A 144179-nucleotide genomic window follows, 5' to 3' on the forward strand; every position below is an offset into this window, starting at 1 on the left:
TGTTGGTATTTTCACCACCAATGCTGGCAAAAATACCATCAAATTCTGGCCCGTGGAGGAAGGGCATATGAAAGGTGGCTACACTGAGCCAGAGATTGCGCCAAAGAGTTTTATTCCGCCGCCTCCACTGGCAGTGCTTGTCGAGATGTGGCAGTAGTGAGTGCTTGTGCAGATCTTGCTGAGAGGATATTGATAGCTGTGCTATTTGTGGCCATGTTGTATGCAATTGTTTGTGTTTGATGGGCTAGATAACAGATGTTGTTCGAATGGAGATATTGTAATGATTAGAGTGCTTTTCGTCAACATATATGAAGGTAAAAAAATTCCCTTTTTTTTATTATTTCAGTGTCTTAAATAATGCGTCATTACAGGTTAAGTCAACAAAGCATCTGGCTCGTGTTCTTGTATTAGAGTGTAATTCTGGTTTTCTTGCGCAATTATAGTATTTCTATTTTTTTTAATTACTTCAGTATAAATGGTATTTAAAATTTCTTGTCTTATTGAAGAAGAACCATGCTAGATGTGTACATTGAATCACACTTCCACACACAGAACAGTTACACTTGTGCTTTGGTTTCGTACGTTTTATAGTTGCTGGGGACTTAATTAATTAATTGTGTTAACGGAAATTTTCTTTCATTCTTTATTGTGTTCTATGCAGTCAGATTGCGTACTAAAACTAGTCAGGGCCAACCGTTTACGACACTTCGTAGCCGGACAGTCAGCTACTAAAAAATTAAAAACTATTTAACTAAGCCCCCATGCATCTCCAAAACTTCCATGATACGCGAGCGTGAAACGGTTCCAAAATTCTACAACAGATTAATGTCAGAAATATAGGCCTATACTTCAGTGTGTTTGTTTGACGACCCATCTTCAAAATAGGGATGACGCGCTTTTTTTCAAATCACTAGCAGCACTTCGATCCTTCAGCGACCTAGTGTACAATGCGGATCAAAGAAGAGCAAGTTCTTTGGCGTACTTTCTGAAGAACTGTACTGGTACCACATTAGGTACAGTCATGCTTTCTCTGTTGAGCGATTTTAGTTGAATTTCTTTCCCATAGTCACTTATTACGATGTATGTCGTTTTGTCATTTTCGACGAATTAAAGCAGGAGCCGAAATACGAACTTCCTCAGTGAAACAGTTTTGGAAAAAAAAGTTTAGTATTTCGGTCTTCTCTTGTCATTCTCTGTTTCGATTCCATTATGGCCACATAGTGTCTGGACAAATGACTTCCAGCCGTTTACTGATTTAACGTAACACCAGAAAGTCTTACACTTTCCTGTCAGATCGGTAGAAGAGTTATATTTTTGAATTCGTTGCATGCGTCACGCATACCTCTACTTACCCTAATTTTGGCTTCGGCCACTTTCTGTCTGTATGTAAGGCTTTGGCTACGCTTAAATTTGCTGTGGAGGTCTCTCTGGCTTCAGAACAGCTTTCTAAGACGGCTGTTGAACCTTGGTGAGTCTTTCTCATCCAACTTTGCTCGGCGTATACCTGTCTAAGGCATGTTGTAAAATACTCTTGAAACGTTGCTCATTTAAGCTCATTTTCTGGATTTTTCATGTAGACCGCTCAAGTAACCTGAAATACGTTTTTTGTCTTCCAGTCTTGCGTTTACGCGTCCTTACTGCTCACTAACCACGTATTGCGTAGTAGTCATTTCTACGGATTCCTTTCCTCAGCTTTGCTCTGTATGAGCTCCGTGTGACGTGTTGTATCCTGGTATGTAAAGGAAGCAATTCCGCTGCATGTCAACAGACTGCACTGGTCATTATTTGTTTTATTAAAGTCTGTATTCGCGATATGTCGGAAAATACAGATTTTCAGAAGTATCGACGATATTTTTAATGTGTGGCTATGAACTTGCACAAAAACACTGAACAGTTCGAAAGTGTAGGTGTACACTTGTATCATAGCCTGTGGAGTGGGCCACCATTTTCGTTCTTTATAATTAAACACGTAAATGGCATATGTTTTGCTTTTAGTCCCTTTGGAGCTCCTTCCCGAGATTTATGTTCCACTTACTGGGATTCTTTCCACTTCCGAGTGCTTTAATGAGTACGAAAAAAAGGTATGAACGAATTTCGTATCTTTCATCATAAAAGCAAAAATAAGGACTAATGAGTAAAAGCAGCTGCCCCACGGCTTTCGTAAGCCGCCCAACGGTATTCTGGAATGAGATCTCGGCTGGACCCCGTTCCGCTGGCTCTGCTTTACCGGAGAAGTAGGGTGAGCACAAGCTTTATCGAAACCATAAATAGGACAAGGTCGCCCCATTCCTGACTGCTTGATGAAATCTGCGAAGGAAACTGACCGAGCTTCCTTGGAACAAGTTTTCTTTGAGTGTCACAGCTATGTTTTCAGAAGAAATCACACAGTCAGTAATAGGAATAAGCCTGAAACTTTTTCCTCTGGCCCTGTGGTAATCTGTCAAGCATTGACAGCAGCGTTCGAGTCTGCGCTAGGCACATTCATTTGTTGCAGCACCAACGTTCATATGCATGGGACAGCAACATCCCACCATCAGCGTGCATATGGCGTAGACCAAACTGAAGTGACAAAGAGGAGAGTGGGAGACGAGTTGTATGAAACTACAGTATGGGGTATGTTCAGGTAATTCGTCACTGTAGGCAATTTTGCAGTATTTTGCTATAAACATGTTGCGATGAATCCCTGCAATTCAGAGTTTCATATTTCTGACCACAGCTAACCTAAATAGTCTCTCTATTCTCGAGTTACGCTACATCTATACTCACCCACATTCAGTGAAACGCAATGACAAACCAAGTTACTGTTGTTGACATATCTCATTGACACAAGGGCTCAGACTACACCCTGAGCAGTCAGCAGTCCACACTCAGCAATCAAACGTTTGTTAAGAACGGTGGGGAATTTATGTTGGTTCTTTCTATTCGCTTTGCGAAGGTGGAGTCGGCAATGACAGCATGTGTCCTGGTTATACCTCGCTGTCAGCTCTTCTAGTGATGTCACACTCTTGCAACTTTACTTTTCAGAACCTCTTTTGTGCTGGTTCAGTACCTGAATATTTACTCTTGCATTGTATCTAGGCCTCTTCATGACACTCTGCTCTGTTACAAGTACGACGGTATATCTCAGCTTCCATGATATCATGATGCCTCGCTTGCAGAGCTAGGCACTCGGTCGCTCCTCCATGCTGCAATAGTTTCCGTGTCTGCCGCATCTCGCCCAGCATTTCTCCCTAGCTGGCAATCTACTAGTTATTGTCACAGGCGGTTCCGCTTCTGGGAGCTGCCAAGGTAGAACATGGACGAATTTTTACTGTCCCTCAGGGATACTATCCTAGGGTGTAACAGTACGTGCTATTCTGATCCACACGTCGCCACACTGCAGCTACCAGCCTCCAGCTGTTATTGCAATACTTCACTGTGGCTATCTTACCGCTTCTTATTACTGTCACTAAAACCGGGTAGTGGCACTACATTGCCCTTCTCCACGGAGAAGACCCAATTCATTGGGTGTTGATAAGACCTAGTTCTGCAATAAAACTAGTTCTACTCTTAATCTGTAGGTTAAGTAAAAGCAACTCGACTAGCTACTCCTGAAGCTATGTAGTTACTACATTAATCTTTAAAAACTTCTTAAACTATTTCTCGTCTCTTGCTCGGAATGCTCTTTGAATGTCTCATCATCTCAGATATATAAAAGCTGTACAGAGCAAAACCATGGCGCTGGGAATTGTGACACTAAATGTCATGGTTACCCAATTCCTACCATGCCAGTGCTGTTCCACGTGCTGCATTATCTGTTCTGTAATGATCTGGCTTAGTGAATGGACTAAGCTTGGTTCCGAGGTATTGTTCAGGGAAACAAGGTTTCGTTTAGGCAGTGTCTCTAAGGGCTCGTCTGGCCAATATAGCTGCGCCTATATTACATTTAACAGTGTTACTCCTGTCATGGTAGTTGATAAATGGAGCTTTGGTCCAAAAACGTCACACATATTCCTGTTGATCAATAAAGCACTGCCTCTTAAGTCCAAGTGGCTCGCTCCCATGAGTTTTCACAGCAACTAGCAACACTACCATGTAATCGTCTAATGAGTACACTTAACGCAGATTCGCTTTCTGGAAATGCAACTTCCGTTTGATAACCTTTTTGTGGCATGGACAACCCCCTGACCTGCCCCTGAACAACTGCGTGATCATGTCCTTCCACTGGTCTGAATCTCACAAATAGGACATACAATGACCACGTCGCTCTGACACTGCTGTACCTCACCCTCAGTCATTACCATTTGCGATCTCCATCTTCCGCCATTAGTAACATCCCATATTCTCTCACTTCGTGACATACTGATCGACATCATTTTTCCACCTCCTCCATCAGAACCACTGGGAAATGGCCTCTTCTTGCGACTCAGTTCGGCGCGTGCTCACCGTGGTGATATGTGGTGACTGCCATGTTCAGGATGCAACCTACTGCTCTCTGGAAGGAGTTCGACGGCGGCTGGCGCTGAAGCACCAAGTTCTGCAAGGAGCTCGTGCAGGTGTAATTCTTCCAACTCAGACTTGAACTCATGGCTGCTACCGACGATGTCTAGTCGCCTCATCGTCAGGCGTGACGCTGGCATCGTAGTAGTGCTGCTAGACTCCAAAGAAGTAACTCTGACTATAATTTCGGACCTATTTATACAGCTCTGGCACGTATTTGTTACAACAAAACTTAGCACCTGGTATTGTAGCCAATAACAAGAGCCTTGTCCTGATGTGGTGACATCAAACCATCCACTAAGGCCGTTTCTACAGTGCAGCGCAGTTTTCTGCTCAGGGTGGCTATCTTGTCTCACGATCCTTCCTTATTCTGACCAACATGTCGTCACGTTGCAGTAACTGTTATTGCAATCGTCCATGGCGGTTTTCTTATAACTTCTTATTAATTTCACTAAATCTGGGTAGCGGCAGTATGCTTCTAAAGCTGCCCAAGTCGACTGTTGGTGATATTATTGTAAAGTGGGAAGAATCATGGTTAAATCAAGACCACACAGTCCTCACGGAATGCCAGACAGGGGCCATCGAATATTACGGACAGCGGCTGTAAAAACTTGCTGTAAATCAGCGGAAGGAATCACTAAAGAGTTTCAAAGTGCTACCAGTAGGCACTATCACAGCACAGACCTACAGTGATGTTTAAGCACCTTCTTGCTTCCCACTGATGAAGAGCAATTCGGGGATGGCGATAGCATCTTTCAACATGATCGAGCACCTGTTCATAATGTACGGCCTGTGACGGAATGGTTACACGACAATAACATCCCCGTAATGGATGGCCAGCACAGAGTCCTGACCTGAGTCCTATAGAAAACCTTTGGGATGTTTTGGAACGCCGACTTCGTGCCAGGCCTAACCGACCGACATCGATTTCTCAGTGCAGCGCTCCGTGAGGAATGGGCTGCCATTCCCCAAGAAACCTTCCAGCACTTGATTGAACGCATGCCTGCGAGAGTGGAAGCTGTCGTCAAGGCTAAGGGCGGGCCAACACCATATTGAATTCCAGCATTACCGACGGATGGCGCCACGAACTTGCAAGTCATTTTCAGCCAAGTGTCCGGGTACTTTTGATCACATAGTGTACATCTAGATACGACTCCTGCACGTGACACTTACATAAGCATCCTGTCTGACCACTATCATCCATTCATGTCCAATTCCAGGAGGACAATGCGACAACTCACACATCCAGAATTGCTACAGTGTGGTTCCAGGAACACTCTTCTGGGTTAAAACCCTTCCGCTGGCCATCAAACTTCCCAGACGTCAACATTATTGAGCATACCTGGGATGCCTTGCAACGTGCTGTTCAGAAGAGATCTCTGCCCCCTCGTACTCTTGCTGAACAATAAGAGGTGCAAGCCCCCTCGATGAAAAACACGACCACACCATAACAGCACCGCCTCCGAATTTTTCTGTTGGCACTACACCCGCTGGCAGAAGACGTTCACCGGACATTCGCCATACCCACAGCCTGCCATCGGATCACCACATTGTTTACCGTGATTTGTCACTCCACACAACGTTCTTCCACTGTTCAATCGTCCAATGTTTACGCTCTTACACCAAGCGAGGCGTCGTTGGGCATTGACCGGCGTGATGTGTGGCTTTATGTGCAGCAGCTCAACCATGAAATCCAACTTTTCTCACGTCCCGCGTAACTGTCATAGTACTTGCAGTGGATCGTGATGTAGTTTGGGATTCCTGTATGATGGTCTCGATAGATTGCCTATTACACATTACAACCCTCTTCAACTATCGGCGGCCTCTGTCAGTCAACAGACGGCCTGTGCGATTTTGTGCTGTACGTGTACCCTTCACGTTTCCACTTCACTACCACATCGGGAAGAGTAGACCTAGGGATGTTTAGAAGTGTGGAAATCTCGCTTACAGACGTATGACACAAGTGACACCCAATCACCTGACCACGTTCGAAGTCCGTGAGTTCCGCGGAGCACCCCATTCTGCTCTCTCATGATGTCTAATGACTACTGAGGTCGCTGATATGGAGTACCTGGCAGTAAGTGGCAGCACAATGCACCTACTATGAAAAACATATGTTTCTGGGGGCGTCCAAATACCTTTGAGCACAAAGTGTATCAGGGATCCCATATCACTCGAACTGCAAACACCTCACACCATTACCGAGCCCCCGCCAGCTTGAACAGTCCCCTGCTGACATGCAGTGTCCATGGATACATGAGGTTGTCTCCATACTCGTACGCTTCCATCCGCTCGATACAATATGAAACGAGACTCATCCGACCAGGCAACATGTTTCCAGTCATCAAAAGTCCAATGTCCCAGGCGAGGCGTAAAGCTTTGTGTCATGCAGTCATCAAAGGTAAACGAGTGATCCTTCGACCCCGAAAGCCCATATTGAAGATGTTTCGTTGAACAGTTCGCACGCTGACACTTATTGACGGCTCAGCACTGAAATCTGCAGCAATTTGCGGAATAGTTGCACTTCTGTCACGTTGAACGATTCTCTTCAGTCGTCGTTGGTCCCAGGGTCTTTTGCCGGCCGCAGCGGTGTTGGAGATTTGATGTTTTACCGGATTCCTGAAATGCACGGTACACTCGTGAAATGGTAGTAAGATAAAACCCCACTTCATCGTACCTCAGAGATACTGTGTCCCATCGCTTGTGCGCCGACTATAGCACCACGTTCAAATGCACTTAAATCTTGATAACCTGCCATTGTAATAGCAGTAACCGAGCCAACAACTGCGCCCGACACTTGTGATCTTATATTGGCATTACCGACCGCAGCGGCGTGTTCTGCCTGTTTACATATCTCTGTATTTGAATACGAATGCGTATACCAATGTAGAAACCCAGGCTGAGGTCGTCTGGATAGAACCGGACATGGTCCCAGTTCCGGTAAAAATACTGATGCACAGTCATATGCTGTAAACAAGTGCCTTTATTTTTTTTTTACAAAATGTCACATACACTACTTTTGTACACATAAATGATAGGTACTTAACTTCACTTGATTTTTTGAATCTTTCTTAGGCCCTAGACCTGGTACAAAAGAATACCTACGTAAAACTGGTTTGCACCTTCATATAATTTATTTTCGGCTTCACACTGGCTCTCCAACGTTGACAACTCTTTAGCTTTACTTAGTTAAGTGGATTGCTGTGATTTACTAAATTTAACTTGAATCTTATCCTCGAATACAAAATTGCCCCAAATTATTACTACAAACATACGAACTTTCTCAAGAGCGCCTTGCTCTTCAAAGTATCTTTCAGTTGCCGAACCATCTTCAGTAATGCGTTCTATTCTAAAATAAACTCTATGCACACGTTACAACTTTATTAATTATTACATTCTCATACTTCTTTTAAAAAATTTTACTTCTTAATAACAGAATGGGACAAATGATGAAAATTCTTAGCATATGGATCGAAAGCATTATGTTACCTTTCTTAGCCATAAGCAAATTACATATTAAAGTCTTAACAAATTCTGTCCACACATTCTCCCAAATACAGGAAATGTAAGTTTGACATTCCTGCGTCTCCATGTTCTCCGTCTGCGACGCATTGGTCTCATCCTCCTCCTCCGACGATAAATCATTCGTCTCCGGTGTATCAATGGACTCACAGATACAAAGAGTCCGCATTAGTATGTTTGATGATTAATACACACAGTTTTTCGATGGTTTTGTGTTTCATTTTATGAGAAACTAAGGATGCATCCAAGTCTCGGTAGCAAATTGTGTGTGACTCTGTGCCCCAAGGGAAGGAGTATTTTCATTGACGCCCTTTATGCCAGCCCCTGAGACCCCTTCGAGTCGATACTGAGTAGCGGTGTGTTTGAACAATTTCCCTCCGTCACCCATGAGAAAATCGCGTAATTTCAACATAGGACGCACTGTGTTAATAAAAATTGCTAGTCCATTTGCATCACGGCGCTTCTGTTCTTAGTCAACTGATGAGTCCTCAAAATTCAAGTGAAAGATACTACAAATCCTCTTGCTGTAACACCTTCTGAACGTGGTCTACGTGTTTGGAAGGAGAAACGTATGTTACATGTTGAACGGAATTTGCAGAGAAGTAACTTTTATGTTCGCATCTTGACCTTTTAGAGGCGTTTATTGAAAATTTATCACTATCCTTTGTAATAGGCTCATATTATTAAAGATAATGGCCCAAATCCCTGTCTCACCATTCTAATTTAGATTCCGTGCTTTCAATGAATCGCTTAAGGGGGGACGTATACGAAAAACGCACACTATTTAAAGGCAGCACCAAATCCACAATTTTGAAGACACAGGAATGAAATTTTGTACCTTGCTTTTCATGAAATTGACACATTTGCTTTTAAATTTCTTGAATTATACGCATATTTAACTTTTTTATAGAATTTAAAACTTTTGTTTTAAAAAATAATATGTGTACCTTTTTCTCAGAAACTATTCAAGAGATCTCTAAAAAAAATTTCTCTGTTCAGTCTCTTTGCATATAATAAGCTGCATTCATGAATAGTTTTTTAACATGTTGAATAGAACAATTTTAATAATTTTTTAATTCTGTAAGTGTAATATAAAATTCATGCAAAATTCCAAGCACTTTGACCTGTATCTCAGCTTACAATCAGAATTTCAAAATTTACTATTGAGACAACATGTACTGCGTTTATAGAAACAAGTGTACTTTATTTCGCAATTCTATCTTTCATACATCATGAGAAAATGGTACATAAACTTAAAAAAACATTATTTTCAGGAAATTCAATTTGAAGTTCAAACTAACGTTTTTTATAATGTCACCTCTATAGAAGGCGCCAGATTTGTACTCAGGGTCCTCTTTCCCTTCCAGGCTTCTCTTTTTGTTCCTTGATTTCTGCCTTCTTTTCTGTACTAGGTCTTCAACTGACTTTTCAGCTGCAGAGAGGCGCTGTAAATCTATTTTTGTCAAGATGTCTTGATGAAATTTCGTGTCTTAAAGCCCTTTCTTCTCTAATGCCTTCATTCTCCCTACGTTCCAGTCATTAAATACAAGAACTGCGCCGTAAGTTACAATTCTGACAACTGTAATACATGAAAACGTGGTTTTAGGGAATCCTTTTCGTATGAATAAATTTAGATACTCAGTTTGAGCCTGGGTTTCTCTATGGACCCACTTTTTTTAGAAGTTATGATCGGCCAGAAACCTGTAAGTGAACTTGACAGCATGCAGGACACAATTTAGAAGCCTCTGTTTGTGAATGCAGGGGTTGTTATCCGTCTCAACATGTAGATATTTACACAAGCTAACGTGGCACAGATGATGACTAGAATGTTCTCACGTCTTGTGTTCACTAAGTTCTGCAAACGCAGTTTATTCAGTTTTCTATACAATGTTTGTGACCGCGGTATTATTGAATGATGAAAGAGTCGAACACTTGACTAAATCTGCGTCAGTAGCACAACGCAAAGCAAGAATTGCTCCTTCATAAGCGAAACAGCTAGTTTGATAATGTTTCAAAGGTACGGACTAGAGCTCCAGATGATCAAAAAGTGGGCGTGGCAGTAGTTCGTGTCACACATTTAATTATTTTTGAGGTACTTCTGGTGCGATTTCACCTGTGAAACTTTGGTAACTTATTGTCCATGAGTTCTATTAATAGCTAAAAAGTAAACTGAAAACTGACATTTTCAATCAGTTTCATGATCGCCCCCCACCCCAACCACCGAAGGAGATTGAGACAGCCAATTTTCGTTCCCCATTTCTTTCCCAAACATGTGCTCCAGTGCCATCAAACTCTCTTCTTTGCAATTTTCCTTTCTCTGCCTGATTACCAAACAAATTAGTCTCTAATGATCACGACGTCAACGAGATGTCACTTGTACATGTTTTTTCTTGCTGGCCTCGATAAAAGCTATATAGGGGAGAGAGGTGCCCCAGAGAGTGGGGACACGGCCACTGGGGGAGAGCATCCGTGGCTACGTCTGGGGGCAGGCAGCCGGCGGCCAGGTGCTAAGTGTGCCGCGACGTTTGCAGACAGGCGAGGGGCGGGGACGGCCGCCATTGGCCGACTGCCGGCCGAGCCTCTGTTATAAGCCGCCGTGCGCTCGGACCGCGCTTTCGCACCACGCCGCCGTCGCCATGGCACAGCGTCACGCCAGACAGCCTCCGGTGGCAGCGCTCGTGGCGGCCGCCGCTTTCCTGTCGGCGGCTTGCGCCCTCTCGGTGGCGGGCGACTCCCGGCCCGAGCCGGCGCTCGGAGGCGAGCCGGAGGCGGAGCTGGCGTCGCCGGGGGCGGACGCCGGGGGCGACGCGTACCTTGCCGAGGTGCAGGCGGACTGCGCCACGACGGGCGCCTCGTGGCCCTGCGCCAAGGCCAAGCTGCTGCGCTTCGCCGTCAGGGTCGCCGCCTCGCCACGGCAGGTAGGTGTCGCTGCACGCCGCTCCGCGTCATCCATGGGCGCGGCCGTCAGGGGTCGGTGGGATACCGACGCACCATTCCGCCACCCATCTGTCTACAGCAGTGTTTACGATTACATGTAAATTGAAGGTGGAGAGGGGAAGAAAGGAAAGGGAGCGGATCACTGCTGTCAGCTGCGTCGGGACATTAAGCGGAATCGAGTGAAAATGTGTACCGGACCGGGATTCGAGCCCTGGATCTCCTAGGTTTTTGGACAACATGGTTGTGGAGAGAAGCAGCGATTAGTATGATTAATCAATAATTCAAAAACAGTCTTAATCGCATTTATTATTATTATTATTATTATTATTATTATACCGCCAACCGGTATCAACCCGACGTAGGGGTCATCTTCTGGGCTTTTACACTATTGGTAGAATGGCAGGAAACTATGTTAGTTTATAAAGACATCATTTCTTGCAATCAGTAACGATATAGGATAGGCATGGTTACTGGTGTTCACCAGCCAATTAATGATGAGCAAGCAGAGTTGCACATACGGCCACCCACTGATTTGTGTGATTTTGGCTTATAGCATGCGGTACACGTACACCCGATTTTTGAACCTTCCCCATGACATCCAAATATCACACGATGGTGGAATGATCATAGTTTATCACATTTCCCTGTTCTTGAGTACACTCATGTGGATCATTATGGATTAATGCGTTTAAACGATCTTCATCAAACACCGACGGTTTTCCTGAATGTCAATACGATCCTCCTTAAAACGAGAAAATCATTTTCTTGCCGTGCTCTGTCCAACGGCATTATCCTCATACGGCGCGAATGTTTCTGGCTGCCTCTGCTGATGTCACCCCTCTATTGAACTCAAACGGAAGAATATGTCGGCAGTGTTCCGATTTCTCCACTGGGCACTCAATTTTCTAGCGTCCGCGGTTCCACTCACTTCTCCGAATGACAAAATGGCTATATGTGAACTCAGATAGCGACAGTGTATTACGAGTACAAGATGACAGATGAATAAACCCATAGCAACCAGAACACTATCATGCGAAAGAAAAATGCTACGAACTTATACACAAACCTAGTATTACGTCCTGTCATCCTGTCCTTCCATCTTGTCAGTGTTTTCCACATATTCCTTTCCTCGACAATTCTGCGGCGAACCTCCTCATCTCTTGTCTTTTCAATCCACCAAATTTTCAACATATTAACCGTATCGAATCTTTTTTGACGCTTTCTCTCAGTCCATGATCAAGTTGCATACTATGCTGTGCTCCAGACCTACATTGTCAGAAATTTCTTCCCCAAATTAAGGCCGATGATTGATTGTAGCCCGCATCTCGTGGTCGTGCGGTAGCGTTCTCGCTTCCCACGCCCGGGTTCCCGGGTTCGATTCCCGGCGGGGTCAGGGATTTTCTCTGCCTCGTGATGGCTGGGTGTTGTGTGATGTCCTTAGGTTAGTTAGGTTTAAGTAGTTCTAAGTTCTAGGGGACTGATGACCATAGATGTTAAGTCCCATAGTGCTCAGAGCCATTTGAACCATTTGATTGATTGTAATCAGTCTGGAGCCGCGCGACCGCTACGGTCGCAGGTTCGAATCCTGCCTCGGGCATGGATATATGTGATGCCCTTAGGTTAGGTTTAAGTAGTTCTAAGTTCTAGGGGACTGTTGACCTCAGACGTTACGTCCCATAGTGCTCAGAGCCATTGATTGTAAATGACCTTCATTTGGATTCTTTTAATACACTTCTTTTACCCAGCCTGCTTCGACCATCATTCGTAATTTTTCTTTCTAACTAGCACAAGTCTGTCACTTAATCTACTTCGTGTACCCCAATTCTGATGGTAAGATTATCACTAATCTAATTTCTGATAGTCCTTATAACTATCTTTCGTTTACTTTCAGTACTAATTAGACACTGCAGCCAACAGTTTCTCTAATTCTTCTTCAGTTTCATAGAGAATAGCAAAGGCATCAGCGAATCTTATCAGTGATATCCTTTCAAAATATGGTTCAAATGGCTCTGAGGACTATGCGACTTAACTTCTAAAGTCATCGGTCCCCTAGAACTTAGAACTACTTAAACCTAACTAACCTAAGGACATCACACACATCCATGCCCGAGGCAGGATTCGAACCTGCGACCGCAGCGGATATCCTTTCAACCTGAATGTTAATCCCACTCCTGAACCTTTCCTATTTTTCCGTTAATGATTTTCCGATGTACAGATTGCACAGCAGAGGATAAACACTTCATTTTTGTCTTACATTCTTTTTTATTGGAGCACTTTGTCCTTTGTCTTCCATTCTTATTGTTCCGTCATGGGTCTTGTACATACTGTATATTTCCGTCTTTCCCTGCGGCTTGCACCTATTTTTCTGAGAATTTGAAACACTTTGTCATCATAGGATACGTTATGGTATATCTGCAACGACCTAGTAAACCTGGCACTTAGAGCAGGAGTATAGTGGAAAAAATGGCACCAAGGCTAGAAGCCGGCCGGAGTGCCCCGCGGTTCTAGGCGCTTCAGTCTGGAACCGCACGACCGCTACGGTTGCAGGTTCGAATCCTGCCTCGGGCGTGGATGTGTGTGCTGTCCTTAGGTTAGTTAGGTTTAAGTAGTTCTGAGTTCTAGGGGACTGAAGACCTCAGATGTTAAGTCCCATAGTGCTCAGGGCCATTTGAACCATTTGAACCAAGGCTAGGACATGCAAACCTGACAATAGGCAATGTTGCTTCTAATACACTGTTGGCTATTAAAACTGCGATACTAGAGGGAACAGCAAATAACGATATTTTACTTATCCTGCGTTTACAGTATAGTGTCAATAACACGTTATTACCTTTGTGGGTCATGCATGGGTAAACAAGGCCCGACGTTTACATATAGCAGCAACAACAGCTCTAACCCTTTGGGCGTTGAGTCGAACTGACAAGAGTACCACATGGCAATCGAATTTTTGTATTTTTTTAAATATAATTTGTGGTACGTGAACTTCAGAACTAAAACATCTGTCAGAAAAGCGCTTCGATGCAATTCTCAAAGATTCTCGAGGAAACCGACTTTGAATTTTTCCGACCATCTTTAATATGCTAAAGCAAGATCAGTTTTTGTCGACATGAGGTGTGGCTGTATTGTAGAATGCTCGTCTACCACGTATGTCGCACGGGTTCGATTCTCAGCCATGCCAAAATTTCAAACGAATGTACATGTTCCTTGAACATTTCCATGGTACATAAAATACAACGGCTATTTGGGAAGCAATGTCCGGGGGTGCGAAATGGAAACCACTGTGAAAATCCTATGAAGCTTTTCACAGATGTGTTGGGCAGTGTCCCTATTACGCCCGTCGATCGCGTCACGTCGCTCTTTTCAGCTCTAAGCGGAGAGTGAGCACGTAAAGATGCATGCCAAGTATGAGGACCTGGTGAGAGATTTCGCCTGGTGTCATGCAGCCCACATAACATAACTGTCATGCGTTTCCTTCTTCATGACAGTTCTCGGCCACACTATGCAGGCGTATTGAAGACGCTCCTGAAGCGTTTTCAATGGGAAGTGTCTGATCACCCACAATACAGCCCGGATTTGGTTCCCCTCGAGTTTCATCTCCGCTCTCTTAAACCGCTGGCTATGAAGACAAAATTTTGGTACAGACAATGAACTGCAGGCCAGCATAGAGAATTGGTGGAAAGCACAGGCGGCTGCCTTCTATGACGAGGGTATTGGAAAGACAAATGTCTCAAAATGGCTCTGAGCACTATGGGACTTAACATCGATGGTCATCAGTCCCCTAGAACTTAGAACTACTTAAACCTAACTAACCTAAGGACAGCACACAACACCCAGTTATCACGAGGCAGAGAAAATCCCTGACCCCGCCGGGAATCGAACCCGGGAGACAAATGTCTAAGTCGGATCGGCGGCCATGTAGAGAAGCAGCTGGAATGTGTAGCTAACTGTTGCAAATAAAACATTTTTTATTTTCACAATGGTTTCCATTTCGCTTTACTTTCCGAGTAACCCTCGAACATAAGGATGAAAAACCGTTTAATTTATAATGTCTTTTTCAGTTGAAGCAGGCTTTTATAAAAGCTCTGTAATTAAGAATGTATATTTCCAATGAAAACAGGATTTGCGTGTGTGATATGCAATTAAAAATGAGATGAACACTTTTCATTAAAATAGCAATTACACACCTGTTATTTATTATATATTTCATGAATCTCATATTTAAATGGCGTAGGTATTCGCAGCTAACGGAATAAAGAAAGAAAAAGCAATGACCCAGACGAGACTCGAACTGGCTATTACCGGTACTGATTTTTAGGGTTGCGAGCCTCAACCTGTAACAACGGAATCCTTAAAGGATCCCTTTGTTGTCCGTCTATTTGTCTGCCTGTCTGCCTGTCCGACTGTTAAGAACCAGTTTTCTCAGGAACGGTAGATGTATCAAAGTCAAATTTATGTCATGTATTCAGGTCTATGGGTCCATGGAGGTGAAAAAATTTTAAGCTTCTAAGTCACTTCACTAAAAGGTACGGTCATTTATGTCACATATTTTGATACTCAAAAACTCATTCATCAAAACCTATACGGTACTTCCCGTTCACCTAGAATCATGAAATTCGGCAAGAAGCAGAACTACACATTACATGTAATGTAAAAAATCTGAAACTTGTTAAAGTGTAATTATATCACATAAAAATATCTTCTGCCATTTTGCATTGATCATCCGTGAAAAGCATGATAGGCGAACATTACTGCATGCAAACATAAAATGTAAGTAGTAGTTATCTTTTACTGAGTATATAAAAATGTTTTATTAAATCTTCTCTGTACAGTACATGTAAACTGAAGTCCCCTGCTCGCTTCGTTTTGTACGTCTGGACTAGTTTGACGAACTACGGTAGACATTTTGATACAGTCTTGTAATTCCGGGGACCAATACTTGCCAGTATCGATATCGATAATGGGCAAAAATCGCGAGATCTCGATTCCCAGGATGGATGAACTCTGTGTATATATACATAACTAAGTTCGTAGTGAGTCCCTAGTGCGTGAGTCCTGCTCGCACTTGACCTCTTTCTTTTCATTTTTCTATGTTTTATATTTCACGGAATTGTTAGTAGGACGGGCACCTCTATCTAAAGATTTGTATTATCAGCGAACTGCACCTAAAGCTCCCACGGGACTGACGAGCATTTACCATACAGCCACACGGCCTGTCGAGGAAAATCGACCTTGCTTTAACATATTACGGACGGTCGGAAAATTTCAAATTCAATTTTCTCGAAAACTTTTGATAGTAGCATCGAATAATTTTGGGGGGATTAATATTTGAGTTCTGAACTTCACTAGCATTAATATAAAAATTGCCGCTTTCGTCATTTTATTTTTCGTGATAAGCCTCTTCAATGACCGTCTGTCACGATCACTCAGTACACACGCTTTCGTCCGTGTTGTAGCTTAGCGGATGTTGTTTTTTCGCATGACATATACTGGCACGTCTTTCGCTCTGCGCCTTTCATCGTACGTCCAAATGCGACTTTGGAACGAGAAACCCGCTGCATAGTTCTCCTTTTGTAGAGTATGTACACAGCTCTAGTCGCGCCCACCTTGTACACTTGCGCTGAAATGCTAAACACTTCCGTATCCAAACATATAATGTACTTCATGTCTATTTGATATTTCTTCCGTCATGGCTTCATGGTGACGCATTTTTAAGGACGTGTGTAGTTACGTAGAGAAAATGTTAGCACAAAATAGGAAAAGATGGAGGGCAGAATGAAACCAGTCGAAATTTACAAAATGAAGAGCTATAAGGTCGACTCTGCATTCTCGACCATTAATCTTGGCGATTCAGTGCCACTGCATTCTCAATCTCTCGTATTAAAGTCTATGTTGGAACTGAAGACGACAGAAAGAAAGCATCCACATTAAATTTCGAATTTAACAGTGAGTTCGTCCATGAGGATACATCCATACCAGTGTACTCTTATAATGTTCGTACAGACTCACAAATGATACTCACACAAGCACCCTCGGTTACGACTACTCAAAGCAAACAGTGTATCAGGCCCTCACAGAATTCCAGTTTGATTTTACGCTGAATACGCTGTTAAAATGCTCCTTTCTTAGCTCTTTTTCATGGAGAATCTCATTCCCGGCAAAGTGACTGAAAAAGAGCAGACAACTCCTGTATAAACCAAAACGTGTAAAAGAACGGATGTACAGAATTGTAGACGGATATGGCTGACGTTTGACGGAGAATCCTAGTGCATATTCTAAAAAGAAGTATCTCTCAGGGAATCAATACGATTCAGGCAAAGTACTTGTGTTAAAAAGTGCTTGATTTATCCACACACGCTATCTTGCAAACAGTAGATACAGAATTCATCTTCTCAGACTTTTGAAAGGCTTTAACCACAATACCACATCGTCGACTAGTAGCCACATACACTCATCTTTACATAAATAACGGCTGGACGGGAATATGGAAACACTAAATGCACAAAACATTAGTAAGCTTAATACGGTGTAGGAAAAACTGTAGCATTCCAAACAGTTTTCAGCCGTATTGAAATGGAAAACTATAGATCCCTTGTTGTTGTGGTTGTTGTTGTTGTGATCTTCAGTCCTGAGACTGGTTTGATGCAGCTCTCCGTGCTACTCTATCCTGTGCAAGCTTCTTCATCTCCCAGTACCTACTGCAACCTACATCCTTCTGAATCTGCTTAATGTATTCATCTCTTGGTCTCCACGATTTTTACCCTCCACGCTGCCCTCCAATACTAAATTGGTGATCCCTTGATGCCTCAACACATGTCCTACCAACCGATCCCTTCTTCTAGTCAAGTTGTGCCACAAACTTCTCTTCTCCCCAAGCCTATTCAATACTTCCTCATTAGTAATGTGATCTACCCATCGAATCTTCAGCATTCTTCTGTAGCACCACATTTCAAAAGCTTCTATTCTCTTCTTGTCCAAACTATTTATCGTCCATGTTTCACTTCCATACATGGTTACACTCCATACAAATACTTTCAGAAATGATTTCCTGACACTTAAATCTATACTCGATGTTAACAAATTTCTCTTCTTCAGAAACGCTTTCCTTGCCATTTCCAGTCTGCATTTTATATCCTCTCTACTTCGACCATCATTTATTTTGCTCCCCAAATAGCAAAATTCCTTTACTACCTTAAGTGTCTCATTTCCTAATCTAATTCCCTCAGCATCACCCGACTTAATTCGACTACATTCCATTATCCTCGTTTTGCTTTTGTTGATGTTCATCTTATACCCTCCTTTCAAGACACTATCCATTCCATTCAACTGCTCTTCCAAGTCCTTTGCTGTCTCTGACAGAATTACGATGTCATCGGCGAACCTCAAAGTTTTTATTTCTTCTCCAGGTCCCTTATGGTTTTCAAAGGTGTCTTATACCCTTCTCCCTAGAAAATAGAGGCAAGTCCAGGTAACGGTGATGGAGGTAGATATCGATCACACACCCTTCTCTCCAAAGTAGAACACAAAGGTTGAATAACATTGAGATCTGGTGACTGCGATGGCCAGAAGAGATGTGATAATTCATCCTCGTGCTCACAAAACCAGTCCTGGACCATGCGAGTTGTGTGAACTGCGCTCTCACATCTTGGAACACAGCATTACCATTGGGGAACAAACATCGCATCATGGGATGGACCCGAGCAGCCAAAATTGTCACATAATTCTTGGCAGTAATGCGACCTTGCACAGCAACCATGAAGCCCATGGAACACCACGATATGGCTGACCAAATCGTCACCGAAACCCCGCCATGTTTCATTCTTGGAACGTGGAAAGTAAACTCAGTCAGAAGTTGGAAACAGTGTACAACAAGACTCACCGGACCAGATGACATTCTTCCATTGGTCCGTAGTGCGGGTGCTGTGGCTTCGGCAGGATATTTTCATGTTATGGGCATTTGTATCACTGATGAGTCGTTTCCCAATTCCAGCTCAACATACATTTCCGTGCTTATGAAGCTGCTTTCGCACTGCTTCATGCTGACAGGCTACGCGAATACGACATTCAGTTCTGCTGTGATTTTTGCTGCTTCCGTCATTTTATTTTTCGTCACTATCCTCTTCAATGAATATCTACCACGATCATTCAACAAACACTTTCGTCCTCTTTGTGACTTAATGGATGATGTTTTCCCGAGTTTCCTGTATGTACGAGGGGCGTTTGAGAAGTCCGTGCAAAAATAAAAACTACTTACGTGTTTGGGGTAAACCTTTTTATTTTTCAACATAGTCTCCTTTTAGACTTATACACTTCGTCCAACGCTGTTCTAACCTGTTGATCCCTTCCGAATAATAGGAATTGCCCAAGTCTGCAAAATAGCTGTCAGTTGCTGCAATCACCTCCTCGTCTGAATAAAATCTTTGTCCCGCCAGCCATATCTTCAAATTGGGGAACAAATAGTAGTCCGAGGGAGCCAAGTGTGGAGAACAGGGGGGATGTGAAACTAGCTGGAATCCTATTTCCATTAATTCTGCGACCACAACTGCTGAGGTGTGTGCTGGTGCATTGTCGTGATGGAAAAGGACATTTTTGCGGTCCAATCACCGGCGTTTTTCTTGCCGCTCGGTTTTCAGACAGTCCAGTAACGATGACTAATATGCACCTGTAGTAGTTTTACCCTTTTCCAGATAGTCGATGAGGATTATCCCTTGCGAATCCCAAAAGACAGTCTCCGTCACCTTTCCCGCCGAAGAAATGGTCTTCGCCTTTTTTGGTGCAGATTCTCCCTTGGTAACCCATTGCTTAGATTGTTGTTTGGTCTCAGGAGTATAGTAATGTATCCATGTTTCATCCACAGTGACGAAACGACGCTTAAAGTCCAGCGGATTCTTCCTGAACAGCTGTAAACCATCCTTGCAACACTTCACACGATTCCGTTTCTGGCCAAGCGTGAGCAATCGCGGAACCTATCTTGCGGATAGCTTTCTCATGTCCAAATATTTATGCAAAATATTATATATTCGTTCATTCGAGATGCTCACAGCACTAGCAATATAACGCACCTTAACTCTTCTGTCATTCATCACTATATCATGGATTTGATCAGTGATTTATTCAGTCGTAACCTCCACAGGGCGTCCAGTATGTTCAGCATCACTTGTGCCATATGGCCACTCCGAAAATTTTGAAACATTGATAAACTGTTCTAATCGAAGGTGCAGAGTCACCGTAATGTTTATTAAGCTTCTCTTTAGTCTCTGAGGCGTTTTGCCTTTCATAAAGTAATGTTTAATCACCACACGAGAGTCTTTTTCGTCCATTTTTTTGAGAATCACTCGACTTCTTTGATTCACACGAATGTCAAACACAAACAAATAGACCAATATTTCTGAAACTTGGCGTGCATTCTTTCCAAAGATGCTACTAACTAAAAATGACTTCGATACGCGGCGATGGTTCCATCTCTCGGACTTTGCACGGACTTTTCAAACGCCCCTCGTATATGGGGTCTCTTGGAACACCAAACACATCGGCTACCTTGACAATGGAAGCACCCACCATATGAGCACTAACAATATTCTGACGTTCGAATTCACTTAGCGCCGACCTAATGCACTCACAACTACACAGAAAACTGTTCTGGCCACGACTGACACTTCCGACGTATTGAAAACATTGTCCAGAAGCCGTTTGTGGTCAAATACAACAGCGGAATCTGCAAGCGTAGCTGGCATCTGCATTTATTTTCAAGCATGTGTCTCTCTCAGTGTTCCCATATTTTTGCCCAACCCCTCTGTGCGAATGCCACGATGAGTATATGACTGATAGAAACCCGTACGTTATAGTGTTCGGTGACCCTTCATCATAAGTGAAAGTAACATGGAACGGGCCTCAAGGGAGCGATACTGTCAGCAGCATAATTAAAGTGTTCCTTCATCCACAGTAAATTATCGTCTTTAAAAGATCGTAATGAAACGCGGAAATATTTGTACAAAATTTCCACTTGTTCTAGTAAACGGCAGCTATCAGATAAAATACAGGATAAAGCCCGTAACAAAGGGAAAGAGATCGATAGTTCACGATTACGAAATTAGTGCTATACTTCTTGAGACCGTCGGATCGTTAAAATAATATTGAAGGTGAGAACGAAGTTTTTCTCTACGACACTGAGGTTAAAACATTCTTGGGCTTCTTGCCTCATCAGTAAAACTTAGAGCAATTCGTCAGGAGAAACTGACCGGCTAAGATGATTGAGATGATAATCGAAACTTCGAGGGTTGCCCTAAACTGACGCGGCAAGAAGTTCGAGAACGTTTTATACAATACTAAAGGTGAAAATTATGCAAAATATGTATTAGGGAAGATGAATGGAAGACAAAGACTTGTTGATAGGGATATGGTAAAGGCCATTGCGTTGTTAAGGCAATGGTAAACAAAACGCTAATGAGACCAGTTCTAAAGCATTGCTCCAGCGTTTGCAGTCCTTATCATGTAGGCATGAGAGCAGATATCGAACTAATTTAAAGATGCGTTGATAGTATCGTAAAATGTCCTTTTAATCCACATGAAACGTCCTCTTGGAAAAGTTATAAATTACTGTGCTGGTAAACTTCTACGTTATTTGATACAGAGACAGCTGAGTATAACTGAACGTACTCAGACATTTCTCTGTTTACTTATTCTGATCATCAATAAACTGACACACAATATTTTTAGCGCAACGCAATCTGACTTTCAATAATGCCTACAGAAGAATGGCCCTGACTAACAATAATCTATACCTTCCATGAATCACTCACCTTACAAAAATCTTCGTTACTCGAACTACTGCAATACAGCGAGCGCCAATACTGCCAGCTAAATAAAAGATTCTGACTATGGAAGGCACTAACTACTGATAGGCATAGTTATCAAATGAAAGATTTGGATAGATTATAAACAATGTATTTACCTTAATAATGTTCAAAAGTCATCATATGGTCCATTGATCGTGACCGGTCCAAATATCTTACGAAATAAGCGTCAAACGAAAAAACTACAAAGAACGAAACTTGTCTAGCTTGAAGGGGGGGACCGCAGCTCGTGGTCGTGCGGTAGCGTTCTCGCTTCCCAAGCCCGGGTTTCCGGGTTCGATTCCCGGCGGGGTCAGGGATTTTCTCTGCCTCGTGATGACTGGGTGTTGTGTGATGTCCTTAGGTTAGTTGGGTTTAAATAGTTCTAAGTTCTAGGGAACTGATGACCATAGATGTTAAGTCCCATAGTGCTCAGAGCCATTTGAAACATTTGACGGGGGAAACGAGATAGCGCTATAGATGGCCCTGCCTTAGGTCAAACGGATATCAACTGCGATTCTTTTTAAATAGGAACCCCATTTTTTATTACATATTCGTGTAGTACGTAAAGAAGTATGAATGTTTTGGTTGGACCACTTTTTTCGCTTTGTGATAGATGGCGCTGTAATAGTCACAAAGATATGGCTCACAATTTTAGACGAACAGTTGGTAACAGGTAGGTTTTTTAAATTAAAATACAGGACGTAGGTACATTTGAACATTTTATTTCGGTTGTTCCAATGTGATACATGTACCTTTGTGAACTTATCATTTCTGAGAACGCATGCTGTTACAGCGTGATTACCTGTAAATACCACATTAATGCATTAAAGCCTCAAAATGATGTCCGTCAACCTCAATGCATTTGGCAATACGTGTAACGACATTCCTCTCAACAGCGAATGGTTCGCCTTCCGTAATGTTCGCACATGCATTGACAATACGCTGACGCATGTAGTCAGACGTTGTCGGTGGATCACGACAACACATATCCTTCAACTTTCCCCACAGAAAGAAATCCGGGAACGTCATATCCGGTGAACGTGCGGGCCATGGTATGGCGCTTCGACGACCAATCCACCTGTCATGAAATATGCTATTCAATACCGCTTCAACCGCACGCGAGCTATGTGCCGGACATCCATCATGTTGGAAGAACATCGCCATTCTGTCATGCAGTGAAACATCTTGTAGCAACATCGGTAGAACATTACGTAGGAAATCAGCATGTATTGCAACATTTAGATTGCCATCGATAATATGGGGGCCAATTATCGTTCCTCCCATAATGCCGCACCATACATTAACCAGGCAAGGTCGCTGATGTTCCATTTGTCGCAGCCATCGTGGATTTTCCGTCGCCCAATTGAGCGTATTATACCGGTTTACTTTACCGCTGTTGGCGAATGACGCTTCGTCGCTAAATAGAACACGTGCAAAAAATCTGTCATCGTCCCGTAATTTCTCTTGTGCCCAGTGGCAGAACTGTACACGACGTTCAAAGTCGTCGCCATGCAATTCCTGGTACATAGAAATATGGTACGGGTGCAATCGATGTTGATGTAGCATTCTCAACAGCGACGTTTTTGAGACTCCCGATTCTCGCGCAATTTGTCTGCTACTGATGTGCGGATTAGCAGCGACAGCAGCCCACTTGGGCATCATAATTTGTTGCAGGTCATGGTTGACGTTTCACATGTGACTGAGCACTTCCTGTTTCAATAAATAACGTAACAATCCGGGGGACGGTCCGGGCACATGGATGATGTCCAGGATACCGAGCAGCATACACAGCACACGCCCGATGGGCACAATAGCCATACATCAACACGATATCGACCTTTTCCGCAATTGGTAAACGGTCCATTTTAACACGGGTAATGTATCAGGAAGCAAATACCGTCCGCACTGGCGAAATATTACGTGGTACCACGTACTTATACGTTTGTGACTACTACAGTGCCATCTATCACAAAGCGAAAAAAAGTGGTCCAAGTAAAACTTTCGTATTTCTTTACGTACTGCACGAATATGTAATAAAAATCGGGGTTCCTATTTTAAAAAAACGCAGTTGATATCCGTTTGACCTATGGCAGCGCCATCTCGCGGGCCAACCATGGCGCCATCTGGTTTCCCCCTTCAAGCTAGACGAGTTTCGTTCTTTGTAGTTTTTTCGTTTGATGCTTATTTCGTGAGATACTTGGCCCGTTCATTATCAGTGGACCACCCTGTATATATATCAGTTGATGATATGCAGTCTTACAAATATCCTCTTTCTGACTGACACACGTCCATATCGTCCGCTCTCAAAACTGTGGCATCTCTGTCCCCACATCCAACACTGCTGGCGGCTCACCTCCAACTGCGCAACGCTACGTGCTGTTTACATCCAACTGCCCAACACTGCACTTGCGAATATTCCAACAATGAGTCCAACCAGCCATAGACTCAGTGTTGCCAATTTAGCGACTTTGTCGCTAGAAATGGCGACTTTTGCCTTCGTCTTAGCGACAAAAAAAACTTTTTAGCGACAAAAATTATTTAGCGACTTATCTGGCGACTTTTGGAGTACTGACGACTTTTGAAGTACAAATCAAAACTATTTTGGGCCAGTATTTTCATTAACAAAACTAAGATTTTAACTATAGAATGGGTACTACACTGACTTTGTTTTAGATTTACTAAGTTAAATTAAGTTTTTAGCAGATCATGTAGCATTGTTCAGCATTTAGTAAATCTGAATGTGGGAATTGCCTACAGAGTAAGAAAACCTTGACTATATAACAATTCATTATTCATTACTCACTAGCCTGTTATCGTCGATAGCGTATTGATCTATAATTCTTCAACTATTGAACTCCTTTTATTTTTCGAATTGACAAAAAACTTACGTAAAAATATAATAAAATACATTTCTCTCCAGCAACCTCTAATTTTTCGAAATGTTAACTCGCAGTCAAATTATTAACACACGCACAGTGGTAACGCAAGAACAATTCGGTGGGGGTACCTCAGACATTATTACGTTTTAAACAATGAACAATAGGACTGATATCGAGTTACCGAGTGAGTAGATTGTTTCATGACCTCTAGTTCGCCTGAGTTTTAATGTATTTTCAGTGATTATAAATTGGTGAAACTTATGTTGTGGTGGCTTACATAATGGATTTACCGCAGAAGAAGAAGCAGTGCGCTAAAAAATATCGGGATGCGTGGGAAGCAGAACCTGAATTCAATGGGTGGTTGAAACCAGTCGTTGGAGACTTATCCAAGGCAAGATGTCAAGTATGTGCAACAGAGTTTTATGCTAAATTGTGTGATATTAGAAAGCATTCGAAAACTATTAAGCATAAACAAAAAATTGATTAAAAAACACAAACCACCTTACATGTGAAAATTGTTCAGAAAACTACAGTTAGAATAGCAAGCAGAGAGGAAGGCGCCCTTTCTTTATTTTCCGGTGATGAGGGCGCTAAGAACATGCAGTTACATCGTACAAAAAGCACTAACATTATAACTGAAGTTTTGGCTCAATATTTTACACAATAATTGGTTGAAGATATAGGTAACCAAAAATACAGTGTACTAATAGATGAATCCACAGATGTATCAATATCTAAAATGCTAGGTATCGTTATACGGTACTATGGTGTAAACAACCAACCCATTAGATCAGCATTTGGCAAACTCGCTGTAGTAGAAACTGCAGATGCAAGAAATCTGGCTGCTGTTCTTGTGAATTCTTTGAAAGATCTCAAACTTCCAGTCGCTAATATGGTAGGAATTGGCACAGATAATGCTTCTGCAATAGTTGGAATAAACAATGGGCTTTTCGAACAACTCAAGAGAGAATATGGTTTGAAGCATTTGGTAGCGATCCGTTGCATTTGTCACTCTCATCGGCTTGCAGTTTCGCACGCCTCAGTGAATACCAACTACAGTTCTGTCAAAGCATGAAACAGAAGAGTTATTCGATCTTCTGAGTGACTACGATGAATAGCTCACATTCCGGTATGTATATATTTTATAACCTAATTTGAGTTCTTGCTTTCTTTTGTTACAAATATAGTTGTATATTTTTAGTATATTTGACTACTGTGATTGAAACAACAATCTACGTGTTGCGTCAATTATGATAACATGTTTAATTATACGTTAGCGTATTTTATATGTATGTTGTTGCAAGCGATGCGTCATTTAATTAAGACAATATAGTAATTAGGTATGAGACAATTATTATTAATATTTTATTACCCCCCCCCCACACACACACACACACTGGCTTATTGCACCATTCACAGCACAAAATTTTCAGTACACCCCTAGTAAAATCAGTTTTAGCGACTTTCTAGCGACTTTTGATATTGAATCTAGCGACTTGGGTTTTTTAGAGTTGGCAACACTGCATAGACTGCACACAGCACAGTCAGTGATTTTCATACAGAGCGCTATGTAGCGTTACAAACATAAAAACCTAAACAGCCTACTTACACACAGAAAGTTTAACAGAGATGCTCGGAGAACTTAAGTGCGAATATCTCGAAGAACGTTGGGATCGTCCTCACAAATCTCTGTTGGGTAGATATGGTGAACCGATATCCGAGGAAAATTATGCGACCATTATACTAATACCATGGTATATCTCGCAAAGGGATTATGACAGTACGAAAACAGACGTTAAGATGCGTATAGACACATACTGAGATTCTTTTTAGCCTCGTTCAATACACGGATGGAACAGGACAGAAATCGCTGCTTCTATACGAAGCACTTTCCGACACGCACTGTACAGTGGATTACAAAGTACGGGGTGTTCGTATGGACTTTCCTTGGTTACAAATATTTATTTCTAAGAAAGTAAGCGCGATACAGCTGTGCCGTTTGTTAAAAATAGTACCTCAACTCGTAACGTGTTTTATGGATAGCTATGCGGTTTTTTTGCAGATGGCTACACTTCCACAGATGCTCTGTTTGTTTCACGTCAAACATCTAGGCGACACTCAGTTTCTCGGCATGTATTTGTCAACATATCTTCCGTCACAGCCTCTACAGCATCTCGTATTCGTGACCTATGAGTTTCCATATTAGGAATTCGTGAACTGAACACTTTATCCTTAACGTAACCCTAGAAAAAGGGTCAGGAGGCACTATGTCTGGAGAACGTGGTGACCTTGATGTTGCACCTTCTCTACAGATCCACTTGTCCCGAAAAGTTTCTTCTAAGAAGTGGCGAACGTATGACCTCCAGTGCGGCGGTGCACCATTCTGTTGAAATACTTCCCACAGCTGAAGGTTTGTAACGGAGGTGCAACCTAAAGTTCCAACATGTCCACATAAATCGTTCACGTAGTGGTATGCTCAGTGAAAAGAAAAACGGTCCAATAAGTGCGTTCTGCATTAGGCCACACCAAAAATTCCCTTTCGGGCTTTCCCTTGTCTGCTGTAGCACACGAGGGTTCTCCGACCCCCAGATCGGGACATTATGCTTGTTGACTTTCCCGGAGACGTGAAAAGCCGGTTATTCGGAAAACAAACTTATTAAGGAAGTCATCGTCTACATCGATTCGCTCCAGCATATTCCTTGTCTGAGGCTATATGCACCGTATCAACAGTGTCGTCACTCACTGCATGTCTACTCTATAAATAGTTTAAACTATTTATACCGTCCTTTGATGGTCTTCACGTCTGGCGAATCTCGACCATAGGAACTTCAGAACTGTTGCTGAACTCAAAATGGTTCAAATGGCTCTGAGCACTATGGGACTTAACTTCTGAGGTCATCAGTCCCCTAGAACTTAGAACTACTTAAACCTAACTAACCGAAGGACATCACACACATCCATGCCCGAAGCAGGATTCAAACCTGCGACCGTAGTGGTGGCGCGGTTCCAGATTGAAGCGCTTAGAACCGCTCGGCCACACCGGCCGGCTGTTGCTGAACTGTTGTAAGTGACAGTGTTCCGTGAAATCACAAAAAATCTCACCCTCATCTGTATAGATGACATTGGGACAGCAGCGCTCCTAAATTACGCTACGTGCAACAAGAGAGAGATGAAAGAACTCAGATAAGTGTATCAATAACAAACATTATGAGTTAAACTACCGTTTGCTACAAACCACGTAGCGGTATCTATCATAATTCAATAGAAATAACTTCACGTAATCAGGGAAAGACTTTATACTCACCTTGTGTACACGTAAGTATAGATCGTCGGTTGTCCACACGACGCCAGGCGCACCTAACTCCTGTCCAGCAATTCTTGACTGCATCTTGAATCGGACCTAGTTTCCATTCCTAGCAGTCAGACGCGCAACCGCGCAGTTATGGAGCGGACCTGCTCCAGCTCTCTCGTAATAGACGACGAGGTAATGATGGAATGTTGCTGTAGCCCTCAACTGGCTGCTATGCCGGAGGTGAAACAGGACCGGAACTTTACCTTTAATGACATAAATGGTTGGAGTATCGTCGTAAGCTGCGTTTGGAAGACTCCTTTATTCATTGATGATGACTAGCTTCGGAATTGTGTCATTTCTCAAACCATCCTATGGAAACATAGTGCATGATATAACAGTAATACCAGTACAGCAGTGGTGTAATAATAGTTCATGTTGCAGCATGATGCAAACAAGTTTACATATCATCATCGTCAGTGACTGAATACAGTTAAATGCATGCGCGGGAGAACCACAGCAAATAATACCAGTGCTAATGCAAATACTTGGACATACAGCAGACAAGTTACAATAAACAGTGCTACTTGGAGACCGTTTGCACCCATTCATGGATGTCCTGTTACCAAACAACGGTGGAATTTTTATGGAGGACAATGCACCATGTCACCAGGTCACAACTGTTCGCGATTGGTTTGAAAAACATTCTGAACAGTTGGAGTGAATGACATGAATTCTATTGAACATACGGGACACAAGCAAGAGGTCAGTTCGTGCACACAATCCTTCACCGGCAACACCTTCGCAATCAAGAGGCAGCATGATTCAATATTTCTGCAGGGTACTTGTTGAGTCCATGACATGTAAACTTCCTGCACTACGGTGGGTATATTAGGAGGTATCTCATGACATCTGTCAGCTCAGTGTATATGCATAAAATTTATTTACACGAATTGCCGGGCAGGCGTGACAGCAGCCTGCTTTGTAAATCTGTTTATTGGGTTGCCTACCTACATCCTCTACCTAATTCGAAGCGATAGTATGGAGCGGAGCGTATCAGAGGGTTAACAATCTAATCTGAAAACGACACAACCTACAGTTGCAGCCAGTAATTATAAGAATTCTGCAAATCATTAACAGGCTTCCCCTTATCAGCGGGAAACTGATACAAAGCAATAACATGCAGCAAATTCCCACGGTTTCTCTGATGACCTATCGTGGGACACGCACATTCCAATGGTGGTGAAATGGTTGAGTCTTAAAACTAACAGCAAGGATGCGTCTTCCATTTCACGGTACACATTCCAACAGTCTCTTGTTGAATCTTTGGAACACTCTATAACTCGTGTCTCAAAGTATGGTAATGAATATTTCTTCAGTGCCCTATTGTATTCCGTCTGCGTCGTTAGCTCAGTGCTTAGCGTGTCTGGTTGTTGTGCGGTGGATCCACATTCGACTACCGGTATTGTCAGATATCGTGGTGCATTCACCCTCGTGGTGCAGTTGAGGTGTTACGTGAGTGAGGCGTAGGTGCTCCAAGGTCCCGAAAGCCGACAATGGTCAGGCGAGCAGTGTGCTGACCCCATACCCTTCCATACCGCTTCCAAATGGACACCGCTGTCAAAGGATGACAAGGCGGTCGGTCGGACGCGATTGGGCACATCTGGGTCAGAATGCGGAGTTTGCATTTGCTTTTTGCCCCTAGTTTTTTTCGGTTACGATTGTAAGTCATTTGTGGTACACTTTGCTTTTAAGATCCTTACAGAGATAACGTCTGTTTTTTATCTTAGATATTACTTCGTTTGACATACTGGCATCGCTAAAGAAGTCGATTAACATCAACCAACACCCAGTCAAAAAATTTATTACGCAGCATAGCGAGTCAAGGATTTAATTTCTGCACTAGCTGCAGTTCGTAGGAACGGATCCGTAATTCAAACTTTACGTGATAGTGAATAAGATCGTACAGCATTTTTTGGAACTTCTTTGATCCATCTGGAAACTCGACAGATATTGATGAATGGCGCAATGGCAAGTCAAAAAACACCAGCTTTCTCCAGAGCAAGCGTACCACGAATGCTAGCCTTGGAAATTCTTCACTATGAAACTTCCTGGCAGATTAAAACTGTGTGCCCGACCGAGACTCGAACTCGGGACCTTTGCCTTTCGCGGGCAAGTGCTCTACCATCTGAGCTACCGAAGCACGACTCACGCCCGGTACTCACAGCTTTACTTCTGCCAGTACCTCGTCTCCTACCTTCCAAACTTTACAGAAGCTCTCCTGCGAAACTTGCAGAACTAGCACTCCTGAAAGAAAGGATATTGCGGAGACATGGCTTAGCCACAGCCTGGGGGATGTTTCCAGAATGAGATTTTCACTCTGCAGCGGAGTGTGCGCTGATATGAAACTTCCTGGCAGATTAAAACTGTGTGCCCGACCGAGACTCGAACTCGGGACCTTTGCCTTTCGCGGGCAAGTGCTCTACCATCTGAGCTACCGAAGCACGACTCACGCCCGGTACTCACAGCTTTACTTCTGCCAGTACCTCGTCTCCTACCTTCCAAACTTTACAGAAGCTCTCCTGCGAAACTTGCAGAACTAGCACTCCTGAAAGAAAGGATATTGCGGAGACATGGCTTAGCCACAGCCTGGGGGATGTTTCCAGAATGAGATTTTCACTCTGCAGCGGAGTGTGCGCTGATATGAAACTTCCTGGCAGATTAAAACTGTGTGCCCGACCGAGACTCGAACTCGGGACCTTTGCCCTTCGCGGGCAAGTGCTCTACCATCTGAGCTACCGAAGCACGACTCACGCCCGGTACTCACAGCTTTACTTCTGCCAGTACCTCGTCTCCTACCTTCCAAACTTTACAGAAGCTCTCCTGCGAAACTTGCAGAACTAGCACTCCTGAAAGAAAGGATATTGCGGAGACATGGCTTAGCCACAGCCTGGGGGATGTTTCCAGAATGAGATTTTCACTCTGCAGCGGAGTGTGCGCTGATATGAAACTTCCTGGCAGATTAAAACTGTGTGCCCGACCGAGACTCGAACTCGGGACCTTTGCCTTTCGCGGGCAAGTGCTCTACCATCTGAGCTACCGAAGCAAGTTTGGAAGGTAGGAGACGAGGTACTGGCAGAAGTAAAGCTGTGAGTACCGGGCGTGAGTCGTGCTTCGGTAGCTCAGATGGTAGAGCACTTGCCCGCGAAAGGCAAAGGTCCCGAGTTCGAGTCTCGGTCGGGCACACAGTTTTAATCTGCCAGGAAGTTTCATATCAGCGCACACTCCGCTGCAGAGTGAAAATCTCATTCTGGAAACATCCCCCAGGCTGTGGCTAAGCCATGTCTCCGCAATATCCTTTCTTTCAGGAGTGCTAGTTCTGCAAGTTTCGCAGGAGAGCTTCTGTAAAGTTTGGAAGGTAGGAGACGAGGTACTGGCAGAAGTAAAGCTGTGAGTACCGGGCGTGAGTCGTGCTTCGGTAGCTCAGATGGTAGAGCACTTGCCCGCGAAAGGCAAAGGTCCCGAGTTCGAGTCTCGGTCGGGCACACAGTTTTAATCTGCCAGGAAGTTTCATATCAGCGCACACTCCGCTGCAGAGTGAAAATCTCATTCTGGAAACATCCCCCAGGCTGTGGCTAAGCCATGTCTCCGCAATATCCTTTCTTTCAGGAGTGCTAGTTCTGCAAGTTTCGCAGGAGAGCTTCTGTAAAGTTTGGAAGGTAGGAGACGAGGTACTGGCAGAAGTAAAGCTGTGAGTACCGGGCGTGAGTCGTGCTTCGGTAGCTCAGATGGTAGAGCACTTGCCCGCGAAAGGCAAAGGTCCCGAGTTCGAGTCTCGGTCGGGCACACAGTTTTAATCTGCCAGGAAGTTTCATATCAGCGCACACTCCGCTGCAGAGTGAAAATCTCATTCTGGAATTCTTCACTAGTCTGATTTTTTCGCATATGACAAGTTCTAATCAAGTAGGACGATGGACCACTATCATAATAATCATTTACAGGAGGCTCACTATCTTAATCGTATTTAAAGGTTACACAGACAGTATACGTCCTCATCAATGAGTTGCTTAGTTATTGCCAAATAGGAAAGCCTCATGGGTCTTTTTGGAGGTTTGGCGTCCAGTCAAGTTGTAAGTCAGCTGTTCTATACTTTTATTAGTTCATTGACATCTGACGGCAGATTCCCTTAACATCACACCGCAGATTATGTAATAATCGCTGAGTCCAACAATTTCTCGATAAATAGCAGCCTGAATCGTAGATGATGGTACACAAGAATTTGAATAATAAATGTCGTGGGAAGGGCAGATGATTTGCTTCGCCGTACTTAACGATGAGAGATCGATAGTCTCGTTTTAGTTTAACGGTGTCGCTTATCTTTCAACAGATAAATACCGACAATTTTTTTCACCGCGGGTTTGGAGTGAAATTTTGATAGCTCTCCTGATTCATTTTCATCGTTTGCGTTTTTGGAGCTATGGTGATCATTCTGGCTCTTTTGATCAAATAACATTCATTAATGCTGCTCGCGTTGGTCGAGATCCAAATACTGTTGGCAGGATATGGAATCGATGGGTTCAGGAGGGTAATACGGAACGCCGTGCTGGATCCCAACGGCCTCGTATCACTAGCAGTCGAGATGACAGGCATCTTATCCGCATGGCTGTAACGGATCCTACAGCCACGCCTCGACCCCTGAGTCAACAGATGGGGACGTTTGTAAGACAGCAAATATCTGCACGAACAGTTCGACGACGTTTGCAGCAGCATAGACCATCAGCTCGGAGACCATGGCTGCGCTTACCCTTGACGCTGCATCACAGACAGGAGCGCCTGCGGTGGTGTACTCAACGACGAACCTGGGTGCACGAACGGCAAAACGTCATTTTTTCGGATGAATCCAGGTTCTGTTTACAGCGTCATGATGGTCGCATCCGTGTTTGGCGACATCGCGGTGAACGCACATTGGAAGCATGTATTCGTCATCGCCATGCTGCCGTATCACCCGGCGTGATGGTATGGGGTGCCATTGGTTACACGTCTCGGTCACCTCTTGTTCGCATTGACGGCACTTTCAACAGTGAACGTTACATTTCAGATGTGTTACGATCCGTGGCTCTACCCTTCATTCGATCCCTGCGAAACCGTACATTTCAGCACGATAATGCACGACCGCATGTTGCAGGTCCTGTACGGGCCTTTCTGGATACAGCAGATGTTCGACTGCTGCCCTAGGCAGCACATTCTCCAAATCTCTCACCAATTGAAAATGTCTGGTCAATGGTGGCCGAGCAACTGGCTCTTTACAATACGCCATTCAGTATTCTTGATGAACTGTGGTATCGTACTGAAGCTGCATGGGCAGCTGTGCCTGTACACGTCATCCAAGCTCTGTTTGACTCAATGCCCAGGCATATCAAGGCCGTTATTGCGGCCAGAGGTGGTTGTTCTGGGTACTGATTTGTCAGGATCAATGCACCAGAATTGCGTGAAAATGTAATCACATGTCAGTTCTAGTATAATATGTTTGTCCAATGAATACCGTTTATCATCTGCATTTCTTCTTGGTGTAGCAATTTTAATGTTCAGTAGCGTAGTAACTCTGCATTGACCAGTACCTACCTCCTGTAGGAGTATGCGACACTTTTTTTTAAGCTCCCTGTACACAGCTGTGCGCCATGCTGTAGCGGCCGGTGTGGTGTTGGCAGGTGTTCCTGTGGGGCCCGCTGTCGCTGTCGCCGCTGGGCTCTGCTGGCTCTCCCGTCCTCTCCGGCCAGGCGCCGCTGTTCCCCGGGTCTGCGCCGCGCGCCGGTGACTCCGAGGCGGACAAAGCCAGCAAGTTCGCTCTGCGCATGCTCGAGCGGTACGCGCGCTCTCACGCGCTGCGCCTCGACCTGGCCCCGCGGGATGACACCGACCGTGAGTGTACATACTGTGTGTGCGCCTGTCTGCATACGCACCGCTGCGCGCACGTGTGCGGCGGCGTGGCCTCGCATCCTCATCAGCCTCGCCCATTCTCTCCACTCGCTGGCCTACGAACAAAACTCCGTCACCGACCCAGCTTTCGCGATACCGTCAACCGCCCACCATTAAACTATCTTCGAAATTCATGAAACCGTGGGCCACAGACATGCAATCCATCTCTGATAGGGAAGGGCGGACACGATTTATTTCCCCCGCCCGAACCTCCCGCCTCCACTGCAGATACCACTTACGCTCATCCCACTTTTAACATGCCGTAGATGCCTAGAATTGTAAGAATAACAATAAAATTATCGTTCGAATAACTTACGGGTTGAAACTTCCTGGCAGATTAAAACTGTGTGCCGGACCGAGACTCGAACTCGGGACCTTTGCCTTTCGCGGGCAAGTGCTCTACTGGCAGAAGTAAAGCTGTGAGGACGGGGCGTGAGTCGTGCTTGGGTAGCTCAGTTGGTAGAGCACTTGCCCGCGATAGGCAAAGGTCCCGAGTTCGAGTCTCGGTCCGGCACACAGTTTTAATCTGCCAGGAAGTTTCATATCAGCGCACACTCCGCTGCACAGTGAAAATCTCATTCTGGGAACTTACGGGTTTGCTGCCGGTTGACGTCGTCGACCACCGCCGATATTTCGACAGGAGCACACCCTGCCATTCTCAAGGCACAACTGCAAGGAGGAATCAATGTGCAAGGGAATTTAATGATTCAAATGGCTCTGAACACTATGGGACTTAACATCTGAGGTCATCAGTCCCCTAGAACTTAGAACTACGTAAACCTAATTAACCTAAGGACATCACACACTTCCATGCACGAGGCATGATTCGAACCTGCGACCGTAGCGGTCGCGCGGTTCCGGTCTGAAGCGCCTAGAACCGCATGGCCACACCGGCCGGCAGGGAATTTAATACCTCGGTTCACAGAGGACAAACAAGGAAGATACCACACACAAAACAAGTAACCGCAGAGTCAACACACAACCAAAGACAACCAACATCAGAAATATCGATAGTGACTATTAATCAACATGTGAGGTAGCACTAATTCTGTCCCTCTGTTTTTGATGAGAGACAGAGCCGGATTCCAAGCAGCATTTAAACAAAATCCACCATCTCTGTTTATAAGGTTGCTTCATAGTTTGATTTCAACAGCTTCCTTAATAACACTATGCCAATAGCTGGACGTGCAAGCCAGAATCTCCGTGTTGTTGTATTCCATAAGATGACCGGTGTCAAGGCAATATTCTGCAATTTGCTCGGCTGTTGTAAGCGTGTGTGACGCTTATGTTCAATACAACGGTCTTCCACAGTCCTGATTGGCTGACCAATATATGACATGGCACAACTGCAAGGAATACGATAGACACTAGCCTTACGTAAACCAAGACAATCTTTTACGGACGCCAACAGGGCCTTAATCTTAAAAGGTGGTCGAAAAGCACATTTCGCATCATATTTCCGCAAAATACGTCCAATCCTGTTGGAAATGCTTCCTGTATAAGGCAAGAAGGCCGTACACTTAGGTGCCACTTCGTTGCTATCGTCACTCAACCGTTGCACAGAAGGCTGATAGCGCAACGCACGTTTGATCTGCCTCTCACTATAACCATTCTGACGAAAGGTGACTTCGAGATGTGATAGCTCAGCTGCCAAACTTTCAGGGTCTGAGACAACGTGGGCCCTGTGAACCAAGTCAGTGTGAGTAGGCTTCCTATAAATAGAATGTCCCAACGTACCATCAGTCTTCCTTCTCACCAACACATCAAGGAAAGGAAGGCATCCATTCCTTTCCACCTCCATAGTGAACTGAATATTCGAGTGGATTGAATTCAGGTGTTCCAAAAACCGATTTAAATTCTCACTACCATGAGGCCCTTGCACATTGTTTCCTCCTTGCAGTTGTGCCTTGAGAATGGCAGGGTGTGCTCTTGTCAAAATATCGGCGGTGGTCGACGACGTCACACGGCAGCAAACCCGTAAGTTATTTGAACATTCAATACGCCGGGAAAAGTTAAGGTCTCATAATAAAATTATCATTTGGTCAGTTTGGACCTTCAGGATCACAGGTGACATGTTCAGTACGTCTTCTTTCTTCCTAATACCCCCATCATTCTCTAGTCCCTCCTGCTTCTCTCTGTTTATTACGTGATATTAATTTTGATCATAGTATCAGCTTACCTATGACTATCCATAGATGTGGCTGTGCTGCACTGCTGCGTATGGATTTTTTCGCTTCTTCCAATTGTTTTCCAATCCCCCCCTGACTTCTCTTATCCAGTTGTTCCTTGTTAAACATGTTGCTTTCCGTATCTTCTTGGTCAACGTGTTGACCTCCATCTGCATGATGTGCCTCGTAAATCTCAGGCTTCTCTTCCGTATCAAGCACGAGGTTTATGCAGCACTCTCACACAGCTCCACGTCCTGCCTTGACCTACGTATCCAGAATTCACCTTGTTTTTCCGTGCCCTATATGTCCCTCAAGAAATTTCTCGCCTCTTTCTCCAGCCAGATGCAGGTTCTCTTGCCCGAGGTGATTGACTCCATTGCATACAATGATTGTTGACATATAGTGACTGTCTGGCGTTCTTGTAAGATTTTTTCTTCCTGTAGATTGTATTTTCCACATATCCTAATTTCTTCAGCGTTTGGACCCATCTTTTCTCCTGTTGTTGGACTGTAACTTGCTTCTTACGTTTTCCTCCACGTAACGACAGCTGTTCACGTCCTCCAAAACTTGATCTTCAGCCTTCCGTTTGGTCTCTGAATCAACGGGCCTTGGTCTGTTGTACGCTATCTTGAGATTGGCTTTTGCTTCAACTACAGCAAGATTTTCCAGTGACATTTTCGCATCTTCTTCTTTCACACTTTTAATAATAAAATACATAATAAAAATTGGCAAATCATTTGTATACATCACTGCTTCGTACATTGCTTCACCATAACTTCCAAGAAATTGCAAACTCAGAGAAACATATCATTCAACAAGTATTTTTCCGAAAACTTGAGATGTACGTGTTTCATCTGGTTGATTTATGAACTGTAATAGCAACAAATTCTCACATCTTGGACATCATCATAATATACCTAGCATGAAGTCGAAGCGTGCTCTGGAAAATGTAGATTTTTCACTTAGCACAACAATTGTGAACACAGGACTGCACACTGTGGTTATGTGAGTGTGCAAACGAAGGGAACGCTGTTTCTGTCAGTCCTTTCCACCTTTATTCGGAAGTCAGTCCGTTATCTTTTTTCTTGGTAGAGGGTCTTTCCCTTTCTATGATGCCTTACCAAATTTCTTGCGGTTGTCTGGTTCTACCTGTACACTCACGAACTGTGTTGGATTTCTTGGTCCCAGCAGGCACGGCCATCCTGCGATTGTGGGCCTATATATGTTTTCTGCAGACGATGACGCCGCAAAGCGTTCCTCATAGGTAGACCATCACTCAAGCTACTGAGAAATGTCCTGTGTTAAATGCAGTTTGTAATTTCCAGAATTCCTATTTGACGTAACTATATTTATCGTAAGTTAACTGAGAGATTTTGAAATTCATATGTCTCATTTCTTTCTTTCTGGCTGGAGGGTGTGAAGTCCTGACACCCTTCCCCTTTGGATCTACGTAGTACCTAACACAGTGTTACAAGATATACCGAGTAACTGACCATGACACTGGAATGGTGTGCCTCCGCAAGTAGGCTGTATTACGTAATTACTAGCTGTGACGCAGGCAGTACAGGATGTGTAGCGCGAAGATCAGTAAGATTGAACAGTTAAAGTTACCTGTTATTTCAGCTGATCTTATAGAGCACTGACATTTTATTTTGCTGACTGTAGGCGTAGTAACCTACAATGAGCCAGAGACATACACAAAGATTTCGACTCTAAAATCAGTCCAGTACTGAACCCGATATGCAGTAGCAACACCCATTATCCACTTACATGTCTCCTGATAGAAATTACAAACTTCGTTAATTGCTGGATCAGGATTTGGTTATGGTTCGTGGCGGGAATGCCTCGCCATCTGCCTCCAGGAAATTTATCTTCAAGTTTTCAGCGGGAAAACTTCTGATGAGGGCCCGGTTTATCACAAACGTCTTCTTCATAAAACCAGAAGGTACCGCCTGGTCATCTTCGTATTCAGATGTCAGGAAATGATAGCGCAAGAATAAATACTACCCGTAGCTGCAGCACGAAGAGACTATGGTCTATGGAAGCGTCTTTGATTAAGAATCAAAACGCGCTGACTCCTGGGTTCGACCCTCGCCACTGCTTTGATTTTGAATAAAAATCGCCAGCAATGGTGGCCGAAGACTTCCGTCCACCGGCGTTGTCAAGGAGGGCGGAGCAGCGGATAGAGGTCCAGTGCTCTCTTTTGCCCTTAAAAGACGGAAGAGTCAGCAATGATCAACGGTTTGAGGATGCAGAAGGCAATGGAAATAACAGCTTCAATGGCATGCAACATATATCCACAGGACATGTGGCCTGTAACTGGAAAAGTGTCATGAAGATCTCTCCATTGGAAAAAGATTCCACACTAGTCCCCCATTCGGATCTCTGGGATGGGATTACGAAGGGGAGGTGACCATAAAAGAAGGATGGAATAATTAAAGAAGGGTTAACGTTCGGCCGGCCGTAGTGGCCGAGCGGTTCTAGGCGCTACAGTCTGGAACCGCGCGACCGCTACGGTCGCAGGTTCGAATCCTGCCTCGGGCATGGATGTGTGTGAAGTCCTTAGGTTAGTTAGGTTTAAGTAGTTCTAAGTTTTAGGGGACTGATGACCTTAGAAGTTAAGTTCCATAGTGCTCAGAGCCATTTGAACCATTTGGTTAACGTTCTATGAGTCGGGGCGTGGAATGTCAGAAGCTTGAAGTGGTAGGGGAGCTAGAAAATCTGAAAAGGGAGTTGCTAAGGTTCAATATAGATGTAATGAGGATCAGCAAAGTGAAATGGAAAAAGACAAGGATTTTCGGTGGGATGAGTATGAATATGAAATACGAGAGAGGGTGAATTACTGTGAACAGTTCAGTAATAGGATTGTTTTCATCAAAACTGACAGCAAACTAACACCGACAACAAAAGTTCAGGTGTATATGCCGACATCATAGGCGTAAGATGAAGTGCTAGAGAAAGTGTACGAGGATATTGAATGGGTAATTTAGTATGTAAAGGGAGATAAAAACTTATAGTCATGGGGGATTGTAATTCTGTTGTAGTGAAAGGAGTGGAGTAAAGGATTACGGGAGATTATGTGCTTGGTAGTAGGAATGAGAAAGGAGCAAGACTGAGTTCTGCAATAGATATCAGCTAGTAATAGCACAGGCATTGATAGTTCATATTTTTTGCCAGTATCAGGCCATCGACTCTCAATAAAATGTTCTTCCTGGGCGGAAATATACGTAACTTACGAGTCCAAGTTGTGACACATGGGCGACGACATATGGAAGTTTAGATCTGGCCGTGATTCGTACTCCGATGGTCGAAGCTGTTAAGGCGAATGCTCAAAAAACTGGAAGCCCTGGTTCGAGTACCGGTTCCGTCTCAAATTTTCACTGTCATTCCAATATAAAGCCGACGGTGGTTCATATTTGCAGCTGCAAATGCAAATTCTGTATTTCTTGACGGTTGTAGTCGCTGCAGAGTCTGAACCTTCGGACTTGCATGTATCGTCCTTCTGAATAACAAAGGCACTGCTATTTAGTATTCGAAAAAGAAATGAGTGCCGGAAGGACTGACTCAGCATATACGAAAGTCAAAACAACAATCAAATGCAAGGGCGGTAACATTAAGAGAGCAATGGGAACTCCACTGTTAAATGCTGAGGAGAGAGCGGATAGGTGGAAAGAGTACATTGAAGGCCTCTATGCGGGGAAAGATCTGTCTGATGTGATAGAATAAAAAACAGGAGTCGATATGGAAGAGATAGGGCATCCAGCATTAGAATCATAATTTAAAAGAGCTTTGGAAGGCTTAAGATCAAATAAGGGACAAGACTTAGATAACATTCCATTAGAATTTCTAAAATCATTTGTGGAAGTGGCATCATAACGACTATTCACTTTTGTGTGTAGAATGTATGAGTCGGGCGATATACCATCTGACTTTTGGAAAAACACTATCCACAAAATTCCAAAGACAGCAAGAGCCGACAAGTTCCACAATTATCGTACGATTAGCTCAGCACTTCATGAGTCCAAGTTGCTGACAAGAAAAAAAAAAAAAAAAAAAATGGAAAAGCCGGCCAAAGTGGCCGTGCGGTTAAAGGCGCTGCAGTCTGGAACCGCAAGACCGCTACGGTCGCAGGTTCGAATCCTGCCTCGGGCATGGATGTTTGTGATGTCCTTAGGTTAGTTAGGTTTAACTAGTTCTAAGTTCTAGGGGACTAATGACCTCAGCAGTTGAGTCCCATAGTGCTCAGAGCCATTTGAACCAAAAATGGAAAACAAGATTGAGGATCTGTTAGATGACTATCAGTTTGGCTTTGGGAATGTTAAAAGCACCAGAGAGGCACTTCTGATGTTTCGGTTGGTAATGGAAGCAAGGCTGAAGAAAAATCAAAACTGTTCATAGAATTTGTCGATCTGAAAAAAGAGTGCGACAATGTCAAATGGTGCTAGATGCTCGAAATTCTGAGAAAAATTGTGGTAATTGGGGTAATATACTGTGCAATATGCACAAGAACCAGGAGAGAACGATAAGACTGGAAGACCAAGAGCGAAGTGCTCGAACTGAAAAGGGTGTAAGATAGGAATGTAGCTTTTCGCTGCTACTGTTCAGCCTATACATCGAAGAAGCAAGCCTATACATTGAAGAAGCAATGACGGAAATTAGAGGTTCAAGAGCTGTGTTGAAATTCAAGGTGAAAGGATATCGATATAAGATTGCTAACATCAGTGAAACTGAAGAAGTATTACAAAATCTGTTGACTGGAATGAGCAGTCTAACTAGTACAGAATATAGACTGAGGGTAAATCGAAGAAAGAAGAAAGTAATAAGAAGCAGCAGAAATGAGAACGGCGAGAAATTTAACGTCAGAATTGGATATCACGAAGTAGGCGAAGTTAAGAAATTCTACTACCTACGCAGCAAAATAATCCACGACGCACGGAGCGCGGTGGACATAAAAAGCAGACTAGCACTGGCAAAAAGGGAATTCCTGACCAAGAGAAGTCAACTAGCAGCACACATAGGACTGAATCTGAGAAAGATATTTCTAACAATTTGCGTTTGGAGTACGGCATTGTATGATAGTGAGACATGGACTGTAAGAAAACCTGAACAGAAGAGATGTAGTGCTACAGAAGAAAGTTGAAATTTATATTCTTCGCAGAATCAACAATGAAAGGAATATGTGGAAAACGCTGACAAGAAGAAGCGACAGGACGATAAGAAATCTGTTAAGACATCAGGGAATAACTCTCACGGTACTAGAGGAAGGTGTAGAGAGTAAAACTATACAGGAAGTTAGAGATTGGATATATCTAGCAAATAACTGAAGACTCAGGTTCCAAGTGCTAATCCGACACGAAAAGGTTGGCACTGGAGAGTCATTCGTGGTGGGCCGCATCAAACCACTCAGACGACTAATGACTCAAAATAAACAAGTAAAACTGTAGAACATTCCTCGTCTACTGCTGTTTTCAGTCCATAATTAGTAAATACGATCGCGTATCTGTCCCAGTCGCATCCGAAACGAGGACACTTGTCTGGTATGCAACGGCAGCTGCACGTCGCCGGGCACTGATCCAAGCAGAATCGTCGTCGGACATGTGTGCTACTCTCGCCATTCTGCAATTCAAGGACGTTCTCATTCGACATGTCGACCTGGCACCCATCTGTGAGCTAGTGATGAGAATTTTAGCATCAGTTTGACGAGTTTCTGTTGCAGCGCCAGAAAGCTATCTTTTCTTTTTATCATCATATCGACCGACTAGGGTCACGTAACAACTTCAGTTCCTTATCTTTATTTTTTGTTTACTACTTTTCCAGTACTCCATCTTGTCCTCGTCTTTTCCTTTCTTCTGTTCACCCTGTTCTTGATTTCTTCTGTTTCTGCTTCGAAAACTCAAATTTGGTATTTTATTCTTGAGACGATTTCTTCTGTTATTTTCGATCTCATTTTTGGCATCTGGATGATACTGCTGACTCCTTTTTCCAGAAATACAATAATGTTTATTTCGTTAGCTAGTCGTCGTTCATTCGTTAGAGCTGATCAAAGAGAATTAACTTCCGCTATTCATTACTTGTGATATTTTTTTGCAGTTTGCTACATTCATGACTTATTATTTTCTAACCCATCTGTAGTTTATACCTCACCCATTATTTGTCTCATAATATATCTTTCATGTATCTCTTCTCTATCCAGCTTATAGTTCGTTCTAAAACATTCACTTATGCATAAACGTTCTGGTCTTACCACTGTAGTGTAATGTTTTAGTTCTGTATTTCTAGAGGTCAATTCTTCTCCTAGATATTTTAGTTAAATCATACTCTTTTTCCATTTTATTAATTCTTACATCAAATTTTTATACATTTTGGACAGGGCTATAAAAGTAAGTTACAAATTATTATGGCAGTCCAAGTAACTTTTATTCAATTTTGCACTACACTTCAAAGTGATTCAGATGCATGACAATAACTTTCAGCATAGCCACTGACTCTCTCTAGACAACGGTTGAAGCTTTCTACCACTCATTCACTTCTTCAACAATAGAAACAGAGTGCCCTAGGTTCCTGCAGATACTCGACACTGCAGCTCTTCTGCCTGCTAGTAGGATGCAGGATCGGAAGTGTGTCAAGGGTTTGCCTGCCTGCAGGCGCCTAGGACTTTTGTCACAATTTATGTCTGTACAGGTACATCTTTAATGTGCTCATGAAAGATGTGCAGGTGGCAGTGAGGATGTTTCCAAATTGGATGGTCTTTGAGGGACCCATTGCCGTTTTATTCCAGCATTTGTCAACGTTGCAACGTTGCACCCCTCTGAGATCACACTAAAGAGGGCTCAAAAACCATAAAACCCTTTGCCACTTCATATCGTGTTTAAATTTCATTGAATTGTTTTGAATGGTCCCAGTAGTTCCACACTGTACACTGTAGCAAAAACTGCAGTCGTACTGCACTCCAAAGGGTGTGATCATGGGTGTATACAATATGTGCAAGAAGTAAGAGGCAACAAAACAAATGGAAGGTAAAGAACAAAGTGCTCAGTTGGAACGTGGTACCCTACCATTCACTATGTACATCAAAGAAGTAGTGATGGAAATAAAAGAGAGATTTATGAGTGGAATTAAAATTCATTATGAAAGGATATCACTATTTAACCTTGTCCTCAATGAAAAAAATAATTACAAAAATGGTTCAAATGGCTCTGAGTGCTATGGGACTTAACATCTGAGGTCACCAGTCCACTAGAACTTAGAACTACTTAAACCTAACTAACCTAAGGACATCACACACATCCATGCCAGAGGCAGGATTCGAACCTGCGACCGTAGCGGTCGCGCGGTTCCAGACTGAAGCGCCTAGAACCGCTCGGCCACACCGGCCGGCAAAATAATTACAGGACCCCTTAAATGAAATGTCTAATGGGCAACGAATGTGGACTGAGAGTAAACAAACGAAAATATGAAAGTAATGAAGAGTATCAAAAATAAGATTAGCGATAGAATTAACACAAAATTGGAGACCACACACTTGACGAAGTGAAGGAATTATGCCACCTTCGAAGGCAAAAAGCAAATGATAGACGAAGCAAGACATACGAGTATAAGGCATATAAGAAGCAAACTAGTACAGACAAGGAGGTCATTTATCGCTAAGTCTACCAGCACCAAACACTGTCCTTCATTTGATGAAGGAATTTCTAGGAAAGTACGTCTGGTGCACACAATTGTATGGAAGGGAATCACGAATTGTGGGTAAACCGGAAAAGAAGAGAATAGAGGTGGTGTTACAGAATGATGCTTGAAATTAAGTGGTTGAATAAGAAGGGACAGGACGGTAGGAATGGTGTTAAGAAATCAGGGAATAATTTCCATGGTACAATAGAAAACCGAAGAGGGCAAAACCTATAAGGAAAGAAATCGCTGCGTATCCAACAAATAATCGAGTCCTTGGCGTATCCTAAGATGAAAAGGTTGGTGCAGAAAGGGAGGAAGAAACCTCAGTTGTAAGGAGCGAGACTCAGAGCTTCCACGTCCAGTCGCAACAACAGCAAAGCTGCCAGCTACCTTGATACGACAACTACAGCATACGATAGCCATGTTCGTCACCTCCCTCACATGCGCCCTCGCCTTCCGCACTATACGGGCTGCCATCTGCTGCAGGTGAGGGAAATTTTCTTTGTGGGTAATTCTCGTACTCTGATTGTACCAAGATAATTTGTAGAGGATTCTGAAAGCGACAGTATTCGCCACTTGAGTGCAGTAAGTAATTCTCTCGAGAGTGCCGTAAGTTTGTCGTCAGCAGCATATTCGGTACTTCTAACTAGTCAGCTTGTGATGTGCTACAGTTCGGACTATTACGGAATAATAACTCACTGGAGAAAAAATGTCCCTGCGACAGAACTTCCGTAAGATGTAAACCGAATCTGGGAAATCTTTTTCGCTGACCAGTTTACATGTTAATACCATATGATTTTACGGTGCAGGTATCCACGGCTTAGTTGATACATGTTAAAAAAACGTTGTTAAAGTCTTCTAAAAAACTTCTGGAATCCGTATTAGTTGTTGATAATCCTTTATGCAAAGATTACACAAGATCGGTTTCGCGATATTGTAATCTCATCTTTAAACGAAAAAAATCTACAAAAACATGCAATGTGGATTAGCAGCAAATTAATAGTGCGAAAAATGTGAGGCACCATCTCCAGAAAAAAAGGAAGTGAAATATTCACACAGGTAATTTAACAGCAGACCGTTGAAAGAGTACGATCTCCCAACGTTCGGATGGAACTTGTCATTAGTATTGCCAGTTAAAATGGATGGTGAGTAATCCAGAAAAGAAATTAAGAATTATTATTGGTTACAGGCCATGTAACACAAAACTGAAAGCCTCGTTTTTAGACTTAAAAAAAGGGATAAGAGCAAGAAACCCGAAAAATTATGGAGAAACTAACTTACACGAAAGTACAGGAATGACTGCTCATCAGCGCTGGAAAAGCGATGAAAACAGCAAAAAGCCACATGTAACCGCGACTATGGCTGCAGCAGGAAAGTCATACCACCGCATGAAGTTTTGGACACAGCCGAGTGTTGGGGAAAACTGATACTGGGCAATGCGCTGCGAGAGGGTAAGTGAAAAATCATGGTACTTGAAACTTCCTGGCAGATTAAAACTGTGTGCCCGACCGAGAGTCGAACTTGGGACCTTTGCCTTTCGCGGGCAAGGGGTCTATCATCTGAGCTACCGAAGCACGACTCACGCCCGGTCCTCACAGCTTTACCTCTGCCAGTATCTCGTCTCCTACCTTCCAAACTTTACAGAAGCTCTCCTGCGAACCTTGGTAGAGTACTTGCCCGCGAAAGGCAAAGGTCCCGAGTTCGAGTCTCGGTCGGGCACACAGGTTTAATCTGCCAAGAAGTTTCATATCAGCGCACACTCCGCTGCAGAGTGAAAATCTCATTCTGGAATCGTGGTACTTGTCGATAGAGGGCGCGAAAGTGGCGAGGAAGTAACATTGGTCCATTTTCAAACCGAAGATTGGGAGCCATTACATAAGCAGGAATGCTTACATAGAAGAACTAAAGCATGTGTAATATAGCAACAAAACCGTTGTATGTAAAATGGTGAAATTACAGAAGTACAGTGGGAATTGCTAAGAAAAAATTATCTTAAAAATTATTTTGATGAAACACCAATAATATTAAAATTTCAGAATGACATTAAAAATGAGGTTGGTTAAAATTATTAAGACATTATTAAGAGACCCAGTTGTGATTATAAGCAAAATATATAAATATTTCACTCTCTCTGTTTTGGTTAGGTACCTCGAATTCTTAGTATTATTAATTTGTTCCTAATCCACATTGTATGTTTTTGAAGATTTTTTTCACCTGAAGATAAGATTACAATACCTGAAATCGGTGGTGTATCCTGGAATACAGGGTAATCAACGGCTAATGCGATTTCCAGAAGTCGTTTTTGAATATTTTTACATATTAATTCTAATCAGAATCGACAGCAGACCAACACCGACAACGATAGTTCAGGTATACATGCCGACGTCGCAAGCTGAAGATGAACAGATAGAGAAAGTGTATGAGGATATTGAAAGGGTAATGCAGTATGTAAAGGGGGACGAAAATCTAATAGTCATGGGAGACTGGAATGCAGTTGTAGGGGAAGGAGTAGAAGAAAAGGTTACAGGAGAATATGGGCTTGGGACAAGGAATGAAAGAGGAGAAAGACTAACTGAGTTCTGTAACAAGTTTCAGCTAGTAATAGCGAATACCCTGTTCAAGAATCACAAGAGGAGGAGGTATACTTGGAAAAGGCCGGGAGATACGAGAAGATTTCAATTAGATTACATCATGGTCAGACAGAGATTCCGAAATCAGATACTGGATTGTAAGGCGTACCCAGGAGCAGATATAGACTCAGATCACAATATAGTAGTGATGAAGAGTAGGCAGAAGTTCAAGACATTAGTCAGGAAGAATCAATACGCAAAGAAGTGGGATACGGAAGTACTAAGGAATGACGAGATACGTCTGAAGTTCTCTAACGCTATAGATACAGCAATAAGGAATAGCGCAGTAGGCAGTACAGTTGAAGAGGAATGGACATCTCTAAAAAGGGCCATCACAGAAGTTGGGAAGGAAAACATAGGTACAAAGAAGGTAGCTGCGAAGAAACCATGGTTAACAGAAGAAATACTTCAGTTGATTGATGAAAGGAGGAAGTACAAACATGTTCCGGGAAAATCAGGAATACAGAAATACAAATCGCTGAGGAATGAAATAAATAGGAAGTGCAGGGAAGCTAAGAAGAAATGGCTGCAGGAAAAATGTGAAGACATCGAAAAAGATATGATTGTCGGAAGGACAGACTCAGCATACAGGAAAGTCAAAACAACCTTTGGTGACATTAAAAGCAACGGTGGTAACATTAAGAGTGCAACGGGAATTCCACTGTTAAATGCAGAGGAGAGAGCAGATAGGTGGAAAGAATACACTGAAAGCCTCTATGAGGGCGAAGATTTGTCTGATGTGATAGAAGAAGAAACGGGAATCGATTTAGAAGAGATAGGGGATCCAGTATTAGAATCTGAATTTAAAAGAGCTTTGGTGGACTTACGGTCAAATAAGACAGAAGGGATTGATAACATTCCATCAGATTTTCTAAAATCATTGGGGGAAGTGGCAAAAAAACGACTATTCACGTTGGATTGTAGAATATATGAGTCTGGCGACATACCATCTGACTTTCGGAAAAGCATCATCCACACAATTCCGAAGACGGCAAGAGCTGACAAGTGCGAGAATTATCGCACAATCAGCTTAACAGCTCATGCATCGAAGCTGCTTACAAGAATAATATACAGAAGAATGGAAAAGAAAATTGAGAATGCGCTAGGTGACGATCAGTTTGGCTTTAGGAAAAGTAAAGGGACGAGAGAGGCAATTCTGACGTTACGGCTAATAACGGAAGCAAGGCTAAAGAAAAATCAAGACACTTTCATAGGATTTGTCGACCTGGAAAAAGCGTTCGACAATATAAAATGGTGCAAGCTGTTCGAGATTCTGAAAAAAGTAGGGGTAAGCTATAGGGAGAGACGGGTCATTTACAATATGTACAACAACCAAGAGGGAATAATAAGAGTGGACGATCAGGAACGAAGTGCTCGTATTAAGAAGGGTGTAAGACAAGGCTGTAGCCATTCGCCCCTACTCTTCAATCTGTACATCGAGGAAGCAATGATGGAAATAAAAGAAACGTTCAGGAGTGGAATTAAAATACAAGGTGAAAGGATATCAATGATACGATTCGCTGATGACATTGCTATCCTGAGTGAAAGTGAAGAAGAATTAAATGATCTGCTGAACGGAATGAACAGTCTAATGAGTACACAGTATGGTTTGAGAGTAAATCGGAGAAAGACGAAGGTAATGAGAAGGAGTAGAAATGAGAACAGCGAGAAACTTAACATCATGATTGATGGTCACGAAGTCAATGAAGTTAAGGAATTCTGCTACCTAGGCAGTAAAATAACCAATGACGGACGGAGCAAGGAGGACATCAAAAGCAGACTCGTTATGGCAAAAAAGGCATTTCTGGCCAAAAGAAGTCTACTAATATCAAATACCGACCTTAATTTGAGAAAGAAATTTCTGAGGATGTACGTCTGGAGTACAGCAGTGTATGGTAGTGAAACATGGACTGTGGGAAAACCGGAACAGAAGAGAATCGAAGCATTTGAGATGTGGTGCTATAGACGAATGTTGAAAATTAGGTGGCCTGATAAGGTAAGGAATGAGGAGGTTCTACGCAGAATCGGAGAGGAAAGGAATATGTGGAAAACACTGATAAGGAGAAGGGACAGGATGATAGGACATCTGCTAAGGCATGAAGGAATGACTTCCATGGTACTAGAGGGAGCTGTAGAGGGCAAAAACTGAAGAGGAAGACAGAGATTGGAATACATCAAGCAAATGATTGAGGACGTAGGTTGCAAGTGCTACTCTGAGATGAAGAGGTTAGCACAGGATAGCACAGGAAAGGAATTCGTGGCGGGCCGCATCAAACCAGTCAGTAGACTGATGACAAAAGCCTGAATAGATTTAGCCAGTCCGGTATAACATCGGTTGTCTCATCGTTAGTTGTTTTACACGAACGACTCTGAAAAATCAGCTATACGGTTTCCGATTAGTCATCACGACGGCCGTTTCTTTGCAAAAAGAAGCAGGTAACTTCTTGCTTAGTCTAACTTTTCTTCTTCTGCTTCGCTGAACAAAAAATCATTCCTAGCAGATTAGCCAACATTTTCAAAAGCAAGTGGGAACCTAACAACCCAAGCACGTTTCAAAACCTTTGATCATTTAAATGCGATCGAATATCGATTGTGGAAGAGGAAATCAGGCAACTAGAACAGTATTTTCAAAATCGATTTAGGAATGTTTACATGACAAACCAGAAGCGGTAGTGGCAAATCGGTGTGCATAAACCGAATTTGGGCTCCACGTTAACGTAGTGATGCTGGAAACGACAAAACGTCGTCCGATAGTCGTCGATAAATGTTTGCGCCTTGTTCTGCCGTTGTCGAGAATGGAATAAAAAAAGAAAGATGATATTCCGCTTGGGGAGCCATCAGTGCCAGGATAGTTGTGGTGCTTGTCAAGGTGTTAGGAGTAGTTCTTGTGCTGCTCCTAAATATCGCACAGAGTCGTTATCATGCTTTTTATTTATTTTTTCCCAGAGGTCTGCGACAAGCAGTTGCTGCACCCTCAAAGCGTAAAAGTCGACGCTCTGGTTGTCTTGCTTCTGCTCTCTCTTCTCACTGCTCGCTTCTAGAGCTACTTTCATTACGAGACGGTTTTCCACTTACTGAGAAAACAATGGTTTGCTGTGCCGTTGTGCTGTATCCATTATTTTTTGCGTCCATACATAATTTTACGTTCATTTCTTTAGATCTATCCTTGTTGTTTGGTTCACTGCCGACGAAAATTTGCAATGGCTCCCCATGTGCACCCTCTTTACTGGAGGTGGTTGCCGAGAAAAATTATTTCCAACGTCGAGAAAAACGTCATCACAGGATTAAACCACTGTTTTCGTTGCACTTCATTTTCACACTTCAACCTGTTCAAGCTATCTGCACAATTACAGAAATTACCCCAGTTGTGACGTCTTAACCATGTGGTTCGTAGATACACAATTTTTACATCCAGCAAAGTGAATGTGGCCGCTGTTAACTAAAATCGTTCAAAAAACCAGCAGCAGACGGGGTTCACCTCGTGAACATTGGTGCTAAACAACACTAACAAGACCGTCCCTGCTTTCTCCCTCGCTCACGCCCGTCAACGAGGTTTAACAACTTCTCTCCCGGAGTTTTCACTGTATTTAGCGTGTCATGTGAGTGAAGCAAAAGAGTCTGATTTCTCAGAGGTCGTTGAAGAAGTATACGAAACAAAACCAATATAGTGAGGGGCAGAACGTTTCTTTGAAAAAATAATATCTCACATACCAATAACACTCTTTTATCTGACGTTGAGAAGTTTATTTTTGGGATTCGCGATATTCCGAGAGAAATTTCTATTTCTAAAGTAGCACATTTTTTATAATGTTATTTGTGCTGCTCTCCCTTACGTACAATGTACACTACCACAGTATCTGGAAGGTCAAGCATACGAAAATTATAGCTAGAGAACCCATGGAGAATCATTACTGTCAGGCGAAAGTTAGAATCCTCAAGGCTGCTGTTTCAACCGCAGCACTATTGTACTCGGTAGATTTTCTGCAGCTTTAGGGAATATGTGGTGAAGAATACGATATAATAACTTGATGGTCCAATCTTCAATAGGGTGCCCTATTCCAGTGGCAAGTCGGGGGCATCATCTTAGTGTAGATGAGATGAGGAAGGAGAAGACAGAGGAGTAAGATAGTAAGGGCCCCTGCCTAGGGTTACAGGTGAAAACTAGTCAACGCTCTCGAAGGTGGAGGAGGTCTTCCACAACAGCGGAGAGACCACGAAAGCCAAGGAGAGTAAACCCCAGGTGAAAATAGTGCAAGCTCTGAGGCAGGAAGGAGGCAGCCCCTCCACTGAGCTGTCCCTGCTAGGCGCTTGTGACATGGCCAGGGAAGAAACATGACCGGCAGAAGCCAGAATAGCCTCGAATCTAGGAGTGGAGTAAATGTTGAGTGAATGGGAAAGACGAAGAAATAAGAGTAGATTGCCGAAAAATTAGTTTTCGAGTCTTGGAATGTAAAATCAAAATGAATTAGTAAGACTGTTGAATACTGTTTTGATGGATGTAGCCTTCATCACTGAAACAATAATGAAGCTTAATTGAAGCTTAATGATAACAGATATATGGAGGATTATATATTGTTTTTCATTGGGGTGGCCGAGTAGCAGAGAGCAAGCGAAGGTGTTGCAATTATGATGAAAAGAACTCTAGAAGAAAGAGTTAAGAGCTACAAATGTATCTCAAAGATGGTTCAAATGGCTCTGAGCACTATGTGACTTAACTTCTGAGGTCATCAGTCCCCTAGAACTTAGAACTACTTAAACCTAACTAACCTAAGGACATCACACACATCCATGCCCGAGGCAGTATTCGAATCTGCGACCGTAGCGGTCGCGCGGTTCCAGACTGTAGCGCCTAGAACCGCTCGTATCTCAAAGAAAAAAATGGTTCAAATGGCTCTGAGCACTATGGGACTTAACTACTGAGGTCATCAGTCCCCTAGAACTTAGAACTACTTAAACCTAACTAACCTAAGGACATCACACACATCCATGCCCGAGGCAGAATTCGAACCTGCGACCGTAGCGGTCACGTGGTTCCAAACTGACGCGCTTAGAACCGCACGGCCACACCGGCCAGCTATCTCAAAGAACGTCGTTAATATTTACGAACCTTCAAATCGTTTTTTTTACTAAAAAAGATCTTATGAATTGTTGTGATTCACTGTGAATGAGGACTCTCCAAGCCACTTTAGCTGTTTTGTAGTCCTTTATGGAGAACCGGACCGGTTTCACACCGTTTTAGATGCATCCTCAGGTAATGCACTGTTAATTAAAATGCAATTTTTTAGAATATAATTTTCATTCAGTGTGAATCCTATCAATTCAAAAGACCATTTTTATAGTAAAAAATGGTTGATGTTTCTTAAATATTAACAATGTTTTTTTTTGGCTATGTACAAAATAGTATGTATCTCGAACAGAAATATGCTTGTACGTCCGAAGCATCTCCGAGGAATTCTTACGCTATACCCCAAAGGAGGAAAAGAAGAAGAATCGAAACAATTTTGTAATATGTTACAAAAACTGGTTAGCAAATTTGCAAATATTAATCGAAGTACCATGCGTGAATAGGCAGCAGATACATCCCTCAATTGTATAGGTTCTTTTGGAGAAAGTGTAAGACCAAGAGGATTTGTAAGTTTTAACGAACTGAAGGCACAGAATATGTTTTCTTAGTAAATAGATCTACACAAATAGAGAAAAATATATACACAAAACAGATGGTTAGTAACTGATTACATCGTCACAAATAACAAAACAGCCGTACAGGCTACAGATGTTAGAGTATATAGAGGTTACGATATAAGCTCAGACCACTGTCTTCTACTTCGTAGCATTGATTGTATGCTAGATAGAAGATACAGAGAAGAAACAGATATCCACAAGAAGAAACTTATGAAATAAATCTGCTACAATGCAAGAGTATTAATCTACTTTCTCAACAACGACTAAATCAGGAATTCCAGCAATGACAAACAAAAAATAAGATAGAGGAGGAATGGAAGGATATTGAAAATGCCGTATGTAAAGTAGCCACAGAATGTTTAGGGGAAAAAGTAAATATTGGAGAAAAAAATTTGTGAAGATCTGGACTGAATAAATTCAAGACGCTGTTTAGGATAAGTACACAGCTTTTAGAGAATTTTTGAGCAAGAATCTGAAGTTTATAGCATAGAGAGAAATGTAGCAAAGAACCTAGTAAACAAGAGTCATTACGATTCATGGAATAGATTGATTTCAAACATTCAAAACAATGTACATTGTCGACGGTCTTTCTGTTACAAGGCATTGAAATTATTGCATAAGGAATAGAAAGATTCTTGTGGGTGAGATACCATCTCTCTTGAGGAGGTTATCGACGCAGTCAAAGCCTTGAAAAACAGAAAAGCAGCAGGAATGGACGGGATTAATACTGAATACTGGAAATAAGATGGCACAATGTTGTACTCATGCATCTGCTGAATATGTGTGTGAGAAAAGAAAGAACACCGGAAAATTTGCCAAAAGTGAAGATCTTTTTATTTACTGGAAAAGTGACAGGTGTGAATGTGAAAATTATAGGGACGTCAGTTTTCTGGAAAGAACCTGTAAAGTATACTCAAGAATAATCGGCAGTAGATAGCAGAGGCTATCATCGTCTAATACAATGTAGCACAACTTGCAATACTACGATTTTCAGTTTTTCGCACATTACCTAGTGGATATAGGCAACAGTAGTAACAGCAGGCAAAAGCTATGTGCAGCTCGTTTATAATATTCCAAGAAGACTGACCAATATTCTTTTGCTATGTTACAATTCCTTCAGTGTTGGTGGCTTCCGAAATTCGTGAATTAATGTAATGAGTGTCATAATCTGTGGACACAACTGTTATTCACAATTGTGCTTCTTTTAGAAACCACCTGAAATCTTCTGACATATAAGGGGCAGTCGAATAAAAAGAGACAGATGGAAAAAAAATTAAACAAGTGTATTATTTCAAAAGCAATCGTTGTAGCTGAAACTTCCTGGCAGATTAAAACTGTGTGCCCGACCGAGACTCCCGAGTTCGTCTCGGTCGGGCACACAGTTTTAATCTGCCAGGAAGTTTCATATCAGCGCACACTCCGCTGCAGAGTGAAAATCTCATTCTGGAATCGTTGTAGCTGTTAATACATTTGTCCCAGTTTGAGACAAGACGGTCAGTGCCTTCAAGTAAAAGTGTTTACGGCTGGCTACCGAACCATGATTGTACCTAGGCGTGCACATCTTCGTCCGAAGCAAATAGACGGCCAGGGGAGGGCTCCAAAAACATGGAAGTCGGATGGCGAGAGATCATGATTGTATGGAGGATGTGTAATAGCTTCCCAGCGAAACTGCTGCAGCGTGGCCGAATCAACATTGTCAACATTCTGTTGCAGACAATGCCCATCCACATAGTGCCAAGGTTGTTTCGAGTACGCTGCAGAAGTTTAGCTAGGAATCCCTTACTCATTCTCCACACAGTCGAAGTCTCTCTCCTAGCGATTTCCACACTTTTGGAGGCCCGAGGAAAAACATCCGTGGCCGTCGATTTGCTTCGGACGAAAGGTGCATGCCTGGGTACAACAGTGGTTTCTAAGCAACCGCAACATTTTCCCATGAAGGCACTGACCGCCTTGCCCTACAGCGAGATAAATGCATTAATAGCTATGGCGGTTGCTTTTTAAATAAAAAACAGTCTACCTACTAATATCCATCTGTCTCGCTTTCATTTGACTGCCCCTTCTATGAAAGAGTAAATCAAAAATCTGCATTGCTTCATTCCATTTTCCCGTTTAACCAACGTGTTTTTACACGAACAGCTTTGAAGAGATGGAGGTAGGAAAACATTACTTTGTCAAGCAGTTTCATCTTTTACGAAGAGAAAAGGCTTGCTGGTACCCGTGATTTGTAGCTGACATACACTCCTGGAAATTGAAATAAGAACACCGTGAATTCATTGTCCCAGGAAGGGGAAACTTTATTGACACATTGCTGGGGTCAGATACATCACATGATCACACTGACAGAACCACAGGCACATAGACACAGGCAACAGAGCATGCACAATGTCGGCACTAGTACAGTGTATATCCACCTTTCGCAGCAATGCAGGCTGCTATTCTCCCATGGAGACGATCGTAGAGATGCTGGATGTAGTCCTGTGGAACGGCTTGCCATGCCATTTCCACCTGGCGCCTCAGTTGGACCAGCATTCGTGCTGGATGTGCAGACCGCGTGAGACGACGCTTCATCCAGTCCCAAACATGCTCAATGGGGGATAGATCAGGAGATCTTGCTGGCCAGGATAGTTGACTTACACCTTCTAGAGCACGTTGGGTGGCACGGGATACATGCGGACGTGCATTGTCCTGTTGAAACAGCAAGTTCCCTTGCCGGTCTAGGAATGGTAGAACGATGGGTTCGATGACGGTTTGGATGTACCGTGCACTATTCAGTGTCCCCTCGACGATCACCAGTGGTGTACGGCCAGTGTAGGAGATCGCTCCCCACACCATGATGCCGGGTGTTGGCCCTGTGTGCCTCGGTCGTATGCAGTCCTGATTGTGGCGCTCACCTGCACGGCGCCAAACACGCATACGACCATCATTGGCACCAAGGCAGAAGCGACTCTCATCGCTGAAGACGACACGTCTCCATTCGTCCCTCCATTCACGCCTGTCGCGACACCACTGGAGGCGGGCTGCACGATGTTGGGGCGTGAGCGGAAGACGGCCTAACGGTGTGCGGGACCGTAGCCCAGCTTCATGGAGACGGTTGCGAATGGTCCTCGCCGATACCCCAGGAGCAACAGTGTCCCTAATTTGCTGGGAAGTGGCGGTGCGGTCCCCTACGGCACTGCGTAGGATCCTACGGTCTTGGCGTGCATCCGTGCGTCGCTGCGGTCCGGTCCCAGGTCGACGGGCACGTGCACCTTCCGCCGACCACTGGCGACAACATCGATGTACTGTGGAGACCTCACGCGCCACGTGTTGAGCAATTCGGCGGTACGTCCACCCGGCCTCCCGCATGCCCACTATACGCCCTCGCTCAAAGTCCGTCAACTGCACATACGGTTCACGTCCACGCTGTCGCGGCATGCTACCAGTGTTAAAGACTGCGATGGAGCTCCGTATGCCACGGCAAACTGGCTGACACTGACGGCGGCGGTGCACAAATGCTGCGCAGCTAGCGCCATTCGACGGCCAACACCGCGGTTCCTGGTGTGTCCGCTGTGCCGTGCGTGTGATCATTGCTTGTACAGCCCTCTCGCAGTGTCCGGAGCAAGTATGGTGGGTCTGACACACCGGTGTCAATGTGTTCTTTTTTCCATTTCCAGGAGTGTATAACTACTTCTCTACAGCGATCCTGATAAAGCGTGAATTTTTCAAGATATACTTTGCGCCATCCTAATGACTTGCATTGGTTGAAGTCCGTTTCCCGGCATTTTTTTGACCAAAGCAAATCACTGCCTACAGGTTCGCCTGTGACAAAAAATGAACGGGCATTCTCAGTGCAGTTTAGCGAAGGCGCTATTCTCCAATGCTAAGCGTTACAATGCGCCTTGTGTACAATTTTCAGTCTGCTAAGGTACCCAGAGGGGTGATTTCAAGCTTATATAGCGTGCGCATTGTCACTTTAGTAGAAGGACCGTCAGCACTCGAAGTTTCACACCAAACAGGAGCAGACATACACCGCAGCGACGTCATATCACTATTCGGCAGCAATAGTGAGACACTTAACATTGGAGATCTACCCTCAGTAGTAGTGGTCACCAGCGATAGACAATCTGAGCTGATGATTACGGCTGGTAGGTACCTACAGAGTGTGCTACAAAATTGTACACTGGATTTTTGAAGGCAATTGGCAGAGCTGTGTCGACAAGACGCAGTTCCCCACTTCCTCTTCTTGGACTTTATGTGTCCATTGCAAACAGCAGTACAAACATCCCAGCACCGTGATGGCAATGGAATCTATGGAACGGTACCTGGTATATGAAATGGACATCTCTTAGCCCACCTTTGTCTGACGCCTAATGATCTTTGTAGAAGAGTGTGCATCTGGTCAGGTACAAATGCACGTCCGTCGTAAAGTCCGACAGGTTTAGCAGGAGGGGAGAGGGGGGTGGGCTGCCATGTTTTAGACACCTCTCATCGCCAGTCGGGTAATATGAGGACTGTACCGGGACGGTATCCTCCAACTTACACTTCACCCATCTTTCAAGACGATAATACACGAACAGAACTTGCGCACTTCGATACCTTCATCCTGGAGGACGGAATTAATGAAATGGCCTGCGACTGACCTGCTACCTTGAATCCAACTGACCGTGCTGGAGAGCTTTTGAAACTAGCACTTCATCATGACAGGAACGATCCTACGCATAGAATAATGGCACCAGAAGAGTCGCCGTCGATCAGTAGGGCCGACTTGAGCAGTAAGGGCCATAGTGTGTCACCATGCACAGAGCGGAGCTAGACGACATGGAATGTTATCCAGCAGCAGATTTTGAATTCAGAGGTGCGCACTTTCCCATACAATACCTTTATTTTGTTTATTGTTCTATTTTCATTTCACAGAAAAAAATGGTTGAAATGGCTCTAAGCACTATGGGACTTAACTGCTGTGGTCATCAGTCCCCTAGAATTTAGAACTACTTAAACCTAACTAACCTAAGGACATCACACACATCCATGCCCGAGGCAGGATTCGAACCTGCGACCGTAGCGGTCACGCGGTTCCAGACTGAAGCGCCTTTAACCGCACGGCCACACCGGCCGACATTTCACAGAAAATCAGGGTTTAGTTTCATATGACGCTGTCCTTTCATTCCCTGTTCACTTTGAGTCCAATGCTACACGCGTTCCTAGATACGCAGGCGGTGGAAAACTTCTTCGATCATTTTATGTTACGTTCAACCTACATGCTGCACACCATGTACCACGAAAGTCGGAACCTGGAGTTTTATCCATGACCATGGTTAATAATAATAAAAAATTGTGTAATTTGTCTTCGACACTGTACTGAGATCTACATCTACATCTACATCCATACTCCGCAAGCCACCCGACGGTGTGTGGCGGAGGGTACCTTGAGTACCTCTACCGGTTCTCCCTTCTATTCCAGTCTCGTATTGTTCGTGGAAAGAAGGATTGTCGGTATGCCCACATAGATTAGGCCACCAATATAATTGTTTAATACAAGGTGAACTTTTACGGTTGCAAAAAGTCGTTCTCACCATAGATGCTCAATAAAAAAACAAAAACTATCATTGTGTGTAGCCTGTGAGTGCTTCGAACTACTTTATGAGAAATTCGTCGACATTGCTCTTATCGCAGGCGACAAGATTATGCTAAATATTGCAATAAAACGATCATTTGTACTTCCGGTGAAGTTGCGGTAAGAAAAGAATCTCTTATCTGCGGTGACTAGCTTCGGACATGACGTCCATTATCGAACCACGTTGATAATGGACGTCATGTTCGAAACTAGTCACCGCAAATAAAATACTTTTTGTTAACGGCAATTTCGACACTATTGCAAATAATTCTTTAAATAAAAGAAAGTTGCTCACCCATTTTCCCTGCATCATGCTGGAGATTCGTGAAACACCTTTTGTGCTAATTATGAGGCTAAAATTGATAGGAAGAATATGAAAAATTATAGATTGTAAAATACTTGCTTGTTACATAGCATATTATAAAGGTTGGAATATTATCAGTTGTTTATGGACATTTACAGATTTCTTGAAATCGAGGAGCTCTCCAAAATTAAAATTGTGTTTTTCCGTTTAAATATAATCTATTATTTTCCGCCTCACATAGGGTAATTTCGTTTACTCACATAAAGTAACACAGCCACTCCCTTCGGTACATAATACAGAATATTTTGTCCGGAATCCATCCGTGATCCACAGAAATTTCTAAACTTGTTTTAACCAGAAATTAAATAGATCTAATATGGATTTGAACAAAAATGAGACTGCCACAGTGGACTGCAGCTATCTCTCATGCTAATGTCTGGAAGGAATCATTATTAGTGTCGATATCGATTGAACGGAAAAAGGAGGTAACGAGGTCGATCAATAAGGAAACTGCCGAAAATGAAGCCAGTAATGGCCGAGGGACCGTGAGAGGGTCCTCTGCGTCCTTTTTTTATTTTTTGTCTGTAGGATGTAACGGCAGCCGTATTATGAAAACGCGGTCACCCCGAAGCGGGCAGTGCTTCTGGACCGCCACGTGTCTCGTTAGCAGTCGGGGAGTCCCCGGGCGCTCGGCACGTTATAGCAACTTGGCGGGAACCCGTCCAGACTCGCTCCAGATAATAGCTCCAGCAGCAGGCGGCGCGTGACCACCACGAGTCGATTTCCATCGCGAGAACTTTACTTATTGGAGCGGCTGGATGGCTGCAATAACTGCACGCCCGAACCGGATTACAGCGATGAAGACGAGATTACTATAGTGAGGGAAGTCTTTAGTGATGTTGGCTCTGTCACAGCAATCAAGGCTTGATGTGGTTGTCAACGGAATCAGACGTTGGTCAAAGGAATCAGGTTGTGGTTTTGGGCTGAATTGAATCACGCTGCGAGTATGGAAGGGTGCACCACAGGTCTCACTTTAAAATTTTTCTTTTTGTTTGGCCTTTGGACATTATCCATTTAACTGGAATTTAAGTGTAACGTACACTTTGTTGTATTTATAGGACGCACCACATAAAGTTCATATCCAACGTTGAATTTTCAAGTATTATGATCAACTAAACGGCTCTTTTGAACAAATTTAGCACTAGTTTCTTCTTTTATCACTGTATCCCCTCCTTGGTTCACATTTCTCTCTGTATTCTTAATTTTGTCGGGTAGGCTTCTCAGCAGGTTTACGTTTGTATATTAGGATTCTAAATTTCGTTCCTTTTTAAATGATATCTTTATGAATACAGCTTCATTTAGGCCTTCATTAACTACTGTTAGCTAGTTGTTGTGGTTTTTCTTCTTTAAGGCTAAATTTAGATTAATTAAAACTTGTTTTTAGTTGTGCATTCTACTGGCTTAAGTCGCATCTTCAGATGCAACCTACATATTTAAAAACTGAAATACAATTATAAGCTGCTTTGGAAATTATTATTAAATTAGTTGTTATATAAAGATTAATTGAAGACTTGCACGGTAAAAAAAACTTTTTCATTAATCCGCCATAGGTATTGCCATTCGTGGAATACTGCCATTATTAAAAAAAATTAGATGAACTAAGGCTACTTGGAAAAGTGGTCCCTGAATACGTTCTACTAATGTTTCCGGGTAGATTGTACCGTTATACAATGGCCATTCATTGCATGTCTAAATATCTAATAAAAAAAAAAGAGAACAGTACTGAAGGCTAAAACCGATTTCGAAAATATAGCTCAAAAGTAATTAACGGTGAAATTAGTGTCAGACCGCAGGTACAAAGTGGAATAAACTAGACACACCGTTTTCTTACCCTCTCAAACCAAATCAGTTGCAGCTGAAGATGCGACTGTAGTGTAGTCAGCTATAAACACGTTTTAACAGCTGTCAGCGGCGATTTCGTTCATGATGACTTTCAGCAGCTGCGGATGCGCTGCATATAAAACGTTTACTAAGTTTGGAATTGTCTTATTTAGAATGTTTCTGTTTATTCTATATAGATTGTAACGATTACTTTCTGTTTCCTTGCAGCTTCGTAGATCTCCTGTGACTTCTTTTGTATCCGTATACTAGTTTCACATTTTAGTCCTAGTACTTTCCTGAGAATTTTTCTGGTTTTTAAGTCTTTTCATTTCGGATCTGCCACAAATTATCGTGCTTTCAGATGGTTAAAAAGCTTCTTTTTTAACAATCGCGTTATAATGCTGCAGTTTTTCCTAGTGAGATACGCATTTTTTGTCGTTTCTGTTCCAGGTGGATTCGTGTAATCTTTGTAGTTTCGCAACCAACGTCGATTATTACTTTCTACTGTAATCACACAATGCACGCATAGTCGGGCCAATCTCGGGCTCGAACCATCCAGCTGTGTTTTGTGAGGTAGTGAATCTGAAAGTACGTGGGTCGGCACGCTGTAAATGCTCTGGACGTACGTTCAACGATACGATCGCGTACTCAGTCCTTTAGTTGCATATTTTGGTCCTTTATAAATTGCTTGGTGTGCGATTTCAGCTTATCATCCACTATGATCCTTTATTTCTAGGTTTCTGTACCTCTATCGGAATAAAACGGAGCCCCTATAAGATGACTTTGTTGTCCGCCTGTTAAAGGCACCTTTTGCTCAGGAACTGGCGGATGTAGCGACTTGAAATTTATGACAAATACTAAGATGTACAGTGCCTTGGCAATATAAAATCAATAGTTACAAGATACGGTCTTTTATGTCACATATTTTGATACTCGTTAACTCACTCATCAAAGGCTATAGATGAACTATCTGTATACATAATTAAGTTTCTGCGGAACCCTCAAAACCACACAGGCGCTGTACCTGGTACAAATCCCTAATGCCTTCATACGATGTCCAGCAGTAAGCTATTAGTAGATCTTTCCTACAGAAAGAAATCTGCTGAGATACATTATTCAGAAATTTTTCTTCTCTTTGAAGAAATGTAATTTTCTTATTTCTTTCACTAATTTCCTGTATTCCGTTGATGCATTTGTTCGTATAGGTAAACTATTTCCGTTGTTTTGTTAGTTTTTTCCGTATATACTTGTTCCAATTTTTCTATATTTTAAGTTGTTAATTGACAGCCAGAAGTTTTTGCTCCTATCTGACTATGTTGTTTCTTGCACAAGTAGTGACATAGAACGTAAAAGTTGTTGAAATCTGAATGGAAGTAAGTGACGGAAAATCATCGAATAAAACAGAAGTAATTCCTGGCGTTCCGCAAGGTACTGTTATAGGCCGTTTGCTGTTTCAAATCTTTGTAAACGATTTGGGAGACAATCTGAGCTGCCGTCTTAGGACGTATGCAGATGACGCTGTCGTTTATGGACTAGTAAAGTCATCAGAAGATCAAAATAAATTTCCAAACGATTTAGAAAAGATACCTGTATGGTGCGAAAATTGGCAATTGGTCCTAAGTAACGAAAAGTGTGAGGTCATCCACATGAGTGCTAAAAGGAATCAGTTAAACTTCGGTTACACGATAATTCAGTCAAATCTAAAGGCTGTAAATTCAACTAAATATCTAGAAATTACAGTTACGAACAACTTAAATTGAGAAGCACACATAGAAAATGTGGGGAAGGCTAACTAAAGACAGCGTTTTATTCGCAGGACACTTCGAAAATGTATCAGATCTACTGAAGAAACTGCCTACACTATGGTTGTCCGTCCTCTTTTAGAATACTGCCGTGCGGTGTGGGGGCCTAACCAGATGGTATTGACGGAGTACATCTAAAAAGTTCATGTTACTGAAATGATACAGGACTACGTGTTACATCACTAAAACAAAGGCGGTTTTCGTTGCGTCGGAATCTTTTCACAAAATTTCAATCACCAACTTTCTCCTCCGAATGCGAAAATATTTTCTGGACACCGACCTACATAGCGAGGAACGATCATCATAATAACATAAGGGAAGTCAGAGCTCACACGGAAAGAAAATGTTCAAATGCGTGTGAATTCCTAAGGGACCACACTACTGAGGTCATCGGTCCCTAGACTTGCACGCCACTTAAACTGACTTATGCTAACAACAACAGAGACACCCATGCCCGAGGGAGGAATCGAACATCCGGCGGGAGGCGCCGCACAATCCGTGACATAGCGCCTCTAACCACGCGGCCACTTCGCGCGGCCACACGGAAAGATATAGGTGCTCTATTTTTCCGGGCGCTATGCGAGATTGGAATAACAGAGAATTGTGGAGGTTCGATGAGCCCTTTGCCAGGCACTTAAATGTGAAATGCAGAGTATCCATGTACATGTAGATCTAGATGTAGAAAATAGAAAATTTGTGAGTGAGAACTGGGCCTAATTTACACTCGCAAATTTTATCGAAGAGTGGCTTCAAATCTGAATAAAATCAGAATCCACGGATGGTGACATACATGAAGTGAAACATATTTAGATAAAATATTTAGTAAGAAGAATTTTGTGGTTTGCAACAACAGGTGGAGTCCTATACCATACTTTGCGTCTGCATCTACATCTACATCTACATGGTTACTGTGCAGTTCGCATTCAAGTGCCTGGCAGAGGGTTCATCGAACCATTTTCGTACTACTTCTCTGCCATTCCACTTCCGAATGGCGCGTGGGAAAAAGGAACACCTGAATCTTTCCGTTCGAGCTCTGAATTCTCTTATTTTATTATGATGATAATTTCTCCCTACGTAGGTGGGTGTCAACAAAATATTTTCATATTCGGAAGAGAATGTTGGTGATTGAAATTTCGTAAATAGATCTCGCCTCAACGAAAACCGCCTTTGTTTCAGTGACTGCCACCCCAACTCGAGTAGCCGGCCGAAGTGGCCGTGCGGTTAAAGGCGCTGCAGTCTGGAACCGCAAGACCGCTACGGTCGCAGGTTCGAATCCTGCCTCGGGCATGGATGTTTGTGATGTCCTTAGGTTAGTTAGGTTTACGTAGTTCCAAGTTTTAGGGGACTGATGACCTCAGGAGTTGAGTCCCATAGTGCTCAGAGCCATTTTTGAACCAACTCGAGTATCATATCAGTGACACTCTCACCCCTATTGCGCGATAACACAAAACGGGCTGCCCTTCTTTGCACTTTTTCGATGTCCTGCGTCAATCCTACCTGCTAAGGATCCCACACCGCGCAGCAATATTCCAGCGGAGGACGGACAAGTGTAATGTAGGCTGTCTCTTTAGTGGGTTTGTCGCATCTTCTAAGTGTTCTGCCAACAAAGCGCAGTCTTTGTTTCGCCTTCCTCACAATATTATCTATGTGGACTTTCCAATTTAAGTTGCTCGTAATTGTAATTCCTAGGTACTTGACAGCCCTTAGATTTGTGCGATTTATAGTATAGCCAAAATTTGTCGGATTTCTTTTAGTACCCATGTGGATGACCTCGAACTTTTCTTTGTTTAGTGCCAATTGCCACTTTTCGCACCGTACAGAAATTACCTCTAGATCAATTTTGTAATTGGAATTGATCGTCTGATGATTTTAATAGATGGTAAATTACAGCATCATATGCAAACAATCTAAGGGGCTGCTCAAATTATCACGTAGATCATTTATGAAATCAGGAACAGCAGAGGGCCTATGACACTACCTTGCGGAACGCCAGATATCACTACGAACTGTGACCTCTCTGAGAGGAAATCACGAATACAGTCACACAAGTAGACGATACTCCATATGCATGCAATTTGATTAATAGTCGCTTGTGAGGAATGGTATCAAAGGCTTTCTGGAAATCTAGGAATATGGAATCGATCTGAGATCCCTTGTCGACAGCACTCATTACTTCATGGGAATAAAGAGCTAGCTGTGTTGCACAAGAACGATATTTTCTGAATCCGTGTTGGTTATGCATCAATAAGTCATTTTCTTCAATGTGATTCATAATGTTCGAGTACAGTATATGCTCCAAAATCCTACTGCAAATTGAGGTCAGTGATATGGGTCTGTAATTCAGTGAGCTACTCCTATTTCCTTTCTTGAATATTGGTGTGACCTGTACTTCTTTCCAGTCTTTAGGAACAGACCTTTCGTCAAGTGAGCGGTTGTATATGATTGCTAAAAAAGGCCCTAGTGTGTCTGCATACTCTGAAAGGAACCTGATTGGTATGCCATCTGGACCGGAAGACTTGCCTTTCTTAAGTGATTTGAGTTGTTTCGCAACACCTAAGATATCTACTGCAAACACAGTGGCTGTTAGAGCATCAGTAAATATTATTTGTCGGAAGTACCATGCACCACTCACTCGTCAACAAGCTATATGTGTCAACTAAAAGATACGGACGAATTAGATGTTATGCAATTAATAATGATGTTCCACAAGATTTCGGGATTGCAGTCGGATCTCATCGACTTCTTTCCACGATATTTCGGCTGACAAGCTTAGTAGAGTAAGTAGAGGACAGGGCATGGTGAAACAGCGCTGTTATATCGGCCATAAACTTATTGCCGATACGTGACAATGAATCCAAAAGGGGGCCCTCGTGAAGAGTGAAACGACATCGAAACTTACTAACAAATCCGAATCCTTCAGCTGTAGTGTTCTCAGTCAATTGATACTTTCTATTTAATAATGAATATTTTGAGCAACTTGACGGTGTTGCCATGGGCAGTCCTCTGTCCCCTCTGGTAGCAAACTTTTATATGGAAGATTTTGAGGAGAGGGCTCTCGATTCGGTGATGTTGAAACCAACAGTCTTCTGGCGGTACGTGGACGATACCTTTGTAGTGTGGCCTCACGGTGAAGAAGATCTTTCACGGTTTTTACAACATCTGAATTCCATCCACACAAACATTCAGTTTACGATGGAAGTTGAAAAGGATGGTTGCCTACCATTTCTGAACGTCATGGTTAAACGCAGGGTGGATGGGTCATTGGGGCATTCTGTCTATCGAAAACCCACGCATACGGATCTATACCTGCAGGCGTCAAGCTGTCATCACCCGTCACAAACTATGGGTGTCCTTCGAACGTTGGTGCATAGCGCACATGTCGTGTCTGATAAAGACAGCCTTGCAGACGAATTACAGCACTTGAAATCGGTATTTCAACATAATGGATATTCTGCACATCAGGTCAGTACTGGTTTGAGGAGGAAAAAACGTGACCACCCACAAGATAAAGAGGATAAGGAGGTGTTTAAGTCCAGAGCATTTCTCCCATATGTCGGGAACATTTCATCGAAAGTAGGCAGAATTTTAAAGAAACATCGTGTGAAAGCAATCTTCCGGCCACCTACAAAGACTCGTGCTCTTCTGGGCTCAGCCAAGGATGATCTGAGATTACGGAAGGCTGGAATTTATAAAATACCTTGCGAGTGTGGGAAAGCCTACATTGGTCAAACCACACGCACAGTACACGACCGCTGCGTTGAACATGAGCGCCACACTCGCCTTTTACAGCCCAGTAAGTCGGCCATAGCCGAACATTGTATTTCCACAGGACATACTATGGATTATTCGGCCACGAAAATCTTGGCCCCATCGAGATCCTTCTGGGATTCAGTTGTGAAGGAATCCGTGGAAATACGTTTAGCGGAAAATCTCATTAATCGTGATGGCGGCTTTTTATTGAATAAGGCCTGGGACCCGTTGATTTCTTTAATTTCAACCAAAAGAAAACTTTTTATGGCTTCTGACATGTCGAGCGACAAGTAATTTTAATTTTGAAATTTTGCATTTTATTGTTTTGGACACGTCTGCGTGCATGTTTTACTTTTTTCACGCATCCGTTTGCGCTCCATAGATGCAGTAATATTGTAGAGGGCCTTGGAATCGACAGGTGGCGCGTATGCTACGGTAACTTGCGCATGCGCCTGCGGCACTTTTACGTATAAATAGAGCGACTTGCACTAGCAATCTCCAGTGTCAAACACTCGCCTGAAGATGGCTGTAAGGTTGTCAGCCGAAATATCGTGGAAAGAAGTCGATGAGATCCGGCTGCAATCCCGAAATCTTGTGGAATATTCGATACGCCGGGAAAATTTCAAGAGTCACCATAATGATGTTAGTAAAACAAATGTAATTGAATGCTACCTCGCTAAAATTCAGTTAATTGCAAAAGCCAAGATCGTCACAGTGTGTCTTCGATATCTTATGATCTAAACGAGTAACGATTGTTTTAGTAAATCGTGTACAGTACTTCAAGGTCTTCACAGTACTTTATTCTTGGTCCGAATACAGTACGGGTGCTTGAATCACAGTCTTTTTCTGCGCTCTTTCAGCACCTCAAGCAAATAAGGTAGTTGCACTTCAAGTCTTAAGAAGTGTTCGTTATCAGAAACTCGTATGGTCGCTGTCGTCAAACTAATCGGCTCATTCCGCTTCGTCCCTTATATTATGACCCTATACTGTGATGCTGCCATCAGCGGTACCGGCTGGTCACTCATCACAATTCGCGATCTACGTATGATTGATTTTTTATTTGTTTCAGGAAATGATTACGCTTTTTAATTTAGCGTGAATGATTCTGAGCATCAACGGCCATTGTCCAGCACAGCATTGTCTGTAAACTCACACTTCAAACACACTTCAAATTCGTGCTTAAAGCTTAAATTTTCTCCATGTACTGTTCTAAGATACGCAAACTGTCTTCACAATTTATCACAGCATTTCAGTAATAGGCGCAAATACGAGGAGTATATGAGAACTGCAGACTTAATACTTTCGGACATTACTCATTATTCACTAATCTCTTAAAGTAACTTGTCCGTGAACGCCTGGAGAAATACTAATAACGATCACAAAATTTGTACAGTTCTAACTAAACAAGCGACCTCTGAATTGGATGAAAATTGTAGGATTATGGGAGTATTTCTTCCTGAACATTTTGACATACACTTAATAACATAAATTCTAACCTTGACTTTATTACAATTATTTTGTGAAGATTAGTAAAATAAATTTTGATATGCTTGTCCATGCTTGAAATCTATGCACTGACTAACTACCTTACTATACATTAACAATAAGTATACATTAACAATATGTCTATCTGAAAAGTGGACTACAGGCACGCCATTTCAGCCACAAGTTTTTATTCTAGAAATATTTACATCTGATAATCAAAATTAAGGCCGCTTTTTTACAATTAATCAGTGTGAGTTTTCCTTCCCGTCGATAGTACGTTAGTGTCTGTAGTTTACTTTCCTCCAAATAGTACCCAGAAATACCCCAATAATTTCACACCTCTGGTTCAAATAGAATTTTTGTGCATAAAATAAACATGTCACAAAATTTAACTCTCGGGAAATTCAGTGCAAAGATATATTTGATCTATGACCAACCTCGGTTGATCTTAATAGAGTACAGATCCATAATTTTCATGGTTTGCAGTCCCTCATCTTCTCGCTTCCTTTTCTTCTTTCTCCTGGTCTTTTTAGTTGCCTCATGACCCTCTTTTCAGTTTTGGCCACTCTCTTGGAAATAACTGTCGACATTGATTGCTTCACATTAAATCCATGATATATTCGTAGCAACTCTAGAACTTCACACCTGCTAACTGCCCACATTAAACCAAATTACAGGCATAATACGAGTAACTTTCGAATAACAAAATAGCAGCAAATCAAACTACAGAAATCTTTACAAGGCACACAACACTAAAATCAAAATGTGTACAAGGGATTCATAAGAGCATCGCAAAACGTAACTTCTAATAGGGCTGTCAACTTGGGTAACAGTTGTATAGTATAGGCTGCATTTATCGAACAGGAGTCTAATGAGAACACTGACGTGTGAAAGCAGCGAAAATATGGGTGTGGTCGCACATAGGGAGATATTTAAAATGTTTTCTAAACAAATTCCCGATGTCCAGTTCAGTTCTTTTAACAACTGTTTTGTTCAAAAGCTTTAAATATCGATTTAAGATGAAAGCAAAAACTCGATACCTTTAATTGGATTCACAGGCAAGTTATCTTAAAGCGACCTCGTGGAAAAAGATTTGTGGCTGACGCGAATTTGCCGAGAATACGAGTAAATCTCATTCTTTGTCTTGGACTGGTTTTGTGTGTCTCGCCAAGACTTCCTCTCTGGTGTCAGCCCCATCATCTCAGACCAGCACTTGCACCGAGAGTCCTCAACTGCTTTGTTGGATGTATTCCAATCTCTGTCTTCCGCTGTAGTTTTTATCCCCTACGGCTCCTTTTAGTACCATGGAACTTAATCCTTGTTGTCTCAACTCATGTCATACCATTCCGTCCTTTCCTCTAGCCGGAATTTTTGACTTATTCCTTTCCTCGCCTATTCTGCTGAGGATCTTCTCAATTTTTATCTTTTCAGTCCACTCAACTTTTAACATATTTCTACGGAACTGCATCTCAAAGTCTTCGAGTCTCTCCTTTTACAAATTTCCCACAGTCCTTTATTCACCCGCATACAACGATAAAATTATAATGAGTCAACGTCACGAAAATTTATTTCATTATTTTCTTAACAACTTTCTCCCTCGATGTTTCTACTAGGTCCAGCGGAACACAAATCCATGAGCAGTCACTATTTTCGCTACACAGGAAAATAATTTCGCACCTTTTTTTAATTTTTTATTTTTTTATCCAGAAATATGTTGCATTTTCATGATGAAATATGTATTACCTGTATCCGCTTTGAGGATGTACCATGATTATTTTCAGGTCATGGTTGTTAATGTTTCTAGGTTTTCCCACGTTGAAGTTGAAATAATTATTACTGTTAAATTATTTGTAGCATATGAGGGTAAGTCAAAAGTATCTCCATAACATTTTTCTCATTTATTACACCAACAATACAAAATTTACAGTGGCATCATTTTTCATCGTAGTATTCCAGCTTTTCAGTGTTCTTGTTCCATCGTTGCCCAAGATTTCCAATATCACGAGAAAAAGTTTTTTCGGTTGAACAACAAGTGACGTATGCACCGCTTCGTTCACCTCTTCATCTGAGGTGAATCGATGACTGCTTAAATTAAGTCCAATAACTGCGAATTTCTTGTTGGCTGGCGATCTGAGTTGTTTCCATTCCATGATCAGGCATTTCGTTTCTGGTTCAAAGTGATAAACCCATAGTTCATCTCAAGTTACGATTTGTTTCATTAACACAATGGATCAGTAATTGCTGACAGATTCTCATATGTTTCAACCTATCCTCTGCATTGAGTTGTTTTGATACCCATTTTGCACAGAATTTACGAAGTTTGAGACTTTTATCCATGATGTCATATACAGAACCCTGACTAATCTGCATCTGCACATAATTTTAAAACTGGGCAACCACAAAAAAATAGTTATACATAATTGCTTGACAATTCATACAGTTAACAGTGTTCTAAAATACATGCGTTGAAACTATTAACATGAAACTGAATAAAATCTCCAATGATCCGCTGTAGACGTATTTGTTCATGTCCATTATAAACCCACACTACCGGTTTTGCAGCTTCTAAGTTGCATCATCTGGTGCCAATATCAGTACAAAATAGTTTTTTTTAATTAATGCTTTGATAATGAGGAATTGCAGTTATCCGAGATATCTTAAAATACATTCAAGTTTAGTCAGTCCGTATGTTATATGTCTGATAATGAGGAATTGCAGTTATCTGAAATACTTTAAAATACATTTAAGTCTAGTCATTCTGTATTTTATATTTCTGATAATTGCTATTCCTCATTATCAAAGCATTACTTACAAAAACTATTTTGTACAGATGTAGGCACCAGAAGATGCAACTTAGAAGTTGTAAAACCGGTTGTGTGGGTTTATAATTGACCTAAATAAATACAGCTACATCGAACCATTGAGCATTTCAATCAGTTTGATCTTAATAGATTTAACAACTTTATTTAAAAAAACTGTTCACTGCATCAACTGTCAAGCAATCATGTACACTGAAGCCCCAAAGAAACTGGTATAGGCATGCGTATTCAAATACAGAGATATTTAAACAGGAAGAATACAGCGCTGCGGGCGGCAACGCCTGTATAAGACAACAAGTGTCTGGCGCAGTTGTTAGATCGGTTACTGCTGCTACAGTGGCAGGTTATCAAGATTTACCTGAGTTCGAACGTGGTGTTACAGTCGGCGCACGAGCGATGGGACACAGCATCTCCGAGGTAGCGATGAAGTGGGAATTTTTCCGTACGATCATTTCACGAGTTTGCCGTGAATATCAGGAATCAGGTAAAACATCAGTCTCCGATATCGCTGCGGCCGGAAAAAGATGCCTTGGTGGTGTAAAAACTTAAGTTTCTAAGTCAATCCGGTCAAAAGTTGCGACTATTTACGTCACATATCTTGATACTTGCAAACTCACTCATCAAAACTTGTAGGGTACTTCCCGTTGACCTGTTATCATGAAATTTGGCAAGGAGCAGGGTTTCACAGTACAAGTAACGCAAAAAATCCGAAAATTGTTAATTTGTCATCGTACCACAAAAAATATTTTTATTATTAGTTGTTATCCAACTGTCTGTCCTTCGGTCTGTTAAGATCCCTCTTTCTCAGGAACGAGTAGAAGTATGAAGTTGAAATTTATGTCACATAGTAAGCTCTACGGTCCCTTTGCGGTGTAAAATATTTAAACTTGCATATTATTGCAGTCAAAGGATAGCCATTTATGTCACATATTTTGATAGCTTTCCAGTATCGATATCGACAACGGACAAGAATCGTCAATATTCTCGATTCTCGGGATGGATGAAGTACCTATATAGATAACTATGTTTGTACGGAACGCTCGGTGCGTCAATCCTACTCACAGTTCTTCAGATTTTTTTTAAATATTGAAAATTAATTTTCTGTGTAAATCCTCTATTGTCGTGATTAAACTCTCTAGATCACTATCAAATTATTTAATACTCGGTTTCGACCACTGCCATCATCAGATATCAACGCCCAGATTAGGCATACGTCTTATACTGATAATGAACACTGTTCTGCAAGTTCTAGGCTTGCAGTAGCCCAAATGGCGTAGTAAATCAAGAAAACTGTCACAGTTATCTAGGTGGTTTACTTTAGAAAATATCACATATTATCAACTCTGCGGCCTTGGCGTGACGAGTGGTACGATGTAAGGTAGCAGATACTCGTTGTGTGCACACAGGCCAGCTGGCGACCTCGGAGGCCCGCGGCAAGAAGAAGAAGGCGGCGATCGTGCTGCCGCTGATCCTCTTCATGAAGCTGAAGGCGCTGCTGATCCCCACGCTGCTGGGAGTGCTGTTCATCAAGAAGCTGCTCGTGCTCGCCGCCGTCTTCCTGCCCGCGCTGCTCCACTACCTCAAGGCCTGCAAGGTACGCGCACCACCCGCCCGCCGCACAGCGCCTCCCGACTATACACTTCACGTCTGTGCTCCGCAGTCCATCTTAAAGCACGTTTTACGAACAACAAGTACAATGAGTTAACTCTAAGTTGGCCGAAGAGCTCCCTAATCCTGAGATAATAGAGGTCGACAGAAGTCGGAAGGCTTCGGCTGGTAGTTATTTACACTACTGGCCATTAAAATTGCTACACCACGAAGATGACGTGCCACAAAAGCCAAATTTAACCGACAGGAAGAAAATGCTGTGATATGCAAATGATTAGCTTTTCAGAGCATTCGCACAACTTTGGCGCCGGTGGCGACACCTACAGCGTGCTGACACGAGGAAAGTTCCCAACCGATTTCTCATACACAAACAGCAGTTGACCGGCGTTGCCTGGTGAAACGTTGTTGTGATGCCTCGTGTATGGAGGAGAAATGCGTACCATCACGTTTCCGACTTTGATAAAGGTCGGATTGTAGCCTATCGCGATTGCGGTTTATCGTATCGCGACATTGCTGCTAACGTTGGTCGAGATCCAATGACTGTTAGCAGAATATGGAATCGGTGCGTTCAGGAGGGTAATACGGAACGCCGTGCTGGATCCCAACGGCCTCGTATCACTAGCAGTCGAGATGACAGGCATCTTATCCGCTTGGCTGTAACGCATCGTGCAACAACGTCTCGATCCCAGAGTCAACAGATGGGGACGTTTGAAAGACAACCACCATCTGCACGAACAGTTCGACGACGTTTGCAGCAGCATGGACTATCAGCTCGGAGACCATGGCTGCCGTTACCCTTGACGCTGCATCACAGACAGGACGGCCTGCGATGGTGTACTCAACGACGAACCTGGGTGCACGAATGGCAGAACGTCATTTTTTCGGATGAATCCAGGTTCTGTTTACAGCATCATGTTGGTCGCATCCGTGATTGGCGACATCGCGGTGAACGCACATTGGAAGCGTGTATTCGTCATTACCATACTGGCGTATCACCCGACGTGATGGTATGGGGTGCCATTGGTTACACGTCTCTGTCATCTCTTGTTCGCATTGACGGCACTTTGAACAGTGGACGTTACATTTCAGATGTGTTACGAGCCGTGGCTCTACCCTTCATTCGATCCCTGCGAAACCCTACATTTCAGCAGGGTAATGCACGACCGCATGTTGCAGGTCCTGTACGGGCCTTTCTGGATACAGAAAATGTTCGACTGCTGCCCTGGCCAGCACATTCTCCAGATCTCTCACCAATTGAAAACGTCTGCTCAATGGTGGCCGAGCAACTGGCTCGACACAATACGCCATCCACTACTCTTGATGAACTGTGGTATCGTGTTGAAGCTGCATGGGCAGCTGTACCTGTACACGCCATCCAAGCTCTGTTTGACTCAATGCCCAAGCGTATCAAGGCTGTTATTACGGCCAAAGATGATTGTTCTGGGTACTGATTTCTCATGATCTATGCACCCAAATTACGTGAAAATGTAATCACATGTCAGTTATAGTACAATATATTTGTCCAATGAATACTCGTTTATCATCTGCATTTCTTCTTGGTGTAGCAATTTTAATGGCCAGTAGTGTAGTTTTTTGTTTGCGGCAAATGACACCCATCTCACAGTACTATTAGAGGTATCCGTAGTTGTCCGCTGTTTTTCTGCCTTGTACTCCACTATATCCACCCCCTTAGCTGAGTGGCCAGCGTGTCCGATTGGCATGCAACGGGCCCGTGTTCGATTCCCAACCAGTTCGCAGATTTTCTCCGCTTGTGGACTGCTTGTTGTGTTGTCTTCATCATTTCGTCATCGACTCGCAAACTGTCTATTGCGGCATCAATTGAAAAGACTTGCAGCTCGGTGGCTGAACCTTCTCAGGTGGATGCCCATGATTATCAGTGATATATGGTCATTTCATTTCATTTCACTTCACTCTATTTTGTACTGTTCCATTTCCTTGTGATTAGCATAAGTAACTGTTGCAGTTAGGACCTTTACTAAATATGTCAGTACATAAGACCGTTTCAGTATCGATTACAAACGACATTTAAACGATTGTTATCACCATGTGGTTCTGTTTTCGAAGAAGCATGAAGCTTACGGTGCGCACAGAAAGAAAATGGGATACCTGCTTAGGGGAGGGCAGTGAGAGATCGCTTGACCTGCGTGAAGAATATCCCCTTCTTAGCTAATGGGGCAGCATGCAATGGCAGTCGGGTGGCGTCGCTAACTGGCGTGGACACGCGCCTGCCTATGAACTCGAATGTACGAAACATTCCTTGCCAGCCCCATCGCTGCCGGTAGATGACGCGCTGTCGTGACAAAATCAGGCCATGCGCCATACTGTCTTCCTCAAACGATTTTACAGAAATTATTCGGTAAAAAAATTAATTTTTTCATTACTGATAGCTCTATATGTCAGCTTCACGATGAAGTGCCCATCATTTCGTTAATGGTCACAATTATTGTGATATTTCGCATTTAAGTACGACATTGCGCATAATTTGAAAAAAATTGCTATGTAAAATAAGGGTCGCTATGCTTTTACGTTTGATGCATGTTACATCACGCACAGCTGTGTATGAAATTTAGCTAACATACTGAATTTTTATTTATACATGCGACGAGGTCTTTATCTATCTTCAGTCTCGAGAAAATCGACTTTATATAGCACACTTAGTTCCAGTCACCACCAATAAAGCTAGAATGACATGTTCATAAAATCCATCACATCTCATAATCGGTTTCAGCTATCGAAACGAGATTTTTGCAGTGATAATACACACAGAGGAACCTATTTTGCCATATGGTTAACATGTAGAATATACTTTTCTAAACTGATACCGTAGAAAATTCAGTGCGTATTTTATTTTTTCAATACAGTACTCTAATTTTTTAAATTCATTGACAGCTAATAAAAAGACAATTTGCTAGTATCAAAATAAATATGAAATTTCTTTTCTTATGTTATTACAAAGCGTCACAATAAGGTTTTCCATAAGCTACTGATCTCCCTAGTTACCTTTCCTTGTTTAATAAGACTCTCTGTTTCACGATTCTGTCGCAGTAGCTTCTGCGCGAAATGTTAGTAAGGTGAATTTTCGTCAATTACACTGTATTTTGGCTAAACAAACAAAATTAACCCTCTCAACAAGAGAAATGCAGACATTATCCATAACTGATAGTACCTCTTCAGATGTAAAAAGATTAACAATTCAGACTAAAGTAAATGGAAAATTCTGTGGAAAATTGGCAGAATATCATAAGCCATAGCATTTTTAGTAGTGAACGACTGGAATGGAAACTTACGTAAGGATTCTCCTCCTGCACTTCAAGGATCTGAGAAAATTGAAAATAATTCATAGCAAATAGCGTGTCATATTTTTCTTCCTATCCTCATCCAGAGTGAAGTGGTGAATTTCTTCACCTTACTTATCTTTTTATGTGTTAATTATAGATGATGTATACTTATAGCCTACACTGATGGAAAACAATCGCATCATCAAAAATAATTACTGTACAGTAATGATATTTTGGAAAATACATTTGTTTAGGTAATACATTTAAGTGCTTAACATTGCAAGATCGCACGTTAAAGTAAACGCGAGATAAGCCATACAGATGCCGGATGCCAGTTTGTGGGATGGAGTTCATGCCTGTTGCAATTGGTTGGTCAGTAGAAGCGCGATTAATGCTGTTTGTGGATGACGCTAGAGATGTCGTCCAATGATGTCACACATGTATTCGATTTGAGACAGATTTGGTGATCTAACAGGGCAAGGCAACTAGTCGACATTCTGCAGAGCATGTTGGGTTACAACAGCGACGTATGGGCGAGCGTTATTCCATTAGGAAACACCCACTCCGAATGCTGTTCATGAATGACAGCACTACAGGTCGAATCATCGGACTTTCGTACAAATTTGCAGACAGGATATGTGGAACAACCACGAGAGAGCTCTAGCAGAACTCTTATGGGACTGACGCGAAATTTGAATAGATTTCGTTTTGCAGATGTGCAAATACGCCTACCAACTTTCTTTTATGTGGCACAACTCTTTCTTGGCAGTCTTAAGGGGATCACAAAATAATTGCTATAATGTTTACATAACCTTTTAATACACAGATAAACAGGCACAAAACTTGTTGTTTCCGCTAGAAAAATGCTGCATTTATGCTGTAGAGCAGAACTAATGCAATAAAACTCTTTCTGAACTCCTAAGCTGTTAAAACACTGTCGACTACCAGAATCGTGTCAGCTGTTCGTTAAAGTCAGTATCACTAATAAATTAAAAGATATTTATAGTTAAAGGAGTCACTACGTCGCTCTGTACAGGGATAGGAATAGTAAGATAGTATGCTAATTGCTGTACTTTTTGATATGTCAAAGATAATTCAAGCGTAGGAAGAAAGTTTCAGTCCCAGCTATTCATTAATAATGATAAACTGGATTACCGGGTTCCCCTCAAAATGTGGCTGAAGTGATGATTTATTTCCGTTTGACTTGGTAACGTTTTCCTCGATAGAAATGCCATCAGTAACGAGTTTATCTTGTTGCCTTTTGTTGCAGTTTTAGCGGAATGTAACCCAGTGTTCTTTTAATAATGAGCAGTTAGTACTGAATCGCACCAAAGTATTTTCTTCCTACACGTCAAACCTCCTGAAACAGTGGTTTATTAAGAGTGTAACTTAGGAGAAGTCAGGTCAATAGCTTATGAAGTAGCGCGTCCTCTATATAGAAACAAGTGTGTTTTCTTCACATATATTGTCGCAAAGCCACACTATTTCTCAGTTCAAAAGCTATCAATGACCCTTGAATACTACAGTATTTCACTGAAAGATTCTGAAGTTTCTCACATGTCGCAGTAGATGAGGAAGTTACACATCATAATCATTAGGCAAAATACACTCAAGAGAGAATGAAACTGAGACACGTGCCTAATATCGTGTAGAGCCACCGCAAGACGCAGAAGCGCCGCGAAACTACGTGGCGTGGACTCAAATAATGTCTGAAGTAGTGCCGGAGGAAACTGATACTATGAATTCTGCATGGCTGTCCACATATCCGGAAGAGTACTCCAACTGTACACTCCCCATACGACTCCAAATGGCTCTGAGCACTATGGGACTTAACATCTAAGGTCATCAGTCCCCTAGAAATTAGAACTACTTAAAACTAACTAACCTAAGGACATCACACATATCCATGCCCGAGGCGGGATTCGAACCTGCGACCGTAGTGGTCACGCAGTTCCAGACTGTAGTGCCTAGAACCGCGCGGCCACGAAGGCCGGCTACAGAGCCTCCACCAGCTTGAACAGTCCCCTGCTGACATGCAGGGTCCATGGATTCATAGGGTTGTCCCCGTAACCGTACACGTCCATCCGCTCGATACAATTTGAAGGAAGACGCGTCCGACCAGACAACATGTTTCCAGTCATCAACAGTCCAGTGTCGGTGTTGACGGGCCCAGCCGAGGCGTAAAGCATTGTGTCGTACAGTCATCAAGGGTACACGAGTGGGCTTTCGGCTCCGAAAGGCCATATCGATGATGTTTCGATGAAAGGTTCGCACGCTGACACAGCAGAAATCTGCAGCAATTTGCGGTAGCGTTGCACTTCTGTCACGTTGAACGATTCTTTTCAGTCGACGTTGGTCCCGTCCTTGCAGGATCTTTTTCCGGCCGCAGAGATGTCGGGGATTTGATGTTTTACTGGATTCCTGATATTCACGGTACACTCGTGAAATAGTCGTACGGGAATATCCCCATTTTATCGCTACCTCGAAGATGCTGTATCCCATCGGTCGTACGGCGACTATAACACCACGTTCAAACTCACTTAAACCTTGATAACATGCCATTGTAGCAGCAGCAACCGATCTAACAACTGTGCCAGACACTTGTTTTCTTATATAGGCGTTGCTGGGCGCAGCGCCATATTCTGCCTGTTTACATATCCCTGTATTTGAATGCAAATGCCTATACCAGTTCCTTTGGCGCTTGAGCGGAATCTCCTCTTTGACTGCTTTGATTCGCCAAAATCTCTTTTCGATATTCCATACCGTTAGAAAATAATGGTTCAAATGGCTCTGAGCACTATGGAACTCAACTTCTGAGGTCATTAGTCTCCTAGAACTTAGAACTAGTTAAACCTAACTAACCTAAGGACATCACAAACATCCATGCCCGACTCAGGATTCGAACCTGCGACCGTAGCGGTCTTGCCGTTCCAGACTGCAGCGCCTTTAACCGCACGGCCACTTCGGCCGGCCATACCGTTAGAAGAGGGACGTTTTGAATATTTCATTCTGGCTTGATCACTAGCGCGCAGGAGCGGAACTTAGTCCGTTACATGAACTTCATTTTCTCAAGAATGAAGAGAAAGACCTCCTATTAAGTATAAAGGAAAAAACAATATGTTAACTAAATTTCATGTGCAGCAATGTAGGATGTAATATGCATCAAGCGAAAATCATAGGACCCATATTTCCCATTCCAAGCTTCCCGAATTTCATACAATGTCTTACTTAAATGCGAAATATCACAGTAACTATGAACATTAACGAAACGATGGGCACTTCACCATGAAGCTAATACAATAAGCCACATACAAGTAGCACAAAAATCATGTTTTTTTTTTTTTTTACCTAATAGAACCTGTAACATAGTTTGAGAAAGACTTCAGTGCTGCATGTAATGGCACTGCTGTACCCTGACTAGTAGGCAACCAGCATTCTCTGTGTGCACCCGCAGGCGCGTATAACTGCGCTGGACAGCGCGTCGAGTCGACACGCAGACTATCAGCAGTGTGTGTGTGCCCGGACTGCTGGAGCCAGGCGTAGACAGTCTCTCCTCCGCCCTCATTCCTCACCCTTTGGCGTTTTATTTGGGGGCCGTGCTTCCTTCCTTTGCTCCCCGTAATTCTCTCTGGCGATCTATCAATTTGCAGTTACTACACTGTAGTCAATTTTGACAAGAATGTGAAGATTACAGACCGGTCCACACGGAAAGACGTGCGAAGAAGTCTGCATACCGCATATCTGCACAGATAAATGACAACGTTGAGAGCCGTCGGAGATAGAATACGTGTGAGATGTGTGGATAAATGGAGGCTTGTAGTGTGATACGACGAGACACAATTTTGTCTCTTTTGTAAATGCTGCAAGACATCAGGCATAAAGACGGCACGATGAGGCATTTAACCTGCAGAGTATAGAGTATGGGGGGTGTAGATGAGCTCGCAGTGTCTGTGTGATGTTTTGCGGACGTCGTTCACAGTATGACTCTCGCCTGTTCATTCTGGTCACCGTGAAGAAGAACAAGGATATTTATTTCAGCATTCTCGATGACCAAGTGTCGCCTTTCTTCTGCATCTTTATGCTGAGTGTCCTGTGGACACTCTCATCTTCCAAGATAATACTCGTCTTGAAAGGCTGTATGCATAAGTTATCCGTTTGATGAACACCAAAGCGCCAAATTGCACCTTGACTGGCCTGCTTATTCACTTGACATTAACCCCATATAAAATGTCTGAAACACTTTAAGTCTGGCAATCACCATCGCCTAAATTTGATAGATCTGAGGGATCTAGTCAACAATCAGTGGCTTCAGCTGTGTGTGTCATACCTGAGGAACGTTGCGGTCTTTCTTCTTCTCCCAACTGAAGCAATTCTCTAACAAAGGAAGGTCACGACATTGGGATCCCAGATTTTCTTGAAACTTTGTACACCCTTAGGAGGCCATTAAGAGAACATAATGTGCAAGTAGTAAGGTGGACTACTCTGTCAATTCAGAGAAAATCTCAAGAGAAGTTTTACGCGTCTGTTATGTAACGTATGAGTCTGTGCGTAGGCGCTGGATCTCAGAGTTCATTGTAGTCAAGTGGGTAGCGTTCGATCTTCGGAAGTCAAATGTATATGAGGCTACGGTTCGACTCCCGCTCAAATTTAACTCTTAATCTTAATTTTTTCTTCATTGCTCATATTATTTAATTTACATGACATTTGAAAGGTAATATAATTAAAAAACCGCTTATATTTACGTGAAGTTTTAGTGAATTTCATGTTATTTGTAATTAAATTTAATTATTAGAACAAACGTATTTATAACTGTCGACAAGTAAATGAAGAAACGCATAGAGTTTTCCTGAATATGTAGCCTGACATGATTTGCGAAATCCCTTATACATGCAATCTGGTTAGGCACCTGGAACTACCGAGCGAGGTGGCGCAGTGGTTAGCACACTGGACTCGCATTCGGGAGGACGACGGTTCAATCCCGCGTTCGGCCATCCTGATTTAGGTTTTCCGTGATTTCCCTAAATCGATCCAGGTAAATGCCGGGATGGTTCCTCTGAAAGGGCACGGCCGACTTCCTTCCTCGTCCTTCCCTAATCCGATGAGACTGATGACCTAGATGTTTAGTCTCTTCCTCCAAAACACCCACCCCCCAGCTCACAGCACCTGGAACTACTTTGCACCTCGACGCTTCGAGCAGCAGACACAGAGGCAGGCCCCTTTTGGCAGTTAACCTGCGTAGCGGTGAGACGTTGATAATCTAGCAAGAACGAATGGTGTAGGTGCAAATTTTTTTGAATATGACAGAATTTTCACCTGTACTACAAAAATGAAAGTTTGAACGGGAACCGAACCATCGTCTCATACACGTGTGTCTACCGAGGCTCGAGCGCTAACCACTTTTTATTATTATTTTTTTAAATATCATTTTGTTCGTTACTGTTCGGTGCGGACGTTCCATGACACCCGTTCAAATTCATCGTCGATGCATTCACTGAGCTTCTTTTATTACCGAGGGCAACTACCATTCTGACCGAACACGCTGAGCTACAGTGCCACCAACCACTTGACCACCATGGACTCTAGCATCAAGCACTTACGGTCAGATATATCAGTTACATACACTCCTGGAAATGGAAAAAAGAACACATTGACGCCGGTGTGTCAGACCCACCATACTTGCTCCGGACACTGCGAGAGGGCTGTACAAGCAATGATCACACGCACGGCACAGCGGACACACCAGGAACCGCGGTGTTGGCCGTCGAATGGCGCTAGCTGCGCAGCATTTGTGCACCGCCACCGTCAGTGTCAGCAAGTTTGCCGTGGCATACGGAGCTCCATCGCAGTCTTTAACACTGGTAGCATGCCGCGACAGCGTGGACTTGAACCGTATGTGCAGTTGACGGACTTTGAGCGAGGGCGTATAGTGGGCATGCGGGAGGCCGGGTGGACGTACCGCCGAATTGCTCAACACGTGGGGCGTGAGGTCTCCACAGTACATCGATGTTGTCGCCAGTGGTCGGCGGAAGGTGCACGTGCCCGTCGACCTGGGACCGGACCGCAGCGACGCACGGATGCACGCCAAGACCATAGGATCCTACGCAGTGCCGTAGGGGACCGCACCGCCACTTCCCAGCAAATTAGGGACACTGTTGCTCCTGGGGTATCGGCGAGGACCATTCGCAACCGTCTCCATGAAGCTGGGCTACGGTCCCGCACACCGTTAGGCCGTCTTCCGCTCAGGCCCCAACATCGTGCAGCCCGCCTCCAGTGGTGTCGCGACAGGCGTGAATGGAGGGACGAATGGAGACGTGTCGGCTTCAGCGATGAGAGTCGCTTCTGCCTTGGTGCCAATGATGGTCGTATGCGTGTTTGGCGCCGTGCAGGTGAGCGCCACAATCAGGACTGCATACGACCGAGGCACACAGGGCCAACACCCGGCATCATGGTGCGGGGAGCGATCTCCTACACTGGCCGTACACCACTGGTGATCGTCGAGGGGACACTGAATAGTGCACGGTACATCGAAACCGTCATCGAACCCATCGTTCTACCATTCCTAGACCGGCAAGGGAACTTGCTGTTCCAACAGGACAATGCACGTCCGCATGTATCCCGTGCCACCCAACGTGCCCTAGAAGGTGTAAGTCAACTACCCTGGCCAGCAAGATCTCCGGATCTGTCCCCCATTGAGCATGTTTGGGACTGGATGAAGCGTCGTCTCACGCGGTCTGCACGTCCAGCACGAACGCTGGTCCAACTGAGGCGCCAGGTGGAAATGGCATGGCAAGCCGTTCCACAGGACTACATCCAGCATCTCTACGATCGTCTCCATTGGAGAATAGCAGCCTGCATTGCTGCGAAAGGTGGATATACACTGTACTAGTGCCGACATTGTGCATGCTCTGTTGCCTGTGTCTATGTGCCTGTGGTTCTGTCAGTGTGATCATGTGATGTATCTGACCCCAGGAATGTGTCAATAAAGTTTCCCCTTCCTGGGACAATGAATTCACGGTGTTCTTATTTCAATTTCCAGGAGTGTAGTAGACGCGTAAATTCTTCCATTCCATCTGTGGCATGAATCAGAAAACCAGTATTTAATAGTATTAGTTGAAAACAGTCTTGGTTGCAATTTTTAGTTTTTTTTATTTGTCAACTACACGTTTCACCTTATTTAGGCTTCTTCAGGCTGATCTTAATTTGGTATTTCTTATGCCAACTAGCTCTGCAGATGATGAAGAAATTGATGAAATGTATGACGAGATAAAAGAAATTATTCAGGTAGTGAAGGGAGACGAAAATTTAATAGTCATGGGTGACTGGAATTCGTCAGTAGGAAAAGGGAGAGAAGGAAACATAGTAGGTGAATATGGATTGGGGGGAAGAAATGAAAGAGGAAGCCGCCTTGTAGAATTTTGCACAGAGCATAACTTAATCATAGCTAAAACTTGGTTCAAGAATCATGAAAGAAGGTTGTATACCTGGTACAATCCTGGAGATACTAAAAGGTATCAGATAGATTACACAATGGTAAGACAGAGATTTAGGAACCAGGTTTTAAATTGTAAGACATTTCCAGGGGCAAATGTGGATTCTGACCAGAATCTATTGGTTATGAACTGCAGATTGAAACTGAAGAAACTGCAAAAAGGTGGGAATTTAAAGGAGATGGGATCTGGATAAACTGAAAGAACCAGAGGTTGTACAGAGTTTCAGGGAGAGCATAAGGGAACAATTGACAGGAATGGGGGAAAGAAATACAGTAGAAGAAGAATGGGTAGCTCTGAGGGATGAAGTAGTGAAGGCAGCAGAGGATCAAGTAGGTAAAAAGACGAGGGCTAATAGAAATCCTTGGGTAACAGAAGAAACATTGAATTTAATTGATGAAAGGAGAAAATATAAAAATGCAGTAAATGAAGCAGGCAAAAAGGAATACAAACGTATCAAAAATGAGATCGACAGGAAGTGCAAAATGGCTAAGCAGGGATGGCTAGAGGACAAATGTAAGGATGTAGAGACTTGTCTCACTAGGGGTAAGATAGATACTGCCTACAGGAAAATTAAAGAGACCTTTAGAGAGAAGAGAACCACTTGTATGAATATCAAGAGCTCAGATGGCAACCCAGTTCTAAGCAAAGAAGAGAAGGCGGAAAGGTGGAAGAAGTATATAGAGGGTTTATACAAGGGCGATGTACTTGAGGACAATATTATGGAAATGGAAGAGGATGTAGATGAAGATAAAATGGGAGATAAGATACTGCGTGAAGAGTTTGACAGAGCACTGAAAGACCTGAGTCGAAACAAGGCCCCGGGAGTAGACAACATTCCATTAGAACTACTGATGGCCTTGGGAGAGCCAGTCATGACAAACTGTACCATCTGGTGAGCAAGATGTATGAGACAGGCGAAATACCCACAGACTTCAAGAAGAATATAATTATTCCAATCCCAAAGAAAGCAGGTGTTGACAGATGTGAAAATTACCGAACTATCAGTTTAATAAGTCACAGCTGCAAAATACTAACGCGAATTCTTTACAGACGAATGGAAAAACTGGTAGAAGCGGACCTAGGGGAAGATCAGTTTGGATTCCGTAGAAATGTTGGAACACGTGAGGCAATACTAACCTTACGACTTATCTTAGAAGAAAGATTAAGAAAAGGCAAACCTACGTTTCTATCATTTGTAGACTTAGAGAAAGCTTTTGACAACGTTAACTGCAATACTCTCTTCCAAATTCTGAAGGTGGCAGGGGTAAAATACAGGGAGCGAAAGGCTATTTACAATTTGTACAGAAACCAGATGGCACTTATAAGAGTCGAGGGGCATGAAAGGGAAGCAGTGGTTGGGAAGGGAGTGAGACAGGGTTGTAGCCTCTCCCCGATGTTATTCAATCTGTATATTGAGCAAGCAGTAAAGGAAACAAAAGAAAAATTCGGAGTAGGTATTAAAATCCATGGAGAAGAAATAAAAACTTTGAGGTTCGCCGATGACATTGTAATTCTGTCAGAGACAGCAAAGGACTTGGAAGAGCAGTTGAACGGAATGGACAGTGTCTTGAAAGGAGGATATAAGATGAACATCAACGAAAGCAAAACGAGGATAATGGAATGTAGTCAAATTAAATCGGGTGATGCTGAGGGGATTAGATTAGGAAATGAGACACTTAAAGTAGTAAAGGAGTTTTGCTATTTAGGGAGTAAAATAACTGATGATGGTCGAAGTAGAGAGGATATAAAATGTAGACTGGCAATGGCAAGGAAAGCGTTTCTGAAGAAGAGAAATTTGTTAACATCGAGTATAGATTTAAGTGTCAGGAAGTCGTTTCTGAAAGTGTTTGTGTGGTGTGTAGCCATGTATGGAAGTGAAACATGGACGATAACCAATTTGGACAAGAAGAGAATAGAAGCTTTCGAAATGTGGTGCTACAGAAGAATGCTGAAGATAAGGTGGGTAGATCACATAACTAATGAGGAGATATTGAATAGGATTGGGGAGAAGAGAAGTTTGTGGCACAACTTGACTAGAAGAAGGGATCGGTTGGTAGGACATGTTTTGAGGCATCAAGGGATCACAAATTTAACATTGGAGGGCAGCGTGGAGGGTAAAAATCGTAGAGGAAGACCAAGAGATCAATACACTAAGCAGATTCAGAAGGATGTAGGTTGCAGTAGGTACTGGGAGATGAAGAAGCTTGCACAGGATAGAGTAGCATGGAAAGCTGCATCCAACCAGTCTCAGGACTGAAGACCACAACAACAACAACATATGGCGATCCTTTAGACAGTGTAGCTAAAGGATATCGTCGAGTACATCAGGCCAACATCGCCTTCGTTAACCTCAGTAAACATTTTCTAGATGGACATGAGTGACTCCAAGACATGCATAATGCGTACACGTTCGCAGGAGCAAATAATAGAAATACTGACGTTAACGAAGGCGATGTTGGCCTGATGTACTCGACGATACCCTTTAGTTACACTGTCTAAAGGATGTCCGAAGAAATACTAAATTAAGGACAGCCTGAAGATGCCTAACGAAAGTGAAACGCGCAGCTGATAAATAAAAAAAAATTGCAACAAAGACTGTTTTCAACTAATACTATAGACGCGTAAAGTTTCTCTTGTGATTTTATCGGAATTGACAGAGGTGTAAGGTGCAATCACCTTACTACCAGCACATTATGTTGTTTTAATGGCCGACTACAGGTGCAGAACCTTTGAAGTAAATCCGTGATCCAACGTCGTGACCTCCCCTTGTAAGCTAGAGGCGACGTTAATCGGCATTAGCGTGATATCTTCCAGAGATGACTTTTTGTCTGATGGGCTTATTATCTGTAACCATAAGCAGGAAAAACAAATTAGCATTGTATCGGAGCCTATAACAACGTGTATGGATTTATTGCTCCCTAACTGGCTGGCTCTGAGCACTGTGGGACTTAACTGCTGAGGTCATCAGTCCCCTAGAACTTAGAACTACTTAAACCTAACTAACCTAAGAACATCACACACATCCATGCCCGAGGCAGGATTCGAACCTGCGACCGTAGCGGTCACGCGGTTCCAGACTGTAGCGCCTAGAACCGCACGGCCACTCCGACCGGCATGCTCCCCAACTATTAGCACGTACCATAGTACAGGGTGTCCGAAAAGTCTTTCCCTGATTACATAAATTGATAACTCAGGCTAGAAGTAAGATACAAAACATGAAACTGGTGTCTAATTGTTTACAAACTATCAAACTTTTTTTCACACATCAGTAAACTACCACATGAGCACCCTTGGTAGCACGTAGCACATCTAGGCGATTTGCAATTTCCGGTAAACGTGTTCGGTAGGCCTCGTTCTTGACATAACCCCATAAGAAGAAGTCTAATGGGTTTATGTCAGGAGAGCGTGGAGGTCAAACCGTTGGCCCATCACGACCAATCCATCGCCAAGGAAAGGTCATATCGGACGTCCAAACCCCAATGAGGCGGTGCACCGTCTTGCTGAAACAAGTCATTGGGGTGATACTGAAGCAGCTGAGGAACAGCATACAGTTGCAACATGTCCAGATACACTGCAGATGTAATGGTAGCCTCAGCGAAGAAGAATGGCCCGATAATTCGATCGTGCAAAAGCGCGCACCAAACATTCACCTTTGGACTGCCTCTGGTGCACTCCATGACCTCGCCAGGGGGTTGTGAACCCCAAATGTGCACATTATGGCGATTCACTACTCCACTGACAAATAAGGTCGCTTCGTCGGAAAAGGCAATTCGTCTGAGATAACCATCATCGTTCTCAATACGCGATAGCATTTCGACTGCAAAGTCATACCGACGTGTACTGTCATTGGGCAACAAGGCCTGAACGATTTGCACTTTGTATGCACGAAACAATAAACGTTTGTGTAAAATGTCATGGAGAGAGCTTTTTGGCATCTGTAATCCACGTGAGGCCCTGCGCACCGATTTCTTCGGACTTCGCAGAAAAGACTGCCTTACAGCTTCCACCCTGTCTGCTGAGGTTCTTGGTCGACCAGACCTCGGAAGGCCAGCAACCGATCCTGTGTTCTTGAACCTCTCATACCAGGCTTTAATGCTCTTAACATCAGGTGGATTCCTTCCAAATGTTGTCTGGAAGTGTCTCTGCACTGTGGTTGGTGATCGTGTCTCATGGTACCACAGGACACACTGTGCCTTCTCCTGATTGGTTAACATGGCTTCTCGGGCATTGCACCTCATCCACTACTTACGTACTGCGAACCTAAAACAGAAAGAAACTTTGATAGTTGTAAACAATTCGACACAAGTTTTATATTTGTATCTTACTTCTAGCCTGAGTTATCAATTTATGTAATCAGGTAAAGATTTTTCGGACACCCTGTATTAAAATGTGACAGCGGCTGACGGCGCACTTTGCACTTTGGCAGATGCCGTACCACCACCACCACGCAGTGGCGTACCATGTGCCGCACGGCGACTGGTCGTCCAGCGGCGCCGACCACTCGGCCACTGGGGTGGACGGCCCCACGGGCTACGGCGGGAGCGGGGGCCACTATGCCTCTCGTAAGCACCTGGCGGGCGGCCGGCGCTCCGCCCTGCGTCGCCAGAGGTACTGACTGCCACACAGGTACTGTATCGCACCGCCCACTGCACCTACACTGTGTTTCTTCATGTGTTTGATCAGCTCTCCACTCCAGTCCATCCTATAGAAGCTACTGAATTTCTAAATAACCACTACAGCCTACGCGGATTTGAACCTGCTTCCAGCACTCAGGCCTTGGTCTCCCTCTACAATTTGTTACCCCCACCCTCCACACTTTACGCTACAATGGCATTGTAGCGAGAAGGAAGTACTTCTCTGGGCTGTATCACTAACCTGGTGTCTTGCTCCTTCGGTTAAGTCCCTCGTAGCACAGTAGTAGCGCTCAATCGCCAGGTTCCATGTAGGTGGTGATCCTGCTGAAGTGGAGTGGTTAGGGATGCCAGCTGTTAATTGTCAACAGCGTTTGGACTATAACTGTTTTAATAGAGAAATTGCTTTGTCACACACGTCACAGAATCAGCATTTACAATATGGCGGCTCTGGACTACACTGTTATTTCGACACTTTTTATTATTATTATTTATTTTATGGTCTTCATTGGACCACTCTAGTCAAAAATACAAAGTTGTAAACAAGTTGTTACACAGGGATACAATTTGTCTCAACAATAACTTAATATGATATTTAGGTAATATAATTATTAGAGTCTACTCTTATATGAAAGGTGTTTTGCTCATCTGTCTGCCCAATATTTCTTCATTCTTTCAGATATTTTCTTTCTTCCTTCATCTGAGACCACTCTTCCTGTACTAATTTTATTGATTTTCATTTGTAGTCTGGTTTGTGGGTCTTGCAGTATCCTGGTATTCTCTGTCTTGTTTTTTAGGTCATCTACTGTAATTTGGAGTTCTTTTATATCTTCCTTAATTTCTGCGATCCATTTAATGTCGCTCTTGCTATTCCACAATTATTGTACTCTTTTTTTACTAATTCTGTTTTCTGGAGTTCTCATCAGATGTCCAACGAATGAAATGCGTTTCTTCCTGGTCGTGCTCATGACTGGTTCTATTTTCTTATATTCTGTTTCATTTGATGCTGTTCTCCAATGTCCATTTATTTTATATTGTTTATTTATATATGTCCTAGTTATTCTTCTTTCTGTCTTTAGTATTCTGTCAATTTCTGCTGTGTTAGTTGTTTTGAAAATAGTTTCAGCTGCATACGTTATTTCTGGTTGTGTAACTGTTTAATAGTGTTTTAATTTTGCATCACTAGATAGGCTTTTTTTGTTGTATGTAGTTTTGGTAATGTAATTTGCGTAGTTCAATTTTTTTATTCTGTTCTGCCATGATGGCTTCTCATTTAGATTGTATGGTATTATTTCGCCTAAATATTTAAATTTGTCGACAATTTTGATTTCCTGTTTTCCTATTGTAATTTTGTTTGCAAGTGGTGGATCAGTTAGCATAATCTCCGTTTTTTTTTCAAATGATATTCTAAGGCCTAATTTCTCTGCTATTTCTTGTAGTGATTTCAATTGTTTCCTGGCTTTTTGAACGGCGTTGGCTAGGAGAGCAAGATCATCAGCGAATCCCAGGCAGTTTAAGCTAATATCATCTTTTGCACTTCCAATGCTTATCATCTTTGGATTGTCCTTGTACCATTCTCTCATTATGTATTCCAGTGTCCAGTTGAACAGTAATGGTGATAGGCAGTCACCTTCTCTTAAGCCTGTTTTTATGAGGAATGGTTTCGAAATTTCTCATCTAAACTTCACTTTTGATTTGGTGTTGGTTAGAGTGAGTTGCATTATTTCAATTAGTTTTGGATGGAGTCCTAGATTTCTTAAAATTTTTGATACTGAAGGTCTGTGGAGACAGTCATATGCCTTCTTAAACTCTACAAATGTTATTGCCAGAGGTTTGTTCCGTTTCTTGTAGTATGCCATAATCAATTTTAAACTAATTATCTGCTCTGCACAGCTTCTTCATGGTCTGAAAACTCCCTGATATTTCCCTAACTCCTGTTCTAATTGCTCCTTGATTCTTTCATATAGGATCTTGGATAGAATTTTGTATGTGCAATCTAGGAGAGAGATTCCTGTCTAGTTGTCTGGGTTGCTCTTATCTCCCTTTTCGTATAGTGGGTGGGTGACAGCTGTGGTCCAATGTTCGGGGAATCGTTCTGTTACCCAAATTTTTGTTAGAGCCATGTGTAAGGAGGTCTTGACTGCGTCACTTGCATATTTCCACATTTCAACAAAAACCTGATCTTCTCCACATGCTTTATAATTTTTTTGTTCTTTAAGAATTTGTTCTACTTCTTGGTAAGTTTGAGGGTCTAGTTTGTTACGTTTGGTTTTTATTGGGGTATTTATGTTGATTTGTAAGGGCTCTTTGGGTTCCTCGTTATTCAGAAGTTTGTTAAATGCTTTTCCCATGATTTTTGCATTTTCCTTGTTACTCTGTCATTCTTTCGACCCTTTACACACATTAATACCATTTTATGACTATACATAATGATAGACACTGCCCACTACACGTGGCGTTCTTATAACTAATAACTTCACTTTATACCTTGTTTAACATCTGAAATATGCACCCGCGACCGTTTGTTTGGAGCCGCTCCGGTTACTGGATCGTGCATTTTGAATGGCTCCTCGCGACTAACTTGCCCTGTCTTCCCGAAGGACAAGAGAGACCACCTCACACACGCGCACTCACACACACACACACACACACACACACACACACATATATATATATATATATATATATATATATATATATATATATATATATATATACACTCCTGGAAATTGAAATAAGAACACCGTGAATTCATTGTCCCAGGAAGGGGAAACTTTATTGACACATTCCTGGGGTCAGATACATCACATGATCACACTGACAGAACCACAGGCACATAGACACAGGCAACAGAGCATGCACAATGTCGGCACTAGTACAGTGTATGTCCACCTTTCGCAGCAATGCAGGCTGCTATTCTCCCATGGAGACGATCGTAGAGATGCTGGATGTAGTCCTGTGGAACGGCTTGCCATGCCATTTCCACCTGGCGCCTCAGTTGGACCAGCGTTCGTGCTGGACGTGCAGACCGCGTGAGACGACGCTTCATCCAGTCCCAAACATGCTCAATGGGGGACAGATCCGGAGATCTTGCTGGCCAGGGTAGTTGACTTACACCTTCTAGAGCACGTTCGGTGGCACGGGATACATGCGGACGTGCATTGTCCTGTTGGAACAGCAAGTTCCCTTGTCGGTCTAGGAATGGTAGAACGATGGGTTCGATGACGGTTTCGATGTACCGTGCACTATTCAGTGTCCCCTCGACGATCACCAGTGGTGTACGGCCAGTGTAGGAGATCGCTCCCCACACCATGATGCCGGGTGTTGGCCCTGTGTGCCTCGGTCGTATGCAGTCCTGATTGTGGCGCTCACCTGCACGGCGCCAAACACGCATACGACCATCATTGGCACCAAGGCAGAAGCGACTCTCATCGCTGAAGCCGACACGTCTCCATTCGTCCCTCCATTCACGCCTGTCGCGACACCACTGGAGGCGGGCTGCACGATGTTGGGGCGTGAGCGGAAGACGGCCTAACGGTGTGCGGGACCGTAGCCCAGCTTCATGGAGACGGTTGCGAATGGTCCTCGCCGATACCCTAGGAGCAACAGTGTCCCTAATTTGCTGGGAAGTGGCGGTGCGGTCCCCTACGGCACTGCGTAGGATCCTACGGTCTTGGCGTGCATCCGTGCGTCGCTGCGGTCCGGTCCCAGGTCGACGGGCACGTGCACCTTCCGCCGACCACTGGCGACAACATCGATGTACTGTGGAGACCTCACGCCCCACGTGTTGAGCAATTCGGCGGTACGTCCACCCGGCCTCCCGCATGCCCACTATACGCCCTCGCTCAAAGTCCTTCACCTGCACATACGGTTCACGTCCACGGTGTCGCGGCATGCTACCAGTGTTAAAGACTGCGATGGAGCTCCGTATGCCACGGCAAACTGGCTGACACTGACGGCGGCGGTGCACAAATGCTGCGCAGCTAGCGCCATTCGACGGCCAACACCGCGGTTCCTGGTGTGTCCGCTGTGCCGTGCGTGTGATCATTGCTTGTACAGCCCTCTCGCAGTGTCCGGAGCCAGTATGGTGGGTCTGACACATCAGTGTCAATGTGTTCTTTTTTCCATTTCCAGGAGTGTGTGTGTATATATATATATATATATATATATATATATATATATATATATATATATCTCCAAACCTTTAGCCTATGGGCGTTCGATTGCTGTTGCTAGGCGGATCTGACGTCACGTTTGCGGACATTGTGACGGAAGTTTGTCCCGGAACACTGTCTCAGATTGCAAGATCCTACTCCCTAATAGTCGGATCTTGTACCTACTAAGGTTGCACAACATTGCCTCCTATGATTTCATCACTAATGCTCCTTACTGATCCTTAATTGTTAAATGTACATGTAGCCTGGCTGCTACTGAGCAGTCCTGATCGCATAAATGTGCGTAATACTTGACTTAATCACGTGAATGGAATGCTTATACGCATTACAGCTTCCCTCCATTAAAAATTGACTCTTCCTTGACACCACAGGAAGTGCCCTCTCAACCAGCCCCTTCTTTCAGTCAAGCTGTGTCATTAAATGAAAAGTTCTTGAGGTTTCCAGTCGCATCAAGTGATTAAAATCACACACGATTTCAGCCAAGCACCCCTTGGTCCTTGTCAAGTGGTATGACTGCCAGTGGGCTGTTGGACGCCCTTTCTATACTTTAGCTACCGGTTGTGACATCACTGGTGCCCGCAACATCGCCATATACGGGCACACGTTGATTCGGAGTTCGATGCGCCCACTTTAAGCGCGAGATCGCTGGATTCTATGTCGCGCTGAGCTGTAACCACCGTCTCTATTTAGGGTGGCTGTCCCAAGAGCTGGGCAATAACGCCCATCGAATAATAAACAATTAAACCACCGACGAGAACAGGAAAAGCAACTCGCTTGTTTGTCGTTCTGTTCCTCCGTGTTGGCGACGATAAGCCGCTTTTTAAACGACACAACATCAAATGGATCTTAAGGCCACCGACAAAAATCCGTCAGTTATTGACACCATTTAAAGACGCATTTTGTCTCAGAACACCTGTGGCCTACAAGACACCTTGCGAGTGTGGCTATTCTTACGTCGGATAAACCGTACGGATTGTGGAACAACGCAGAAAGAAGCATAAGAGGTTTGTATATAAGCGCGTACTAGCATCGTACTGGCGATCACACCATTTGAAAATGGCCAAGGAGTGCCTGACAAAAAGCTGATGTAATTTTAAACACATGATGCGCCTGGAAACCCGAGAACCTTTCATTCATTGTTACCGTCGCGACTGTGCATTCTTAAAGTTGTTTCACTATCTTCCTTTTCCCCAGTTCGATTCAGTCCTTGCTCGTTAGTTGGCTTGGTTCAAATGGCTCTGAGCACTATGGGACTTAACTTCTGAGGTCATCAGTCCCCTAGAACTTAAAACTACTTAAACCTAAGTAACCTAAGGACATCACACACATCCATGCCCGAGGCAGGATTCGAACCTGCGACCGCAGCAGCCGCGCGGTTCCAGACTGTAGCGCCTAGAACCGCTCGGCCACTTTGGCCGGTAGCTCTTTAGTTACTTGATATTTCAACCAAATTTCAAAATTCTTATGCAGCTGCACATTGCCAAAGTTTCAATTCTCTTCTTGTCCGAACTCTTTATCGTCAAAGTTTCACTCCTGTATGGTGTTACATTTCAGGCAAAATACGGTCAGGAATGACTTCCTAGCCGGCCGAGGTGACCGATCGGTTCTAGGCGCTACAGTCTGGAACCGCGTGACCGCTACGGTCGCAGGTTCGAATCCTGCCTCGGGCTTGGATATCTGAGATGCCCTTAGGTTAGTTAGGTTTCAGTAGTTCTAAGTTCTAGGGGACTGATGACCTCAGAAGTTAAGTCCCATAATGCTCAGAGCCCTTTGAACCATTTGACTTCTTAACATTTAAACAGATTTCTCCTTTTCAAAAATGTCTTTGGTTCTCCAGCCGGCCTGCCATTTTTTTCTCCCTTTACTTCGGCCACCATCAGTTATTTTGCTGCACAACTTACTAAACTCACCTACTACTTTTAGTGATAACTTCCTAATCTAAGTCAGTCACCATCGTCTCATTTAATTGGACTACATTCCGTTATCCATGTTTTACTTTAGTTGATGTTCATCTTAAGATTTCTATTGAAGACACTCCCCATTTCGCTCAACTGCTCTCCCAAGTGTTTTGCCGTTTCTGACGGAACTATGTGGTCAGTAAATGCCAAAGTTTTAATCTCTTCTCCTGCAACTTTAATTCCCCATTTCAAATTTCTCCTTGGTTTCCTTTACTGTTGGATCAGTGAACAAGTTTAATCACATTGAGGATAGGTTGCAACCCCGTCCCTATCTCGTCCCATATACTGCTTCCTCTTGCGCGTCAATCGACTTATAACTGCTGTCTGGTGTGTGTATAAGTCATCTTTGCGCTCCTTCTACTGTCAGAATTGTAAAGAATGTATTCCAGTCGATACGGCCGAAAGTTTTTCTTTAAATTTAGAAACGGTATAGACGCCTGTTTGCCTTTCTTCAAACGAAAGCATTAGCCTGAGACAAGTCGTAAGATCATATTTGCCTCGCACATTCCTGTGTATACTGAACACATTGTAATATAAGTACTAGAGGGTAGTTCTTCATATACAGGGTGTACCCACGAAACGATCGAATTTCAAACAATAACTGGTTATTAAAGAAGTATCTTCTAATATTTTATTACATATTAATTGAAAGTAAAAAAATTAAACGTCACAGATACAATACAAACGACATCGTTTTCTGAACTCTCTGTCTCATAAATGTTTTCCTTTATAAGTAAGGTATTGTTGTAGTCTGACCTGTAAATTTAGCCTGATCTGACAATAATACTGACGGATATTGCCGCAACTTCGTTCACAATACATTGTTTGATGGCTACGATTGTTATGCATACTTCGCTCTGGAGAACTTAATACACTCTTAAGACAAAAAAGAATCCGAATGGGACGGAAATCCCTAGATGTGATGTACATGTACGGACGAACAAATGATTACGATCTTCATCGATTTCTGGGCATCGCGTCGAATAACGTTGCGGAAGCTGCACAATATTTCAACGAGACGCTGCTCGTCATCTTCAGGTGCGTCAGTTAAACTCAGTATCTCGTGCGTTATCCCTGGACTGTTACTGGGCGTTCTCTTTTTTTTCATTTGATTCCATGCAACTTTCACTATCTCTTAAATCTAACCATTTTTCTTCTGTTCCATTCCATTTCTCCTTATGAGTTAATCGTTGCCTAATTGTCCCTATGAAACTTTCAACAACCTCCGGTTCCTTCGATTTGTCTAGTTCCCATATCCTTATTTTCATACCTTACCGGCATTTCTTCAGTTTTAATCCGCAGTTGGTAACCAGCAAATTATGGCCCGAGCTCACCTCTTTTCCTGGAAATGCTTTGCAGTTTAAATCAGGCTCAACAAATCTATTTTTATTAAGTAATCTGGCTAAAACCTTCCAGTGTCTCCTCATTGCAGAATCTAAACTGAGTCTTCGAAATTCACCTCAGGGATCGACTAAAAACATCAGTCGATCAGTGCCTTTCCTCTTTGCATCCAAATTCGCTATCCTGTACACCCCAACTGACCAGCCCTTCAAGATGAACAGATATGGGCTAAAATAGTTTAGTCACTGCACCATGGCCGATTCATAGTTTCGAAACAGCTCCATAGCGAAAAATTTATTTTGTAAAACAGCCACTAGGCTAGAAAACTGCTCGAAATTATGCTTTTCGCTGATTGTACCTTGCTTCAGTAACAACTCTACAGGGTTTAACTACGACTACTTATTCCTCACCATGTAACTAGAGAGTTCATTGAAATATACACTCTGTTTTCAGAGTTCAGTGCGCTTTACAAACGAATTCTACAGAACACTGATCATTGTACCCAGTATTGTTCGCCCTTACCAGTGTTTAATATGGCCATCGGTATAGCTTTTCATCCTGCTATCGGCAAATACCTGAGCTTAAGGCTTTTTGTGGTATCTACAGTTTTATAACAAACCAGGGGAGTCGTGCGAAAGTTTCGCACTTTTATAGCTTTCAATAATGACATTATCTGGAACATGTGCAGTCGTTTGGATAACGGTAGCTGTGGAAACAAAGAGAAAAAGTCTTTAAAAAGGAACCGAACAATGTGAATTAATAATGTTAAATTTATGATACATCCTTTTATATACAATTCCATGCTTTATTCCTTCTAATTTATAACTTTCGACAGTAATATTTACAGTTACCTGTTGTCGAAGAGAAGTTCAATGGGATATACGAATACAAAATACAAATAAGTAAATAAATGACGAATGTGTAAAAGCGCTTTTCGGTAGTAAAATTTTCTATAGACAGTTTTAGCGCATGGCCTGTATGAAATGCAAGAACCCGGCTATAAAACTTTTCTAACGATACTGCATTCATCCCAATACGATTAATATGTATTGAGAAAAAGGGATGTTGACTTGGGAAATAATATATTTATAATTATGAAGTACTCAGTAATTGAATATTGCCCGTCAGTGTGGTATCTGGACCAGATCGGACTGACAGAGGAAACAGAGAAGATGCAAAGAAGAGTGGCACGTTTCGTTACAGGTTCATTTAGTGAGCACGCAAGCTTGACCGAGATGATCAACAAACTACAGTGGCAGACAGTGCAAGAGAGAGGTGTTCTGCATCACGGTATGGTTTGCTGTTAAAGTTTCGGCAGCGTACGTTCTTAGAAGGGACAACATGTATATTGCTTCCTCCTACGTATATCTCGCGAAGGGACCATGAAGATAAAATTAAAGAAATTTGGGCCCACACTGGGGTTACCAAGAATCGTTCTTTCCGCAAACCATTCACGCTTGGAACAGGAAAAGTGGGAAGTGACAGCGGTACACAAAGTACCCTCCGCCACACACCGCAAGGTGACTTGCGGAGTATAGATGTAGACGCGCTAAATACAAGTGCAGTGACTGAGCACCAGAGACTCTACACACACGTGGGAAGAAACAGTGAGAAAAACAGTTCAGGTCAAGTTCGGTAACATTTATTTACTTATTTATTACATTCCATTGTAGCCTGTCACCTATAATTTAAACACAGACTGTAATGACTCTTGTAGAAATTTTGTAGTTTACATTAGTACTTAAATTTGTCCTACGTGGTGCTACCTCCCACCACATAACTATTTTTACTATTAATAATAATAATAAACAACGACAATAACAAGCAAGTACGGCATAAAAAATCACCAAACAGGCTCAGTTACCAAGTAGGACCTTCGCGGAGCGCGAAAGATGCAGAAGAGACGAGGCTAGACTGCTAGCGTGCGACCGTTCCTCATCGGCCGGTGGGGGTGCTGGCAGCAAGCAATGCAGGTGCTGACAAGGGAACCTCCGCATCGCACCCCCCTCAGAATTAGTTATAAGTTGGTACAGTGGATAGGCCTTGAAAAACTGAACACAGATCAATCGAGAAAACAGGAAGAAGTTGTGTGGAACTATGAAAAAATAAGCAAAATATACAAACTGAGTAGTCCATGTGTAAGATAGGCAACATACAGGTTAGTGTAAACTCACGAGTGCCGTGGTCCCGTGGTTAGCGTGTGCAGCTGCGGAACGGTAGGTCCTTGGTTCAAGTCTTCCCTCGGGAGAAAATTTTAATTTTTTATTTTCAGACAATTATCAAAGTTCAGGCACTCACATATAATCAACTTCGCTCTCCAAAATTCCAGGACATGTTCAGATTTGCTTGGACATATGCAGGATTTGACGGTCTACACACGGAAAAATTTGAAAATGTTAAAAACATGTTTTGACAGAGCACAGACAAAACTGTGTGGGCTGGCCGGAGTGGCCGAGCGGTTAAAGGCGCTACAGTCTGGAATCGCACGACCGCTACGGTCGCAGGTTCGAATCCTGCCTCGGGCATGGATGTGTGTGATGTCCTTAGGTTAGTTAGGTTTAAGTAGTTTTAAGTTCTAGGGGACTTATGACCACAGCAGTTGAGTCCCATAGTGCTCAGAACCATTTGAAAACTGTGCGACTGTTAAACTGTTGCATTCATTTGTTGCAGTTTATGTGACAAACTCTTATGTTTTCACACTTTTTTGGGAGTGATTATCACATCCACAAGAAAACCTAAATTGGGCAAGGTAGAAGAATCGTTTTACCCATTCACCAAGTGTACAAGTTAGATGGGTCGACAACATATTCCTGTCATGTGACGCACATGCCGTCACCAGTGTCGCATAGAATATATCAGACGTGTTTTCCTGTGGAGGAATCGGTTGACCTATGACCTTGCGATCAAATGTTTTCGGTTTCCATTGGACAGGCACGTCCTTTCGGCTACTAATCGCACGGTTTTGCGGTCCGTCCGCAAAACAAAGACACTAAACTTATTACACTGAACAGAGACGTCAATGAACGAACGGACAGATCATAACTTTGCAAAAATAAAGAAAGTAAACTTTTCACTCTAGGGAATATTTGAACCAAGAACCTCTCGCTCCGCAGTTGCTCACGCTAACCACGGGACCACGGCGCTCCTGAACTCGAACGCTCCTAGATAATGCCTATCTTGCACATGGACTACTCAGTTTGTATATTTTGCTTAGTTTTTTCATAGTTCCACACAACTTCTTCCTGTTTTCTCGATTGATCTGTGTTCAGTTTTTCAAGGGCTATCCACTGTGCCAACTTATAACTAAATCTGAGGGGGGTGCGATGGGGAGGTTTCCTTGTGAGGAGGAAAGTGCTGTGTACTGCCGACAGCCGATGACAGAGGACAACATAGGTGTGCAGCGGACCAGACTCCTTGGTGGGGAGGTGCTCAGGCCAACCGTTGCACACAAAATCGACCACCTGATGGAGCACAGGACTTTGTCAGATTGGGTCGGGTTGTTTCGGGGAAGAGACCGAACTGCGAGGTCATCGGTCTCATCGGATCAGGGAAGGATGGGGAAGGAAGTCGATCGTACCCTTTCAAAGGAACCATCCCGGCATTTGCCTGGAGCGATTTAGGAAAATCACGGAAAACAAAGTAAGAGCCTACGGAATAACAGACCAGTTGTGTGGCTGGATTCAAGAGTTTTTAGCAAACAGAACACAGCATGTTGTTCTCAATGGAGAGACGTCTACAGACGTTAAAGTAACCTCTGGCGTGCCACAGGGGAGTGTTATGGGACCATTGCTTTTCACAATATATATAAATGACCTAGTAGATAGTGTCGGAAGTTGCATGCGGCTTTTCGCGAATGACGCTGTAGTATACAGAGAAGTTGCAGCATTAGAAAATTGTAGCGAAATGCAGGAAGATCTGCAACGGATAGGCACTTGGTGCAGGGAGTGGCAACTGACCCTTAACTTAGACAAATGTAATGTATTGCGAATACATAGAAAGAAGGATCCCTTATTGTATGATTATATGATAACGGAACAAACACTGGTAGCAGTTACTTCTGTAAAATATCTGGGAGTATGTCTACGGAACGATTTGAAGTGGAATGGTCATATAAAATTAATTGTTGGTAAGGCGGGTGCCAGGTTGAGATTCATTGAGAGAGTCCTTAGAAAATGTAGTCCATCAACAAAGGAGGTGGCTTGCAAAGCACTCGTTCGACCTATACTTGAGTATTGCTCATCAGTGTGGGATCCGTACCAGGTCGGGTTGACAGAGGAGATAGAGAAGATCCAAAGAAGAGCGGCGCGTTTCGTCACAGGGTTATTTGGTAAGCGTTACGGAGATGTTTAGCAAACTCAAGTGGCAGACTGTGCAAGAGAGGCGCTCTGCATCGCGGTGTAGCTTACTGTCTAGGTTTTGAGAGGGTGCGTTTCTGGATGAGGTATCGAATATATTGCGTCCCCCTACTTATACCTCCCGAGAAGATCACGAATGTAAAATTAGAGAGATTCGAGCGCGTACGGAGGCTTTCCGGCAGTCGTTCTTCCCGCGAACCATACGCGATTGGCGCAGGAAAGGGAGGTAATGATAGTGGCACGTAAAGTGGCCTCCGCCACACACCGTTAGGTGGCTTGCGAGAATAAATGTAGATGTAGATATAGATGTAGAAAACCGGACGTGGGATTGAACCGTCGTCCTCCCGAACGCGAGTCCAGTGTGCTAAACCACTCCAAACCAGTATTGGGAAGCATCCACTGCCAGGACGAGCTGTTTCCCACCGTAAAGGTACCGAGGTGCGGCGATGTCTTCAGCAGCGTGTTTTATGTAAGTTAATGCTCTGTCACAGACTGCTGACCAAACGAAAGAAACACCCTACTTTTGCAACTCGTTCAACAAATGAATTATGCCGGCTGGGTTATGGAGAAATTTCGATTAAAAACTGATTTTGCCCAGAAACAATTAGAGTTCCTCCAGGTCCCATGCATTCGGGAGGACGACGGTTCAATCCCGCGTCCGGCCATCCTGATTTAGGTTTTCCGTGATTTCCCTAAATCGCTCCAGGCAAATGCCGGGATGGTTCCTTTGAAATGGCAAGCCGACTTCCTTCCCCGTCCTTCCCTAATCCGATGAGACCGATGAACTCGCTGTTTGGTCTTTTCCCCCAAACAACCCAACCCAGGTTCCATGATTTAGGAAGATAATCAATCGCTGTTACGTGGTGCTTCGTGGGTTCCATGCTGTTATCTTCAAAAGATGGTCGCCCAAATATTTGATTTCTGTCTCAAAAAAAAAAAAAAAAAAAGTACAGATTGTACTTAAGGCACGCCACTTGCAATTTAGTGAACAAAATCTGATAGGTAGCAGGATGTTCCTGCCGTGAGGAACCTCTGACGATAATGTCATCAAGAGAGTTTGCACAGCACTGAACATCTTGCATTAACTGTCCCAAAAATCTCTGGTAATTGACGGACGTAATCGCGATGCCAAACGGCAGGCTAGAATAACGGTACCACCAAAAAAGCGTGTTGACGACCATTATCTATTGAAAAGCGGAATTCAGCCGAAGCTTCAGGCATGCCCCCACCAAGTCTGTGTTAGAAAAACGCTCACTGCCTGCCAGTTGCACGAATATTTCTTCCAGGCGGGGAATGGGATGGCTATCCACAAATATTGGGTGTTAATGGTGGACTTAAAATCCCTGCACAAACGAAGCACTGCCGTAGGCTTTCAGATAACAAATAGAGGCATAGCTCACTAGCTTGGAGGAACAAGTTCAATGATCTCCAAGCTGTGTAACCCGTCCAGTTCTTCGCTAACCGTCAGCCGCAGAGTAAATGAAATAGGCCGAGCACTACAAAATTTGGGAACGGCTGTTGGTTTAAGGGTGATGTGGGCTTCTTAGTCGTTCGATGCACCCAGTCCTGGCGAAAACCGTGAATCTAACTCGTCGCAGACGTCGTCTAATGCCTGGAATGGGATGGAGTCGGAAACGAGATGCACAACATCCTGAACATGAAAAACAAAAACTATGAACACGTTGAGGCCCAAAAAGGTTTTGGACGTCGAACTTCCGATGACCAAAAAAGTGACCGCCCGTGTGACATGCTGATACTCAACTTAGATCATGAACTGTCATTGAACAGGTATTGTCTGATTGCCATAATCAACCAAACAATTATTGGTGGAGGAAAGAGAAGGGTGACCCAAGAAATAACACATTTTAAGATTTACAAGAGAGACAGAGGCCTCAGTGTCGTCTTGGAAACAGAATAAAATTTTCAGTCTCTAGTGGTAAATGGAAATGCCTTGTGGCTAGGGCCTCCCGTCGGGTAGACCGTTCGCCTGGTGCAAGTCTTACGAGTTGACGCCACTTCGGCGTCTTGCGTGTCGATGAGGATGAAATGATGATGATAAGGACAACACAACACCCAGTCCCTGAGCGGAGAAAATTTCCAACCCAGCCGCGAATCGAACCCGGGCCGTTAGGCATGACATTCCGTTGCGCTGACCACTCAGCTACCAGGGGCAGACTCAGTAGTGGTAGTTCAGTGGTAGAGCACTTGTCCGTGAAAGGCAAAGGTCCAGAGTTCGAGTCCCTGTCCGGCACACGGTATTAATCGGCCAGTAAGTTTCATATCAACTCACACTCCACTGCAAAGTGAAGACTTCATTCTGGAAATATCCCCCAGGCTGTGACTACGCCATGTCTCCACAGTATCCTTTCTTCCAGGAGCGCTAGTCTTGCAAGTCACGAAGGAGAGCTTCTGTGAAATTTGGAAGGTAGGAGGCGAGGTACTGCCGGAAATAAAGCTGTGAGGACGGTTCGTGAGTCGGGCTTGGGTAGATTGGGTGCTTGGGTAGATTGGGTGCTTGGGTAGAGCACTTGCCCGCGAAAGACAAAGGTCCTGAGTTTGGTTCACTGTCCAGCACACAGTTTTACTCTGTCAGGAAGTTTCATATCAGCGCACACTGCGCTGCAGAATGAAAATTTCATTGTGGAAAGTAGTAATATTCAATTTTCAAGTCATTTCTCCAAACTAGGGATAAACACGCTACCCAATTTCTACGCTGCGTTCCAAAGTACCTAATTCTCCACACAATTACTTAACCAATACTTAGTATGTACCCATTAACGTATCCAGTATACATATCTCGCTTCTGATTATAATGTTTGTGTGAATTAACTGTGGCCTATAAACTCTATATCACCCTAAAAAAATGTCAACTATAAATCTGATGCTTTGCAAACACTGAATTTTACGGCCGCTTCTGCAAGCAGTTCACTGCTTTTATGTCTGAAAGCTATCTGCAGCATAGCACACTCGTTCTGAGACAGAAACCGCTAAAATTGTTCAAATGGCTCAGAGCACTATGCGGCTTAACTTCTGAGGTCATCAGTCGCTAGAACTTAGAACTAATTAAACCTAACTAACCTAAGGACATCACACACATCCATGCCCGAGGCAGGATTCGAACCTGCGACCGGAAACCGCTAAACTATCTTTATATGCCCCACCTGCAAATTGTAGTCTGTCTATATATTAATGAAACCTTTGGAAGTCTCTACTGATTTTAGAAAGAAAGAAATACATAGTCTTGCCTGAACTATGTTATAGCAAAATTCCTGAATTATGTTATAGCAAACAAGCGAAATCATCACAGAGGTACACTGAACTGACTGTAATTGTTTATCAAACAGAATGAAACACTGTCACTCGTTAATATTTGGAAATATGTGCAATGCAATATAAGATTTGTAAAGCGTGACAGAAGGCTCTACTGAAGTTATACAGATCCAGCTATGCTCGTCATAGGTTATTTCTTATTAATAATCGGTCGTTGTGGCAGGGAAGCAGCAACAACTGGTTTGAACTAGAACAATCTTGACAAATAAGCAAACAATCTCAATTTCATTATTACCAGGTAAAAAAAAGTTTCATCATGCAAACAAAACTGTTTGTTATCCTGTCACAATGTTCAGCAATATTAAGAACTTTTTTTGTCTTTATGCGAAGGTGGAATTTTACATGGAACTGCTGTTCATCATTAGACATACGTAAAGTGATGCACTGGACAGCCCAGGCCTCGCTCAGCATGTTGTGTTTTACATCCAATAGATTGAGCGAGGAATCCGTAAACCTACCCACATTCGAATTCGTCCATTCGAGGCCATGTGATATTTATTCGAGAAGAATTATTTTCAGCTCACCTGTAGCGTCTCCATAAGTTGCCTTAAGCCCAGCGCGCATTCATAACATGGGAGTTTCGTAAGTCCTGGTAGAAACCCACGTTCGAATAGTTACGAAATAATATTCTACTCAGGGTGTGACCATAGAGCTAGATTTATTGTAAAAACTTTCACATGCAAAATTAACAGCTACAAAATTCACTAGTTACAAAATCAAATTAATTAACAATACTGTAATAAGCATACAATAACATTAATTACATTCATTTTACGTACAAAAGCAACACAAGAACAAAGGTCTCAATAACGTTCGTAAATATGAAGTAAGGTACATAACCAGTATGAGTGCAAGAGTGTTGTTACATTAAAATTTTCAGTGGTCCTACTTTTGTTACTGAGGCTCTTCTTTTCAATTTGTTTCAGAGATGACGGACGTACTCAGCTGCGAAGCAGTTCTCCTGTGACGTCAATACGGACGCTGGAGTTTTGTTAATAGATGACAGAGGTCGTCGATGACGAATGGGCCTCAGTCTACGACAGGATGACTTGAACATTTCATACGATAGACCTACGTTGACGTGATAAACCAGTTATACTATTCAGTCGCTAAAGCAAATGACTGTAAGACAGCATGTTAACAAAGACAAAGTAGTACTGACTGCAGCATGATGCAAAAAAAAAAAAAAAAAAAAAAAAAAATTACGTGTACACATTGGACGACTATCATAGAACTAGCCTCGTGTAAACTCAGGGCTCTCAAGAAGAAGACAACACTGCGTTACATTTTATTTATTTCGTAATTTATTACTTATTTAATTTCTTAGTCTTCTGTCCTTACAGTTCATTGTTCTTCTAGACTTCATTTAATTTTATGGATATTTTTAGTACAGTGTACTATAGATAAAGTATTAAGAAACAAAAGTAGTACAAAGACCAAAAGTCAAAAGAACGGTGGCATTATTTATCACGTGCCCAGTCCACGAAAGGCGAAGTCTGCTGTAATTCAATAGTATTTATGCTGACAAAGCTGTGATTCTCATTTCATATTAATAAAATATTGTATATATATCCTACTCTTTATTCAATCTTATGCTCACACACTAGGCAGCTTCTCGATAACTGTCTTTATTTTTCCTTCTTTATTTTCCCCATTGTTATGTACTTCCTCTACCATTCAGTTCACTCAGGTATGTCTACCGGAAACCATGCATATCCGTGGATTCCTCCTTGTCATGCACATCGATGGCTGTATGTCGCTTCTGCAAGAACTATTCCACGTTCCCCTGCTATTTTCGGTATACTCAGTCGCCAATAAATATGTATCATTACTTCCATTGCACTAACTGCTTTTAGATCTCCTTTCGACCATTAGATAAATCTTATAACACATTTGTTATGAAAGTGTTTTAAACATCTGTACCAAAACTCGAATATCAGTGTTCTACATTTAGCACCATACCATGGAAACGACTCTGAAGCCCAGGCCTGAGTGTGCTTCCCATTGTACCAGTTATTAGGGATGCTACCAGTTCCATTCACCTCATCACCCTCTGCATATCACATTTAAGTGCCTGGAAGAGGGTTCATCGAACTACCTTCACAATGAAAATGAAATGATCATGCCCCAGCCGGGTTCGACCGCCAAGTGCAAGTCTTAATTCAGTCGGCCCTACCTTGGGCGATTTGTGGCCGATGATGAGTATAAAATTATGATAAGGAAAACACAACACCCTGTCCCCGAGCGGAGGAAATCTCCAACTCGCCTGGGAATCGAACCCGGGATCAGTGCATGGGAGGCAAGAACGTTACCACGCAGCTAAGCAGGCGGACACCTTCACAATAATTCTCTATTATTCGAATCCCGTACAGCGCGCGGGAAAAACGAATCTATACCTTTCCGTGCGATTTCTGACTTCCCTTATTATATTACGATGATCGTTTCTCCAAATGTAGGGCGTCGTCAACGAAATATTTTCGTTTTCGGAGGAGAAAATTGGTGACTGAAATTTAGTGACAAGATTCTGTCGCAACGAAAAACGCCTTTGTTTTAATGATGTCCACCCTAAATCCTGTATCATATCAGTGACACTCTTTCCCCTATTTCGCGATATTACAAAACGTGCTGTCCTTTTTTGAACTTTCTCGATGTATTCCGTCAATGCTATCCCGTAAGGATACCACACATGGCAACAGTAGTCTAAAAAAGAACGGACAAGCATAGTGTAGGTAGTCCCTTTAGTAGATCTGTTACATTTTCTAAGTGTCCTGCCAATAAAACGCAGTCCACTTTAAATTGTTCGTAATTGTAATTCCAACGTATTTAGTTGAATTTACGGCCTTTAGATTTGACTGAATTATCGTGTAACCGAAGTTCAACGGATCCATTTAGCACCCATGTGGATTATCTCACACTTTTCGCTATTTAGGGACAATTGCCAATTTTTGCACAATACAGGTGTCTTTTCTCACTCGTTTTGCAAATTTGTTTTGGTCTTCTGATGACTTTACTGGCCGATAAACGACAGCATCATCTGCAAACAACCTAAGACGGCTGCTCAGATTGTCTTCCAAATCGTTTATATAGATAAGGAACAGCAAACGGCCTATAACACTACCTTGGAAAGGCCAGAAAACATATGTGTTTTACTCGATGACTTCCCGGCAGTTACTCAGAACTGTGACTTCTCCGACAGGAAATCACGAATCCAGTCACATAACTGAGACAATATTACACAAGCACGCAATTTCACTACAAGCCGCTTGTGCGGCACAGTGTCAAAAACCTTCTGGGAACCTAGAAGTACGGAATCAATTTGAAATACCTTGTCAGTAGCACTCAACACTTCAAGTGAGTAAAGAGCTAGTTGCGTATCATAAGAACGATGCTTTCTAAATCTGTGTCGACTGCGTGTCAATAGACCATTTTCTTCGAAGTAATTCATAATGTTCGAACACAATATACACTCCTGGAAATTGAAATAAGAACACCGTGAATTCATTGTCCCAGGAAGGGGAAACTTTATTGACAAATTCCTGGGGTCAGATACATCACATGATCACACTGACAGAACCACAGGCACATAGACACAGGCAACAGAGCATGCACAATGTCGGCACTAGTACAGTGTATATCCACCTTTCGCAGCAATGCAGGCTGCTATTCTCCCATGGAGACGATCGTAGAGATGCTGGATGTAGTCCTGTGGAACGGCTTGCCATGCCATTTCCACCTGGCGCCTCAGTTGGACCAGCGTTCGTGCTGGACGTGCAGACCGCGTGAGACGACGCTTCATGCTCAATGGGGGACAGATCCGGAGATCTTGCTGGCCAGGGTAGTTGACTTACACCTTCTAGAGCACGTTGGGCGGCACGGGATACATGCGGACGTGCATTGTCCTGTTGGAACAGCAAGTTCCCTTGCCGGTCTAGGAATGGTAGAACGATGGGTTCGATGACGGTTTGGATGTACCGTGCACTATTCAGTGTCCCCTCGACGATCACCAGTGGTGTACGGCCAGTGTAGGAGATCGCTCCCCACACCATGATGCCGGGTGTTGGCCCTGTGTGCTTCGGTCGTATGCAGTCCTGATTGTGGCGCTCACCTGCACGGCGCCAAACACGCATACGACCATCATTGGCACCAAGGCAGAAGCGACTCTCATCGCTGAAGACGACACGTCTCCATTCGTCCCTCCATTCACGCCTGTCGCGACACCACTGGAGGCGGGCTGCACGATGTTGGGGCGTGAGCGGAAGACGGCCTAACGGTGTGCGGGACCGTAGCCCAGCTTCATGGAGACGGTTGCGAATGGTCCTCGCCGATACCCCAGGAGCAACAGTGTCCCTAATTTGCTGGGAAGTGGCGGTGCGGTCCCCTACGGCACTGCGTAGGATCCTACGGTCTTGGCGTGCATCCGTGCGTCGCTGCGGTCCGGTCCCAGGTCGACAGGCACGTGCACCTTCCGCCGACCACTGGCGACAACATCGATGTACTGTGGAGACCTCACGCCCCACGTGTTGAGCAATTCGGCGGTACGTCCACCCGGCCTCCCGCATGCCCACTATACGCCCTCGCTCAAAGTCCGTCAACTGCACATACGGTTCACGTCCACGCTGTCGCGGCATGCTACCAGTGTTAAAGACTGCGATGGAGCTCCGTATGCCACGGCAAACTGGCTGACACTGACGGCGGCGGTGCACAAATGCTGCGCAGCTAGCGCCATTCGACGGCCAACACCGCGATTCCTGGTGTGTCCGCTGTGTCGTGCGTGTGATCATTGCTTGTACAGCCCTCTCGCAGTGTCCGAAGCAAGTATGGTGGGTCTGACACACCGGTGTCAATGTGTTCTTTTTTCCATTTCCAGGAGTGTATGTTCCAGAACACCGCTGCATATCGATGTTAATGATATGGGCCTGTAATTTAGTGGACTATCACTACTACCTTTCTTCAATATTGGCGACACCTTTGCAACTTTCCAGTCTTTGGGTACGGATCTTTCATCGAGCGAACAGTAGTATATGATTGTTAAGTATGGAGCTATTGTATCAGCATACTCTGAAAGGAACCTTACTGGTATACAGTCTGGACCGGAAGACTTGCTTTTGTTAAGTGATTTAAGTTGTTTCACTATTCCGAGTATATCTACTTCTACGTTAATCACGTTGGCAGCTATTTTTTATTCGAATTCTACAATATTTACTTCGTCTTCTTTGGTTTGGCAGCACTATCATCTGTAGTATTTCCATCGCTATCGTGCATAGACGACGTTGATTGTGTCTAGCATACTTCACATACGACCAGAATCTCTTTGAATTTTCTGCCAGGTTTCGAGACAAAGTTTCGTTGTGGAAACTATTATAAGCATCTCCCATTGAAATCCGCGCTAAATTTTGAGCTTCTGTACAAGATCGCCAATCTTGGAGATTTTGCGTCCGTTTTAATTTGGCCTGTTTTCCTCGTTATTTCTGCAACAGAGTTCTGACCCGTTTTGGGTGCCAAGGGGGTTCAGCTCCGTCGTTTCTTAATTTATTTGGTATAAATCTATGAACTGCTGCCGATACTGTTTCTCTGAATTCAAGCCACATCTGGTCTACACTTTCATTGTTAATTTAGGAGTATAGATTGTCTCTCAGGAAGGCGTCAAGTGAATTTTTATCTGGTTTTTTAAACAGGTTTATTTTTCGTTTATTTTTGGAGTATTTGAGGGTTACAAAATTCTATCTCGCTACGACTATCCTGTGTTCACTAATCCCTGTAGCCGTTTTGATGCTTGGTATTAGCTCAAGATTATTTGTTGCTAAAAGGTCAAATGTGTTTCCACAACCGTTTACTATTCGCGTGGGCTCATGAACTAATTGCTCGAAGTAATTTTCAGAGAATGCATTTAGCACAATTTCGGTTGATATTTTATGAGTACCTCCTGATTTTAAAATGTATTTTCGGCAACATAACGAGCGTAAATTAAAGTCACCACGAACTATAATTGTATGAGTCGGATAAACTTTTGAAATTAAACTCAAGTTTTCCTTCAACCTTTCAGCAATTGTATCATCTGAATTAGGAGGCAAGTAAAAGGATCCAATTATTATTTTATTCCGGTTGCCAACAATGACCTCTGCCCACACTAACTTCAGGAAATATCTCATTGAGTTTCGCGACAAGATAAACTACTTCTTACAACAACAAACACGCCACCGTGAACTGTGTTTAGCCTATCCTTTCCGAAAACTGTTAGATTTTTCGCAAAAATCTCGGCTAAACTTTTCTCCGGCTTTAGCCAGCTTTCAGCGCCTATAACGATTTGAGCATCAGTGCTTGCTATTAGCGCTTGGAGCTCTGGTACTTTCCCAACTCAGCTACGACAATTTACAAATGTTCCTGTGTTCGGCCAGCACCCTTTGAGACGGACCATGGGAATACCTCCGTAAGCGCTGTAATTACTCTACTCTTATCCTCACTATCCTGACAGGAAGAATGCATAGTGTGATGTGGTGTATGCTCAGATTCAGCACTTGAAGCTGATTCTTGAATCTTTCTAAGTAGGCTTTCTCGAAACAGTTTGCATCTATTTTCAAGCGTCTGCCTATTCAGTTTCGTCAGCATGTCCGTGAAACTCTCCCACTGGTCAACGAACCTCCGACCATCCGCACTGACTTAATCTATAAACAATCAGCTGCCAGTCCTTTTTGGCATGGGCCCCACACGCTGGAGCAATATTCTAGGATGGGTCGCATGAGTGTTTTGTAAGCAATCTCTTTTCTGTACTGACTGCGTTGCCCTGGCTTTTTACCAATTAACCATGTCCGAAAGAACAGACGCCAAGCATTCACATAATTGATTAGCCTTGATATCCAATAAATCCACCACACTCAACACGGATGTACACTACTGGCCATTAAAATTGCTACACCACGAATATGACGTTTAATAGACGCGAAATTTAACCGACAGGAAGAAGATGTAAAAATGATTAGCTTTTCAGAGCATTCACAGAAGGTTGGCGCCGCTGGCGACACCTACAATGTGCTGACATGAGGAAAGTTTCCAACCGATTTCTCATACACAAACAGCAGTTGACCGGCGTTGCCTGGTGAAGCGTTGTTGTGATGACTCGTGTAAGGAGGAGAAATGCGTATCATCACGTTTCCGACTTTGATAAAGGTGGGATTGTAGCCTATCGCGATTGAGGTTTATGGCATCGCGACATTGCTGCTCGCGTTGGTCGAGATCCAATGACTGTTAGCAGGAATCGGTGGGTTCAGGAGGGTAAGACGGAACGCCGTGCTGGATCCCAACGGCCCCGTATCACTAGCAGTCGAGATGACAGGCATGTTATTCGCATGGCTGTAACGGATCCTGCAGCCACGTCTCGATCCTTGAGCCAACAGATGCGGACGTTTGCAAGACAACAACCATCTGCACGAACAGTTCGACGACGTTTGCAGCAGTATGGACTATAAGCTCGAAGACCATGGCTGTGGTTACCCTTGACGCTGCATCACAGACAGGAGTGTCTGTGATGGTGTACTCAACGACGAACCTGGGTGAACGAATGGCAAAACGTCAATTTTCGGATGAATCCAGGTTCTGTTTTCAGCATCATGATGGTCGCATCCATGTTTGGCGACATCGCGGTGAACACACATTGGAAGCGTGTATTCGTCATCGTCATACTGGCGTAACACCTGCTTGATGGTATGGAGTGCCATTGGTTACACGTCTCGGTCACCTCTTGTTCGCATTGACGGCACTTTGAACAGTAGACGTTACATTTCAGATGTGTTACGACCCGTGGCTCTACCCTTCATTCGAACCCTGCGAATCCCTACATTTCAGCAGGATAATGCACGACCACATGTTGCAGGTCCTGTACGGGCCTTTCTGGATACAGAAAATGTTCAACTGCTGCCCTGGCCAGCCCATTCTCCAGATCTCTCACCAATTGAAAACGTCTGGTCAATGGTGGCCGAGCAACTGGCTCGTCACAATACGCCAGTCACTACTCTTGATGAACTGTGGTATCGTGTTGAAGCTGCATGGGCAGCTGTACCTGTACACGCCATCCAAGCTCTGTTTGACTCAATGCCTCAATGCCCAGGCGTATCAAGGTCGTTATTACGGCCAGAGGTGGTTGTTCTGGGTACTGATTTCTCAGGATCCATGCACCCAACTTTCGTGAAAATATCAGTTCTAGTATAACATATTTGTCCAATGAATACTCGTTTATTATCTACATTTCTCCTTGGTGTAGCAATTTTAATGGGCAGTAGTGTATTATTACGTCCTGCGGGCATCTCTGATGTAGCGAGCTTGTAGAAAATGGGCAGGGACCGCGGACAGGTGGCGCTCAGTGGGAATGTGAGCTGGCCGTGAGGCGTGCTGAGATAATCCACTCAGTGGCAGTAACACTGAGTCCCTGATGGCACAGTGGTTAACACACCTGCCTTGTGAGCAGGAGTTCCCAGGTTCGAATCCCGATAGACTACACATCCTGACTCATCGCTGCTGCTTCCATGTAATGTTCCGATGCAGTTGACATAACTAATCCCTTCCCGTTCTCCCTCCGCCCCGTCCCACTTTCAATTTACATACCATGCGGTCGTTCCATTACACATCCCCACAAATCGTTACACTCGAAGACTTACTTGTGTGAGTTGACTGATTTTAATTGTGACTAGTGGTAATCGTTACCATAGGATACCATACTTTTTCGTCTTGTGAAGTGCACAATTTCACATTTCTTAACATATGAAGTAAGTTACCAATTTCTGCGTCACTTTGAATTTTTATCAAGATTCTATTGTATTTCATTATAGGTAAATGCATGATGCGGAAAGTCTGAGGTTAATATTGTTTGCCTCATTAATATGCAACATGAACAGAAAAGATCTCAACACACTTCCCTAGGGTACGTTTGAAATTGCTTCTACATCTGTCGATGGCTCTCCAACGAAAATAACATTCCGCATTGTCCCTACCGAGAAACACCCAATCCAGAGTCAAATTTCGCTTGATGCACTATACGATCGTATTTTTGATAGTAATCGAAGATGTGGTACTGAGTCAAATGCTTTTCGGAAATCGAGAATATTGCTTTTACCGGACTGCATTGATCCATGGCTTTCAGTATGTCATGTGAGAAAAGTGCTAGTTGGATTCCACATAATCGATATTTTCGGAAACCATGCTGGGTGGCGTAGAAGAGATCATTCTGTGAAGTACCACATTACGATTGAACTCAGAATTTTCTCTAATGTTCTGCAACAAAAGCCTGTCAAAGGTTTTGTACAGTAGTTTTGTGAATCACTTCTGCTACTGTTCTTTTGAACAGTGGCACTAATATCTCTATCACTCATCTTTGCAGTGCCGGGCGGTGTGGCCGTGCGGTTCTAGGCGCTACAGTCTGGAACCGTGTGACCGCCACGGTCGCAGGTTCTAATCCTGCCTCGGGCATGGATGTGTGTGCTGTCCTTAGGCTAGTTAGGTTTAAGTAGTTCTAAGTTCTAGGGGACTGATGACCACAGATGTTAAGTCCCATCGTGCTCAGAGCCATTTGAACCATCTTTGCATGGTGTGAAAATTAAATGGGCATCTTCTGGATTTTCCTTTGTAAAGGAACATTTGAAGTTAGAGTTAAACATTTCTGCTTTCTCATTCGTACGCTCAGTTTTAATTCATGTCTTGTTCATGAGTGTCTGGAGCGAAAATTGATGTTACTAAGAACCTTTACATATGACCAGAATTTCTTTGAGCTTTGTGACAGATTATTCAGTAATGGTCTGCTTCGGTAGTCGTTTAGGATATCACGAATTGCCTTTTTGACAGAAAAACGAGCTTCATTCAGCACCATTCTATCTAAAAACCTGCTCTTAGTTTTACACTTACTAAGCAGTGGACTCTGTTACTTTAGAAGTTCCTTTACAGGGGCTGTATACTGGAAGGTGTACACGGTGGAGAAAAGTTGTGTCACGAAATTTTAACCCTTGATAGCTGACGCCAGTAGGAACCAAAATTACTACTGTGTTGGTCAGCAACGCCTCATTTTTAAACTAAGGAAACTTGGCGCAACGCGCTCAGATTGGCCGTGGGATTGCCCTGTTGCCGTTTGTCGGTTGACGGGCAGCGCTGTGGTTGTCGGTTCACACATACAAACGACCCTCGCCCCGTCACTGCCCCAGCGTGATGCGCACACGTGTCGAGTAGGTCTTGCTGTTTGTCTCCATCTCACGTCAGAGGCATTCACAAGTAAGCTTCGTTCGGAGAGCACACACGTCACCTGCGAGCTAGTTACACAGTAAGCCTGACGGCACAGTATTTGTCTGAACAACAACGAGATGTGGTTTTTGTTTATGGACTAGCCGACGGTAATGCGCATGAAGTTCGACGGCTGTATGACGAACGGTACCCAGAAAGACTCCACGCACACCCGCCAACGTTTACAGCAATTGACCGGTGACTTGGCGAAAGAGACTCGTTACCGTGATATCATGGTGATGCTGGTAGACTTCGAATACGACGGGATGCTGCATTTGAAGAGACTGTTCTCGGGTGCTTCGAGGAAGCACCTACAACAAGTACTCGTGCAGTTGTACACGACATGGGGGTCACTCATCGGTTAGTCTGGGAGGTTTTGAGGGATGACGGCCAGCATCCATTTAGTTTCCACGCTGTCCAAGACCTAAATCCTGTGGCGGACTACGAACACAGACCAGGGTTTTGCCGGTGGTTTCTGCGACGTGTTGCACGAGATCCCGAAAATAAATTGGAAACTTGTGGTAAGGTATGGGACCAAACTACTGAGGTCATCGGTCCCTAAGCTTACACACTACTTAATCTAACTTAAACTAAATTACTCCAAGGACAACACATACACCCATGCCCGAGGGAGGACTCGAGCCTCCGACGGGGGGAGCCACGCGGACCGTGCCAAGACGCCCTAGACCGCGCGGCTACCCCGCTGATGGACGGTCATCTGCGAAAAATGAGAATTATATTGCAGTGACTGCTCACTTCGTTGATGAAAACTGCAATCTGAAGTCATATTTGTTATCTAGTTTTAAATTCCATGACAAGCATACAGCTGACAACATTTCCAGTGACTTAAAAAATGTGACTTCAACTTTGTAGCTTGCACTACATATAATGCACCTAATATGGTGAAGGCAGTGATGATCTGCAAATGGAGGCATGTACCTTGTTTTGCACATACACGGGATTTAATTGTGCAAGCAAGCCTTGAACCAATTACAGATCCAAGGGCAAAAGTGGAATTTTTCAAAAGAAGTCCTCAGGTACTTGAGAAATTACACAACATTCAGAAGCAAATACGCTTCTCTATTTCACACCGAAACAAGATTGCCCTACGAGATGGAATTTCACATATTAAATGTTTGACAGGGATTAGAAAATCAAAGAACCTTTACAAAGCACCCACGCAATCCTCAGTATGGATTCACAAACAAAGCTGTCCAATGTAAACTGGTTAGTTATTGAAAAATCTTGTGAAATACTTTTGAGCAAGTAAGAAGAGAAATTAGCAGTGAAAGAAATGTAACCTTGTCAAAAGTTGCCTTATCAAGCAAAGGTTTACAAATTCAACGAGACTTGAAAAACTCAGATTACAGCAATGAAGCCATTAACACACTAATTGCTAAACTTGAGGATGGAATCTGTACCGGCATCGTTCAAAAGTCTGCAAATAAGGCAACTGCTTGGAAGCAATGTCAGTGGATCCAAAAATGTAATTGTATTTCAAAAAACAAGGCATCTATTCAAAGAAACAAAAGATGCCGTAACTAACATTCAGTGTTCTACAAACAATCCACCACCGGCCCAACCAGTTGTGGTGACACATTCAACTCTAGCAGTGGCAATATCTGACATGGTTTCGAGCAAGGTGCAGGAGGGTTGATCCAAAGTGTAGACAAACCACGTGCTGCAAGTATAGTCGAGCTCGATAAATATATAAGACGCCACTGATACACAGATAGCAAGATTCATTGCTGCGTTGGAAAAGAATTAATGTGTTGTTTCCCACACTGTTTGAAGTAATGAAATGACGTCTTTGTATTACGACCACCTCTGTTCCATGCGAATGCGTATTTTCAAAGCAGCGGCAAACAATAACAGATAGACATCATTTAGTCACAATATTTAACTGTGAATGAGAAAAGTGTGAGTGGCACATTCATAAAAGTGAATCATCCACAAGCAGTGCTATACTTCAAGGACCACAAGGGTCTAGTTGAAAAAAGATAAATAATAGTGATTCAGCTGTTGACTTCTGAGGTGAATCAAGGTTTTCTGGTAGGAGCATTTCATGTGTTTAATGTGTTTATTATGCTGTGACTGACTCATAAACACAGAAAACAGACAACTTACTTATTTATCTTCTGACTATTATCTAGCATGATATCAGATACATCAAAATAATTGTGAATAAATTGTAAATCACAATTGGAGCATTTGGAAGATTCCACAGTGGTATGTTTAAAATTAATAAAACATAAGCTTCATAAAATCAACAGTGTAAATAAAAATGTTACTCAAACTGGGTTGGCCGTCCGGAGTGGCCGAGCGGTTCTAGGCGCTACAGTCTGGAACCGCGCGACCGCCACGGTCGCAGGTTCGAATCCTGCCTCGGGCATGGATGTCTGTGACGTCCTTAGGTTAGTTAGGTTTAAGTAGTTCTAAGTTCTAGGGGACTAATGACCTCAGAAGTTAAGTCCCATAGTCCTCAGAGCCATTTGAACCAAACTGGGTTAGAGACACAATTATTGTTCCAAATCTTTTGGACTGGCCTCGAAATATTTCTTCAAATGAAGAAAACTCCTGTGTTCAAGTACTCTCTTTCTTATGAAAACTGGTAATTCTTCCGCATATTTCATACTCTCAGGCAGATTGTTGAATAATAAGCACATTAACTTTGTGGAATCTTTATCAGCAAGTTTGTGACTTGAAATCTTGACATAATATTTATTTTTGCCTCTTGTGTGATAACTGTGTCTTTCTTTGTTTAACATAATCACACTGTTTACTTCTAAAAACATGATCCTATTAGTATTCAGTATTCACTGACATTATTCCTGCAAGACAGTCTCCGTAATACCCATCCAATACATCTTACTGGTTTCTTCTGAAGCTTTTTTAGCCTGTTTCTACATGTGTATTTGCTGCTCTGGTCCATATTATTATACAGAATAACAAATGTCTTAATTAAGCCCGTTGGACTGATATCAGCAGTTTTCAAATTTTTGTCATTTAATTCCAAGTTTACAAGAAGCCATAGCTTGTGGATGCTGCTAATAGGAAGAATTTTTAAAAGCGCATGTTCAGCTATAATTCATGCTGGAAAAATGGTGCAAACAGATACGTCTCCCTATTCTTATGTTACCCTCTCTCTCTCTCTCTCTCTCTCTCTCTCTCTCTCTCTCTCTCTATTCGTTTAGTCGGTTCCGACTCTTCGTGACCCCATGAACCAAATCACGCCACTTTTTCCTGTCTTGCACTTTCTCCCGTAGACCTTCCAGGTTGGAACACATTGCTTCTGTGATGCCATCGATCCATCTCATCCTCTGATGTCCTCTTCTTCTAGTTCCTTCAATCTTCCCCAGCATTAATGTTTTTTCCAGCGAGGCATGCCTTCGCATTGTGTGTCCAAAGTAGGTCAGCTTATGTTACCACGCAGTCACTAAATAAATGATAGATAAAATACTGCGGACTTTTTGGGCATAATTTCTTAGTTCAGTGCCTCGTTTCGCAGAATAGTATCTCAATAAAGTATATCTCGTGATATGCCTTTTCATGAGCAGATACATATTATTACACATAAAACCTATCAAAATTAGGCACTAGAAAACAGGAAAGCGAGATTGTCAAAATCTAATATGTCAAACATACAAACGTCTGTCCTCAGCCGATTGGAAAGTATGGAAGTCACAGGACGCAAAAGCAGCGCATTTCGTGCAGGAAATACGAAACTGCTAGGACACCTGACTGAAAGTTTGATACTTTCTGCGGTATGACTGGCGCTCTTACACCTCATCTGTACTTATATGCGATATTTATAAAGTACACAATCAAGATGATGTAATATGTAGACCTATACGATTACAAAACGCAATCTGTGCCACGGTTTCGAAACGGCGTTTCCAAACAGTACGTAGTACTGTTTCAGTGTTTCGAAACAGATGTTTCACTTTGCCCATCTCTAGTCTGAAGTAGTGCTGGAGGGAATTGACACCATCAATCCTGCAGGGCTGTCCATAAATCCGTAACAGTACGAGGGGGTGGAGATCTCTTCTGAACAGAACGTTGCAAGGCACCCTGATATGCTCAATAATGTTCATGTCTGGGGAGTTTGGTGGCCAGCGGAACTGTTTAAAGTCAGAAGAGTGTTCCTGGAGCCACTCTGAAGCAATTCTGGAAGTGTGGGGTGTCGCTTTTTCCTGCTGGAATTGCCCAAGTCTTTCGGAATGCACAATGGACCTGAATGGATGCAGGTGATCAGACAGGATGCTTACATACGTGTCACTTGTCAGAGTCGTATCTAAACGTATGAGGCATCCCACATCACTCCAACAGCACAGGTCGCACACCATTATAGAGCCTCCATCAGCTTGAACAGTTCCCTGCTGACCTGCAGGGTCCGTGGATTCATGAGGTTTTGTCTCCATAACCGTACGCGTCCATCCGCTCAATACCACCTGAAAGGAGACTCGTCCGACCAGGCAACATGTTTCCAGTCATCAACAGTTCAATGTCGGTGTTGACGGGCCCAGGCGAGGCGTGCAGTCATCAAGGACACAATGACGTTTCGTTGGATGGTTCGCCCGCTGACACTTGTTGATCGCCCAGCATTGAAATCTGCAGCAATTTGCGGAAGGGTTACATTTGTGTCACCTTTAGTCGTCGTATGTCCCGTTCTTGGAGGATCTTTTTCGGGTCGAAATGATGTCGGAGATTTAATGTTTTAACGTATTCACAACCGAGCGAGGTGGCGCAGTGGTTAGACACTGGACTCGCATTCGGGAGGACGACGGTTCAATCCCGCGTCCGGCCATCCTGATTTAGGTTTTACGTGATTTTCCTAAATCGCTCCAGGCAAATGCCGGGATGGTTCCTTTGAAAGGTCACGGCCGACTTCCTTCCTCATCCTTCTCTAATCCGATGAGACCGATGACCTCGCTGTCTGGTCTCCTTCCCCAAAGCAACCCAACGTATTCACAGTACACTCGTGAAATGGTCGTATGGGAAAATTCCCACTTCATCGCTACCTCGGAGATACTGTGTCCCATTTCTCGTGCGCCGACTATAGCACCATGTTCAAACTCACTTAAATCTTGAGAACCTGCCATTGCAGCAGCAGTAACGGATCTAGCAAATGCGCCACACAGTTGTTGTCTCATATAGGCGTTGCCCACTGCAACGCCGTATTCTGCCTGTTTACATACCTCTGTATTTGAATACTCATGCCTATACCAGCTTCTCTGGCGCATGAGTGTAACTCACAACCTCCGGTTTACTACAAAATACACTACCGGGACGAAAAAAGACGACATCGATTTTCGTCCAATGGCAAAATATGCGATCCGGGGAAGATGTAGTGATAACGGTTTCAACGTCGTCCGCCAGCAGACAGCATGAGACAGACTCAACATGTTCTGCAATACCAGCTGCAACTTTCCTGGTCACCACAATCTCGGGATTCGCCTCCAGCCAAGCCCGTGTGGAATGCCATAGGACGAGAAGAGGCTCATGCGACTAGGCATCCAACAACTGCGTGAACAAGCGTGGAATAACGTATCCCAGGACAGTATGTGTACTGCCAACTGGATGCTAGGATCAGCCCATGCACTGCCGCCAGTGAATACTACACTACGTATTAACATGGAGGTTTAAGCGTGGGTAGTTCATCAGAACTACTTGCGCTATTGATCTGTAAATGTAATTATTTCATGTATTCCTTATGTACTATTGTAACAATAAATCTTGAGTGAATTTGAGATCTCTGAAAGGCGTACTAATTTTTCCTGCAGTGAATGTCATGCACAACACTGGTAACTTCCGAAAATTCTCAAGAATATATCTTTATTCTCGAAGACATACACTGAAAATTAGGTTGAATAATTTTTTTGAACAAGGATATTACTGTGTAAAGCGTAGATTTACAACTGATGCTGTAGCACAAAATATGTTTTTCCTGGCACTAAGTATACTAAAATGTATAATACTGTATATCACCGTTCACCCGCTGGTTTTGCTACAATTAACACGACGTGCGCATTTATATTTTACGCCAAGTTTTTGGAACTAGATGTTCTAAGCGAATTTATACGGTAAACGTAAATTCACTCGAATGAAAAGGAGATAACGCGAAGTCGACTAATATATGTAAATATAAGTAAATAAATATCCAAAATGCACCGATTTATTGAGAGAATTGTAGGAAGGTGTGGTTCATCTGCAAAGGAGACCGCATATAGGACGCTAGTATGACCTGTTCTTTAGTACTGCTCGACTGTTTGGGGTCCGCACCAAATACGCTTCAGAAAGACATCGAAGCAATTCAGAGATTTATTACCGCCAAGTTCGAACAACACGCATGTGTTACGGAGATGCTTCGGGAGCTCAAATGGGAATCCCTGGAGAGAGGGCGACGTTCTTTTCGAGGAATAACACTGAGAAAATTTATAAAACCGACATTTTAAGCTGACTGGAGAAAGATCTTACTGCCGACAAGGTACATTTCACGCAAGGACAACCAAGATAAGATATGAGACAATAGTGCTCGCTCTGTCTGCAAGTGGATCAGGAAAGAAAACGAGTAGTAGCAGTACAGGCTACCCTCCCACCACCAGTGCCCTACGGTGGCTTGCGGACTATGTTTGTAGATGTACATGTAGATGTAAATGTAGATTTTGCACTTACCTAGTTTTGTGACGCCTTAGCCGCTAGCATGCCAAAGATCAACGCTGAAGGGCCGGTACATCTTACAAAAACAACAGGCACAACAAATGTGGGGCACAACGAAGCACGTCTCCTGCGTGGGGCGGGTATCAGTGCATTAATATGTTTCGTGAAATTGTTCAAAAAAATACTTCAAATGGCTCTGAGCTTTATGGGACTTAACATCTATGGTCATCAGTCCCCTAGAACTTAGAACTACTTAAACCTAATTAACCTAAGGACATCACACACATCCATGCCCGAGGCAGGATTCGAACCTGCGACCGTAGCGGTCGCGCGGTACCAGACTGAAGCGCCTAGAACCGGTCTGCCACAACGGCCGGCGGTGAACCTGTTGATCTGAAAGAGCCATGAGCGTGTTTGTGTGGGTATATTGTCCTGATGTCTTACACATCATAATATCGTAAAAGAACTGTGCCGTTCAGGTTAATCAATGTCTTATTAAAAAAAGACTCAACAATGTAGGAATTCGCTAGTGTGATTACGTACACTGCATATTCCCTACATAATGCCTGTGGAACAGCGACCTGTACAGTACTGAAAAAGTATATCTTCGTGTCTACTGTCGCAGTTAATTTATTTTGGCTACTTGCTACACAGTACCATCCTCAGGTCACCCTATGTTCAAAAACTACCATTAAATAGAACAGTAGTGCAAGAGCAATTTTCAAAACTACTCTATAGCGGCAAACTCATGGTATATAGTGAACCTTAAAATGTATATATAGCCCTTTACGCCTAGCTCGCAGACGTAACCATTGCTTCCCAAGTAGGTGTCTCAAATACTAAAAGAAAAGGTCAATTTCGAGCTTTAAATAGATGTTAATTGCAGCCAGCAGTGATAAGAGTGCCCCCTATGTAGGGAGTTTATTTTATTTTTATTATTACTTTTTTGTTTTTTACCTCTTAATAAAGTCACATTGCAAAAGATATCTAAAAATAGCATAAAATTTGAAAATAAGAAATTACACAACAAAACAGTCACCACTGTAATAAAAGATTAAAAAGTTTAAAAGCAATATCGCAGATGTGTTTAGCCCTAGTATTACATACAGTTTACACCAGCATAAAACATTGATCTGACCACGAATCTTTAAATTAAGCTAGTGTCGTCGTAATAGGCGGTTCAAAGGTGTGTGAAATCTTATGGGACTTAACTGCTAAGGTCATCAGTCCCTAAGCTTACACACTACTTAACCTAAATTATCCTAAGGACAAACACACACACCCATGCCCAAGGGAGGACTCGAACCTCCGCCGGGACCAGCCGCACAGTCCATGACTGAAGCGCCTTAAACCGCTCGGCTTCGTCGTAATAACAGAGTTACATAATGAAAATACAAAATAAATTTTTATAAAAAAGAAATTAAGTGTCGAGAGGGAATAGTGACATACTTTGAGTATGTATTACTTTACAACCGTCAGTTGACGATCTTTGGCCGCTTCTCCAGTTTCAGATTTTATTATTCTAGCCTGGACAACCCCATCTCTTACTCGCTAGTGACAGGCTCAGTGCAGTCGACCTGCAGTAACCTTACAAGTTGCTGATAACGAAAAGCCAAGATGAAAAAGAACTCACATAATCTCAGCACGTAGATTAAAACTGAAGAAACTGCAAAAAGGTGGGAATTTAAGGAGATGGGACCTGGATAAACTGAAAGAACCAGAGGTTGTACAGAGTTTCAGGGAGAGCATAAGGGAACAATTGACAGGAATGGGGGAAAGAAATACAGTAGAAGAAGAATGGGTAGCTTTGAGGGATGAAGTAGCGAAGGCAGCAGAGGATCAAGTAGGTAAAAAGACGAGGGCTAGTAGAAATCCTTGAGTAACAGAAGAAATATTGAATTTAATTGATGAAAGGAGAAAATATAAAAATGCAGTAAATGAAGCAGGCAAAAGGGAATACAAACGTCTCAAAAATGAGATCGACAGGAAGTGCAAAATGGCTAAGCAGGGATAGCCAGAGGACAAATGTAAGGATGTAGAGGCCTATCTCACTAGGGGTAAGATAGATACTGCCTACAGGAAAATTAAAGAGACCTTTGGAGATAAGAGAACGACTTGTATGAATATCAAGAGCTCAGATGGAAACCCAGTTCTAAGCAAAGAAGGGAAAGCAGAAAGGTGGAAGGAGTATATAGAGGGTCTATACAAGGGCGATGTACTTGAGGACAGTATTATGGAAATGGAAGAGGATGTAGATGAAGATGAAATGGGAGATATGATACTGCGTGAAGAGTTTGACAGAGCACTGAAAGACCTGAGTCGAAACAAGGCCCCCGGAGTAGACAACATTCCATTGCAACTACTGACGGCCTTGGGAGAGCCAGTCCTGACAAAACTCTACCGTCTGGTGAGCAAGATGTATGAAACAGGCGAAATACCCACAGACTTCAAGAAGAATATAATAATTCCAATCCCAAAGAAAGCAGGTGTTGACAGATGTGAAAATTACCGAACTATCAGTTTAATAAGCCACAGCTGCAAAATACTAACACGAATTCTTTACAGACGAATGGAAAAACTAGTAGAAGCCGACCTCGGGGAAGATCAGTTTGGATTCCGTAGAAACACTGGAACACGTGAGGCAATACTGACCTTACGACTTATCTTAGAAGAAAGATTAAGGAAAGGCAAACGCGTTTCTAGCATTTGTAGGCTTAGAGAAAGTTTTTGACAATGTTGACTGGAATACTCTCTTTCAAATTCTAAAGGTGGCAGGGGTAAAATACAAGGGAGCGAAAGGCTATTTACAATTTGTACAGAAACCAGATGGCAGTTATAAGAGTCGAGGGACATGAAAGGGAAGCAGTGGTTGGGAAGGGAGTAAGACAGGGTTGTAGCCTCTCCCCGATGTTGTTCAATCTGTATATTGAGCAAGCAGTAAAGGAAACAAAAGAAAAATTCGGAGTAGGTATTAAAATTCAGGGAGAAGAAATAAAAACTTTGAGGTTCGCCGATGACATTGTAATTCTGTCAGAGACAGCAAAGGACTTGTAAGAGCAGTTGAATGTAATGGACAGTGTCTTGAAAGGAGGATATAAGATGAACATCAACAATAGCAAAACAAGGATAATGGAATGTAGTCTAATTAAGTCGGGTGATGCTGAGGGAATTAGATTAGGAAATGAGACACTTAAAGTAGTAAAGGAGTTTTGCTATTTGGGGAGCAAAATAACTGATGATGGTCGAAGTAGAGAGGATATAAAATGTAGTCTGGCAATGGCAAGGAAAGCGTTTCTGAAGAAGAGAAATTTGTTAACATCGAGTATAGATTTAAGTGTCAGGAAGTCATTTCTGAAAGTATTTGTATGGAGTGTAGCCATGTATGGAAGTGAAACATGGACGATAAATAGTTTGGACAAGAAGAGAATAGAAGCTTTTAATATGTGGTGCAACAGAAGAATGCTGAAGATTAGATGGGTAGATCACATAACTAATGAGGAGGTATTGAATAGGATTGGGGAGAAGAGAAGTTTGTGGCACAACTTGACCAGAAGAAGGGATCGGTTGGTAGGACATGTTCTGAGGCATCAATGGATCACCAATTTAGTATTGGAGGGCAGCGTGGAGGGTAAAAGTCGTAGAGGGAGACCAAGAGATGAATACACTACGCAGATTCAGAAGGATGTAGGTTGCAGTAGGTACTGGGAGATGAAAAAGTTTGCGCAGGATAGAGTAGCATGGAGAGCTGCATCAAACCAGTCTCAGGACTGAAGACCACAACAACAACAATCTCAGCACGTATTGCGTAAGCCGACCAGAACAATACGGGAGTCGACACAGCGAGAAATACTCATAAGGCATCCGAAGGTGCTTATCGCAGGCGCGACTGTGAACTATCACTTTAAAAATGGATTTCAAGAAGGGGCACACACGACATAAACTGTGAGAATGATTTTCCTCCTATCTTTCCTGCTGCGGTAGCTTAAGTGGCGACACGGAGTCGCGCAGGTTGCCTGCGACCATTATGTAAGCTCTGAGCACATCTTATATCACTGCTTTATTAGATCACTAAGATCAACAGACTACTCGATGTTAAAAATTATATTTCCTGACATGTTTCGGGTGTAGCACATCATTAGAACATCTGCCAAACGAAACGTAATTGTTATGAAAGTATAATCACAATGTGTACAGTATAACGGACGGTCAAATGAAAACGAATAAGATGGAAGAAAGCAAGTAAACTGTTAATTATTTCAAAAGTAATCGCCGTAAGTGTTAATACATTTATCCCAGTGTGAGACAAGGTGGTCAATACCTTCATAGAAAAATGTTTGTAGTTGCCTACGGAACCTGGAGTGCACCTCTTCATCCGACGTAAATCGACGGCTACAAAATCTTTCTTTATGGTTGCAAAAATATGCATGATAAACGTTTATAACGGTTTGATTCCACAACGTACATCTGACCCTCTTCACACAGTCAGCTCTTTCCCCTAACTGGTGTGACGTTTTCTAACACACTCGTTGTGACTGAAAACTAACACTGTAATGGATTCATCAAAAAAGCAGGAAATTTATAGCAGTAACGAAAATAATGAAGAATCAAGTAAATAATATTTCGAATAGCTTCTCTCAGGGATTAGTCATGAGTGTTTCCAGAGCGTAGCAGTTTATGCAAAGCTTTACAGTCCGTCCTCAGAGATAGGAAGCAGTGTTAATGTTTGAGTTTCTGTGCACTTCGAGACCGTAAGAAACGGAGCAGAAGCTCATATGTTCCAGTATGCGACAGTATATCGAACCACAGTATTTTTTTCGAAATATTTTCGGTATTCATGTGATGCTGCGAAGGAAAAGTTACAGAGATTTTAGCTGTGATATCTCTAGGTACGAGTCCACTACCTTACACAGTGCGGCATCTCATTCGGTTTCCCCTTATGACCCGCGTAATTTCAAAAACGAAATCGACAACTTTTTTTGGAACATTATTCAATTGAAGCCTCAAGAACACGTACAAGCAGTTTTCGACAAGGTCAATTTATAGAGTAATACAGAATGCGATTTCAAATTTAACATTCCATAGATGTGTGAAAAGTAATCGTAAAGTTTTAATTATCACTTCAAAAAAAGTTACACAATCAGTGTGTTTACTCGTCTGCAGTACATGTTTGCAGTTGCGATAAACACTGAACTCACCGCGCCACGATACCGGAGTAAACTTCTTGAGCAACCAAAGGAGGTCCTGTTTCTATTATTACAAGGGACAAAAAGTGTCAAAACGAAGCTGGGCTGCGCTTTTTAGTTTTGGCACCACTATTTCCAGTAGCATCAACAATAACGCTCACGATTATAAAATTTCTTGCTCGTGAAGGAGTTCAAGCGACGAAAAATTCCAGAGACTGATTGCACAGCTGTGGGATCAATCATTGTCAAGGACGCGTGGCTTTCCCAGGCATAAAGAATATAAGGAAGGACTAGAACGTGTGGAAAATCGGCAACACGACCGCCATTCTCAGACCAGCGTTAATGAAGTTGACATTCGTGAAGCTCGAGATATTCTCAGAGGCGATCGTCGGGCGAGGGTGTCATAAATTGCAGAACAGGTCGGAATAAGTTACGGGAGCTGCCAAGCGATCATCACAAATGACTTACAGTTCCGGGGTGGCCGAGTGGCCCTAGGCGCTACAGTTTGGAACCGCGCGACCGCTACGGTCGTAGGTTCGAATCCTGCCTCGGGCATGGATGTGTGTGATGTCCTTAGGTTAGTTAGTAGTTCTAAGTTCTAGGGGACTGATGACCTTAGCAGTTAAGTCCCATAGAGCTCAGAGCCATTTGAACCATTTGAACTCTTAACCGAAAGCTGAGACGCTGCGAAAGAAGGTGATGCATTTTTGAGTCAAATCGTCACTTGCAAGAGGTGGACCTCTGCACTTCCGATTCCAAACAAGCCAATAAGGAGTGACAGTGACAGTGAAAGCCAAGACTCAAGTGCCAGCTGGCAAAGTGCTTTCACCGTTTCTCTCGACCGGCCAGGCAATTTATTCATTAATTTTTTGCATGAGCAACGCGCAATAAATGCTGCGTACTACTGCGAGGTGAGGTGTGCATATCGCCGCGAAACACGAAATTAACCGAGTCGAGAGATCATCCTCCTCCACGACAATGTCAGACCCCGTACTGCAGCTCTAATAGTCTCCAGATTACAGGAAATGCACTGGACTCAACTTGATCATCTTCCTTACAGCCCGGACCTAACGCCCTGTGATTTCCATTTGTTTGGACCGCTTCAAGAAAGTCTATCTGCCGCAACCCGCTTCGTTCTACGATGCTGCGATGAAGTAGTAAACAATATTTAAAAAAAGTCCTTTCTTCTCACTGGGAAAAGTGTATTTATAAAACGGGAAACTACGTGGAAAGTTAAATCGTAACTGCCTTTTGTTTTTCAATAAATGATTTTTTAAATAAATTCCCCTTTATATTTGATTCGGCAACGGCCTTGCCACAGTGGATACACCGGTTCCCGTGAGATCACCGAAGTTAAGCGCTGTTGGGCGTGGCTGGCACTTGGATGGGCGACCATCCAGCCGCCGTGCGCTGTTGCCATTTTTCGGGGTGCACTCAGCCTCGTGATGCCAATTGAGGAGCTACTCGACCGAATAGTAGCGGCTTCGGTCAAGAATATCATCATAACGACCGGGAGAGCGGTGTGCTGACCCCACGCCCCTCCTATCTGCATCCTCCTCTGAGGATGACACGGCGGTCGGATAGTCCCGGTAGGCCACTCGTGGCCTGGCGACAGAGTGATATACACTCCTGGAAATGGAAAAAAGAACACATTGACACCGGTGTGTCAGACCCACCATACTTGCTCCGGACACTGCGAGAGGGCTGTACAAGCAATGATCACACGCACGGCATAGCGGACACACCAGGAACCGTGGTGTTGGCCGTCGAATGGCGCTAGCTGCGCAGCATTTGTGCACCGCCGCCGTCAGTGTCAGCCAGTTTGCCGTGGCATACGGAGCTCCATCACAGTCTTTAACACTGGTAGCATGCCGCGACAGCGTGGACGTGAACCGTATGTGCAGTTGACGGACTTTGAGCGAGGGCGTATAGTGGGCATGCGGGAGGCCGGGTGGACGTACCGCCGAATTGCTCAACACGTGGGGCGTGAGTCTCCACAGTACATCGATGTTGTCGCCAGTGGTCGGCGGAAGGTGCACGTGCCCGTCGACCAGGAACCGGACCGCAGCGACGCACGGATGCACGCCAAGACCGTAGGATCCTACGCAGTGCCGTAGGGGACCGCACCGCCACTTCCCAGCAAATTAGGGACACTGTTGCTCCTGGGGTATCGGCGAGGACCATTCGCAACCGTCTCCATGAAGCTGGGCTACGGTCCCGCACACCGTTAGGCCGTCTTCCGCTTACGCCCCAACATCGTGCAGCCCGCCTCCAGTGGTGTCGCGACAGGCGTGAATGGAGGGACGAATGGAGACGTGTCGTCTTCAGCGATGAGAGTCGCTTCTGCCTTGGTGCCAATGATGGTCGTATGCGTGTTTGGCGCCGTGCAGGTGAGCGCCACAATCAGGACTGCATACGACCGAGGCACACAGGGCCAACACCCGGCATCATGGTGTGGGGAGCGATCTCCTACACTGGTCGTACACCACTGGTGATCGTCGAGGGGACACTGAATAGTGCACGGTACATCCAAACCGTCATCGAACCCATCGTTCTACCATTCCTAGACCGGCAAGGGAATTTGCTGTTCCAACAGGACATTGCACGTCCGCATGTATCCCGTGCCACCCAACGTGCTCTAGAAGGTGTAAGTCAACTACCCTGGCCAGCAAGATCTCCGGATCTGTCCCCCATTGAGCATGTTTGGGACTGGATGAAGCGTCGTCTCACGCGGTCTGCACGTCCAGCACGAACGCTGGTCCAACTGAGGCGCCAGGTGGAAATGGCATGGCAAGCCGTTCCACAGGACTACATCCAGCATCTCTACGATCGTCTCCATGGGAGAATAGCAGCCTGCATTGCTGCGAAAGGTGGATATACACTGTACTAGTGCCGACATTGTGCATGCTCTGTTGCCTGTGTCTATGTGCCTGTGGTTCTGTCAGTGTGATCATGTGATGTATCTGACCCCAGGAATGTGTCAATAAAGTTTCCCCTTCCGGGGACAATGAATTCATGGTGTTCTTATTTCAATTTCCAGGAGTGTACATGGTGAGTCACCTAACATTACCGCTGGATATATTTCGTAAACCACATCAAATACTGACGAATCGATTCCACAGACCGAACGTGAGGAGAGGGGCTAGTGTAATTGGTTAATACAAACCATAAAAAAATGCACGGAAGTATGTTTTTTAACACAAACCTACGTTTTTTAAAATGGAACCCCGTTAGTTTTGTTAGCACATCTGAACATATAAACAAATACGTAATCAGTGCCGTTTGTTGCATTGTAAAATGTTAATTACATCCGGAGATATTGTAACCTAAAGTTGACGCTTGAGTACCACTCCTCCGCTGTTCGATTGTGTGCATCGGAGAGCACCGAATTACGTAGGGATCCAACGGGAACGGTGATGGACCTTAGGTACAGAAGAGACTGGAACAGCACATTACGTCCACATGCTAACACCTTTTTATTGGTCTTCTTCACTGACGCACATGTACATTACCATGAGGAGTGAGGTACACGTACACACGTGGTTTCCGTTTTCAATTACGGAGTGGAATAGAGTGTGTCCCGACATGTCAGGCCAATAGATGTTCAATGTGGTGGCCATCATTTGCTGCACACAATTGCAATCTCTGGCGTAATGAATGTCGTACACGCCGCAGTCCATCTTGTGTAACGTCGCCGCAGGCTGCCACAGTACGTTGTTTCATATCCTCTAGGGTTGTAGGCACATCACGGTACACATTCTCCTTTAACGTACCCCACAGAGAGAAGTCCAGAGGTGTAAGATCAGGAGAACGGGCTGGCCAATTTATGCGTCCTCCACGTCCTATGAAACGCCCGTCGAAAAACCTGTCAAGGGTCAGCCTACTGTTAATTGTGGAATGTGCAGGTACACCATCATGCTGATACCACATACATCGACGCGTTTCCAGTGGGACACTTTCGAGCAACGTTGGCAGATCATTCTGTAGAAACGCGATTTATGTTGCAGCTGTTTGGGCCCCTGCAATGAAGTGAGGACCAATGAGGTGGTCGCCAATGATTCCGCACCATACGTTTACAGTCCGCGGTCGCTGTCGCTCTACCTGTCTGAGCCAGCGAGGATTGTCCACGGACCAGTAATGCATGTTCCGTAGATTCACTGCCCCGTGGTTTGTGAAACCCGCTTCATCGGTAAACAGGTAGAACTGCAACGCTTTCTCTGCTAATGCCCATTGACAAAATTGCACTCGATGATTAAAGTCATCACCGTGTAATTGCTGATGTTGCGACACATCAAACGGGTGAAAGCGGTGACGATGCAGTATGCGCATGAGACTACTTTGACTCAGTCCACCGGCTCTCGCAATGTCCCGTGTACTCATGTGTGGGTTCATGGCAACAGCAGCTAACACACCAACTGCACCCGCTTCTCCTGTGACGGGCCTGTTACGGACCCGTTTGCGTGCTACGACCATACCTGTTGCATACAGTAGGCGGTAGATGTTTTAAATGTGCGGCACGTTGGATGCTCTCTGTCCGGGTATCGTTCTGCATACACCCTGCAGGCTTCAGCTGCATTTCGTCGACACTCGCCATAGATGAGTATCATCTCCGCCTTTTCAGAGTTAACTGAATGTCGGAGGTTTCAAGCGTCAACTTTAGGCTACAATATCTCCGGATGTAATTAACATTTTACAATGCAACAAACGGCACTGATTACGTATTTGTTTATATGTTCAGACGTGCTAACAAAACTAACGTGGTTCCATTTAAAAAAACGTAGGTTTGTGTTAAAAAACATACTTCCGTGCATTTTTGTATGGTTTGTATTAAACAATTACACTAGCCCCTCTCCTCACGTTCGGTCTGTGGAATCGGTTCGTCAGTATTTGATGTGGTTTACGAAATATATCCAGCGGTAACATTAGGTGACTCACCCTCATATATATATATATATATATATATATATATATATATATATATATATATATATGATTCACCCTCGCATTTCAATGTGTACCGGTACTGAATCTGCAAACGAACAAAAGTTAATTAAGTAACGTTATTTTTTCGAGTTGATAATTACAGTAGAATCGGCTGTCGATATACATGCTTTACCCTGCGTCGTACCGAGAGTGAGTTGTGGAACGATAATCTACGTATAGAAAGTACGGAAATGCACGAAATGCAGTGTTACGCTGTGTAGTACTTAAATGTAAAGAACATAGAAAGTAAAACGTTTAGTAAATACATCAACGAGATAAAAATCACCCAGACTGGAGCGAAACAGTAACACTACAGCAGCTCCAAATAAAGTATCATAGTGCACTCCAGCATATAAAATGCATTAGGAATACACAAATATTTACAACATTATCCGCAAGTACTGAAGTTTCATTCTTCCCACAGCTTTAAAACAATCAATTACCTTCTTATTCCAGCTAATTTCATGCATTTTCTTTGAAAGCGTAGTTTTATGTTTATTTGGCGCATTAACTTAATATGTTGTAACAGGGTCCACAGCTGTAACAAACTTCTTGAAAGAAATAAGTTTCCAGCATCGGCTGTAATTCATTTCCATTTCATTTTTATTTTTATAAAATAAAATAGAAATGAGTAAACCCGATGCAGAAAACCCAGTTCAGTAAGAAATTATTACGGTTTGGCTCACTTTGTCTGAAGAAATCACTTTGTTTACATTATCCAAAAAGTCTAATATACTGCTATGCTTTCTTCTTCTTTTTTACTCTCGTCTTCGACCACAAAAAGGAAAGGAAGATTGGGGTGTAATGTCCCGCTGACATCGAGGTCATTAGAGACGGAGCACAAGCTCGTATTGTGTCAAGAATGGGGAAGGAAATGAGTCGTGTCGTTTTAGAGGAACCTGCCCGACATTTGCCTGGAGCGATTTAGGGAAATCACCGAAAACCTAAATCTGGATGGCCGGACGCAGGTTTGAACCGTCGTCCTCCCGAATGCGAGTCCAGTGTGCTAACCACTGCGCCATTTCCTAGTAGAGGTCATACTGATTCTGTGACACGTCAAGCCTACTGTATAAGTAACAGTCTTCAGATTTGCTGATTTCAAGCATATTTCCATTTCCTCATCTCAATTAACTGCTGAAGTAAGCAGTTCTGACGATAATGAAACTTAAACGCCCGGCTGACGCCCTGATCCAATGGCTGAGCAAGTTCCGCCTACTGGCTGCAATAAATCAGCAAATGGCTGCGATGGACAATGATCAAGGATCAGAAGAGCTTCTTCTCTCTGTTTAAATGATCGCAGGTGCTCTCTCTCTGACGGAGCAAACTCTTCTCGAAATGATTTTTTGCAGGTGTCACATGTTACCAAAGTATTCGTGGAATTTATGTAAATGAAGAGTAATGACGACATGTTTACAAGTTTGAAATATGTCTGGCTACTACTTTTGCATGTACAAAGAGGTTCCAGCTTATGGCTTCCAGATTTTTTTGTGACAAATAGAGGGATAATTATATCTCTATTCATTCTGAAACGCGCATTATTTCATGATTTTTTACGTCGAGAGTTCTGAATGAAAGCAGTCCACAATGAAGTGCCGTTTCATCACAGTTATACACTTGAAGATTATTTAAATTTTCACCTATAATTACCTTTGTGTAGAATTTCAGGAAATTTTGAAGCTTGCTTGCTTCTCTTTCAGTGCTCATTTGCAAATACCATGGACGCATTTCCACCTCGTCAGATACAATAAAGCCTTTGCGCTGTTTAAGGTTTTCTCGGTGTAATAACTGTTTAAGAGGATTTTGAGTGTAGCGTCGGATGGACGTGTGGGAACCTCGCAGTCGCCACAACAGTCCGACACGATGCCGAAGAACCTTTCATGCAATAATGGCTGCGGTTACCCTTGACGCTCTATCACAGACAGGAGCGCCTGCGATGGTGTACTCAACGACGAACTTGGGTGCACGAATGACAAAACGTCATTTTTTCGGATGAATCCGGGTTCCGTTTACAGCATCATAATGGTCGCATCCGTGTTTGCCAACATCGCGGTGAACGCACATTGGAAGCGTGTATTTGTCATCGCGATACTGGCGTATCACCCGGCGTGATGGTATGGGGTGCCATTGGTTGCACGTCTCGGTCACCTCTTGTTCGCATTGACGGCACTTTCAACAGTGGACGTTACATTTCAGATGTGTTACGACCCGTGGCTCTAACCTTCATTCGATCCCTGCAAAACCCTACATTTCAGCAGGATAATGCACGACCACGTGTTGCAGGTCCTGTAAGGGCCTTTCTGGATACAGAGAATGTTCGATTGCTGCCCGGCCAGCACATTCTCCAGATCTCTCACCAACGGAAAACGTCTGGTCAATGGTGGCCGAGCAACTGGATCGTTACAATACGCCAGTCACTACTCTTGATGAACTGTGGTATCGTGTTGAGGCTGCATGGGCAGCTGCACCTGTACACGCCATCCAGCTCTGTTTGACTCAATGCCTCAATGTCCAGGCGTATCAAGTCCGTTATTACGGCCAGAGGTGATTGTTCTGGGTACTTATTTCTCAGGATCTATGCACCCAAATTGCGTGAAAATGTAATCACATGTCAGTTCTAGTATAATATATTTGTCGAATGAATACCCGTTTATCATCTGCATTTCTTCTTGGTGTAGCAATTTTAATGGCCAGTAGTGTAAAAACCTTGTATGAAGACATTCGTCAAGTTCACTGTGTTTTTCCTAGTTTCGTCCTTTTTCTATCTATTGTCACATCACTATCGGCTGTGTTTACAAAATTTCTGAGTTTATTCTCTTCTTTCATCCCTCCCCTGATTCTTCTTTCATTTTCCTGGAGCCCCGATCTTCCCGGTAGGTCCCTACTTTTAGTGGTGTCATGACCTGCCTCACGTAAGCCTTACGCGGGACGCCAAAAATCCCGACTTATGGGTTGAAAAAACGGGGTGGCCAAGATAAAAAAGTCCCCGTGCTACAGTGAACGTGATATTTGAAGCTATCTGAATGGTGCTATTTCTTGACACTAGGGCGACGCTCGAGTGAAGTCACGTGATGTGATATGATGTCGAGCAGCGATTTAGTGATTAGTGCTGCGTTGTCAGCAGACAGTTTCAAGCATGTTGTGAATACAGTTCTTCAGAATGCCTCCTTAGATCGAACAAAGAGTGTTTATTGTTGAAACTTCTTTTGGATGGAAATTGTGTAAAACATTTAATGAAAATTTCACGATAAAATATTCAGACAACTGATCCTGCGAAAAGTGTTTTGCAGAAATTGATCACTAAATTTAGTGAAACAGATTCAGTGGCTAACGCCAAACGTAACCGTGCAAAGAAAGTTTGTTCGCCGGAAAAATATTGAATGTGTTCACGAGACTACGGTGAGAGATCCATGGAAATAAGCTAAACGTTTATCCTCCCAACAAAACATCAAACGAACGTGACGCCAGATCATTTTGAATCTATTACACATGCGAGCGTACAAAGTAAGAGTGAAGTAAGCATTAAAACCTAAGGAGTACACGCAACGACAACACTATTGGGAGTGGTTACTCAGGCATGTCGCTGATGTTTATCTGAATCGAAATCTTTAGTTCAATTCAGACGAAGCTCGTGGGCGCGAACTCTCAAAATGGTTCAAATGGCTCTCAGCACTATGGGACTTAACATCTATGGTCATCAGTCCCCTAGAACTTAGAACTATTTAAACCTAACTAACCTAAGGACATCACACACATCCATGCCCGAGGCAGGATTCGAACCACCGACTGTAGCCGCAGCGCGGTTCATGACTGAAGCGCCAAGAACCGCTCGACCACAGCGGCCGGTTGTGAACTCTCAAAACACACGCAATGGATCAACAGACAATCCCAGGGAACTCTGAGGCGCCTCTGTATGACCTGAATGAAGGCGTTTGTTGTGCAGTTTCAGGACAACGGACTGTAGGCCCCATTTTGTTTAACAACACCGTGAACTCTCAAGTGTACTAGTATGTATAGGGATTGTTGCAACCATTTATAGCGCAGCTGACGGAAGAAGAACGAAAGTATTATTTTTGCAGCAAGATGGAGCTACGGCACTTAGTTCAGGCTTTTCAATGCCATACGTCCATGAAGCTTCCGGAGAAGAACGTGCAGTTTACGCAGGTTTATGGCCTCCTGGGTCGCCTGATCCTGCCTACCTGAGAGGTAATATAAAGGATAAAGAACAGCTACATCTTGCGTACAACTGATTAGTTGAAAACAAACATAGTCTTAGGATTGCAGAAATCACACCAAATGAATTGCCAAAAGCTTCCGGAAACATGTTGAGATGTGCTGAGTTGTGTCTATAAGTTTATGGTGAACATGTACAGCACCTCCTGTGAACTATTGACCTATTGAATGTTTAGTACATTCTTTTCCATAATAAAAATTTTCTACTCTTTGTTCTGTATTAACAGTAAACGAGTGAATTGTCTGTATGTTGTTTATAAGACATAGGGCCTCTTTTATTTTGGCCACCTTGTATAACACATTGAAGTTCCGAAATGAGTTTCTGGAAGCGTCTACGGATATAGCCACGAAAGTTAGAATAAGGTGCGCCAAGAGGTCGTGAGCAGCCGTGAACTAGAGGGATTCGTCAGTGCTTGCCGGTACTGCATATTGCAAAAACATTCAGCCGTGTTGTCTACCTTGTTGTATTATTCCGAGCAATGCTTCAACTTCTGTCGCCTCTCGCTCCCTGATTGGCGATTACCTCACTTAGTACTTCCATTGAATGCCGGAGAGATGCCAACGCGGAGACACATACAGCATGGTTTGTCAAGGATTTGTGGACACCGTCTCTGCCATATATATCGGTCACCAATTCCTTGAGACGAGGGAAGGCCTTCCTTGAGCTTGCGCTTTCAAGTCATCACGTCTGCATCTTTCCCGACATCGCCAGAACATAAGAGTTTCCCATATTTATTAACAATATTATCAGTCCTTCCATCAGTATTTACGCCGGCCGAAGTGGCCGTGCGATTAAAGGCGCTGCAGTCTGGAACCGCAAGACCGCTACGGTCGCAGGTTCGAATCCTGCCTCGGGCATGGATGTTTGTGATGTCCTTAGGTTAGTTAGGTTTAACTAGTTCTAAGTTATAGGGGACTAATGACCGCGGCAGTTGAGTCCCATAGTGCTCAGAGCCATTTGAACCATTTGAACCATCAGTATTTACATTTGGCAACACGATTTCAAGCAGGCAAGGTATAGCAGAACATTTTTGTTATTATTTTACTAAGACTGTCAAAAAAAAAAGTTGATAAGTGAATAGTTGAGAAAAAAGAACCACTTACTCCAGTTTAATCCACTCACTGCCCGCCCCGATAGCTGAGTGGTCAGCTTGACGTATTGCCGTCCTACGGGCTCGGGTTCGATTCCCGGGTGGGTCGGGGATTTTCTCCGCTCAGGGACTGGGTGTTGCGCTGTCTTCATCATCATTTCATCCCCATCCGGCGCGCAGGTCGCCCAATGTGGCGTCGAATGTAATAAGACCTGCACCAAGGCGGCCGGACCTGCACCGCAAGGGGTCTCCCGGCCAATGACGCTCATTTCCATCTACTCACTTAAATCTGATGTCTCTTGTGTCGTATGCAAAATTACTATGTCACAGGAGAAATTAAAGAAAAAAACATGATAATGAAAGAGAAAAGTTAAGAGTAAATGAAATTTCTGTAAACAAGGAAGTCATTTGATGATGCTTAGTGTTGTAATATCTGCAAATGACAGCAGTACAATTGCCATAAAAATCTACAAAATAGTTACACCTCTCTTGTGTGAGGTGTTGGCTGAGCTGTATAGCATAGCCCTAACATACTATAATTCCAATTCCAGTGACCTACAGAGAAGTGAAGCTCCCCATAAGACCATGCAAATTTTAAGGAAATACGAAAAGTCGCTCAGCGGAAACGTCTTATTGAATGATAAATAACAGGTGTGCCGCAACCAAGCATGACAATACAGATACCACACTACACATGCATACATTAATGGAAGGGCTGATCTACAACAGAAACAAGCAGTCACTATAAAAATTTCGTTTATTACCGTAAAGCTTTAACGTACGAAATTCAAACTGAGATAAGTACATGAGCCTTAATGAATGACAGAAGGATTGCAGTTGTGAAATCTAACCTTGGCACAATAAAAGCATAGCATTAAGAATAAATCATGAATGCCACTAATGACTGCAAGAATGGTTAGTGATTTAAAAAAGATCCCATAAAAAATAAGTAGAAACACCAGCAGAATCGCCCAAGTTCATGATGAAAGAAATTCACTGGCTGCAAACGTTAAAACTGTGCAAGTAATCCCTGAAGAAAGTTAATTAGCATCACATCCCCCTCGACACGGTGACTGCATGCTGCCTCATTCTTACTGCTCTTATACAGCATGAAGATGGAAGGCACCGGGAGCAATGGCTGGCAGTTCTCAGTCCAGCTCACCTCTGTACTCAGTACTAATGTGGAGACATCCTACGACAGAAAGTCTCATCTCATCGGTTGTCTGGAAGCAAGATTTTATATTCTTCCATCTCCCAGCAGCAAGTGTTGTCTATGTTAGCTCTCTGAAACCTTACTGTTGCTGCCAGTGTAGAAACATCGCCCACAAATTGCAGCAGACCTTGCGAGTTCCAACCAGGTAATTATTTTGTAAACAAGGAAAAGAAATTCCTACACCTGAGGATTTTGTTATGATTAATCAATGATACTGTGGCATGGACAGGAAGGCAGAAAATCTCTCCCACTCCATGACGGGATTCTGAATCTGACGAATCAGAGGGCTTACACATAGAAACACATGGGTAAGCGTGCATTCTACCGAAATAAATATTGTGAGACGATAAGATTGCCCATTGAAAGAGTTTTAAACGAGCATCCTTCAGTGGCATGGCTACTAAGAAAAGTGGCAGGTCTCACACTCTGCCTTTTGTGAAGGCTCCATCTGGCTTAGATTTTATTTTTCCTAAAAGGATTCCTTCTAGAGTTTCGAACAATCCCGTTTTGCAGCAGACGACCAGCCCTCTGTGCCTCCCAGTGTGCAGAGATGGAACAAAGCTAATACTTTTGTGCCTACCTGGTCTCAAGAATAGCTTTCAGCTTTATACAAATTTATGACTCTCCCTGGTCCTTTTAAGTAAACTTCCATGTTGTGAATCGGCTATAAAAGGTATCCTTGGCTGTAGAGAATGACAAGCCCCTCACCATAATAAAAAGGAAAAAAGAGAAGAAGCAAATTAGCTGGTCAGTCATTGGCAGTACTCAATAATACCTTTGGTTGTAATGTAGTATTAAATGAATGACTTCAATGACCATGGGGATGTGCATATAACATTATGAAACTTGTTGCGTGACAGTTTGGAGATAAACTGTCACAAAACACAAGCAATAATATTTAAAGTTAATTAAAGAAAAGTAGAGAAACCATTTTTTGTGTTTTGTGATTGTGATATTGTGTGTCACTCTTATAAAAATATCCAAGAGATACAAGTTACAAATCGTGCAACTAATATTTCTGTCGATGAATTGGATGCCTCTTTTGAGGAGGTAATGTATGTAAATAATAAAGAACAGGATTGTCACTTTAAACTGATAATTGGGGATTTAAGTGCCCGAGTTGGTATAAAAAAAAGGAGATGTGTGGATAGGTTCCCATGGAATCGATAAAAGATATGAAATAGCCGAAAAGCTTGTTCAGTTTGCTGAATAGAATAATTTATTCATTATGAACGCCTTTTTTAAGAAACTCCATAGCAGAAAATGGGTATGGCATCCATGAACATCCAGGCTGGGAGTCAATGACTGAACCTTGGTCAGTCTTAGTCGTAGGCCTACTAGTGGCGGGTTAATTAGACACTGGAGAGCCTGTAATCAATGTGTTAGATTGTCCATTTGCAGAGTTTTTAGTCGGACTTTCGCAGTTTTCGAACTGAATATCTGTTGGCGCTGATGGGAGGTAGTCTGCCTCTGAAAACACATTCAGGTCAGACGGCCATATTGCAGTTCTCTTAAAGCCATTTACAGCCGTCGGCATCGTTGCAGCACTTAAAAACGCGGCCCCAAATAGCGATGATATTTGGAAAAGAGTGACAACTTTACCTGGATGGCTCCGTAGCCATTTTTTTATCTCTTCACTGTAATAACAACTCAGAGGCTTGAAAAACGTTACGTCCAGGGTTTATAATTTATGTGAAGTGTGTGGCGGTAAACAAAGGAGGACTATACCACTGTCTCTAGCCATATCAAGCAGCTCCAGGTTTTTAGTGTGAGTTGAATTTCCATCAACAATTAGAAGCGCAGGTGATTCTTTCGTGGCTTTAGAAAATCCCACAAACTTTCTAAACCATACTAGAAATAATTCGCTAGTGACCCACCCCGAGCGGTGTACTTCAGACCAGCCTCCTGAAGGCAACCCAAGCTCAAATTCTTGTTTCTTCTTCTTCCTTGGAAAGATAAGCATGGGTGGCATGTATAACCCAGATGCAGACATGCAGATGACTGCTGTAACCGTTTCTCCACGTTCTGAAGATGTTACCGCTGCTACTTGCATTTTTCCCTTAAGTGCTATTATTTTTGACTGACTTTTAGGATTAACTGTCAAGCCACTTTCATCACAGTTGAATATTTTGTCAGCAGTCAATTTTTACTTATCAATAACATTATTGAGAAGAGAATTAAACTGTGAAACTGCTACTTTGTTGAATCCCATTGCTCGAGCACCAGAAGTATTTTCCGGCTTGCGAATAGACAGTGTAGGATTCCTCGTAACAAGTCCTTTAACCCAGTCTTCCCAAGCGAGACAAGTTTGCTTGTAAAATCTGTGTGGTAAGCCATTTCTTTCGGTTACTTGACAGGCTAGTGATCTGAGATCTTTCATTGTTAGACCAAAAAGTCTGTTTTCCATTGACTTGAGATACGTTACCAGCTCATATTCGTGTTCTGCAGTGAACACCTTTTTAAATTTTCCATCTGATTTGTCAATTATGTAGTCAGGATTATTCGTAGCTTAACTCACATATCTTTCTAATGTTGATTTCGGTACGTGGAACTGCTTAGACGCTTTTAAAAATACCATTTTGGAAGAAAAAACGGCTGAAACTGCCATTTCCATCGCTTTTACGTCCCATTGCTGTCTATCAGTCTTTTTCATGTACGTTTGCACCATCTGGAACAGCAAGGGGGAAAGAAAAAAGAATATAGTTTGCTTCCTACTTGCATCAAAATATGACGGGGCAGAACGGGACACTAGACCATTCTGCCCCGTCCCGTTCCGCCCCAAGAGCGCCTTTGAGGTTAACAACTTTTATGGAGTGTAATAACTGACGTATTTAAACGCATTAAATAACTGAAGTATAAAAAATGTCATGCACTTTAAGGGAATGTGTCATTTTAGGGTATACAATTAACAGCTTACGTGGCGTTGAAATTCACCAAACGTTAGAACAACGCAAGCTTTAACGTGACGGACAACAATTCACTTAGATCTCGCACTTCAAACTAAATCAAAATTGCTGCCCTGACTTCCCTTCCATTTGGAGAAATAGTTACATGCCCATACAGCAGGTTGCACCACTGTCCAATCGAAAAAATAGCAATTTCCCATTATGCCCCGCTATCCCGTTCTGCCCCGAGTTCCCCTACCTTTTGTGAAAGCCAAGATCGCTTCATTTTAAGACCTTCATTCCAATTACTAGTTTCGACAGAATCGTGCTGTCATCTTCTTACACTGTACGGAAAATAGGTAATCGATAATCTGCACGAGATACAGCCATTTTTTGGGATGACCCAAATTTTATAAAAACTTTTACATACCTTTGCGTATACGTTCACACACATATATCGTCAACATTTTGAGAACAACGTGTAAATACCTTAAAACCACGTGGAGTCTTTTTAATTTATTTACACTTTCTGCATCTAATACACGTTTCCTTCCAGTTTTATGCGATTTTTTTTAAGGGAGAAACGTGCCTTCCCAAATGCTTGCAACCCCTCCCGTGGCATGTTAAATATTCTAGCAGACTTCAGTGTCCATGTAGTTTTATTTGTGATTCCACGAATCGTCTTGGTTATTTCCTTCATTCGATTTCTTTCTTTTTTCCTGTGGGATATACACTCCTGGAAATTGAAATAAGAACACCGTGAATTCATTGTCCCAGGAAGGGGAAACTTTATTGACACATTCCTGGGGTCAGATACATCACATGATCACATTGACAGAACCACAGGCACATAGACACAGGCAACAGAGCATGCATAATGTCGGCACTAGTACAGTGTATATCCACCTTTCGCAGCAATGCAGGCTGCTATTCCCCATGGAGACGATCGTAGAGATGCTGGATGTAGTCCTGTGGAACGGCTTGCCATGCCATTTCCACCTGGCGCCTCAGTTGGACCAGCGTTCGTGCTGGACGTGCAGACCGCGTGAGACGACGCTTCATCCAGTCCCAAACATGCTCAATGGGGGACAGATCCGGAGATCTTGCTGGCCAGGGTAGTTGACTTACACCTTCTAGAGCACGTTGGGTGGCACGGGATACATGCGGACGTGCATTGTCCTGTTGGAACAGCAAGTTCCCTTGCCGGTCTAGGAATGGTAGAACGATGGGTTCGATGACGGTTTGGATGTACCGTGCACTATTCAGTGTCCCCTCGACGATCACCAGTGGTGTACGGCCAGTGTAGGAGATCGCTCCCCACACCATGATGCCGGGTGTTGGCCCTGTGTACCTCGGTCGTATGCAGTCCTGATTGAGGCGCTCACCTGCACGGCGCCAAACACGCATACGACCATCATTGGCACCAAGACAGAAGCGACTCTCATCGCTGAAGATGACACGTCTCCATTCGTCCCTCCATTCACGCCTGTCGCGACACCACTGGAGGCGGGCTGCACGATGTTGGGGCGTGAGCGGAAGACGGCCTAACGGTGTGCGGGAGCGTAGCCCAGCTTCATGGAGACGGTTGCGAATGGTCCTCGCCGATACCCCAGGAGCAACAGTGTCCCTGATTTGCTGGGAAGTGGCGGTGCGGTCCCCCACGGCACTGCGTAGGATCCTACGGTCTTGGCGTGCATCCGTGCGTCGCTGCGGTCCGGTCCCAGGTCGACGGGCACGTGCACCTTCCGCCGACCACTGGCGACAACATCGATGTACTGTGAAGACCTCACGCCCCACGTGTTGAGCAATTCGGCGGTACGTCCACCCGGCCTCCCGCATGCCCACTATACGCCCTCGCTCAAAGTCCGTCAACTGCACATACGGTTCACGTCCACGCTGTCGTGGCATGCTACCAGTGTTAAAGACTGCGATGGAGCTCCGTATGCCACGGCAAACTGGCTGACACTGACGGCGGCGGTGCACAAATGCTGTGCAGCTAGCGCCATTCGACGGCCAACACCGCGGTTCCTGGTGTGTCCGCTGTGCCGTGCGAGTGATCATTGCTTGTACAGCCCTCTCGCAGTGTCCGGAGCAAGTATGGTGGGTCTGACACACCGGTGTCAATGTGTTCTTTTTTCCATTTCCAGGAGTGTATTTTGGCTTTGTTCTCGCCAGTGTAGAATGAAAATAGCACAGTTTAGTCATATTGACAAAGTAGTCCAAAATCTGGCTATAGCCCAAATGAAGGCCATACATAGTACCCCAATGTAGACCATTACTACCACCTAATTTTTACGCTAATTACAAAACGAATAAAGATAGTAGACATTCAAATTAAAGGTGTTCGTAAAGCTAAGATTACATTATCACAACGTAGTAACGAAAATACTATTCGTAAACACAGAAACTCTATGACAAAATAATGAATGCGTACATGCAGACTAAATTTAGATGGTCGAAATGGACTTTATGTAGGATACATTCGCATGCGGCAGTGAACTGAAGGGGCGGTTTTACAGGACAGCTGCGACTGTCTCTTTCCAAATTTTCTTTGTTGTCTAAACAGTAGTCGCAGTCAGCAACATAAACAGAACTGCAATCGTCTATAAAGGATTTATCAGACAGTTGAGTAAAAGTGGGCCTTAAGATAAATCTATGCAGAACAAATACTATGCACAAGTGGGTTATTGCAACTGTCTAAAAATGATAACGAGTATGTTTATTTGGTACTGTTAATTAATATCCAAGGAGACTTAAAACCTGAAATTTTTCACCGAACCAAGTCACGTTGGAGGGCTTATTGAAGAAATGCACCTGTTTTTTTAACCCAATACACAAAAAAAACTTTAAAAACGTTGATTTCGGACAGTATGTTCCTCCCGTACTAATATATGGCTTTGAAACTTGGATTTTAAATGAGTTTTCCAAAAGAAAATTACGAGCAGCTCAGAGTACTACGGAAAGATCATTCCCAGGTTTCACTAAGAAAGATCGGAAAAGAAGTGAAGCCATAAGATCAATAACTGGAGTTCAGGAGGTTGTGGAAAGGGTACATTGAAGTGGAAGAGGGGAAGCTTCCACCTCGCCTACTGAATGTAATGCTCCTCTGTTCGGTAAGTGTAAGAATCGTGTTGTAGCAGTGACTCCGCACGATGACTATGTCGGCCGTGGCATACGCAAAACTGATAAGCCCCTTAACACGCATACCTCTCGTGCCCTGGCCAGTTGCTCAGTTCTTTTATATAATAGAGACAGATGACGAGCACCTTGCATATTTCACTTACTGTGATAGCAAAACAACGGCTCCTGAATAACACTTTTTTTCTTGTGTCATCCTGACTGGTTCGATGTCACCCGCCACGACTACCTCTCTTACTCCAGCCCCAGAGTAAGACTTAAGCCAACGTTCTCAGTTATTTGCTGGATATGTGCCAATATCTGTCTTCCACTATAGTTTTTACTCTCTACAACTTCCTCCTGCAGGAGAAATTGGCGTATAATCGGGTAGCTAAAGAGGAAGCCAAATACCAATGACAATTTTTATTGTTAGGACTTTAAATTTATTTCAGCGGAAGATAAATAACGGATGAACAATGTATATGATCTATAAGAACTTATTTTTGTTGCTTTAATATATATTTAATGTAACTTAGCATGCGCGATGTACAGTTATACCCCATACCCTGGAGTAAAAGCGGGCACCCTGTGGAGCGTGACCGGATAATGTTAAATTTTCCGTCTGTGACGTGGGACACACCAATACGATGTTAGTCATCTTCATTCCATCATGTGCAACCCTCATCGTCCTAAGTCTTATACGTTAAACACTTTACGCAACCATCCAACTTTCTTGTTGAGGAGTAGGTTTCTTTGCGAAGAGGACAAGGCGTTTCATTCCCATCTTCAGAAGAGCTGTTTGCTGCACACGTCTTCTGACTCTTTTTTTTATGGTCTAGATCCGGAGTCCTTCAACAATATTCTTTTAACCTACCGGAAAGAACCTTTCGTTGCATTGAGTTCATTTTTGTACGGAGACTCTGCATTAGGTTGCAGTTGCCTCTTTGATTGATGGCCGTCTCTAGCAATGAGGAACTGGCTTTACACTTCTGGTGATATAATGAACGAAGACTGTGTTTGTATCCCACAGACCGGGTGCGTAAGTGACTCTGTTGTATTCTGATGTCTGGAATTATTATTTATGACGTATCTGAGGGCGCAAATTCGTCTTCGCCAAATGTATTTGCATTAACCGGGCATATACTCCTTTTTTTTTAAATCCAGATATGGCATTTGCATGGTTGCTGCTTTAGCATACTCAAGTCCGAACAAATGAGCTATATCGTACTGGGTTGCCACTCTTCCCAGATGGTTTATAAGCCATGTCTTAATTTCCTTGCGTACAAAGTGATTAACGATGGTTCAAATGGTTCTGAGCACTATGGGACTCAACTGCTGCGGTCATCAGTCCCCTAGAACGTAGAACTACTTAAACCTAACTAAGCTAAGGGCATCACACACATCCATGCCCGAGGCAGGATTCGAACCTGCGACCGTAGCGGTCGCACGGTTCCGGACTGCGCGCCTAAAACCGCGAGACCACCGCGGCCGGCAAAGTGATTAACGGTCCCAAGAAACTGACAGCGAGTGGTTGCAACTTATGGGTGCAATGTGGTGGGAAGCAACAAATCACGACACCGTTTTCTTTCTGACAAGGTCGAAAACCTCCAATGCTTTCACAATAGTTGCATGGCCGTCAAGCAGCGTAAGATCTTGTTTACTCTTGGAAGGCTGAATATGAGAAACGAAGTCATGTGGCCTCTGGAAAACTATTACAGCTTGCATTCAACAACGACGATGACACACTGTTACTGTTTCTGGTGGGGTTCCATCTAGAAGTTCTTCTTTCATCCAAGCTCTAAGAAATGCTAGAAGTAGAGGAATATATTGGCCTGCCGCAGGCAAACAAATTGCTGCTGTTACTGCTGCTGTTATTAACTGCCCTTTTTCAGCTGATACAAAGACTCCCCCCCCCCCCCCCCCCATGAACCATGGACCTTGCCGTTGGTGGGGAGGCTTGCGTGCCTCAGCGATACAGATAGCCGTACCGTAGGTACAACCACAACGGAGGGGTATCTGTTGAGAGGCCAGACAAACATGTGGTTCCTGAAGAGAGGCAGCAGCCTTTTCAGTAGTTGCAAGGCCAACAGTCTGGATGATTGACTGATCTGGCCTTGTAACAATAACCAAAACGGCCTTGCTGTGCTGGTACTGCGAACGGCTGAAAGCAAGGGGAAACTACGGCCGTAATTTTTCCCGAGGGCATTCAGCTTTACTGTATGATTAAATGACCCTCAGACTTCAAGAAGAATATAATAATTCCAATCCCAAAGAAAGCAGGTGTTGACAGATGTGAAAATTACCGAACAATCAGTTTAATAAGCCACAGCAGCAAAATACTAACACGAATTCTTTACAGACGAATGGAAAAACTAGTTGAAGCCGACCTCGGGGAAGATCAGTTTGGATTCCGTAGAAATACTGGAACACGTGAGGCAATACTGACCTTACGACTTACCTTAGAATAAAGATTAAGGAAAGGCAAACCTACGTTTCTAGCATTTGTAGACTTAGAGAAAGCTTTTGACAATGTTGACTGGAATACTCTCTTTCAAATTCTAAAGGTGGCAGGGGTAAAATACAGGGAGCGAAAGGCTATTTACAATTTGTACAGAAACCAGATAGCAGTTATAAGAGTCGAGGGACATGAAAGAGAAGCAGTGGTTGGGAAGGGAGT

At 43.3% G+C, this 144179-nt stretch overlaps 1 protein-coding gene and 1 pseudogene across 1 annotated transcript; both read left to right on the forward strand.

Moving 5' to 3' along the window:
- The first annotated feature begins 10637 nt into the window (after window positions 1-10637).
- LOC126474743 (uncharacterized) lies at window positions 10638-103404 on the forward strand. Its single transcript, XM_050102220.1, has 5 exons — window positions 10638-10919; window positions 33647-33857; window positions 71103-71290; window positions 86520-86719; window positions 102810-103404. Exons 1-4 carry the CDS (start codon window positions 10638-10640, stop codon window positions 86706-86708), a joined length of 870 nt encoding a protein of 289 aa, XP_049958177.1. The 3' UTR covers window positions 86709-86719; window positions 102810-103404.
- A 21881-nt stretch (window positions 103405-125285) lies between these two features.
- LOC126476214 (5S ribosomal RNA) lies at window positions 125286-125402 on the forward strand (annotated as a pseudogene).
- The last annotated feature ends 18777 nt before the right edge of the window (window positions 125403-144179 follow it).

The sequence above is a fragment of the Schistocerca serialis genome, chromosome 4, assembly GCF_023864345.2.
Source record: "Schistocerca serialis cubense isolate TAMUIC-IGC-003099 chromosome 4, iqSchSeri2.2, whole genome shotgun sequence".
Classification (NCBI taxonomy): domain Eukaryota; kingdom Metazoa; phylum Arthropoda; class Insecta; order Orthoptera; family Acrididae; genus Schistocerca; species Schistocerca serialis.

Bases quoted from the DNA above. Each gene is read 5' to 3' on its own strand.
- LOC126474743 (XM_050102220.1), top strand. From the start codon at position 10,638: ATGGCACAGCGTCACGCCAGACAGCCTCCGGTGGCAGCGCTCGTGGCG. The intron at 10,920-33,646 runs GTAGGTGTCGCT...TGGTGTTGGCAG, and splicing joins TCGCCGCCTCGCCACGGCAG to GTGTTCCTGTGGGGCCCGCT. The intron at 33,858-71,102 runs GTGAGTGTACAT...GTGTGCACACAG, and splicing joins CCCGCGGGATGACACCGACC to GCCAGCTGGCGACCTCGGAG.